At 44.1% G+C, this 144,179-nt stretch overlaps 2 protein-coding genes and 1 long non-coding RNA gene across 19 annotated transcripts; 1 reads left to right on the top strand and 2 right to left on the bottom strand.

The window, feature by feature from the left end:
* The first annotated feature begins 31,255 nt into the window (after positions 1-31,255).
* On the top strand, positions 31,256-37,480 carry LOC146400443 (uncharacterized). The gene is made up of 3 exons (XM_084973882.1): positions 31,256-33,991; positions 34,790-36,076; positions 37,341-37,480. Exon 2 carries the CDS (start codon positions 35,225-35,227, stop codon positions 35,525-35,527), a length of 303 nt encoding a protein of 100 aa, XP_084830008.1. The 5' UTR covers positions 31,256-33,991; positions 34,790-35,224; the 3' UTR covers positions 35,528-36,076; positions 37,341-37,480.
* Positions 37,481-43,339: 5,859 nt separating this feature from the next.
* KIT (KIT proto-oncogene, receptor tyrosine kinase) lies at positions 43,340-134,871 on the bottom strand. 17 transcript variants are annotated; one of them, XM_084970878.1, is made up of 21 exons: positions 134,747-134,871; positions 95,534-95,803; positions 91,421-91,702; positions 90,223-90,359; positions 85,616-85,787; positions 80,024-80,213; positions 77,792-77,907; positions 62,250-62,364; positions 59,016-59,209; positions 57,521-57,627; positions 57,299-57,425; positions 56,628-56,732; positions 56,433-56,543; positions 55,024-55,174; positions 52,895-52,986; positions 52,278-52,405; positions 51,062-51,184; positions 48,519-48,630; positions 48,308-48,407; positions 47,565-47,670; positions 43,340-45,672 (listed from the first exon to the last, which is right to left on the bottom strand). In XM_084970878.1, the coding sequence occupies exons 1-21, from the start codon at positions 134,811-134,813 to the stop codon at positions 45,544-45,546; spliced, it is 2,934 nt and encodes a 977-aa protein (XP_084827004.1). In that variant the 5' UTR covers positions 134,814-134,871; the 3' UTR covers positions 43,340-45,543.
* Positions 115,592-119,658, bottom strand: LOC146400442 (uncharacterized). Its single transcript, XR_014813754.1, has 2 exons — positions 119,559-119,658; positions 115,592-119,252 (listed from the first exon to the last, which is right to left on the bottom strand). It is a non-coding gene; the product is annotated as an uncharacterized LOC146400442 (long non-coding RNA).
* Positions 134,872-144,179: the final 9,308 nt, after the last annotated feature.

The raw sequence follows: 144,179 nt of genomic DNA, 5'->3' as shown, positions 1-144,179 counted from the left end.
GGGGTCTTTAGGTAGCCTGTTTACTAAGGGGCTGGCTGTGATCCTACCTGGATTGTTGTTTGCCCTGGGGCTTCTCAGCACTGACTGATGGGTGGGGCCAGATTTCCCCAAAATGGCCCCCTCCAGAGAAAGGCAGCTGCTGAACATTCCCGAGAGCTTTGCCTTCAATGTCCCTCCCTCACAACAAGCCACATTCACCCCTGTTTTCCCAGGATGTCCTCCAAGAACTGCAGTCAGGTTTGACCCAGATTCCTGTGACGACCTCGCTCTGCCCTGGGATCCAGTGCACGTGAAAGTCCGTGTGTGCCTTTTAAGAATGGGGGTCTCCATTTCCCCCAGTCCTGTGGAGCTCCTGAGCGCAAACCCCACTGGCCTTCAATACCAGATGCTCCAGGGGCTCTTTCTCCCAGTGCCAGATCCCAGCATGTGAGGGTTTGATGTGGGGCTCAGAACTCTCACTCCTGTAGGTGAGTCTCTGGAACCAATTAGTTTTCAGTCTGTGGAGCCTCCCAACCCGGAGGTATGGGGTTGTTTATATCACAAAATCACCCCTCCTACCTCTTGATGTGGCCTCCTCTTTTTCTTCTGGAGTAGTGTATCTTTTTTAAGGTTTCTGGTCCATTTGGGTGGAGATTGCTCAGCTTTTAGTTGTGAATTTTGTTGTTTTTAGGAGATAAATTGAGCTCCAGTCCTATTCAGCCATCTTAATCCTCTCTGCTCCTGATTTCTACTCTCCCCCCTTCTTGCCCCACCCCCTGGGACCCTCTACAATTTTCTTTTTTGATCGCACCTGCAGCATATGAAGTTCCAGGCTAGGGGTCTAATCAGACCTACACCTGCCAGCCTACACCACAGCTACAGCAACATGGGATCCAATCTGCGTCTGTCACCTACACTGCAGCTCACAGCAATGCCAGATCCTTTATCCACTGAGCAGGACCAGGGATTGAACCCGAGTCCTCATGGATACTAGTCAGGTTCATTACTGTTGAGCCAAACAGGAACTCCCCTACAACTTTCATCATCCTTTTCTTCCCATTTTCTTTCCCCCCTCCTTTTTCCCCTTCTCAGCACCTCCACTGATGGCAGGTACTCTTTTCCTTCTCTCTGAGCTTCCACCAGGATTGACTCAGCCAGCCTCACTCACGCTTCCCTCCCCCTCTTCCTTCCCTGTCCCATTCCAATTCCTCCTCAGGAAGGACAAGGGGATACACAGTGGGACTGAATGCAATCCCCAAGGAACCTAGCGGTCCCAAACTCCATGCCCACAGATCACTATATTCCCCTATAATATTCAGTAGGTCATTGGGCCAAATATCAAGCCCTTATGAGGATGGAACATTGTTGTTCTCTGTGGAGACTTAACCTCTGTCAATTAAATCCCTTGACATCTGTAATACAGAGCTAGATAATGGGCAAAGGAAAGAGAATATGCCAGGTTGGAGGTTATGGGAAAGAAGCAAAGAGAGAAACCGAGTTAGTTGAAATGCTGAGAGATGGAGCTCCCATTGTGACTCAAGGGTAACAAAACTGACTAGTATCCACGAGGATGGGGGTTTGATCCCTGGCCTCCTTCGGTGGGGTCTGGCGTTACCATGAGCTGTGGTGTAGGTCACAGACATGGCTCAAATCTAGCATTGCTGTGGCTGTGGTGTAGGCTGGCAGCAACAGCTCCGATTAGACCCCTAGCCTGGGAACCTCCATATGCCACAGGTGCAGCCCTAAAAATAAAAAAAAAAAAATTAAATACTGAGGGAGAGCATTTTGAGCTGTGTGCTAAATGAGATGGAGAAGCATTTTGAGAGGAGGAGACTGTGAGTAACTGGGAACTGCAGAGTAATATTGGGGTGCAAGAGACAAGGGGAGAAAAAAAGGGAGATGAGAAGTATTGCTCAGTTACAGGTGGGGTCCTCAGAACCTCTTCTGAAAGCGATGCAATTTAGAGGCTGGGTTCCTTCTTGATGCCTTTTGTCTGCTTGATCTATAAGTCTCTGAATAAAGGCTTTCTAGAAGCTAAGCCACGTGGGTCAAGGAGGCATGGAGTTCACGTGGTTAGAGGAATTTCCCAGTTGTCTTTGGATTAAAATTCAGACCATGGAGGTTTAGAGAGAATGATTACTTGCAGAAATTTCCCCTACAGTACTCTCTCATCAGACAGATTTTTCAAAGGCTAGTCATTTCAGCAGAATTAGAAAGAGATAAATGGCAGCCCCGTGCATTTGATATTTGATACATTCTTCCTCCACTGAGAAGTTAATGCTTTAGTTCCAGACCTACTTGAAACCACCAGGAGACTATCAAAGATGTAAAACCCCTGTGCCATGCTGAAAGTGAGTAGGTTTTAGAGTTAGAAGAATTGCCTCTCTCTGCTGTTCAAATGACATGCAGAAATCCAATTAATATTTGGTTTTAATTATTTATTTATTTATTTATTTATTTATTTATTGTCTTTTGTCTTTTTTTAGGGCTGCGCCTTCCCAGGCTAGGGGTATAATGGGAGCTACAGCTGCCAGCCTATGCCACAGCCATAGCAATGCAGGATCTGAGCTGCATCTTCAACCTACACCACAGCTCACAGCAATGCAGGATCCTTAACCCACTGAGCTAGGCCAGGGATCGAACCCTCAACCTCATGGTTCCTAGTCAGATTCGATGTCAGTGCGCCTCGACGGGAACTCCAATGTTTGGTTTTTAAAGTTTTATCTCTCCTTGTGTTCAATATTGCCAACTGTTCAGCTTGATAATAAAGCAGGCTACTCTAAAGATGGCTTATAGTCATTAGGGAAAGTCTTGCTCTGTAGGATAAATTTTCTCTTTGGAATAATAATGTTTTATGTTTTTATAATTTCTTTCATCGAAGAAATTTCAAAGCATTTTAAAATAGTTTGGGGTGATGGGAAATGTCATGCTTCATAAGTTAAGATACATATGTCAATCCTTTGCCTGGGGACAGAAATTAATTATTTCATGGAAGGGATGTTTTTACCTAATTTTATTCCATTTACGCTGTAGAAGTATCATTAGTAATAATTATGAAGACTATTATTTATTGAAAGCAGAATGCTTATTCTCTTAGGCATTGTGTTAAGTGTTTTACATGTATTATCTCATTTAATCTTCATAGAAATCTAATTGTAAATCTAATATTCTAGTATGATTCTTTGAGAAAAGTATTACTTTTATCCTTCTTTCACAGATAATGTTAATTGGATTCAGAGAGGTTGAGTAACTTGCTCACTAACATAAAGCTAATAGAAGTGAGAGTATGTCCTTTATTGGGTGAGGACCGGGGTTAGCAAAATTCTGGTGCTCAGTTTCCTTTCCAAATGTCATTTGCATGACATTTTATGCAGCCTCTTAGATCCTAAAAGATAATCTTTTTAATCCTAGAACTCTGGCTGCAGTCTTCTCCAATTCTTGAATGTGTCAAGGGTTCCGTTGTCCCTCGATGCCTAGTAAGCAGAGAAAACTCAAGGGTGATTTTAAAAATATAGCAAATGGCACCCCTTCCCAACTGTCAGCCAGTTCTCTAGAGTTACAACAATAGCACACACTGTAGCCAAAATTCCAGAATTTGAAGATACAGGGCCATCAACTTTCCCCTGGACTGTTGCAATCTCCTCCTCCTAATTGGCCTTCCTGCTTCAACTCTTGTCCCCTACAATCTAATACCATTTGAGCATTTAGAATGATCACCATAAATTCACAAAAGTAAGTCAACTTCTCTGCTTCAAATCCCCCCATAGTTTCTCATTATAATTAGAATAAAACCCATGGCTAACAGCTCTGCATGATCCAACCAAGCCTGCCAATAATCTGATGTAATTTTATGTCCCTTCTTCCTGATTCACCCCATTGCAAGCCAATTCACTCAGCCTTTTTTTCAGGTCTTCGAACACACCAAGTCTGTCCTGCCTCAGGGTCTTGACACATGCTGTCACCCCCTGCTGCATCCCCTTACCTCTTACCTTCTTCCAATCCCTTCCCCCTAGTTCTCAAGTCTCAACATCATAGTTGATCTTCAGTGATACACACAGATTATACCCCATCACCACACACACAGACACACACCACATCTAAATCACCTCCTTGCTACATTTTCTCCTCATACCCTGTGTTTTTCCTTCATCCCTCTTATTAATATTTTTTATTTCATTCTTTTCTTTTTTTGAGGACCTCTTTGTCTTATAAGCAGCTCCCAAACTGGACTCCAATCTCCATGAGAGAAAATTCCTTCTCTCATTGATCATCATTGTATTCCTAGTGCCTGAGACATTGTCTGAGCCTGTGAGGTACCAGTGAGATATTTGAATGCATCTAAGTTTGATTCCTTATCAACCACCTAGTTGCTAAGTGACCTATAGAAATGGATTCAACCCCTTCTCTAGGTCTCAGTCTTCATCTGGCTAAATGAACTTCATAATAACTATATCACAGGATCTATAGGGAGAAGATATATGATCCTGTATGCAAAATGCTCCATAGACCATTAAATCCTGTATTATAAAATTTCAAACTTTAGACCCAGCATCATTTCTGAACCAAAGGGCATTGCCTTCAGTCTACTAAGCTGAACTTGCAGAAGGAACAGTCTGTGGACCACACGTGGGCAATTTTCACAAGGCTTGTAACTGGGCTCCAGGGCACTCAGAGGCTCAATAAGGAGTGAAATTGAGCTGGCTCATCCCCAGAGGAATAAAACAATCCCTGGACTGGGCCTACATGCTCATGTTGCTGATTTAGGCTTCATAAGCTCAACCACCTCCTCTCTGGCCTTTTGTCCTCTTTCCTAACTTTTCTAACTGACTTCTCCTCCAAAGCACAAAGCCAAAGGGAAACCCACAGGGGCCTGGGTATCCACAGAACACATGCCCTTGGAGGATCAGAGGGGCTTGTGACTGTTTTAAGGAACAACAACAACACAATGGAAAAGATTTGCAAGCGAATAACACATGCAGCTCTCATCTGTACTCAAGACAAATGTCCCTCTTTTAAATGCTTAGAGATGTTCAGAAGGAAGGGCCATGTCCCATGCAGCTTAAAACTTTCCCCAGGGGTTTTGATGAAAGTCTTCTGCCTTCTTGTGGATCGGGATTTCAAAAAGCAATCGTATCGCTCACTATGTTATGGGAAATGTCAGAATAGCTAGAGGTCATCTTCTAGGGAAGTGTTGATGTGGATAAAGGTCACCTGTGGAGACCAAGGTATAGAGCATGGGTTTTCCTTGGACTTCCTTCTTCTTGGACAGATGGGTGACCTGGGTATCAGCATCCATGGAACCTTCTAGAAATTCTCTAATCCTTCCCAGTATTTTGAGACAAATGGAGTGGCTCAGAGCAGATGCGATCCAGAGCCTTGCATTTCCCAAGATTTGGCTTCTGAAACAGATGAGATAATAATCTACAAGTGGTATTCCGAAAACTATAGCTATTTGGGGCTCTTACCTGGTATTTGAAGGAGGAAACGGTGTTTTTTCAAGCTTGTAAAGAGCCCCAGGGTCTGCTGGACATTGGGAATCCACCCTTTCTTTTCCACCTCCCTGAAGCCCCATCTCAGGATGACTCCTGACCCAGACCCCCAGCATCTCTTGCCTGGGCCACTGCAACAGACCCCGAGGTGAACTCCCTGCCTCTAGACTGGTCCCTACTCCACACACCCCCTACGCATTCTCCACACTCTACCCAGAGTGACCCTTCGAAACAGATCCACTTATGTGGCTCTCCTGGGTAAAGCACTTCTGCTATTCCCCCATGCTCTTGAGGTCAAGTCCACACCATAATACAGCCTACAAGGCCTGGCTATCTGGTCAGCATCATCTCTTGTAATTCTTCCCTCCTATCACCTCCCACCTCTGCCCATGTCTATTCCCAGCCAGGCTTCCCTGCCAGCAGGTCCCAAACTGGCCAGGCTCCCTCCCATGACTCTAGGGCTTCATACAGGCTATTGTCCATGAGTTATAAAGCCCATCCTCTCACTGCTATGAATTCCAAATTTTTTCCCTAATCCCCTACACTCTGTCTAACACTGCACTTGGTAATCTTGGTGATGAATAAAGCAAAATTCCTGCCTCAAGGAGATCACAGTCTGGCAGAGCAGACAGGTGGGTAAACAAATAACAAATAATTCAGAGCTGACAGAAGAAAATAGGCGCAAAAACACCAGAAGCCCAAAGGAAGCGGTCACTGAGTTGGGCAGAGAAGAGTCCAGGAAAACTTCACAAGGAAATTATAAGAAGACAAACAATAATAGTATGCATTTATTGAGCATTTATTTCTTTTTTTTTTTTTTTTTTTTGTCTTTTTTAAAACTGCACCCATGACATATGGAAGTTTCCAGGCTATAGATTAATTCAGAGCTGCAGCTGCCAGCCACAGCCACGGCCACAGCAACACAGGATCTGAGCTACATCTAAATCTGCACCACAGCTCACAGAAACGCCAGATCCTTAACCCACTGAGAGGAGCCAGTGATCGAACCTATGTCCTCATGAATATTATTTGGGTTCGTTACCACCGAGCCACGATGGGAACTCCCAGTGAACACTTCTTTAGCTCTGTGCTAAGTGCTTTAGGAACATTAGCAAACTTGAAAAACAAGCCTATGAGAAGGATGCTATTAGGAGACAGGGGAGTGTAATGGTTTTAGCACATGAGTCAGACCTTGGTTCAAACTTTTTCACTTACAAGATTTGTGGCCTTGAGCAAGTTACTTAACACCCAAGGCATTTCCATCATCTTTAAAATGAGGTTGATAATTATAAAATAAATCAGTATTTCTTGTGCATATTAAGGGAGAAAAAAATATATGTAAATGGCATGGTGCCTAGCACTAAGCAAGAGTCCATTAAAAGCTGGCTACTGCTAATATTATTCTTCTTGCTCTGCAGAGAGTTTGAGTAACTTTCCCAAGGTCACACAGCTAGGAAATGCCAGAGCCAGGATGCAAACCTAGAACTGTCTGACTCCAGAGCCCAGGCTTTAGTCCAGGATGTTTCTCATGAGCCTGAACAATGAGTCGAACTTTGGGATGAGCATTTGAAAGTACTTCTCAAACTAGGAGTCATAAAGATAAAAGAAAAGGCAGAGTTCCCAGGCTAGGGGTTGAATCGGAGCTACAGCTGCCAGCCTATGCCACAACGAGGCGGGATCTAAGCCACATCTGCCACGTACCCCGCAACTAAGGCAGTGCCAGATCCTTAATGCACTGAGTGAGGCCAGGGATCGAACCCACATCTTCATGGATACTAGCCTTGTTCATTAACTGCTGAGCCACAATGGGAACTCCTGAAAGCCTTTCTTATTGGCAGGATAAAGGCTTCAGCCTTCTAGACCTTCCCTGAGTTCTAAAGAGCAGCGGCAAACAGTTACAATCAAGGAAATAAGGGAATGCAGAAACAAGGGAAGAGCGATCTGAGTACTCCTGTGGGGCAGCTGGTTAAGCATCTGCCTTTGTCACTGCAGGGGCTTGGGTCGAGCTGTGGCATGGGTTCAATCCTGGTCCAAGAACTTCCACAAGCCACTGGCATGGTCAAAAAAAAAAAAAAAAAAAAAAAAAAAAGTTGGTGTTGACACAGCACCAGCTCGGGAACAGATAGCTGGAACTGAAATCTGCAAGACCATGCATCCTGCCTAGAGACGAATGTCTGATCCAGCTCAGGTGGGCCATTCATACCTGCTGAGCTGAGCGAGCAGCAGCAGTTAGCCTGACGTCTAAGGCTGCCTGTGCAGAGCTGGGGCGGCCTCCAGGAAAGCAGGACCAACTCCCTTCCTCCCTCCTTTTACCCAGGCAAAAGTAGATGCTGCTAGGATCTACTTTAACGTGAAATCGCTCCCTCCTTAAATACCAAGCTGAGCCTCTCCCTGCTACTCTGACTGGCTCTAATAGGAGCTGGAGGCATGCATCAAAGAAGCAGCAGAGCCAGGCATACATTCTGCAAACTTTAATTGCTCCAAAGGAGCGGTTATGAGGTCTATGGAAAAGACCCTAATGATCTGTTAACCCAATAAAACCAGTTTCAAAGAGGCCACAAAGACCTATTAACCAAATGTGTAAAATCTGTAACTACACTTCATCTATCAGGCAATCAACAGACATGTTAAGCCATCATTTGATAGTTTATGCCCATCCACGGGAGATGGTTTTCCTGAGGCCCTTTATGTTTGTTTTTAAACTGAAATATACATAAAAAGTTGATCATGGGTATAAGCTACCCATTTTTTTTTTTTTTTTTTTTTTTTTTTGGAATTCAAACATCAAGATGGAATAGTTGAACTCTGATGAGTTACTGAAACAAGACGCTGATGTTGAGAACAGTCCCTGAATCATACTAAAGGCAACGGGGCCTTGAAACCTGAAATTGAGTCGATCCTAAAGACATGCTGGTCTTAATCCAAGAACTAGCAGCCTTCAGGGGGTATCAGTCATGAAACCAGAGCATGCAGTCTAGGCAAAAATGATCCTGGCTCTTAGGCTGAGTGAGACCCCTGTGAGGTGGTTTCATTCACGAATTCATTCACTGGCCAACAAATTGCTCCCACTGTATTGTGCACTGTGGTCCCACTCCATGCCAGACACCACGCTAGGTGAGGAGAATTAGATGGACAAGATCCTGCTCCCATGGAGCTTCTATTTGGAAGTCGGCAAGAAAAAAATAAATGGATAAGAGAGTGGTGGTTGCTATTAAGAAACAAAAAAGAGGAGCTCCCACTATGCTTCTCTGGGCTAAGAATCCGACAGCAGCAGCTCAGGACTCTGCGGAGGTGGGGGTTCCATCCCCGGCTTGGCACAGCAGGTTAAAGGATCTGGCACTGCTGCTGCGGTGTAGCCTAGATTCAACTCCTGGCCCAGGAACTTCCATATGCTATAGGTGTGGCTGTTAAAGAAAAAAAAAAAAAAAAGAAACAAACAAAAAAAGAGGTGATGGGATAGTGGCTGCCCTGTAGGAGGCTGGAGAGGGCCTGACGCAGACTGAATAGAAGACATCTCTGAGAATGTGACTTTTTTAGCTCGAGACTAAGTGCTGAGAAGGAGCCAGAAACACAAAGATCAGCTGCAAGCTTGCTACACATGAGAAATAAACAGAGGCCAGTGTGGCTGGAGCCTAGTGAGCAAAGTGGTATAGGATAGTATTAGAGAGAGGCATGACTCGTCTGGGGATTTTCATTGTAATTCTCCCTTTCTTTCTTTCTTTCTTTTTTTTTTTTTTTTTTTTTTTGTCTTTTCTAGGGCCGCACCATCGGCATATGGAGGTTTCCAGGCTAAGGGTCTAATTGGAGCTGTAGCTGCCGGCAATGTGGGATCCGAGCCGCATCTGCAACCTACACCGCAGCTCGTAGTGACACCAGATCCTTAACCCACTGAGCGAGGCCAGGGATCAAACCTGAATCCTCATGGTTCCTAGTGGGATTCATTAACCACTGAGTCATGACGGGAACTCCTTTCTTTCTTTCTTCCTTCCTTCCTTCCTTCCTTTCTTTCTCTTTCTTTCTTTCTTTCTTCCTTCCTTCCTTCCTTCCTTCCTTTCTTTCTCTTTCTTTCTTTCTTTCTTTCTTTCTTTCTTTCTTTCTTTCTCTCTTTCTTTCTCTCTCTCTTTCTCTCTTTCTCTCTCTCTTTCTCTCTTTCTTTCTTTTTTTCTCTCTTTCTCTCTTTCTTTCTTTCTTTTTTTGGCCATGCCCTCAACATGTGAAAGTTGCTGGACCAGCGACTGAACCCATGCCACAGCAGCGACCCCAGACACAGCAGTGACAATGCCGGTTCTTGAACCTGATGAGCCACTGGAGGAACTCTTGTTTTTTTATTTTATTTTATTTTATTTTATTTTTATTTATTTATTTTGTCTTTTTGCCTATTCTTGAGCCACTCCCACAGCATATGGAGGTTTCCAGGCTAGGGGTCGAATCGGAGCTGTAGCCACCCGCCTACACCACAGCCACAGCAATGCAGGATCTGAGCCGCATCTGCAACCTACACCACAGCTCATGGCAACACCAGATCCTTAACCCACTGAGCAAGGCCAGGGATTGAACCCGCAAGCTCATGGTTCCTAGTCGGATTCATTAACCACTGTTCCATGACGGGAATTCCCCTTGGTTTTTATTTTAAATGCAATGGGAAACTACAGGAGTATATAAGAAAAACATAAAAATATACTTTTAAAAAGAACGTTCTGGTGGCTGAGTGAATAATGGATGATGGGAGAGCAAGAGTGGACAGAGAGACAGCTAGGAAACTACTACAATCTTCCAGATAAGAAAAAAATGTAGGCTTAGATTACAGTGATAACAGGGGAGGTGGTGAGAAGTGGCTAGATTTGGAATCTATTTTGGCATCAGAGCCAACATACTTTATATGGAAAATGAAGGAAGGTGACAAATGGAAGCTAAGTCCTGCAATTTTGATCTGATCAAGTGGGTGGATGATGGAGGTTGCCACTGAAATAGGGGAAATTAGATGAGAAGGGAGTTGCAGGGAATGGAGCTGCAGGAATCAACAGTTCTGTTTGGGAAACGAGTCATTCTGCCTGCTGGACTTCTAAATGAATGTGTCAAATGGCATCGAATGACTTGGAGCCCCGAGAAGTCAAGCTTGGAAATTGAGCATGTTAAAAACTCCACTTTAAGAACACTGAGACTTAGGAAAGTTAAGGGATTTACCTAAGGTTCTAGAGCTCATGACTGTAACCTATAAAGGTCCCCAGGATGTGGGCTCCTTCTGCCTCATCAGCCACACCCATGATCCCTTGTCCGTGTCATCAGACCTCCAGCCACACAGACTTTCACTCCATTTCTCAAAAATCTGGAGATCTTACCAGCCTTGGTGCCTTATACACGATCCATCTTCTGTCTGGATATTTCTTCTAGTTTTCCACCTACTTAATATCCAACATGATGTCACGTCTCAGAAAAGCTTTCTGACCCCCTGAGATAAGATCATGTACCCCTAAAATATGCACTCAAGATTCTTTTTATGTGTTACATGTCAGCATCAGATCTGATTATGCATGGTTATTTGATTAATTTCTGCTCATGGGCTAGAATTCGAGCTTAATGAATGATCTCTTACTGCTGTCCATCCAGGACCTGGGTAATCAAGAAATATAAGTTGAAATTGGTCATCAGTAAATAGTGGTAATTAATAAATATATATTGAAAGAATGAATAATTTTTAAATTAATTGATAAGCAGATAAATGGATAGTTTTGTTACCTGGATAATGTTGGAGGGGTTAACTTATCTTTATCTTCTGCCAGATGTAAAAAAAATAAAAAGAAAAACAAAGGGAGTTCCCATTGTGGTTCAGTGGAACAAATCTGACTAGCATCCATGAGGACATAGGTTGGATCCCTGGCCTTGCTCAGTGGGTTAAGAATCCGGCGTTGCAGCGAGCTGTGGTGTAGGTTTCAGACCTGGCTTGGATCCTGCGTTGCTATGGCTGTGGTGTATGCCAGTGGCTACAGCTCCGATTCGACCCCTAGCCTGGGAACCTCCATATGCCACTGGTGCGGCCCTAAAAAAGACAGACAGACAGAAAGAAAGAAAGAACAAGGACTTACTGTATAACATAGGAAACTATACTCAATAACTTGTATTAGACTGTAATGAAAAAGAATCTGAAAAAGAATATATATATATGTGTGTGTATGTATGTATCACTGATAACAATCACTTTGATATATAACTGAAACTGACACAACATTGGATAAAAAATTAAGATGAAAAACATCTTTATCCTTTTGGAGATATTAAAAGGGTAAAGTGATTTGTTTGTTAAAAATAAATAAATAAAGACCTATATAAGCAGAGGGTATTTTTAAATCCAGAGGAAATACCAAAACATCATTTAGTTAATAGCTACTCTGTTTACCAAATTTTTCTTAGAATTGCAAACAAATCCATTTCAACAGATTCATATTTGTCCTCCCTCCTGGTCCTTTGTTCCCTCACACTTAGGAAGAAGAAATACTGTTTTGTTTTGTTTTTTTGTCTTTTGTCTTTTTAGGACCCCTCCTGCAGCATATGCAGGTTCCCAGGCTAGGGGTCTAATCGGAGCTGTAGCCACCGGCCTACGCCACAGCCACAGCATCACGGGATCTGAGCCGCATCTTCGATCTACACCACAGCTCACAGCAATGCCAGATCCTTAACCCACTGATCGAGGCCAGGGATTGAACCCGAAACCACATGGTTACTAGTCGGATTCGTTAAGCACTGACCCACGATGGGAACTCTCGAGAAATACTTTTAAAAAATGTCCCAACTAAGAGAGGCCAGGAATGTTCCAAGTAATCCTCTAATAACTGCAGAATGAATCCCCAAACAGAGGTTAGAAAAGCTGATGGCATTTTTTTATCTCTCCTATTACTTTTTTCACGGATGACTAAGAGACCTGGCATCCAATAAAGCCTTCATGGGGCATCTGTGGGCCATGAGAAATAAAGTGGCATTTGTGACTGAGCCAGTTGTAACACATCCAGCTACCCTGCTGAAAAGATCATGAGCAGAGGGAGAGGTCCTGAGTGTACAGGGAGGATGAGAGAATGGTCCAGCCATCCCAGCATCTCAGCAAAGCCCCATCTTTCCATCGACCCTACCAAGGTGCCGGAGATATGAGAGAGCAAAGTCTGGAGACCTCCCATGACTCTAGGCACAGCTGACACGATCAATATGTGAAGCAGAAAAACTGCCACGTCAGCCCCAGAATCAGGAGAAATAAAAAAATTGTTGTTGCTTTTACCCTCAAATTTGTGCAGTGATTTGTTAAACACCAATAGATAACAGAAATAGAAATTGCTCAGAAAATGAGGTGCTCCATCACAAAAGCCTAAAAGATGTGGCTATGAAACCAAGTGACAGGTAAATACTAGAAGGACTTTGAGAATACTTTTAGGAAGGGCTAGATGGACACTAGGAGCCTTTTTAACTTGGAGCCTAGAGAAAAGGTGACCTGTGTTATGTGGCTGCAGGAAGTTAGGCAAAACTGTCACCCACTGTCACCAGGAAGACAGAAAGGGTATGAAATTAATTAGTAGTTGGCCAAGGAAATTTCCAGGCAGACTGCTAAATGTGTCAACTTATTTCATCTAGCTGCCTATGATAACATAAGAGAGGGCTTAATTAAAGAAGGAACTATGCAATTTTCTTTTCTTTCTTTAATTCTTTTTTTTTTTTTTTTTTTTTTTTTTTTTTTGCCTTTTAGGGCTCAACCTGCAATATATGGAAATTCCCAGGCCAGGGGCTGAACTGGAGGTGCAGCTGCTGACCTACACCATAGCCACTGCAACATGGGATATGAGCCGCATCTGCAACCTATCCCACAACTTGCAACAACACTGGATCCTTAACCCACTGAGCAAAGCCAGGGATCGAACCTGCATCCTCATGGATCTTAGTCAGGTTCCTAACCTCTGAGCCAGCACAGGAACTCCGGAACTATGCAATTTTCAAGCAGAATTCAGGGCAAATATAGAGACCCCAAACAGTTTTTCCAGCCTGAAAAAAGGTTCTGAGAAATTAAGAAATGTTCTCAAGCAAAGATCAAATCCTAGCTGCTGCCATTTAAAAATGGCCCCAGGGTAAATTCAGATTAAACATAAGACTTTCTGGTAACATTCTGGGGAAGGAATAAAGGGGTCCTTCCTAGGCCCTCCCAGCTGGACAAAAAGGGGCTTCTCTTCTTCAAGCACTGAGAAACAAAGGCAGGTTTTTGAGTGTGTGAGGGATGGGAAGAAAGAGATGCTTTGTAGAAACTCATCAGGCAGGAGAATGTAAGATGGAAAATACTGAGAAATGAGGAGACCAAATAAGAAATATCCACCTGAGTGCTAGAGATTTCTTCCCAAAGACAGTTGCCTTCTAACTTTAGAAAAATACAGAAGATTTCAATGCCTACCATAGCGTAGACAGGCAAGAGATATTTGTTAAATGAATGAATGTATGAAGGATTCCAAAATACTTTACAATATTAACTGCAAAGGATAAATGGGACTAGCCTAACCCTCACAAAGACCCAGCTTCAAATCAGCTCATTGGATTAAGGTGATCCACCCCTAATCTCCCTGCCTGCAGAAGCAAAAGCAAACTGTCACAATTTATAAACCAAAATCTGACACAACTAAAACAGGAAACAGAAAGATTCGCAAAAACAGTGGGAGATTTTAACACATCTTCTTAGTTATTAATAAAATAAACAGGAGTTCCTGCTGTGGCACAGCAGGTTAAGGAGCTGGTGTTGCCAAGCTGCGGCTTGGATTCCATCCCTGGCCTAGGAACTTGATATGCTGCAGGTGCAGCTGAAAAAGAAAAAAATAAATAAATAAATGAAATAAAATAAGCAGACAAAAATACTAATACAGATATAATAGATTTAAACAACACTACTAATAATTGGCCTATTTTATAAATATAAATAGATATAAATATATAAATGGGTAATGGATATAAGTTGACCATTTATATATATACACACACACACTCATATATACATGTGTATATACATATGTACATATATGTACCACTACAGCCAACAACTATAGAATACACATCTTTTAAAATGTACATGGAATATTTAATGTGTCCCAATTCTGAGCTACAAAGCAAATTTCAAAAATTTCAAAGGAGTGAAATCACATAGAATACATGCTCTGACCCTTGAAGAATTAAGCTAGAGATCAGTAACAAAAGAATTTCCAATGTTTGGAAATTGGATAAGTGAGTCGATTAGAAAAAAAAAAAAAATAGCAAATTAAAATTTAAGAAAGCTGGAGTTCCCTGCATGGCACAGTGGTTAACGAATCTGACTAGGAACCATGAGCTTGCGGGTTTGATTCCCTGGCCTTGCTCAGTGGGTTAAGGATCTGGCGTTGCCGTGAGCTGTGGTGTAGGTTGCAGACGTGGCTTGGATCCCTTGTTGCTGTGGCTCTGGCGTAGGCCCGGCGGCTACAGCTCTGATTCGACCCCTAGCCTGGGAATCTCCATATGCCGAGGGAGTGGCCCTAGAAAAGGCAAAAAGACCAAAAAAAAAAAAAAAATTAAGAAAGTAGGGGAAAGATAATAATAAAGATAATGACAGAAATTAATGAAAAAAACAATAAAGAATAAAAGGGATTAGAAGCTGAATCTTTGAAAAGACTAAAAAAATTTATAAACTTCTTGACAACTGATTAACAAAACAAGAGGCAATGCTCAGTCAATATCAAGAATGAAAAAGTGAAAACAAACAAACAAACAAACAAAAAAACGGAGTTCCCGTCGTGGCGCAGTGGTTAACGAATCCGACTAGGAAACATGAGGTTGCGGGTTCGGTCCCTGCCCTTGCTCAGTGGGTTAAGGATCCGGCGTTGCCATGAGCTGTGGTGTAGGTTGCAGACATGGCTCGGATCCCGCGTTGCTGTGGCTCTGGCGTAGGCCAATGGCTACAGCTCCGATTAGACCCCTAGCCGGGGAAGCTCCATATGCCGCGAGAGCGGCCCAAAGAAATAGCAAAAAAAAAAAAAAAAACAAGAATGAAAAAGTGATTGTCATTTGTTTCAAACATTGAAAATATAATAAAAGGATATTATGATCAATTTTTTTGCCAGTAAGTTTAAAAATTTAGATAAACTAGACAAATAACTAGAAAAACAAAATCTACCAAAACTGATCCCGGAATAAATAGAAAATCTAAACAATCCTGTATCTGTTAAAGAAATTCCTTTTAGAGTTCCCTTCGTGGCCCAGCAGTTAACAAACCCGACTAGGAACCATGAGGTTGCAGGTTCAATCCCCAGCCTTGCTTAGTGGGTTAAGGATCCGGCGTTGCCGTGAGCTGTGGTGTAGGTCGCAGACACACCTTGGATCCTGAGTTGCTGTGGCTGTGGTGTAGGCCAGCAGCTGTAGCTCTAATTCAACCCCTAGCCTGGGAACCTCCATATGCCGTGGGTGCGGCCCTAAAAACCAAAAAAAAAAAAAAAATCCTCTTTAGTAAAAATATTCCAGATGGTTTCATCAGTGAATTCTTCCAAATATTTAAGGTATTTAAGGAAGAAACAACATCGATTTTCTACGAACTCTTCCTGAGACTAGAAAAAAAGGGAGAATTTCCCAACTTATTTTACTAAACCAACAAAACTTTGATAGTAAATCCTAACAAGCATATTACCAGGCAGGCCAGTGTGTTTTGTAAACATAGATATAAAATCCCAACAAGATTATTAGCAAATTGAATATAAGAAAGAAAATACATTAAGGACCAAGCTGGGTTCACTCCAGGAAAGCAAAGTTGATTTAATATTCAAAAATCAATCAATGCAATTTACTACATTAGTAGGACAAAGAAATAAATAATATAAATTATCTGAATAGAAGCAGATAAAGCATTTCACAAAAATTAACACCCATGCATAATAAAAAAAAGAAAAAAAAAACTCTTGCAAACTGCAAACAGAAGTCCACGTCCTTATGTGATAAATTCATTTGAGTAATAAAAAATAAAGAAAAAAAAGAAGCCCACGTCCTTAATTTGGTGAAGGTAAGCCATAAAAATCCTATAGAAACTGTACCCTGGGATAAAGAGAAAGATAAGGATACCCATTTTATTACTTTGATTCAACACTATATTAGAAGTCCTGGCCAATAAAATACAATAAATGCAATAATGTAATAAAAAGCAATAGAAAGTAAAAGGATTGGAAGTCCAGAAATAAAGCTGTCAGTATTTACAGATGATATAATTTGTCTCCATACCCAAGAAATCACCAAGTAAATAAGTTTGCTAAATATAAGATCAACATAAAACAATTATTTGTATTTTTATGTACAAGTCACAATTAGCAAATAAAATTTTTTCCAGTCTCATTTACAATAGCATCAAAACCATCAAAGACTCAGAACTAAATATAATAAAACTCGCTCAAGATCTACAGTCTGAAAATTATAGTGTTCCTGAGAAAAATTAAAGAAATTTGAAATAAACTGAGGCCTATGCCAATTTTCAGGATTCAATAGGTCAATATTACAAAGGTGTCAATCTCCTCAAGTTGATCTACAGATTTAGTGCTGATCAAAATTCCTGTAAATCATTTCATTAAACATTTGCAAGCCAACTCTGATTTTTTTTTTTTTTTTTTTTTTTTTTGCTTTTGCTTTTGCTTTTTAGGGTCACACTGATGGCATATGGAAATTCCCAGGCTAGGGGTCTAATTGGAGCTACAGCTGCCAGCCTACACCACAGCTCACAGCAATGCCCCGGATCCTTAACCCACTGAGTGAGACCAGGGGTCGAACCAGCAACCCCGTGGTTCCCAGTTGGATTCATTTCTGCTGCGCCACTCCCCAATTCTAAATTTTATGTGAAAAGACAAAGGGTCAAGAATATCACCTTGAAAAATTGTGAAGATAAAAATAAGAAAACTTAGATTATCAGACATCCAGACTTAAAATAAGCTCTGGTAATAAGGACTGATGTTTGCACAAGGATATACAAAGAAACCAAAGGAGTGTAATTGAGAGAACAGAAGTAGATCTATGCTTATGTGGATACTTTATTGACAATAAAACTGGCAAAGTAGAGCAGAAGGGTAGCATGAGCTTTTCAGTGAATGGAGCCACATCAATAGAATATCCATGTGGAAAAAATGCCGCTTGACTCTTACACCACAAACAAAAGTCAATTTCAAGTGGATTCTAGTTTTTTGGTTTTTTTTTTTTTTTTCAGAATCTCCTTCCTTTTTATTTTTTAATTTAAATTAATTAATTTATTAAATTTTGTTTTGGCTGCACCCACAGCACATGGAAGTTCCTGGGCTCTGGAGGATAGAATCTGAGCTGTAGCTGTGACCTGAGCCACTACAGAGACAATGCTGGATCATTAACCTGCTGCACCACAGTTGGAACTCTGCATCCTTTTTAAGGCTGTATAATATTCCAATGCATGGATGGACCCCACTGTGTTTATCTAGTTATCTGTTGATGGTGCTCCTTGAGTTTATTTGTTAATGATTTTTAGGTTTTCTTTTATAGCTGGTTTACAGTGTTTTGGGTTCTAGTTTCAACCTAAAGCACCAAAGCATCTAGAAGATAAAATATGAAAATATCATCATGGTCTTGAAAGAAGAAAACTTTTCTTAAGCAGAACACAAAGAGTAACAACCATATAGGAAACAATTAATATATTAGACTGTACCAAGTCTCCAATTCATCAAAAGATACCATTAAGAAAGCAAAAAGGCAAGCAACAGAATAGAAGTTATCTGCTCAACATTATATTTGTGAGAGTCATCCACATTATTTTTTTTTGTCTTTTTGCCATTTCTTGGGCCGCTCCCACAGCATATGAAGGTTCCCAGGTGCTAGGGGTCTAATCGGAGCTGTAGCTGCCGGCCTATGCCAGAGCCACAGTAACTCGGGATCTGAGCCGCATCTGCAACCTACACCACAGCTCATGGCAACGCAGGAGAGTTAACCCACTGAGCAAGGGCAGGGATAGAACCCGCCAACCTCATGGTTCCTAGTCGGATTCGTTAACCACTGCGCCACAACGGGAACTCTGATCTACATTACTGATGTAATTGTAGGTCATTCATTCTCACTGTATATAATATTCCATTTAAAAATACACGGCAATAGGCATTCCCTTCGTAGCTCAGCAGTTAACAAACCCGACTAGGATCCATGAGGATGCGGGTTCAATCCCTGGCCCCACTCAGTGGGTTAGGGATCTGGCATTGCCGTGAGCTGTGGTATAGATTGCAGACGCAGCTCAGATCCTGCCTTGCTGTGGCTATGGCATAGGCTGGCAGGCATAGTTCCAATTCCACTCCTAGCCTAGGAACTTCGACATACTTCAGTGCGGCCCCAAAAAGCACAAAAAAAAAAAAAAAATCACCACGGTAATGTATCCACCTCACTGTTGATTAACGTTTGCTGGGAGTTCCCATTGCAGTGCAGCAGAAACGAACCTGACTATTATCCACAAGAACGCGAATCTGATCCTTGGTCTCAGTGGGCTGGGGATCTGGTGTTGCTGTGAGCTGTGGTGAAGGTCACAGATGTGCCTTGGATCCCACATAGCTGCAGTGGTGGTGTAGGCTGGGAGCTGCAGCTCTGATTTCACCCCTAGCCTGGGAACTTCCATATACTGCAGGCATGGCTCTAAAAAGCAAAAAAAAAAAAAAAAAAAAAAAAAATACTCCTATGAACAGGTTTGAACATACGCTTTTTGGACATAAGTATGCACTTGGGTATATTCCCAGGAGTTCAGTTTCTGGGTCACGTCTGCATACATTCAGCCCAAACCATGGCAAGGCTGGGAGGCAGAAGTTGGCTGAATTAGTGTTAGTTTCACACAGAAGGGGGAACTTAAAACTTGCAGTTACTGGATCCCTTCTCCAAGGCAGGCCCTGCCAAAAAGACAGAGGAGCTGGCCCTGCTCTGTCCTTAGGTCCTGTGGCTAAGGGAGAGGGGACTGTTAAAATCCTTGCATCCCTTTTCATAATTTTTTTTTTCAGAGTTCCCATCGTGGCTCAGCGGAAACAAATCTGGTTAGTATCCATGATGACGAGGGTTGGATCCCTGGCCTAGCTCAGTGGGTTAAGGATCCAGCATTCCTATGAACTGTAGCGTTAGTCACAGATGTGGCTCGGATCTGGCGTTGCTATGGCTGTGGTGTAAGCTGATAGCTGTAGATCCAATTCAATCCCTAGCCTGGGAATTTCCATATGCTGTGAGTATGGCCCTAAAAAGAAAAAAAAAAAATTACTTTTTGTTTGGATGTTTTCATGGGTCTCACTTATACCAAAGGAAAATAATCTTCATTAAAGTCCATATTTCTTCTTTAAAAAAAAAAAAGCCATATAAAAAAAACAAAAACCAACCTAGTCCAGAATATACATGGACCTCCTACCCATCAATAAAAAATATCAGAAAAAAAACAGTAGAACGCTCACAAAAGACTTAAACAGAAACCTTACAAAAGTGTGTGACCAAATGGGCAATATGCTTAAGAAAAGCTCCTCTATAGAGAAAATGCACAATGATGAGACTATGTTATTAATGCACCAGATTGGCCAGATCTCAAAACGTCAGTAAATTACAAGTGTTAAGAGATGTGGAACCACAGGATCTCTCATACTCTGCTGCTATGAGTGAAAATTAATATAACTACTTTGCAAAAATATTTGGCAGTATCTACTAAAGCTGAATGTATGCAGACATGACCCAGAAACTGCTCCTGGGAATATACCCAACAGAAGTGCATCCATATGTCCAAAAAGAGTATGCTCCAACCTGCTCATGGAAGTACTATCCTTAATAGCACCAAACTACCAACTCAAATGTCAATCAACTGTAAGATGGATGCATTGCCATGTATTTTTAAATGGAATATTATATAGCAGTGAAAATGAATGAACTACAACTACATCAATAATGTGGATGAATCTTACAAACATACTGTTGAGCTAAACAAGGCAAATGCATCCAAACATATTGTATGAGGAGTTCCCATTGTGGCACCGGGGAAATGAATCCGACAAGCATCTGTGAGAATGTGGGTTCGATCCCTGGCCTTACTCAGTGGGTCAGGGTTCTGGTGTTGCCGAGCTCTGGTGTAAGTTGCAGATGTGGCTCGGATCCCAGGTTGCTGTGGCTGTGGTGTAGGCCAGCAGTTGTAGCTCCAATTTGACCCCTAGCCTGGGAACTTCCATATGCCGAGGGTGCGGCCCTAAAAAGCAAAACACAAACAAAAACATACTGTATAAGTCCCTTCAAAAGTAGGCAAAACTAAGCTAATCAGGTTAGTGATGCCCTTTGGGGAAGGGGGAGAGAGGAAGGAGTGAACAGGGACACGAGGGTGGGTTTAGTGGCGTTGCTATTGTTCTCCTATGATCTAGATGGTGATTATCACCTTGCTTTTGCCAACAGAGCTGTCCGCTGATTGTTTGTGCACTTTTCTAGATGTATGTTATACTTCAACAGAAATGTTGATTCAAAAGTCTAAGTCTAATCTTGGGGAAACATCACCCGAACCCCAAAGGAGGAAAATGTACTGAAAAGGGGGAGGAAGGATCATATTATTCAAAAATGTCAGCATCATGCAAGACAAAGAGGGGCCATGGAAATGTTCCAGATCAATGAGAGCAAGGAAATAAGAGCAAGGAGACACAGTGGCTGAATGTGATCTCTGGTCCTGCACAAAGGGAGTACAGTTATGAAAGGGGTGAGGTCGATTGAATTAACTGGACAACAGACAGTAATATTCTTATGCAAGCTACACCAAAATATTTAGGCATAAAGAGTCATGGTTCAGTAAACATTTTATATACACATATGTATAGTGTATTTATGAAGAGAGAGAGAGGAGCTAATAGAAAGTAAATGGGGCAAATACTAACAGGTGAATCCAGGTCAAGGCTATTAATTGTGTTTTATATATTATTCTTTTTCTTTTTTTTTTGCCTTTTTCAGGTCCTCTCCCGCAGCTTATGGAGATTCCCAGGCTAGAGGTCGAATCGGAGCTGTAGCCACCGGCCTACACCAGGGCCACAGCAACGTGGGATCCGAACCACATCTGCAACCTACACCACAGGTCACGGCAACGCCGGATCGTTAACCCACTGAGCGAGGCCAGGAATTAAACCCGCAACCTCATGGTTCCTAGTCGGATTCGTTAACCACTGCGCCACGACGGGAACTCCTACATATTATTCTTATTCTTGCATGTTTTCTCTGAATTTCAAGTTATTCCCAAATAGAAAGTTTTCAAGATACATTGGCTTGTTGGACAACTTCCCTGCACTGACACTAATGGACGTGGTTTCTGAGTGTACAAGTGTGATGACTAAGTCAATGATGGAATAGCCTGCACAGCCCGTTCTATTCCATTCTATGCCGCTGAGAAGTATGCCAGTCCCAGCCATACAGCTAGATTTAAAAATATATATATATATGTCCCCAGTTACCCTGTCATACTCCTGCCAGGAGAATTAGCAATGACTCCCAAGTCATTTTTAATATCCCTAAAGTCTGAGAAAACATAATGTCTGGGACACTTGAGTAGGTTTTCAATACCATTTATCAATTCAATCATTGAGCAACTGTGATGTGTGTGCCAAGCCCAGTCTTAGGCACCGGGGGTAGGGCTGAAAAGTAGACAACACATATGCTACTTGAATGCCACAAGGGAACGTAAGAAAGCAGCAATATAAGAAAAATGGAATTCAACCAATATTGAATTTACATATGTTTATTGACTGAATTTCAACACAATGCAAAAGGTTCCAAATGGTAATTAATTACAAAGACATAAGCAATGAGATCCTGCTGTATAGCACTTGGAAATATATCTAGTCAGTATGACGGAGCATGAAAATGTGAGAAAAAGAATGTATATATGTATGTGTGACTGGGTCACCTAGCTGTACAGTAGGAAAAAAAATTGACAGAACGCTGTAAACCAGCTATGATGGAAAAAAATAAAAATCATTAAAACAAACCAACAAACAAAAAACAAAGACAGTAATGCCCTGGGAGTTCTGTCTCCCTAACACTTAAGGGTCTGGATGACTGTGCCAAGGAAGCAGGTATTGTCATTGTTGACTTCCACCAAGATGCTCAGCTTCCCATCACCAATGCTCCCCATGGCATTCATGCCAAAGAGAACAGAAAGAATAAGAGCCATTATTTATTGAGCAACTATGATTTACCACGTAGTTTAACTTGTGCAGTATTCCTTGTTGTGTCCTCGATGAAAGATAAGTTGAATGATGAACCTCTGAACTGTGAATGTGACTTTATTTGGAAAATAAGATCTTCACAGATTTAATCAAGTTAAGATGACACCATCCTGGATTAGGATGGCCCCAACTCAGTAACCGATGTCTTTTTTTTTTTTTTTTTTTTTTTTTTTTTAGGGCCACCCCCGAGGCATATGGAAGTTCCCAGGCTAGGGATCGAATCAGAGCTACAGCTGCCAGCCTACACCGCAGCCACAGAAACGGCAGATCCAAGCCACATCTGTGACCTATACCACAGCTCACGGCAACACCAGATCTTTAACCCACTGAGTGAGGCCAGGGATCAAATCCGAATCCTCATGGATCCTCGTAGGGTTCGTTAACCGCTTGAGCCATGAAGGGAATTATTCCCAGTAACTGGTGTCTTTATAGGAGAAAGGAGAGGGAGACTGAACACAGAGACATGGAGTTGTTCAGAAAGGGGGCAGGGAACACCACTGGATATCAGAGGAAGAGATAAGAATAACGTAACTGCAGGCTGAAGAATGCCAAGACTTGCTGGCAAACCCCAGAGGCTAGGAAGAGGCAAGGGAGAATTCTTCCTTTGAGCCTTCAGAGGAAGCCTGGCCTTGCCTACCTTGATTTGTAAGGTCCATCCTCCAGAACTGTGAGAGAATAATTTCTGTTTGTTTGTTTTTAGGGCTGAACCCACAGCATATAGTGGTTCCCAGGCCAGGGGTCGAATCGCAGCTGTAGTCACCGGCCTAAGCCAGAGCCACCTCACCGTGGGATCCGAGCTGCGTCTGCAACCTACACCACAGCTCACGGCAATGCTGGATCCTTAACCCACTGAGCGAGGTCAGGGATCAAACCCGCAACCTCATGGTGCCTAGTCGGATTCGTTTTCCACTGCACCACGACAGGAACACCTAATTTCCGTTTGTTTGTTTTTTTTTTCTTAAGCCACCCAGTTGGTGGTACTTTGCTACTGCAGCCCCAGAAAACTAATATACCTCTGTTGTTTTCATCTTCTTAGCAAATTGTTCATTTTGTTAGCATGAAATATCCATCTTAACGCATTTTGTCCTGAATTCTGTTTTGTTTGACACCTCTATTGCCACACCAGCTTTCCTCTTTCTTTTGTTTTTGCCTGGGGAGGATATTTTTGTCCATCCTTCACATGTCAGTAATTCTATATTATAGTTGCATTTTAGGTGTGTCTCTTGTTCATAGAATGTGACTGGATTTTATCCAATTATAATTGATGACACTGGATCTCAAAGGCTTTAGGCAATTTGCTCGGGTTCCTACGATTCGCAATTAGCAGAATCAAAAGTCCAAGCTAAGCTGTCCATCTCAGAGTTCCTGTCGTGGCACAGCGGAAACGAGGAAACGAATCCGACTAGGAGCTGTGAGGTTGTGGGTTCGATCCGTTGTCTAGCTCAGTGGGTTAAGGTTCCGGCACTGCTGTGAGCTGTTGTGTAGGTCACAGATGTGGTTCAGATCCCGCGTTGTTGTGGCTGTGACATAGGCCGGCAGCTACAGCTCTGATTAGACCCCTAGCTTGAGAAGCTCCATATACCACATGTGCGGCCCTAGAAGAAGCCAAAAAAAAAAAAAAAAAAAAAAAATTGTCCACTTCTAAAACCCATCCTGCCAATTTCTATCTCCAATTTTTTTCTTTCTTTTTCTTCTTAGGGCCACACCTATGGCATATGGAAGTTCGCGGGCTAGGGGTCTAATTGGAACTGCAGCTGCTAGCCTAAGCCACAGCCACAGCAACACCAAATCTAAGCTGCATCTGCGAACTATGCCACAGTTTGTGGCAAGCTGGATCCTTAACTCATTGAGTGAATCCAGGGATTGAACCCACATCCTCATGGACACTACATTAGGTTCTTAACCTGCAGAGCCAAAAATGAGAATTCTTCTCCCATTTTTGTTTGTTTGTTTTTGGCTGTGCATGCAGCATGGGGATGTTCCTGGGCCAGGAATCAAAACTACACCACAGCAGTGACCTGAGCTGCTGCAGTGACAATGCTGGATCCTTAACCCATTGCGCCACAAGGGAACTCCTCTATCCCCAGTCTTAAACTCTCTCCTGAATTACACCCAGCTATCCAAAGACCTACTTTATATTGTCACTTGGATGATTGTCAAAATTAACATATCCAAACTGAATTCTTGATTTTCCCCCACGGATTCCCCATCCCCAGTAACTTGTGTCACCATCCACCAAATTTTCTCATTGAAAAACTGGAGGGAGTTTCCGTAATGGCTCAGGGGAAACAAATCTGACTAGCATTCACTCGGACACAGGTTCGATCCCTGGCCTCACTCAGCGGGTTAAGGATCCAGCCATTGCCGTGACTTTGGTGTAGGTCACAGACGCAGCTCAGATCCTGTGCTGTGACTGTGGTATAGACCAGGAGCTACAGCTCCAATTCAACCCCTAGCCTGGGAACCTCCATATGCTGTGGGTTTGGCCCTGAAAAGATTTTAAATAAGAAAGAAAAACTGGACTCACCATCAATTACCCCCATTCCCTAATCCCTTACAGCTAATCCATCAGCAAGTCCTGTTCACTTGACTCCAGACTAGATCCTGAATCTATCCATCACACTGCCTTCACTGCAACCACACAGCTCAAGTCAACATTGTTCCTGCAGTAGCCTTCTGCTTTCCTCTTGCCCTAACCATTCATCTCTACCTCGCAGCCAGGTTGACTTTTTTTTTTTTTTTTTTTTTTTAAGGCTGCACATGTGGCATTTGGAAGTTCCCAGGCTAAGGGTTGAATTGGAGCTGTAGCTGAGAGCCTACACCACAGTCTCAGCAATGCCAGATCTGAGCCACGTCTGTGGCCTACACAACAGCTCATGGCTACACCAGATCCTTCACCCACTGAGCGAGGCCAGGGATTGAACGCACATCATCATGGGTACCAGCTGGGTTTGTTACCACTGAGCCACAGCGGGAACTCCAACAGTCATTTCTAAGTGCAACAAACTCACAGATTTTGTCTTTCTGAGGATCCAGACTTTGTCCCCCTCAGGGAGTCAGCAGGGTGGTTCTGTCCATGTTGATTGCTGCCATTTAAACCTTGGAAAATTGCTAGAGTGTTTGACAGTGAAAAGTTAGCAGACCAAAGCCATGATCACCCCAAGCTACAACTGTCATCTAGAGAGCCCCGGCTGTGTTGGCAAGAAAGGGCACCCAGGAATACTTTCACTGAGAAGCAACAATAACAACAGCAAAGGAAGATTTCTTTCTTTGCGCTGATCTGCCTTCATCCTGTTCCTGCGCTGCTTGCTCAAGGAAGGGGGACGCAGAGCAGAGGAGGGTCTGGTGTTCCAGGCTTTGGAGAAATGTCTATAGGGCCAGCTTGGTTGGGATGGACAGGAGGAGGCAGACCAGGGATGCAGGGAGAGGAGGAGGGGGGGGGGAAGGGAGGATGAAAAGAACAGATCCAGGAGTTCCCGTCGTGGTGCAACAAAAGTGAATCCTACTAGGAACCACGAGGTTGCGGGTTCAATCCCTGGCCTTGCTCAGTGGGTCAAGGATCTGGCATTGCCATGAGCTATGGTATAGGTTGCAGATGCAGCTCAGATCCTGCATTTGGCTGTGGTGTAGGCTGGCAGCTGTAGCTCCGATTGGACCCCTAGCCTGGGAACCTCCATATGCCGTGGATGTGTTCCTAGAAATCAAAAAAAAAAAAAAAAAAAAGAGCCATTCCAAGGACTGAAGGGAGTTGGAAGAGAGGAGAGGAGGGAACAGAGAGGATGATGAGACAGAGGGAAAGAAAAGAGGAAGGAAGGAGGAAAAGGAGAAGGAAGGAAGCAGAAGGAGGAAAGGAAAAGAAAGGAAGCAGGGGAAGTTCTCATGGGGAAGAGCATGAGGCTGGAGAAAGGGAAGGCAAATTCAGGGAACTGTGGATCCTAGGCCAGGTTTTTTTGGTTTGGTTTGGTTTTGTAAATTTTTATGGTCGCAATGGAGACATATGGATGTTCCCAGACTAGGGGTCGAATCGGAGCCGCAGCTGCCCAGCCTACACCACAGCCACAGCAATGTGGGATTCGAGTTGTGTCTGCAACGTATACCACAGCTCACGGCAATGCCAGATCCTTCATACACTGAGCAAGGCCAGGGATCAAACCTGCAATCTCATGGCTACTAGTTGGATTCATTAGGACTGCGCCATAACGGGAACTCCTGTTTTGTTTTTGTTTTGTTTTGTTTTGTTTTGCTTTGTTTTGTTTTGTTTTGTTGCTTTTTAGGGCCACACTGGGGGCATATGGAGGTTCCCAGCCTAGGGGTCCAATCAGAGCTATAGCTACCAGCCTACACCACAGGCACAGCAACGCCAGATCGAGCTGCATCTTCCACCTACACCACAGCTCATGGCAACGCCAGATCCTTCACCCACTGAGTGAGGCCAGGGATCAAAGCTGCAACCTCATGGTTCCTAGTCAGATTCGTTATTGCTGAGCCACAACGGGAACTCCTGTTTTGTTTTTCAAATGCTGATAAGACCAAGTTCCCTCTGGGAGGTCCTAAAAGGAACTCCTGTGTTTTTAATCTGGATCCCATACACTCTCTTCCCCTCCTTGCTCCACCCTGCCTACATCAGCAGGTGCACACAGAGCAACGACCCACTGACCTCGTGCCCAACACTGTTTTAAGGACCTCACCTGTGTTGATTCTTAGTCCTCATGACAACCCTATGAATGAAGTCAGTACTATTAGTCCCATTTTTTCAGATGGGAAAACTGAGACGCAGAGGGGTTGCATAACTTGCCAAAAGTCACACCTCTGTAACGGGAAGGAGCTGGGACTCAGTTCTCAGGAGTCTAGCTCTGGGGTCCACCTTCTCAAACATCCCCTCATTCAGTAAATACTTACTGAGGAGCTACTATGTTCTGGGCACCATAACGTCTCTTCCACTTCCCCAGGCAAAGCTCACTGTTCCCTTCTCTGGGCTCCAAGGCAGTGTGTTGCCCTGAGCCCATGCCAATGAGGTGCACATGTGTGATCTGCCTCCCCCAGGAGCCCATGCGTTTCCTGAGGGCACACGCATGCCTCGTTTATCGCCCTATGCCTGACACCCAGTCCTGCACCTCCTACAGAGCAGGTACTTGGAAAATGTTTATTGGATGATTGCGATTAAATAATTAATTAATCAACATTATCTGCTAAGGGATTTCCCACTGTGGCTCAGCAGGTTAAGATCTCAACTAGTATCCATGAGGATGTGGCTTTGATCCCTGACCTCATTCAGTGGGTTAAGGATCTGGCATTGCTGTGGCTGCAGCATAGGTTGCATAGGTGGTTCAGATCCGGCGTTGATGTGGCTGTGGTGTAGGCCGGCAGCTGCAGCTCCGACTGGACCCCTAGCCTGGGAACTTCCATAGGCTGCAGGTGCTGCCCTAAAAAGAAAAAGCAAATGAACGAAAAATCCAAACCAAAACCATTATCTGCAGAGATTTTGGAGGCAGTGCCTCAGCTTCCAGAATTGCAGGCTTCTCACTGGGCTAGTAGGGAAAATGCCAAAGCAGCAGTGAAGGCAGCCCAAAAGGCAAGTGTGCAATTGCCGGGATCCTTATTCATCCACCTCAAATTTGTGCTGCCCAAGGCAAGATTAACAGGGAAAAAAAGCAAGGGAGAGCGATCACCAAAGTCAGGGTAGGAGGCATTGTGCCCCAACTTGTATTTCTCAAGGAGCTGTGCACATCCCAGAAAGGTTTAGTCCCAACCTTGTGCCTCTGGATTCTGAGCCGTGGCTTAGACTTCTTTGTTCATATCTTAAGAGAGGGCTTGGGTGGGGCCACATGCAAACCGTGGAGATCAACCCATCCAGTGGTTTTTTACAAACTTTTTTTTCTTTGCTTCGGGTAGCAGACCTCTATCTTTTAACCAGATATATAGACCAGATAAGAGTTGGGTAGCTCTGGTTAGACCAAGGGTGTCCCACCCCCTCCCATGCTTGCATTTACTGTTTTGAAAACCACTGATCTATCATGACCATCTCATTTCAAAGAGGCTGAGTCCCACCCCACAAAGCTTAAACGACCCATTCAAAGTCACCTTGGCAATGGACAGCATGGGGAGGGGGCGGGGGGGGGGGGATTCGACAGATCTGAAGAAGCTTCCTCCCTTATATTCCCCTGCTTCTTTTATAACAAATACAAGTCCACTAAAACCAATAATGAAGATGATGTTCCATATTGTCTAGCATGTGGTTTTCAGGGTGCTCTCTGGAGCCCACAGCTGAAATGTTGTGGCTCAATGGGACCAGCCAACAGCCACGTTAGACAAATGGTGAAGCCCTGAGTTAGAGTCCATGCACTTGCAAAATGCTTGACAGGTTAGAAACCTCTTTTTCAGATGTGGCAGAATAATTCGTTGGAAGATTGATTTGAGTGACAGGCAGAAGTTGCTGGAAGACAACATCCCCTCCCTTTTGCAGCCTTTGGGTTTTTTTGTTTTGTTTTGGTTTGGTTTGGTTTTTGTTTTGTTTTAGTTTTGGTTTGGTTTTGCTGCTCCCATGGTATGTGGAAATTCCTGGGCCTGGGATCAAACCCAAGCCACGGCAGTCACCTGAATTACAGGGAAGACGATGTTGAATCCCCACCTGCTAGACCACCAGGGAACTCCTTAGCTTTCACTTTTTAAAGCCTAGGTTCACAGACAGCACTAGGTTTTCCCAGAACAGGTGAGGGGACAAGAAGGGACCTGCCAGGGAGGTTAGGGACATACCTGGGAAGAGACTCTGAGACTCACAGGGCAGAGGAAATGGAAATTCAGGTTCCCCAGATGTCTAGCCCCTCGGCCAAGGCTGCCCCAGGAAGACCATGAATTAAGTACTGCCCTGCCAACCCTTAACCTGGATTATCTCATTTAATTCTATGAACAGCTTCTGAGCTAGGAGCTGTTCTTATTTCTACTTAATAAATGAGGCAGCTGAGACTCAGAGAAATTGCATGCGTCATCTCAAGTCTTAAAGCTAACAAATGGCAGAGCCGGGATTAAAATGCAGGTCTCAACTCCAAACACCAAACATTCATCACGACAATGCTCTTTTTACAACCTCCTTAATCTAAGGTGGAAGCTGATGGAATACCCCAAAGCGTAATTCAGCAAAAAAGCATTTCTGGGGTTCTGGTACAATATAGCCTCGTTCATGCATACAGCTTTCTGATGTTCCCAGATAGAACTTGAATTTCAGAGGAGAGGTGAGATGAACTGATTATTCTTTAGACAATTGTGCATAAGCACTGTTTCTATCAACTAGGCTTCTGATGGATTCTGAATGTCAGGGAGTTGAATGTTATACGACCTGACAAGTACCTGGAACACGGCTATTTTCATTGTCTGTAAGGAGCAGGCTAATGCTTTACTAATCAGCCCAAACAGGGGTAAGGATTGACATTCTTGGGGGTAGGGGAGTTGCAATCATTGGAGAACAGTTCAAAGAGATATTGATAACCCATGTTATCTAACCAGTCACCCTGGTGTGGTTTGGCTTTATTTTAATCATAGGCAACAGAACAGTAGATGTATGCGTGTGATTGGAAAATAACTCCTTTTCTTCCAATTTCCTTGAGACATCTAAGAAAAGCTAATAACCTTCCTTTTTAAATTCAGTGAATAAAAATCAATCCACGCCCACAAATATACCTTCTACTTTCTCAGACCAGATCGGGTGCGTTCAGGATGGTATGGCCGTAGACACCCCCTACTTTCCCAGCCTTTTTTTATTTACTAAAGGATATTATGCTTTCATATTTAATTAACCTTTAATGAGCACATGTACCTCACCTGGTGATGCTCTAGGCCTTCTTATATGGATCATCTTTATCTAGTAAACTTACTAAAATCTACTATCACATACTTCCCCCTAATTCTGCTTCTAACCTAAATAAGCAAGTGAATGCCAATCTCTACCCTTGTTAGAAGTGGACCAAAAAAATAGAAGGTCTTAAGCTTCTGGTACCTAATGTGATATTTCTCATCTGAAAACATCAGGCTTTTGGTATATCCATGCAATGCGAAATTGTACATTTAATTTACAGGTGGTGATCTGGAGTGAGAAGCATAATACAGTAAAAGTTTAAAATGTAAGTTGCATAACATATAATAATCCCATTTCATTAAAGAACAAGAAATAGATAGACTTGTATAAAATAGAAAGTTATAGAAGGAATCATATCAAAATTAACCTGAGATGGAATAACAGTTCAATAAATCTTTTCAAAACAATAGTATATGAAACACAAATTAAAAAGAAATTTGAGGTGTTCCTTTCGTGGCTCAGCGGTTAACGAACTCAACCAGGATCCATGAGGATGCAGGTTCAATCATGGGCCTCGTTCAGTAGGTTAAGGACCCGGTGTTGCAATGAGCTGTGGTGTAGGTTGCAGATGCAGATCGGATCTGGCTTTGCTGTGGCTGTGGTGTAGTCGGGCAGCTGTAGCGCAGATTCAACCCCTAGCCTGGAAACTTCCATATGCTGCAGGTGCAGCCCTAGGAAGAAAAAAGAACAAGAAAAAGAAATTTTTTTTTTTTTGTCTTTTTGCCGTTTCTTGGCCTGCTCCCGTGGAATATGGAGGTTCTCAGGCTAGGGGTTGATTCGGAGCTGGAGCTGCCGGCCTACGCCAGAGCCACAGCAACACAGGATCCGAGCCGCGTCTGCGACCTACACCACAGCTCACGGCAATGCCGATCCTTAACCCACTGAGCAAGGGCAGGGATCAAACCCGCAACCTCATGGTTCCTAGTCAGATTCATTAACCACTGCGCCATGATGGGAACTCCAAGAAAAAGAAAATTTTGAGAAGCACAGCCTTGGTGCTGGAGAAGACTGGAAAACTTTTAGACAAGGAAAGTGTACTTCCTCCGGTATTTTCCTGTTGAGTCAAAAGAGGAGTCTCTGTTTAATGGCTGGGAAATGTTCTCCAAGTGTCCTGGGACAGGAAAATCTCCCAGCAAGAGGAGACACCAGCCACAGTTCACCACTCCGAGGTGGGATGGGATTTTAAGCTGCTAAGCTGGAGGGGACTTTCAGTGGTTTCCCAAATGTGGACTGTGATGGATTAGAGAGTCTGGGGGTAGCTGTGGGAACGGTTGGGGGGTAAGAGACTGCCAGGCAGACCTCAGGGACCCCCATTGCTACAGAATGTTTTGCTTACTGGGATTTCATTTTACTTGGGATTCAGCAGCAACTCCAGCAAAAGAAGTTGAAAATTTCTGACTTCATTTAGCCAGACTTTTGCAGTCAAAAAAAAATGTGCATCATCTCCCTGAGTCTTAGTTTCCTCAATTGTGTGATGCAGATAAAGTACTACCTCCAGGGCTGTTGTGAGAATAAGATGAAATAATGCAAGGTAAGTGCTTAGTGCTTAATAGATGATTGTGCAAAAGAAAAAGGCTCACCTGAGTGGTAAATAGAGGCAAGGACTTGGAACACCTTCCACGGTGATGGGATACCTTCCATGGTACCATTATCTTTGACCTTCCCTATCACTGTAGACATTTCAGAACCCCAGGTTGACCTGGACCTGTGGTTGTCACCCACATGTGCTCTGAGCTTCTGGGGACCTCCTCCTTCTTACCCTGGGGACTTCTGCTCTCCCTGTCTGTTTAAAAACCATCTCATTTTTCAAGGTCAGGAATCTAAGTCCCTGTTAGCCAGGGAGGGACGAAGGGCAACAGAAAGCCACAAAGCTCGCATCCAGTAAGCATCATGGTGGCCAAAACCCCTTCATTTATCCAAGGTCAGGAAAAAATGTGAGGCCTTCACTGAACAAGGCTGACCTAAGTAGTCTGTCTTGATGATAACAGGACAATGGAGGCAGTTGGACACAGTGGTTCAGAACCCAAACTCTGAAGCTAGACTCCCTGGATTCAAATTCTGCCTTGATAACTTACTAGCTATGTGACCTTGGTCAAGGTACTTGACCTCTCCATGCCTTCCTTTCCTCATCCTCAACATATTATTATTGAAAAAAATCAGATTAGTTGATATATGTAAAGCACTTACAACATGACAAGAACTCTATAAGGATGCTATATGGTTTAGCATATATACCGTACTCCCCATACCCATGTCCAGGCAGACATCACTAATCAACAACAGCATTCTTTTTCAATAAACCTATTCGAGGTCCCTGTGTGCTCCACAACAAAGCCATCCAAGTAGTCATTGATTGATTTGCTCACCTAACGAAAACTGGTTTCACAGCAGAGTATAATGTCAGCTGGAATATTTGGATGTGAGCAGTGGAGAAAGTCAGTTGACCCACACCAGTTTTCTATACCACACACTCCCCAAGAGTACAACTTACCCCGATTAGAGGAAAACAATGCCACGTAAGGGAAGTTTGACACTCAGTCCCCGTGGGCTGTTGTGTGGACACAGATGCTCTCAGCTGCCCTAGAAGTTCTATCCCCATCTGAGAAGCCATGACAAGAGTGCTGGCCTGTCCTCATTCTTCCTGAGCTATAGAACAAGTGCAGCTGCTAAACCACAGACCACAAAGAAAAAGGTCAGTCTGATAAAATCCACCAGGGTCCTGTTGATGAGCTTGAAAAAGCACGCACACCTCCATGCCCAGCATGAACAGAGACACCCAGGCGAGCCACTTGAGAACATTTAATTCAATTAGAAATCTTTACCCTGAGGACCCAGCCCTTGTGAGGTTAAAGCCCTCATAGAAACCACATCATAAAAGCTGCACTTAACCAACCAAAGTGGAATCAACAGTGAAGGAGACATATGGGTGACAGCCTGTTAATTTAGAAGCAACAACAACAACTGTTGAAGCAAAGGAAAGGTGGTATTTCCACCCACACTCTCACTGATCTGCAATTCCTGATTTGCTCTCTCTCTCTCTAATGCTCCTCTCGGCACTTCAGACCCCAGCCCCCTTCTACAGACACAACATTTTGCTTTTCTCACAAAGCTCGCGTGAACCAGACTGTTCTTAGAAATATAAAGGGGAAAATGTCCTTGAAGGATAGGAGGAAGTTCATGTGGCACATAAGGGAGGCAGCAGATCAGGAGCCTGGGCAATTGACAGCTAATTCTGGGGCCTCACCTTGACTTTCACTTCACCAACATTTAGAGAAGGTGAGTGTAGGTAGTAAAATGGTTGACCTGCTTTCTTCGCCTCTTCTTGTCTTTTTGAAGGTGAAATGAAAGGACTAAAACATCATCCAAAGCCCACAGAATGAGGAGCTTGCTCATATTCCAACTAGTACACAGTGATGTTTAAAATTCAGAGGTCAGGAGTTCCCGTCGTGGCGCAGCGGAAATGAATCCGACTAGGAATCACGAGGTTACTGGTTCGATCCCTGGCCTCACTCAGTGGGTTGAGGATCCGGCATTGCCGTGAGCTTGTGGTATAGGTCACAGATGCAGCTCAGATCTGGTGTTGCTGTGGCTGTGGTGTAGGCCGGCAGCAACAGCTCCAATTAGACCCCTAGCCTGGGAACCTCCATATGCCTCTGGTGAGGCCCTAAAAGGACAAAAGACCAAAAAAAAAAAAAAATTCAGAGGTCAAAAAACTAACTCCACTGCTCATAGCTGTGAGGTTTAGGACAAGACAGGGAGCCTCTCAGAAGCAATATTCTCCCCTTTAAAGGGAGATAAATTGTACCTACCTCCCAGAGTTATTTTGAGATTTAATTCATGTGTTAAAACATCCACTGGAGGATGGGGAGAACAAAAATGCCCACTGAACTGGGCGTATATCTTTTTTTTTTTTTTTTTTTTTTTTTGCATTTGTAGGGCCACACCTACGGCTTATGGAGGTTCCCAAGCTAGGGGTCCAATCAGAGTTATAGCCACTGGCCACAGCCACAGCCACAGCAACATGGGACCTGAGCTGCATCTGAGGCCTACACCACAGCTCAGGGCAACACCGGATCCTTAACCCACTGAGTGAGGCCAGGGATGGAACCTGCATCCTTCATGGATGCTAGTCAGACTGGTTTCCGCTGAGCCACAATGGGAACACCCTATGTATCTTGAGACTGAAAAATGAGGCTGGCAGTTCCATTGATTAAATGGGTCAGTTTTCTATGGAGTAACTTATGGGGTAGACTCAGCACACAATGATTTGAAAGTATTAGCAGCTGTACTGTTGGGGTTGGGAGGCAATGGGACAATTTTATAGATAACCTAGGGTATGGGTTACGTGCTTGGAAACAGTGCATTCCTAAGACAAGATTTATGAATGGGCAGCTAGCCTCGTGGGTATTGGGAATATGCCAACAAAAGTCTTTGTCACTCTCTGGAAACTACTAGAGCCTAGAAGCCACCTGGTCATAATGATTGTTAAACAGTATCTACTAACTACAAAGCCCTTAATGATAGAGAAGTGATTTACTACATAGTACAATCCTGGGTGGGGTCAGTGGAAGAACAGGAGGAACTGTGCTAGCCCAAGATGGTATCAGTTATGCTAACAGCCATACAACATCCAATATAGATAGATCCATGTACATGTAGGCGTTCACCAAATGGTAGCTCTCATCATCACCACCATCATCAGATTTACCATCATCATCACTACCATCACCATCATTATCATCAGCATCATCACCATCATCATCACCATCATCATCATCACTACCATCACCATCATCATCACTACCAGCACCATCAGCAGCAGCAGCATCATCACTATCATCATCACCACCATCATCAAATTTACCATCATCATCACTATCATCACTATCATCACCATCATCACCATCATCATCATCATCTCCATTGCCATCAACACCACTGACAATTATCCAAACAAGGTGACCTATCAATGATCACTAAACACCTAGAAGGATCCCAGAGACATAAATGAATGAATGAGTGAGTCTATGTTACAAGAGAGAGGCAAGCGTAAAATTTGGTATCATTTTACAAGGCAAGAATAATGGAAAATTACTTCATTAAAATTATTTGAGTACTCATTAACTGCAAATAAGCAGGAGAGACATTTTGGGGATAATGTTCTCAAACTGTATCGTGAGGATGGTTGCACAACTCTATAAATTTAATAAAATCACTGAGTTATACTCTCAGAATGGGTGGATTTTATGGTATGTTAATTATAACTCAATAAAAGTGCTAAAAAATTCTCTGTGGGCAGGAGCTGAAGAGGCATTCGGATAACAGGAAGAACTGAAATTACTTTGCATTTAGCATAAAAAAGCAAACAAAAAAAAGAAAATAGAAAAGATAGATTAACGAGACAAGGAAGACAGAATGATGGGCTCTAAGATGCAGTGACTTGGAATCCAAGATGGAAAAAAGAAACAGGATGGGCAGAGGCAATTTTACTTTTTTTAGGGCTGCATTCATGGCATATGGAAGTTCCCAGGCTAGGGGTCAAATCAGAGCTACAGCTGCCAGCCTATGCCAGAGCAACAGCAATGCCAGATCCTAGCCATGTCTGTGACCTACACCACAACTCATGGCAACCCTGATCCTTAACCCACCGAGCGAGGCCAGGGATCGTACCCGCAAACTCATGGTTCCTAGTCACATTCATTTCCACTGCGCCACAACGGGAACTCCAACATGTGGATGTATTTTTGATGTATCTGTGGGAGGAGGTGAGCTCCACATCCTTCTCTTCTACCATTTTAATTTCCTCCCCCTAAATTTGAATTTCAGAGGAATAGTAAACACATCTTTAGTCTCCAATATTGTAAAAACTGATGTATACATACATCTTTAGTCCCCAGTATTTCATGGAACATTTAAATGGGTGTCTCCTCTTTTATTTGGCACCCGTAGTCTACGCAAGGGGAGAAAAGTCAGAGACAGAGTTGAAAATCATCCATTTGTAGGTGACAGCCACATCCTGGAAATGAGATGAGATAGACAGGAGTTTAGTGGGAGCAGGTCAGATGCAAGACCAGATTCTGAGAGACTCTGACCTTTTTGAAGGGGAGATGGAGGAAGACAGAGGAGGAAGACCAGGGAGGGCAGACCGGGGGCAGGTGCCAAGGACCAGCAAAAAACTTCATTCAGTCGACAAGTATTGAGTGTCTGCTACAGACCAGGTACTGTTTTAAATGCTATTCTCAGTAATAAAATAATTGAAGAGTGCTCTGAAATGGGCACTTTGGAGATGGTTTTCTTAGTTTTTAGAGGGCCAATTCCAGTACCCTAGTGAGGATCAGGTCACGTGCTATAGTCCAGAGGCACTTCTGTAATGCTTTTGTTTTTTTTGTTTGTTTTTTGGGGTTTTTTTTTTTTTTTTTTTGGTCTTTTTGTCTTTTTTGGGCCACACCCTCAGCATATGGAGGTTCCCAGGCTAGGGGTCCAATTGGAGCTACAGCTGCCTGCCTATGCCACAGCCACAGCAACGCCAGATCCAAGCCGCATCTGCAACCTACACCACAGCTCACGGCAATGCCGGATCCTTAACCCACTGAGCAAGGCCAGGGATCAAACCTGCAACCTCATGGTTCCTAGTCAGATTTGTTAACCACTGAGCCATGATAGGAACTCTGAGGCTCTTCTGTTATGGATTGAACTGTGTCCCACCAAACTCATAGTGAAGTCATAACGGTAACCTCTAGTCCCTCCGAATTGACTTTGCTTGGAAATAAGACCATTGTGGAGAAGTTCCCTTGTGGCGCAGTGGGCTTAAGATTCAGCATTGCTGCAGCTGTGGTGCTGCACCTGTGGCATGGGTTCAATCCCTAGCCCAGGAACTTCCACATGTTGCAGGCACAGCTGGGAAAAAAAAAAAAAAAAAACAAAAACCCTTGCATAGTTAGGATGAGATCACATGTGTAGTGTGGACCCTTAATCCAACATGACTACTATCCTTAAAAAAAGGGAATTTTGGAGTTCCCGTCGTGGCGCAGTGGTTAACGAATCCGACTAGGAACCATGAGGTTGCGGGTTCGGTCCCTGCCCTTGCTCAGTGGGTTAACGATCCGGCGTTGCCGTGAGCTGTGGTGTAGGTTGCAGACGCGGCTCGGATCCTGCGTTGCTGTGGCTCTGGTGTAGGCCGGTGGCCACGGCTCCGATTCGACCCCTAGCCTGGGAACCTCCATATGCCGCAGGAGCGGCCCAAGAAATAGCAAAAAGACAAAAAAAAAAAAAAAAAAAGGGAATTTGGGGGGAGTTCTCATCATGGCTCAGTGGTTAACGAATCTGACTAGGAACCATGAGGTTGCGGGTTCCATTCCTGCCCTTGCTCAGTGGGTTAACGATCCGGCGTTGCGGTAAGCTATGGTGTAAGTCGCAGACTCGGCTCGGATCCTGTGTTGCTGTAGCTGTGGTGTAGGCCAGTGGCCACAGCTCCGATTGGACTCCTAGCCTGGGAACCTCCATATGCCGCGGGAGCAGCCCTAGAAAACGCAAAAAGACAAGGGAAAAACAGGAATTTGGATAGACATGACAGAGGGAGAACACCACATGAAGAAGGCAGAGATCTTCAAGCGCAGGAACGCCTAAGATCGCCTGCAACCCCTAGACGCCAGTAGAGAGGCAAGAACAGATTCTCCATCACATTCTCCATGGCAGGAACCAACCGTGCCAACATGTTGATCTTGGATTTCTGGCCTCCAGAACCGTGAAGGTACAAATGTCTGTTGTTTCAGCCTCCTAGTTTGTGGCACTCCATCACGGCAGCTCTAGCAAACTAACACACTTTGCTCTACAAATACTCGGAGGCTGCCCAGCAGGTACTAACCAGACTAGTCCCAAGACCCCTGGTGTGTGTGTGTGTGTGTGTGTGTGTGTGTGTGTGTGTGTGTGTGTGTGTGTGTGTGTGTGTGTGTGGTGTGTGTGTGTGTGTGTGTGTGTTGGGGGTGGGTGTTTCTCCTTGGAGATACTGGGCCGCTGGGGCCCCCGAAGGTTGAGCCTAGGGTGGAAGCCTCCTGTCTTTCTTCTGTACCTCCAGCCCAGAGGGCATCTCGGGAGCCTCTACGACTCTCTCCTCACTCTGCATGAGGAAGAGAACTGCCAGTTTCCCTTCCTCCCCAGCCTTTCCCAGCCCCTCAAGCCCTCCTCTTCTTTAACTTCTCTCTCCCCTTGTTCCCATGAAGCAGCTATGCAGGAACTTTCCCAGTTCTTCTGTCTTCTCCCCCCCAACCTCACCCCGAGTGTGAAACGAAGCTGCCGCTCAAGGTCCCATTCTGAGTAAAGGCTGTACGTTTCCTGTCTTTCCTGGACCCATTTCCTCCCAGATGGCTCTCCCTTACGCCACACTGATGGAATGTTTAATTATTCATTCAAAAAGTATTAATTAATCCCTCATGAAACACTGCACTAGAAGCCTCAGGAGCATCCGAGAGAAAACACCTGTGCCTCCAGGAAGCTGAAACGTGATCATTTAAGACGGATGGGTAAGTCTCTCCCTCGACTAACTTCAATTGATGCGCATGGGCTTTTTGAAAGGCTTGAGACTTTTTTTTTTTTTTTTTTTTTTCTCTTTTTGTCATTTCTTGGGCCGCTCCCTCGGCATATGGAAGTTCCCAGGCTAGGGGTCTAATCGGAGCTGAAGCCACTGGCCTACACCAGGGCCACAGCAACGCTGGATCCGAGCCGAATCTGCAACCTACACCACAGCTCACGGCAACGCCGGATCATTAACCCACTGAGCAAGGCCAGGGATGGAACCCGCAACCTCATGGTTCCTAGTCGGATTCGTTAACCACTGCGCCACGACGGGAACTCCAGCTTGAGACTTCTACAGTGTCTTAGCTTCGTGGGAAAAGATTGCTGTGCTGTATGAGTGACGGCTGCCTGGACACTGGATGGGGAAGACGCCAGCATGAGAATTCCAGGTACTGGCTGCCAAGGAGGTGCAGAGACTTAGGCCCGATTTGAGTGAATTTGGGTGAGTCCTTGCCTCTTGCAACCTCTTGAGCAATTTAACCTCTGAGTGGCTGGATAATTGACTATTTAACAAGTAAATGAAAACCAGTGACCCTAGCACATATATGTATTTTATGTTAATTGAATTCAAAATGGAATGTGGGGGTGGGGAGATTTTTTTTTTTTTTTTGGTCTTTTTGTCTTTTCTAGGGCCGCACCGCAACATATGGAGGTTCCCAGGCTAGAGGTCCAATTGGAGCTGTAGCCCCGGCCTACACCACAGGCACAGCAATGCGGGATCCGAGCTGCGTCTACAACTTACACCACAGCTCATGGCAACACCAGATCCTTGACCCACTGAGCAAGGCCAGGGATCGAACCTGCAACCTCATGGTTCCTAGTTGGATTCGTTAACCATTGAGTCATGACAGGAACTCTAAGACTCCAAGTATTTATAATACAAGGCAGCATAGATGGTAGGGGAGCTCCCATTTGGGCTCAGAGGGTTAAGAACCCGACTAGCACCCATGAGGATGAGGATTCGATCCCTGGCCTCATTCAGTGGGTTAAGGATCCAGCATCACCACACTCTGAGGCGTAGGTCACAGATGTGACTTGACCTGGCGTTGCTGTGGCTATGAAATTTCCACAGGCCACAGGTGTGGCCCTAAAAAGATTAAAAAAAAAAAAAAAAAAAAGAGTTCCCATCGTGGCGCAGTGGTTAACGAATCCGACTAGGGACCAGAAGGTTGGGGGTTCGATCCCTGCCCTTGCTCAGTGGATTGATGATCCGGCGTTGCCGTGAGCTGTGGCATAGGTCGCAGACTCAGCTCGGATCCAGCGTTGCTGTTGCTCTGGCGTAGGCCGGTGGCTACAGCTCCGATTGGACCCCTAGCCTGGGAACCTCCATATGCCGCGAGAGCGGCCCAAGAAATGGTATAAAGACAAAAAAAAAAAAAAAAAAAAAAAAAGGACTAGGAAGTAAGAACAATAAAAAGAGTGGGCACCAAATGTCCCAGGAACTTGGAGGCAACTTCCAATTGAGATTATTTCCCTGTCTTGAAAGATGGGGACTTTTGGGGAGATAAGAGACACTATGAGGTCAGAATGGATGGAAGTGGAGAGTGAGGTGTATTTATGAGTCTGCGGGTAATATGAGAAGCACAGAAGGAAGGCTGGGACATGAATTTCTGGAGAAAAAGTTGTGATTTTAACAAACCAGACAAATCTCTATAGCAAAGTCAAGTTTTACAGCAAACTAGTACAACACTATTTTCATGTAAGAAAAAGACAGCTAGAAACACACCTTTTACTATAGTTTTATGCCAGTAGCCACTCGGTTGTTAGTACAGGAGCATCTTCCTTCGTAATGACCCTAAGTAGCCTTGACAAAGTTGCCTTTTTTGAGCAGTATTTATGTAATAGTCATATAAACAAGGTGTGTTTTATTTTTAAATTTTTTATTTATATTTATTATAAATATTTAAATACATTTTATGTATATTTAATATATTCATAATAAATTTTATTTAAAAATTTTTTATTTTGTCCTTTTTTTTTTTTTTTTTTTTTTTGCCTTTTTCTAGGGCCACACCTGTGGCACATGGAGGTTCCCAGGCTGGGGGTACAATCAGAGCTATAGCCACTGGCCTACGCCAGAGACACAGCAACACGGGATCCGAGCCGCGTCTGTGACCTACACCACAGCTCACAGCAAGGTCGGATCCCTAACCCACTGATCGAGGCCAGGGATTGAACCCGCACCCTCATGGTTCCTTGTTGGATTTGTTAACCACTGAGCCACAACGGGTTCATTTTAGTACACTGAGGCAGTTTCTACCATTATGGAAAATGAGATTTCAAGAGCTCATCTGCCCAATGTCACAGAGCAGCAAGGGGTCAGTGGAGTCAAGTTTGGTACCTTAGAACCTGGTTGGAGCCTGGACTCCGAGCCCCTCTTTTGTGATTAAAAACTGAGCCAGTGACGGAAATAGCTAGACTAATAATGCGGGGGCCACAGACTGCTTCTAACTTAAGATTTTGCACCCATGAAAAAGTCTAAATGACACTGAAAACATACATAAAGAGAGGATGCCTTTGTCTTGTGGCCAATTAGCATTCATTCCCATTTGTAATAAAATAATGGAAAACACTTGACTGGAGTGTGGATCTGTTTTTCATTGATTATTGATGTGTTTCTGGCCACACCATTCCTTCCTGATTGTAAAAGGATTCCTCCTCATTACAAGTTACTTTTTACCCCTCTTCCCTCCCTTTTTTGGGGTTAATTCTGCAGGCATCAATGCCATGTCAATAAAGAAAATAAAAACTGGTGTCTTGTGTGCTGAACTCATGTTTAATAGGATTTTGTAGTTCGGGGTGTGATTCTTTGTTTTAAGCTGGGATAACTCTCAGGCTCTATGCAGGTCCCACTGGTCTGAAAAGTTCCTCCTATCACAAAGGATGCTCCAGCCACCAGACAGTACCAAATTAAAAGGTAAAAGAGTTCCCACTGTGGCACAGTGGATTAAGAACCCAAATGCAGCGGCTCAGGTCACTGAAAGGTGCAGGTTCTATCCCCAGCCCAGCACGGAGGGTTAGATATGGCATAGGTCATAGCTGCAGCTCAGATTTGACGCCTAGGGACTGCCACATACTGCAGGTGTGGCCATTTAAAAAAAGCCACCAGTCACCTCCCTCCAAGCAAGTAATAGAACTTCATTTTCTCCAGAAGCAAGTGAGAATAAAGATTGAAGGGTGGGAGTTCCTATTGTGGCTCAGTGGAAATGACACCGACTAGCATCCATGAGGACACAGGTTTGATCCCTGACCTCACTCAGTGGGTTAAGGATCCGGGGTTGCTGTGAGCTGTGGTGTAGGTCACAGATGTGTCTCGGATCTGGTGTTGCTGTGGCTCTGCTGCAGGCTGGCAGCTACAGCTCCAATTCGACCCCTAGCCTGGGAACCTCCATATGCCACAGGTGCAGTCCTGAAAAGACAAAAGCCAAAAAAAAAAAAAAAAAAGATTGAAAGGTGGAGCAGGAACATCTCAGAAGAGAATAACTGATCTTCAGAACCTAAGCCAACAAGAACACAAACGACTTCGTTGGGATTCCTCATGTCAACCTTATGAATTACTTTTCCTATTCATGTTAATTTTTAAATAGTCTCTTTTAGGAGGATACATGCCAGTTATATGATTGAACCACATGAGACCGCTGCTGTTTGACCATCATTTTGCCCACCAGAATGGTCAATGCGTGAAACAACCTAATAAGCATCATAGCAATGTGCGATATTCTCAAAATGTTTTCTGTATTTATTCTTCAATTTCAATGGAGACCTTGGGTTGTAAAAATAAAATGAGAAAATACGGCACATACAAATTCTTAATAAATGTCTGCTGGAGCCTCAAGTATATAAATCCTAGAGATCTGATAGCCTTGCATGTTATCTTATGCATACTGAGAACAAACCATTCTCACGCCAGAATGAATGTACTTTAACTATTTAAAATCTGGAGTTCCCATAGTGGCTTAGTGGTAATGAACCCGACTAGTATCCACAAGGACAAAGGTTTGATCCCTGGCCTCCCTCAGCGGGTTAAGGATCTGGTGGTGTTGCCATGAGCTGCAGTTTAGGTCGCTGTGGCTGTGGTGTAGGCTGACAGCTACAGCTCCAACTCGACCCCTAGCCTGGGAACTTCCATGTGCTGCAGCTGTGGCCTTAAAAAGACAAAAAAAGAAAAAAAAAATTTAATTTACTAAGCTTGAAATAATCCAAAAAAATCCCACTTGATTTATATATTTACACTTTTATTAGAATTCTTCAGAACTGTCAACAACTGGACAATATATCAGGGGAAAAAAAACACATGGAACATCAACATTCTTTAAACTGGCACCGCTTACATATTTACACATAAAGTTATTGTATATATAAAAAATATTTTCAAGGACTCATGGGCTTGGGAATATTCAAAAGACATTATTGCTACATTTCAATATTTACAAAAAAAAAAAAAGCCACAAAATAATTTCAAACATTAAGCCACTGCAAAGAAACCTCTGATGTAAAAAAAAAAAAAAAAAAATTATAAAAATATAAACTTTCAAGAATATCCAAGACAAAACTCTCAGTTGAAGTGCCCTTGAAGTACCTAGACATCTATAATTATCAACCACTTTTCTTACTATAACCGAAAGTCAAGAGAAACATAAAGGTCATTTTCAACGTATGGCAAACAGCGACAATCTCTTATGTGAAAACAAAACCCCGAACCGGTTACCTTTGGAAAGGTGTGAGAGCATAGAACTCCAGTGCAAATGGTTACTTCCAGATAAATGGCCACGGTTCTCAAAATGTAGGCTAAGGGGCCGAGGAGGGGGAAAACCGTGAGGACAGTACACCTGACTCTAGCTAGGGACAACACACAAACCTTGCCATGTACCCATGACCTCTTACAATTGGGCAGGGGGGAGGAAAAAAAAAAAAAAAAAGACAACTCTAAGAATCCAGGCGAAAGCCTTAAGAGTACAATTTAAATATGTTTCAGAGGGAGGGTAGCATTAAGCACATGTAAAGAACAGGTACAGTATGTTGAGTATAAATAACTGACTGCCTTCAGTGCAGGTGGATTGCAAATAAATACGAACTTAAGCACGCCACTTCCTATATGTCTCTATGCAAGCTTTTGGTGAGCTTCTCTAGACAGCTAGGTGAAGGGAAATAAGAGCTGTGCTGCTGCTGAAAGCCAGGCTGCTTCTTGAGTACTGAAGGACCCTCTTGGGCTCAAGGCAAGAATACTTCCCAAATATTTGCTACAAGCATACACAAGCGCGCACGCGTGCGCGCGCACACACAAACACACATATATAGATACTGGCCCAGCGTCCAGGGCATGCCTGCAAGGGAGGCTGACTCTAAGTGGTATTTCCTGCTACAGAAGAATCCAAACTAAAACAGCACTGCTTTGTCATTCCTGCCGGAGCCATGCAGTAATAAATCAGTCACGTTTTTCAAACGGCATCCAATCCATTGAACATAATGCCATTCTGAGGCTAGTCGGCTTGTTCTGGACAATCTAGAGCCAAGTTCATTGGCTACAAAAGGAGATTTTTTTTTTTTTTGTTAAGATTGTGCTTGGCAATTACGTTTTTTTCTTTTTCTTTCTTTTTTTTTTTTTTTTTTTAAAAAAAGCACTGTTTCCTTCAAACGTGTCTGGCTCTTCAGCTATTTCTACACGCAGCAGACTCGAGCCAGGATTGTATCCAGAAACTACACCTTGCGGGTTTTCCCCCCTCAAATATGTGAACATGAACAATTTATAGATGAGTATATACAAAATGCAGGCAGAAGCCTTCCCTCCGATCCAGCTCCCTAATAACAAACTACTTAGAAACCAGGTCAGGAGTAAAAAGGCTCATGGCCAGCAGCCTTATTCATGCCCGGAGAGCATTTTTCCATGGCTTACGTCTTACTCCCAGCATGAAATACTTGACTTCTCGAGCCCAGATAGTCACAGGCTTCTTTCTGCCCTTTGTTTGATTAACATCCTATTTTCCACATCAAGGGATTAGGTTCTGGCATCATCATCATCATCATATTGTTACAGATGATGACAAGGACCGGAGGTGACGACAGCCAGGTGCTCAAATAAACCATTACAACACTTATTGGACAGAAACTGGAGAAGACTTGTCAAGGACCTGGGGTGTCCAGCCCGTCCTACCCTCCTCTTCCCTAAGTCTGAATGCTCTCCGTTAATGGGGGCTAGCGTGCTATTGGGAACATATACAGCTCAATGGCAGCTGATGACAGAAATCATTGGCCACTAAAGTGTGCTCGTAAAGAGGATTACAGCGGAGCATCCACTACCCTGGAGTAGGATGCAAGTTGAAGGGAAACAAAATAACCATTATGAAAACCAAAAAGAATGGCAGTCGGTCGGTGCTGTGGGGGAGCCCCCCCACCCCCCACCCCGGACACCCATTCTGCTTCAGACGTCTTCGTGGACAAGCAGCGGCTGCGTGGAGGAGGCACTGCTGCCCACGGAGTTGATCCGCACAGAATGATCCACCGCGGGGTTCTCCCGGTGGGGGCTGCAGTTCGCTAAGTTGGAATAAATCTGAAGAGAACAAGTCCATAGTTAATACAGTTCCCACAACAAGTGCAGCAGCAGAAGGGGCACAGCTGCAGGTCCAGAATCGCAAGTAACTTACAAAGACACTAAGAGCCAGGAGGTTTACAAGCCCTTACCACCAAGAACCAAATCACACTGACCAAAGACAAAACAAGATGTGTTTTATCCCTCGTTTCCCTCAAGGTCTGATTACTTAAGAAGTGATGCTCTAGGAGTTCCCGCTGTGGCTCAGGAGGTTAAACACCCAACATAGTGTCCATAAGGATGTGGGTTCAATCCCTGACCTCACTCAGTGGGTTGAGGATCTGGTGTTGCCGCAAGCTGTGGCATAGGTCACAGATGCGACTGAGATCTCGCGTTGCTGTGGCTGTGGTGTAGGCTGGCAGCTGCAGCTCTGATTCGACTCCGAGGCCTGGGAACTTGCACGTGCTGGAGGAGCGGCCCCTTTAAGAAAAAAAAAAAAAAAGTGATGGTCCAAGATGGGCTTTTCTGCTGGGCCACATCTAGGAATGAGAACTTCCTAATGTTTCAATAAGGTGTATAAATCTCTACAGCCAACTCCAATCCCATGGCTGATGTCACCCACCAAGAAATCAATGGTCCTTCCAGGGGTCTTCCACTGAGAACCAGGCGCTTGGATGGGAAATGCTGCTTAATTTGAAACATGGTTTGATACCCAGAAGAGCAAGCTTCAACCCCAAAGCATCAGTGGTATGCTAATAGCTCCAAGCACACAATCCAGAAAATAAGGTAGCTTAAAAAAAGGAATCTGAGGCGTTCCCGTCGTGGCTCAGTGGTTAACAAATCCGACTACTAACCATGAGGTTGCGGGTTACTGGCCTTTCTCAGTGGGTTAAGGATCTGGTGTTGCCGTGAGCTGTGCTATAGGTTGCAGACGTGGCTTGGATCCCTTGTTGCTGTGGCTGTGGTATAGGCTGGCAGCTACAGCTCCGATTTGACCCCTGGCATGGGAATCTCCATATGCCGTGGGAGTGGCCCTAGAAAAGGCAAAAAGACCAAAAAAAAAAAAAAAAAAAAAAAAGGAATCTGAGTCAAAATCAGGATCACTCATTCTTCCTTAAAAGCAGGTGAAGAAATAATGGATTTTGGTCCTGAATTCCACCCTCCCCAAATCACTGGGAGTGATCCCCCAACTTCAGACAACTCTTCATCCTCTATGGCTGGTGGGCAAGACAGCTATTGGCTGTGTTCTGGTTATGCCTCTTTTTTTTTTTTTGCATTTAAGGGCTGCACCTGCGGCATGTGGAAGTTGCCAGGCTAGGAGTTGATCAGAGTGGTAGTTGCCAGCCTACACTGCAGCTCATGGCAACACTGAATCCCCACTCCTTAAGTGAGGCCAGGGATCGAATCCGCATCCTCATGGATACTAGTCAGGTTCCTTACGGCTGAGCCATGACAGCAACTCCCTGGTTACGCTTCTTTAACGGGAGGTTTACTTACTGCAGTAACAAGCTGTCTGTCTTCTCTCTGCTTTTACCCTAGTGCCCGTCACCCCAATCCCCCAAAGGCTGAATAGCCTGACACGGTAGAGAGAGATCCTGCTGGCCCATGACCAGCCCATGGGGTGGAGGAGGAAATTCGGCAAACCCTCGTGCAAACATCAACCTCCATGCTTCTGAGCATGAAGCCCTGGGCTTGTTCCCCTCATCTCGCATCTTCCAGCCCAGGATAGGGGAGGGAGAGGGTCGAAAAGAACTTGTTTCCATTGCTTTCCTTTCCCACCCAAAGCCCAATTTACAGTCTAAGCCAAGGAGAGAAGGAGTGGGTAGCTTAGCCCTCGTTTCCAGAACCCGACAAGGAGGACCCGCTTGGAACGCCTTGAACAGAGGTCCTGTGCCAGGCTAGCGTGTACTCACGTGATTGGTGCTCTCCGAAATCTGCTTCTCAATCAGCTGCACGATCTGCTTAAACGTTGGTCTTTTGAGGGGATCCGCATCCCAGCAAGTCTTCATGATGTCATACCTGCAAAACGAGGGCCATTTATCACTCTTCAATGCCTGTCACCTGTCTTTGGGTGTACACCACCCAAAACTTTCCACAATAATCCCAGGCCAGCCATGCAACCGGACCTACTGAAATGACATGGGCATACACTAACAACTCTTTATGAGAGGCTGTCAAAACTTTCTCTATCCTTGGAGCCAAGAATCATGAAAATCAGCTACAGAAAAGGACATCTGGGAGTTCCTGTTGTGGCGCAGTGGTTAACGAATCCGACTAGGAACCATGAGGTTGAGGGTTCGGTCCCTGCCCTTGCTCAGTGGGTTAACGAACCGGCGTTGCCGTGAGCTGTGGTGTAGGTTGCAGACGCGGCTCGGATCCTGCGTTGCTGTGGCTCTGGCGTGGGCCAGCGGCTACAGCTCCGATTCGACCCCTAGCCTGGGAACCTCCATATGCCGCGGGAGCGGCCCAAGAAATAGCAACAACAACAAAGAAAAAAAAAAAAAAAAAGAAAAGGACATCTGACCAGGATGTCCTAAGAAGGAACCAAGTGACATTTTCCAACTGTGCTAGTAAAAACCTTCAACATCTGGGTTCGTCTTTAAAACAGAACATAAAAGGGGAAACATCATGCGAAGGAAGAACATCTGGGCCTTACATTTCCACAGGTGCATGCTCAGGGCTGAGCATTCGGAAACCCTCCTTGATCATCTTGTAGAATTTAGAATCAACTGGCATTCCGGGGTAGGGGCTGCTCCCTGAGGCACAAAGGGTTTGCAAATCAGTGTCACAGGCAGCCAGCAGGACAATGGGAACATCTTAAAGAAGATGCCCAGAGTCTGAGGTGCCTTTGGCAAGGTGCATTTTACCTAAAGAGAAGAGCTCCCACAGAAAAATCCCATAGGACCAGACATCGCTTTCAAATGTGTAGACACAGTTGAAAATGCTCTCGGGTGCCATCCACTTCACGGGTAGCCGAGCCTGCAGTGGAAGCACAGGGGAGTCAGCAATGTTCATTATGAAGCTCCAAAATATTCCTGTAGATACTGCTCCTGCTGCGAGGTGGGGGTGAGAACTTGACGGGCATCTCACAAAGTCCTTTGAGCCATGACCTTGGATGACCCTGACTGCTTCTGAAATACGTGGGTCACAAGTATAGTTGACTCTTGAACAACCAGGGTTTAAGCTGCATGAGTCCACTTACATGTGAATATTTTTCAATGATAAATGCCACACTGTCTGTGGTTGGTTGGATCCAAGGATGTGGAGGAGCCTCACGTATGGAGGGCTGGCTCTAAGTTATATGGAGATTCACCCCTGTGTGGGTCAGTGGTCAATGGTGAACTGTCCCCATTTTCAAGATGGAGACATTGGAGTTCCTGTTGTGGCGCAGTGGTTAACGAATCCGACTAGGAACCATGAGGTTGTGGGTTCAATCCCTGGCCTTGCTCAGTGGCTTAAGGATCTGGCGTTGCCGTGAGCTGTGGTGTAGGTTGCAGACGCGGCTCAGATCCTGCATGGCTATGGCTGTGGCATAGGCCGGTGGCTACAGCTCCAATTAGACCCCTAGCCTGGGAATATCCATATGCCACAGGGGTGGCCCAAGAAATGGCAAAAAGCCAAAACAAACAAACAAACAAAAAAGATGGAGACATTGAGGCTCTACAGCGTAGTCGTTTGGAGCACAGATGTCAGAGACAGACATGGGGGTTCTGACCCAGACTCCACCACTGGCTGTGCCCGCAGCAAGCAGAAGTTCCAGCAGGGCCAAGGGATGAACCTGAGCCACAGCAGTGACAATGCACAAACCCTAACTGTTAGGCCACGAGGGAACTCTATTTTTATATTCATTACTTTGATAGCAGCTGTTAGACCCACCACTGGAACTTGTTATTCTTTGCAACAAAGAAGCACATGAAATGAGTATCACAGAGGTACTTTCTATATTTTAATAACTGCATTTCAATTTGACAGCTTTTCTTGGTACTTCTGTGTATTTTATTTGATGCATTTAAAACAGAGATCTCAGGAGTTTGCTTGTGGTGCAGAGGGTTAAGGATCCGACACTGTCACAGCAGCAGCTTGAGTCGCTACACTCCTGTGGCCCAGGTTCCATCCCTGGCCTGGGAAATTCCACCTGCCACAGGTGCAGCAAAAAAAGAATAGCTAGAGTAGTAAGTGCCACTGGAGTATTAGCCACAAGGTACCTGACGCTGCTCCCAGCATTTTATCTATATTGTGTTAATCATCACTACAACTTCAGGAGGCAGGTGACCGTATTATTACCAAATGGAGGAAAAAACTAAGGTTCAGAGGTATTGGGGAAATCCTTGCCAAACATCAGAGCACTGAATGACAGAACCAGATTTGATCTCAGCAAGACTGGGTCCAGAACCCATTACCCCTTTGTGGATGTTCAAAGGCCTGGACGGGGAAGTACCCATCATTCATCCATGCTTCCTTCCAATACTCATTCTTCCTCCCAAGAGTGCACCGGGAAGGAGAGGATTTGGCGTTATTAACACTCCCAGCCTCAGAGTTATTACACATGCATGCTGCCATCAGGAAGTAAACCCAGCCACATTTCTACAAAACCAAGTCTTGTACAGCTCAGCCACAGAGATGCCATAGTGATGGAGAAGGAAATGGGACATCATGGTAAGGCACGCAAATAGCCACCTCCAGGAAGACCTCTGGACTGGAGCTATGGGGCTGGGAAAACAGATGCAGAGGGTGTTCGGGCCCATCAGCTTCCCATACTCATGGGATATGGCTCTGAAAAGTCATAGGCTCTGGTTTCAGCCTCTACCGACCTATGTCATCTCAGACAGCCATCACTAAAAGACACTGGGCTTTTAGTTTCTCCAACTCTTAAACTGTGAAGACATTGCATTCCAATGCCAAGGGGTTATTCTGATGAGACAATGAAAAGTGGCAATGAAATAAAAGCACTTTGAAGTAAAATCGCTCTGCTCCATAAGCCAATTATTACTTACGAACATCTTTAATAAGCTCTCTTTGATTCTAAGCGCCAACATTCTAGACGCCTAATTCTGAGCATTATCTTCGATTTTAATCTTTCTCACCTAGCACGTCAATCTCAAAATAAAATTCCCCTGCTGTGACCTTCAGGTCCACATTTGTTTCACTTGAACGAAATTGAGTTCATTGCTGTTCTCAGGCTATAAAGAAAATGAAGGCTATTTCTGTTTCCTTTGCATGCCCTCTAATTACACAATTAGAACTAGGAATTCTATTATCGGAATTTTGCAAAAGTACACTTCATCTGACGGCTAAAATGCATGGTATGGCAAAGGTAGGGTGTGCATTATGAAACTCACAAAAAACAATACTTAAGAAAACCTGCAAGGAAAATCCTTCACGGGACTGTCAGGAGAGCGTGGGTACTCACGTTTCCTTTGACCACGTAATTAGAATCATTCTTGATGTCTCTGGCTAGACCAAAATCACAAATCTTTGTGATTCGACCATGAGTAAGGAGGATATTTCTGGCCGCCAAGTCTCTGTGAATACACTGTTAGGAGAGTCGGGGGGACAAAAGAAAACCACTGAAATTTATTTTAAACTTTTCAAGAGGGAAAGCTATGTTTAATGCTAGAATGCTGCCTATGTTATATGGTGCCAATATTTTTGCTTTACACTTAAACTATTCGGTGCACCAAAAATAAACATCCAAATTGCGCTGTGAATGATGTTCAAATGTGTATTTCACATCGTGAGGACTTTAATTGCTATAATCGCTTTCGAAACCAACTCAGATAAATGCTTTTTTCTTCTTAGGACTGCTTTCATTCATAGGAAAATACGTGATAAACAGTCGTATCATTTTTTTAAAATGGAAAACTCATTTTGCATGTTTCTCTTTGAAGGTCTTTTTCTAAAGAGTTTCTAAAATGTTTGCAACTTCAGTTTGACACCTCTCAAGGACATGGGGAAGAGGCTCTTGATTTCAGCTATCCTAAAACCTCGTTTAGTTTGGCAATTGTTTGGAAATGTCACCAAGGACACGAGAGGGTAAGATCTGTAACCACATTCTATTCTGTGAGCCCCATTTTCTAATGAATTCCTCTTACCCTTCTAAGAGCCCTGGCTCCTTGTTTTGGTTCCATCATTCTCTTCCATCCCCAATCTCCTTATCAACTGTTAATTACTTTCTCTTGATTCCCTGCCCCGATCACACTTCCTAAAGCATCTATGCAATATTTGAGGTCTAACTTCAAAAAGACCCAGGCACAGGCTTCACTGAGTATTGCAACTACACGAAGTTCCCCCTCCTTTTGCTGTTAAAATCATTCTCTCTCTATGGTCTAAGAGCAGCTCCTATATCCTAAAAGCCAAGTTTTAAATGAATTCATTGCATATAAAAAAATATATTCATAGAAAGCTCATTTAGACAGGCGTGCACTTTAAGGCTTATAAATGAGAACAAGAATTCCAAAGAGACAGCAGTTGGAACATGAAGAAACTCTATTTCCTCTGCTTTTGGTTACCACACTGCAAATGGCACTCTGCTTTCTAACTACGGCTCTAAAATGCTCCTTGGGGGCGGTGGGGGTGGGGAGAGGAATCTTCCGAAAATCACCTCCATGAGAATCACCTCCACTTACATTCTTCGAGGCGAGGAAGGCCATGCCCTTTGCCACTTGGTAAGAAAAGCTGAGCAAGTCCTCCAGGTCTAGGGCCAACTCATCATCTTCCATGATGGCAGGAGTCACATCTCGTTCTATGTATGAGCCTGTTAGGAGAAGGAGGATTTTCTTAGCAACTAAAACCTTAAAGACAAGGACAGAAAAGCCAACAACAACAAACACTACCACGGCAGCAGCAATGAACTGATAGGAACTGGCAGGGAAACCCTCCCCAAAGTTAAGGACACATAGGTGTTGAAGCATCAGGTGAATACTGGGCAGGGTTACAAAATCTTTAGGGAAGGGGAAGGTGGATGGATACAAAAGTCTCCTACTTTTTACCTGCAAAATATTATTTGATAGATTGTGATATGCAGATGTTATCATCCACATAGTAAGATGCTCAGACACAAGAGCACATGCTCGTACTCCAGAGAGCCACTTGCAACCCTTAACTGAACCACGGACCACTGGCAAGGCCCCTGGATCCTACTATAAAGGAGAACCAGTCACTACCAGGAATTGTGTTAGATTCCACAGTGGTAAAAGAGACCCTCCATCAATGAAGTTGTTCTGATTGCTTGATAGGTACCCACCTATTCTCGCAGATCTCCTTTTGTCTGCCTTGGTTGGTACCACATAAGACACTCCGGGTTTCATGTCCATGTACTCGTTAGTACTGTCACTGCTGGGAGAGGTGAAACAGCCATCAAACCATGATTAAATAAAATGGGAAACAAGGGAGCACACCCAGGCAGGCTCTAACTCCCACTCCCATTTTCACATAAGAGGCTGACTTTGTATGAAGAAAGCATTGCCAAGTATGGATAAAAGAAAATCTCGCTCAGTAAGATGGGCATTTTAATACGCAACATTGGGTCCAATCCTCAAGAATCAGCTGGCCCTTTGTGTGTGTGTGTGTATGCAAATCATAGAGGAGACTCAGGTTAGACATTTCCCATCTCTTGACACCAGGGATTTAACGGGCAACAGAGAACCAAAAGCATTATCACACGTAAATTTCAAACTCCCCAAATGAGCCTCAAGAGAGACAAAGAACCAGAGCTCCTGAGTTGTGTTCTTAGGGGAAGAAGACAGAGACAGTGAACATATAGCGACTGATGGAAGAAGGTTTTAAAAAACCAAGTTTGGTTCAGATAAACACCAATAATTTGGATGATTTTCTGAACCATCTGGACCTCTTGAATCTGCAACATTTGGCTGGAGAGTCTTCAAGATTTCTAGTACTTCCTGCTTCTGATTAGCATAGAAACACCATGACAACAATCTCCTTCGGAGTGTGCTGGTGGTTCCAATCCCATATGGGATCCCAAAGCACAAAGAACACTGCAGGACTGAACAATTCAGGCCATTATTTCCGAAAGGCTAAAAAAAATATACAGGGCCAAGGTTTCAGACATAAGGCAACGTGGCTCATTCATCCATATGAAGAGCATATACACCAGAGAAACGAACAAAAGGTGGTTTGTACCCGTATGGTACTGCCACTTGACACTACTCAACGTTTAGAGGATTAAAAAAAAAATTAAAAAGCTTTACCTGGGATTTAAAACTCCAGCCAGAGGTATAGAAAAGCACTTTAAGAGATAACCATCCATCACTAATATTTATTGCAGCCTCTCCAGGGCCTAGAGTTAAGCTCAGAAGACACAGTCTTGCCTTCACAAAATGTAGGGGATGTAGTGAACAAAAAGGAAGGGAGAAACCTATCCAATGTCAAAAATAGAAAATATACAGGAGCAGACATGCTGGGTATGGTTTCTATCGGGCTGGGTGAATCTAGGAAACCCCTTTTTAATTGTTTTTTTAAGGCCACATCTGCAACCTAGGCCACAGCTCAAGGCAACGCCAGATCCTTAATCCACTGAGCAGGGCCAGGCCCTGAACCTGTGTCCACATGGATACTAGTTGGGCTCATTACTTCTGAGCCACAACAGAACTTCCCAAATCTAGGAAATCCTCAGTGGTGGATTCTTAACAACACTTGGAAAGAAAAGACAAGACAAGAGCAGAGACTTCAATTCGGGTTGTAAACGACACCAATTCTCTGCAAGGAAACTTGAAGCCCTTGACACAGCCACATGCAGGACAGTATCAGGGATGAAAGAGACGAAAACAAGGTGCAGCATTTTCAAAAATGTGCTAGAGTGGTTGTGCCTTTTTATAGCATGAAGAGTTTAAGGGAGGGAAAAAAAGGCAAGGTATACAGAAATAATTCCGAGGTAGATGGCAAGAAACCTATGTGCAGAGAGCTGTCTGGAGCTCCTTGCCATTCTGTTAAAGGTTGTAAAGGAATTTACTGTGACAACTTGGCAGCCTTTCCCATTTTCCCTATAAACAGCAGTCTCACTGTAAAGATGCATATAGTACCCAGCTCAGCAGTATAAAGGGAATGACACGCAAGAACAGAACCTTGGTAAGCGAAGCAGGTAGAAAATCCATTCAACTGAACAGAACTTAAGCTTAGAAAAACACTAAAGATGCATTTTTAAGAATCCACAACAATTTACTTCCAACACGATCTGAATCTTTAAAAACACTATGTGAACTCTCTCAGCCGTTAATCACATTTAAATGATTTAATAATTCTGATTTTGTACCTCAAAGTACCTCAGTTCACTTTTTTAAAGAATCAGCCTTGATTGCAAACCCTTCTGACCCCATGAACTGCCTGTCAACAGCAATTTATGCAAATCAGTCTTACCAGGAAGACTCCTTTGAATGCAGAAGGTTCTTATAAAGCGCCGCTTCTGCGTGATCTTCCTGCTTTGAGCAAATAAACGAATCACGTTTCCGTCTCAAAAAATTCAGGAGATCACCATAGCAACAATATTCTGTAATGACCAGGGTGGGCCCTACACGCATTGAAGAAAAGGTTAGAAAGAGCTAAGATACACTGCCCAGCCAGCACCCCCATAAAAATACCCAAGGGTGATCACGGCCATTCACATGCAGGTTCAATGCTAAGCCCACTTAGTACCAGGACAATCCTATCTATTAACATTGCTTAGCAAAAAGCGTTCTGTGGAGTAAAAAGAAACAACCTTTCTACCTGAATTTCTCAGTGGTTAGGGGCCAGGCGTGACTCCTGATTTTAGACAGGAGCTGCAGCTTTCATGTTACACTGTTATCAAGCTTCCTACATGAATCCTTTGATTCACTTCTATTTACAGTGGGGGCCTCATGCCACTTGGTAATGTTATTATGGAAATGATGACAAGCACGGGCACAAACTGCAGCCTAATAGGAAAACCAGCCAGCGGAACCGCCAGCTGAGACAGGAGGTATGCGGAATCCTGAAATGCATCACCTGCTTTCGGAGGCCCTATCAGTCGAACTTTCTTTCTTCTTTTTTTTTTTTTTTTTTTTTTTTTTTGGCTTTGTGAATGCCTAAAAAACTGCAGCTCTGAAGTTAACAGGCAACTAATTAACTCAGGCAGAAATCTCTCATGAACAATTCATGATGTGGCAAAGCAACGTTTATGGGGGCTGTTCGAAGAAATTAGAGAAAGCTGTCAACTTGACCGTGGATCTCTCCAGATCTTGAGGAATGGCTCATTTTACACATTTTTGTTCCTTTAGACCCAAATGCTTTCTGGAAACATCAGAGGAAGCCTGGATGGGAGGACTAATGAATGCTTCAGAATTGGAAATTGAGTTTTTATAGAAGCGAAGTGTTTGCTCATTTGGTGTGTCTTTGAGAGCTGGTAGGCTTTAGAGGCTTATTTTTAATTGTGGTATGCAAATGAGTGTTAACCCTTTTGTGGCTAAATGTGATCCAGCAAAAAGTAAAAGCTTGCAAGACAAAAGACAAGACATCCTCAAGATATCCAAGAGGTCAATGTTGGTGGGACAAACACAACAGCAATGAAGCTATGTCCTGGTTATTTCTGCCGCATGATGATAAACCTAAAATATACACTCTTAAGAACAACAGTTTTGGGGGCGGGGAGGGGGTGTGGGGGTGTGGAGTGGAGAATGCCAGGAAGAAGTTCACCACCTGGGTACAATCTTGCAAGGTGCTTATCATCAAGGATGGTCAAAATCATGTCAGAATCTCCCCTCTTTTGATAAGTGGACCCAAAGCAAGACACACATTGGCCATGGCCTTACCTCCAATGGTGCAGGCGCCGAGAAGATTCACAATATTCATGTGATTACCGAGGTAACTTAAGACTTTGAGTTCAGACATTAGGGCTTCTCGTTCCGTTAAATGGGCACTTGCTAAAATCAGAAACATCTTAGTTTAGCAAAAAACAAATCTGGCCACACCGACGTCCAGCACGCACAGCAGCCTGCAGAACTTACGTTTGAGCATCTTCACGGCAACGGTCATGGCCGCATCTGACTTAATTAAGCCGTATGCAGTGGCCTCAACGACTTTCCCGAAGGCGCCAGCACCCAAGGTTTTGCCTTTAGCAGGGAACACAAGGAAATGAGTGTCAGAGGTGTGGCGGGACTGAAGGGCCATTTGTGTCATTTCAAAACCAATAAAGGAATCAGGGACGAATTTGTCTAAATACACTTCCCTCAAGAGTGCTTGGTACTGGGAGTTCCCTTCGTGGCTCAGCGGTTAACAAACCCGACTAGGATCCATGAGGATGTGGGTTCGATCTCTGGTCTTGCTCAATGGGTTAAGGATCTGGCGCTGCCATGAGCTGTGGTGTAGGTTACAAATGTGGCTCGGATCCTGCGTTGCTGTGGCTGCTGTGGTGTGGGCTGGCAGCTGTAGCTCCAATTTGACCCCTAGCCTGGGAACTTCCATATGCCGAGGGTGCAGCTCAAAAAGCCAAAAAAAAAAGTGCTTGATTCCAAATCTATCAAAGGTGATAAAATTTCACCAAAAAAAAAAAAAAAAACCACAAAAAAACCTTATGATTTTTAGGTGGACTAGAACAAAGGAAGCTACCGGGGTTTGCTAAAGTCACTGTTATGTGAACACAAAAAGGTTACGTGGACAGCCCCTGCTTCATACTGACCAAAACTCAGCCTGTTCCTGGGAAATTCCCATTTGTGATCATAAGGAAGTTGCGTTGGGTCTATGTAGACATAATTGTTTCCATTTATCTCCTCGACAACCTTCCACTGTACTTCATACATGGGCTTCTGGCGGAGGGAGAAAGGGAAAGAGGAGTTATCTTTAAATGGTTAATGATTGAGCCATGACAGCGTTCAGGGTGGAGAACAAATAAATGGGGTACCTGTAGATATTTATAGGTGAGAATCATCACGATGATACACATCATACCCGCTGCGATCACAAAACCAATCAGCAAAGGCGTGAAGAGGGTGTGGGCATGGATTTGTTCTAAAATGAAAGAGGCACGTGGGGTCACAAGCTATTAGCAGCGTCGACCTTCCCTGCAACCACCTACCCCTCAACTCACCCACCCCCTGCCCTACTGCCCATCATGGCAGGAGTCAAGCGAGGTGCACCTGAGCTCCTTGCCTGATTATCTTATTCTTGTTATGCAAAGGAATCTTTTAAAATAACAGCATTAAAGCAGATGATTGTGGAAAAGAAACTGAGATTTCCATGGCACAAGAATAACAATATGTTGGCAATGAGTGAACTTTGACTTCAAATTCCTGCCTTGAACTTTAAGATGTTTCCTTTAGGGATAGTTTATAGTTTCTCTTTTATGTTTTCCTGTTTTCCCCAAATTTTCTGCATTGAGACGAGTTTCTTTCACAACCGAGAAAAACATTTTTAAAGTGTTCTTTTCATTGCCCTGTCGGAAAAAAGCCTATGATGCAGAACAATGTAAGAGTCTTCCCCTCATTACTCAAAACCTGAACACAAACCACTTTTGGGCACGCGTTCTTTGCCAACTCAAAAAAAACAAAAACCAAGCCCTAAGCATATAGGTGCCCAGTTCTTCTGTCTTCTGACTTCATACCAATTCATCAATTTGTCCAAAAGGATCATTTAACTTATGTTAGGAGAGCTAGTCACTCATTGATCAAATGTCAAAGATGTTAAATAGCTCACTAACATGAGTTCATAAAAGGTAGTGCTAACTTTCTGATACGATGTCTGGCAGTGTATTATTAAAATGACTGGTTTTGGAGTTCCCGTAGTGGCTCAGAGGAAACAAATCTGACCAGCATCCATGAGGACACAGATTCAATCCCTGGCCTCACTCAGCGGGTTAAGGATCCAGCATAGGTCGCAGACACGGCTCGGGTCTGATGTGGCTGCAGCTCCAATTAGATCCCTGGCCTGGGAACTTCCATATGCCGAGGGTGCCGCCCTAAAAAGCCCCCCCCAAAATTTTTTAAAACCCTGATTTTAAGTAATAATTTAAATCATTTTAAATTGAATTTTAAAATTTAGATGGCCCTAATTCTGTTTCTGTTTGGGTGTAATGTAAGTCTATCACCCCTATTTTCTTTCTTTACCCCTTTCTAACAAAAAGAGTTGGGAACACATGATTAATTATATATATATACATATATACACATCCGGGCATACATACGTGCAGACACGCATAAAACACATACAGCACATGGTTAAAATTAGTGCACACGTGGTTTTAACAAACTAATACAGAATGAAACATTGATGACAATCAAATGTGAAATGTAGATATTACCAGAAATGACATGGCCAGTGATGGAATGAACTTAAAATCATGATTGACATGGCAGGCAGAGCCTAAACATCCCCTTAAATTGGATTAAAAAGAAATATACCTTTGCTGTTACCTTTAAATGCAAAGTTAAAAAAGGCAGAACTCTTGCCCACATCGTTGTAAGCCCTGCACTCCACTGTGCCGTTGTGTTTGAATGCACTGTAATCAATGGAGCTGTGAATCACTAGTTTTCCAAACGGTGATACAGATGAGTTTTGGATCTGCACGTCCACTGGCCCAACGGGAACGGAACATCTAGGGGGAAAACACAGCAGTTCAAGCTTACTAGAAGAAAAATTATTTGCCTTTTTTTTTTTTTTTTTTGCCTTCTTTTTTAGGGCCGCACCGGCAGCATATGCAAGTTCGCAGGCTTGGGGTCAAATTGGAGCCACTGCTGCTGGTCTACACCACAACTACAACGATGCAGGATCCCTGGTGCCTCTGCGACCTACGCCACAGCTCACAGCAATGCTGGATCCTCAACTAACTGAGTGAGGCCAGGGATCGAATCCGAGTCCTCATGGATACCAGTCAGATTTGTTTCCACTGCGCCACAATGGGAACTCCCTTGGCATATTTTTTTATTTATTATTTTTTGGGGGGCCATGTCTGCAGCATGCGGAAGTTCCCAGGCCAGGGATCGAACCCCCACCACAGCAGTGACCAGAGCTGCTGCAGTGACAGCCAGATCCTTAATCTGCTGAGCCACAAGGGAACTCCCAGTGTACTTACATTTATTTATTTATACTGTTTTTGGTTTTTTTGTTTGTTTTTTAGGGCCACACCCGAGGCATATGGAGATTCCCAGGCTAGGGGTCCATTCGGAGCTGTAGCCACTAGCTTACACCAGAGCCACAGCAACACGGGATCTGAGCTCTACATCACAGTTCATGGCAACACCAGATCCTTAACCCACTAAGCAAGGCCAGGGATCAAACCCACAAGCTCATGGACACTAATCGGGTTCATTAACTGCCGAGCCACAGCAGGAACTCCTCCCAGCATACTTTTAAAACTAAGTCAGAGGTTCATAATCAGACATTCGCTTTTACCGCTGAGAGTGTGATGACGAATGAGCTCCTCTGCAGCACCAGGAGCAAGAGAAGCATGTGGGGGAGGAGAAAGAGAGGAGGGCGAGGAGTGAGACGTGGGCTTGAAATCCTGGCTCAAACACCTACTCCGCTGACTTCCTGACTGGTACTTAAAACTCTCCAAGACTCAGTTCGTCCAGCTGTATAGCCGGGATGCTCATACTTATTTCGGAGGGTTATTGAAAGGATTAGAAATAAATTCAAGAAGAGGGCTGGGCTCACATCCTACACCCAGTAGACTTTACAGATGAAGTAATTGGGAGAGGATGTATGAAGGGTTGAAAAGGAAGAGTGTGGAGGAGGAAAGCAGTAAAGTCTATAAGGATGAAGCCAGGGCAACTCCCAAACCCCGGTAGTGAGCACCCTGCAGCTCCAGGTTCTATGAAGGGAGATGGATGGAGTGGTGCCCCAGGTGATGGAGACTGCATCAGGAGCTGGGCTCTGATGACCCTATTTCATTTTATTTTATTTTATTTTATTTTATTTTATTTTATTTTATTTTATTTTTCTTGTTATCAAGTCTTTAGAAATAAGTCTATCTCTGTTGACATTTTTCTTGGATTTGGGTGGTATTTCATGAGGTTAAGAGGTCTTGGGGAGGTTTCTCAGCATGTTAAAGTACATTAATATGTCAAACTGCATGATGATGGACAGTTTTGGGGAAGAAAGTCAAATGGGTGTGGGTACCATTGTGATCATTTGGGGGCTCCACTCAGTTTACTGGATAGGTTCCCAGCAGAAGGCTATGAGAACTTTGAGTCTCTCTTCTTCTTCTTCTTTTTTTTTTTTTCTTTTTGGAGCCACACCCTTGGCATATGGAAGTTCCCAGGCTAGGGGTTGAATCAGAGCTGCAGCTGCTGACCTATGCCATAGCCACAGCAATGCGGGAGCGGAGCTGAGTTTATGGCCTGCACCAGAGCTCATGGCAACGCTGGATCCTTAATCCACTGAGTGAGGCCAGGGATCGAACCCACATCCTCATGGATCCTAGTCGGGTTCATTAACCACTGAGCCACAAAGGGAACTCTGATGACCCTATTTTAAATTGCACTCCCCCCCATATGCCCAGCAATTTCCTATTCCCTTACTTTATTTTACTTTCTCCCTTAGTGTGTAACACTGGCACGTGGTAGTTATTTCGTCTGCCGCCCATCTCTGCCATTAGAATATAAACTCACAAATGGGACTCGAGTGTGCTTTGTTCACTAGACCTATGCCCGACTTATATATAGTTGGTGCTCCATAAATGTTAGTTTAACCTGTGTCCAAAACTACTGAGGTGGCTTCCCCTGAGGGCATATACGTTCCAAGGATCCTGACTCACCCCACCCCCCGCCCCGCTTTACTCCCCAAAGAAAACGCTCCTTAAAACTCAGCTGAAAACAATAATCCTAATAACCTCTTCCAACGTGGTGTTGATTAAAGAGGTCTATTCTCTGGAAAATGAAATTTCTGTTATTACCACCATAACTATTCAATTGTGATGTTACACTGGGCTTTAAAGCCCGAGTGTCAAATAGCATTCGATGGATTAAAAACAGCAATGCTGACTCCATTTTTCATCTTCAGGTAAGGTGAAAGGACAATTTGAAGGCTCACGTATGGACGGCAAAGGATAGGAAGCACAAGGCCAGACGTGCTTTGCTCAGGGGCCGGGCACCTAATCAAGGAGAAAACCTTTCTTTTTTTTTTTTAATTTAAAAAAATTTTTTTTATTATTATTTTTTTTTTAGAAAACCTTTCTAAAACACGTTGCTTCCCATTGCCATATGCACGTGGTTAATTGTGCGATCATTACTTTTTGGTAACTTGGCAATTAACTCCCGAGGTAATTTTTTTCATGACAACGACAGCCACATTTCCCCCACACACGTTACCTCCTGTGTATAGACTGGAAATCTAATTACTCTGTCCTGGAAAATTGCTTTATCTACCTGCAGGCTGGAAATTGCATGATAAATCCAAAAGATAACCACCAAAATAGAGAAGTCATTCAGTAATCATTTTCCAGCAAACAAAATTAATGTCTACCCAGAAAAATATAGCAATTATGCCCTCTAAAAAGCCACATGGAGAGAAAAAAAATTAATCAAAACCGAGTTGTGTTTTTTTTTTTTTTTAAATCTGAAAACATATTTGAAATTCAAGTGAATTGCGGTCCTCACCTCATGCATGTTAAGTGGTACCCAAAATAATCATCTCACCTCTGCTCGGTGCCTGGACAGAAATACCAATCGATGGTGGGCTCTGGGAAGCCTGCCGCCACACACTGGAGCATGCCGTTCATGAGCCTGTCATGAGTCAGGATTTCTGGTTTTGCTGCAGAAAGAGAGAAGTGACCATATGTCAGACTGCTGGGGAACCTCAGCAGAAGGGAACCGAGGCTCCCTTCATTCTCTGCCAATCCTTAAAAACTTTCTTGAGGCTGAAGATGACCCTGAGGAGGTAGTTCAAAGGGGAGGTTGACCAGTGCGTGGAAGGCACGGGGAGGTGGATGAGAGGTTCTGACCCAGAGAGGCTTTCCCTGCTAGAGCTGCCCAGCCCCCGGGGTGGACCATCCATCCTAGGGATGTGGAGGTTCCTGAGAACTCCCCATCCCGGGTGGACTGCCCATCCTTCGGGCATAGGGGGTCCCCAAGATCTCCCTGTCTCAGGTGAACTGCCCATCCTGCAGGTGTCGGGTGGGGGGGTCCCTGAGATCCCTCTGTCCCAGGTGGACTGTCCATCCTGCACATGTGGGGGTCCTAGAGATCTCCCTGTCCTGGGTAGACTATACATCCTAGGGATGCAGGGGTCCCCAAGATGTCCCTGTCCCAGGGATGGCAACGGTGGCAGGACTGCCTGGCAAGGTTTCTCTTTCTAGTGAGGGGGAATCTGAAAGACAGCTTCTAATCAGGACCCCAGGATTCTCAACTGTTGTATTTTTTTTCTTCCTCCCTTGTTTTTGTTGTTGTTGTTTTCTGGCCATGCCCATGGCAGGTAGAAATTCCCGTGCCAGGGACTGACCCCAAGCTCCACTAGGCCATCAGCGAACCCTGAAATCTAGTTTAAAGGATTCCTGCCATCAGGATTTCAAATTACTGAAACTGTCATAGGAATTTCAAGTTCCAGCAGGAACCGGAATAGGTGAAATTAAGAGGAGTTACAGGAAAAGATTAAGCTCCCTGCCTTTGGAAATTTCCCTGTTTGGAGGGTGAGGGTACGGGAGGGGTGGTGGTGCTGATAAAGAGCTGAATCACCCTTTTACAGAGAAGACAAAGCCTAAGAGTTAAACACAATATGGGCTTTTAACTCCAAACTTGTATTTCAAATGCAAAACAGGAACAGAAAATTCTAAGAGGAAACCAGCCTGAGAGTTTTAGTCACACATATCTCTAAGTACAATCACTGAAAAAGTAAACTGTATCAGCAGGAATGCTCTAATTTGACATTTCTATGTAACTACAATAATCAACTGATATTCAATCAAAGGTGCCCTAAAGCACTGCAAATTCCTGAAATTATTTCTAAAATGAATGGAAGACGAACTTAGTTCAGCTGTTCTACCGGCAATGTATCTGAAGGATTCTAACCCTTTGAAAAATGAATAAACTACACAGGAAGCATCTGATGGCAGGGATGGTGATGAGCTTGCCCTGTATCCTTGATACACACAGCATCACCTATGCCAACGCCAAGCCTGAGAACAGAGCTGTGAGCAGCCATGTGTGGTACACAGACCTGACATGGAGCGGTTCTCTGCCCTCCGCCAAGTCTCCTCATGTGAACAATAGAAAAATCTAATAAATTGGTAATTAATCTATTCTAATTGTTGTGACAATTAAATGACATGGAGCACACAAAGAACTGAGTCAGAAATGAAACAATAAATAAATTAGCAATTTATTTGTTACAAATTTATTAATATTCGCTTATTCTTTTCTATTCAGAGTACCTTCCCGCCCTGATTAATCTAGCACCAATTACGTTAACTGTAATTGCCATTCTATACTCTTCATTGATCTAAAAGTTGCTTCTTTAAGATGGCATAATGTGTATGCATCTTAACCTGATACAGTGGTAATGTGACATCGATTACAATGTAATTGCTGGGAAAATACATGCGGTCAGAAAGAAAGATTGAGAGATCAGAAGCTTATGGGCTCGAAGGAAGGTAACACTGATAAATGACATCTCTGTATAGAATGACCTCTCAGCACCTCACCTCCTTGCAGGCAAAATGACTTGGCAGGGATCAGAGTCCACATGCGTGGCACACCCACCTGTCATTCAACCTGGTCCTGCTGATGGGCAGGCCATTTGGCCAAAACACACAAAAGAACAACTCTCCCAAAGCAACCTCAAGGTAGGGACATCCTTGAGAGTTTGGATCCAATGCCAGCTTTCACAAATAGAGCAAGAAGACAAGCCATCGTCTTGCGAAAGCATCCATCTGGCAACTTTCATTTAATTATCATGGGCGACTGTGTGATCGGGCTAAAAAGTAGGACATAACACAAAAAACAGTGGAACTTTGGGAGAATGCTATTTGCTGAAGACTACAGGCGCCATACGGCAGGTCCCTCTGGACTCAATTCAAGTGTCATCTCCTTTTCCAAGCCACCCTCAACTCTCCAAAGCCAAGTTGGTTGGACTCGCCTCCCTATTCCCGGAGCACTTGAGAGCACCTGGTGTGCTTATACAATATCCCGGCCTGCCTCCTCCATCAGACTGTATGTTCTCAAGGTCAAGGACCACGTCTTACTGAAAGTCCGTTTGGCACCAAGTGCGTCTGACCATCTGACCGATGGCAGACACGCAGGAAGAGCTGTTGGATGATTAAGTCCCCCCAAAGGAAAAGTCCCTTAGACTCCAAAGGAACCGGATTAGAGTCCCAAGAAGGGATCTCAAAGAACAGCCTGATGGTGGCTTTCCTGTGTCAGGGGCATGATTTACACTAGTTTTGCAATGGTGGGTCATGACCTAAGGCATCCACGTGTGTACCTGGCCATGGGAGTTTTTCCCCCATACTGAGATTAATGATGAGGGGGAGGTCTACACATGAGCAGCAAAGATAAGTGGAAAAGACTCAAATGGGAATCGGGTTCCTAAGACATATTTCCTCGTACCCACCTTCCTGTTGTCACACATTCTTCCTAATGCTATGCGATGGACTTTTAGTGGAATTAAGTGTTAGAAGGAAAAAAAAGGCCTGAAAGGATGTCTTACGATGTTCGTGGTGGTTACCTCTGGGGAGTAGGGTTATGGATAGTTTCTATTTCATTCTTTGGATTTATTTTCTAATTGTTCTTTACAATGAATACAGAACGAATTAAAAAAACCGCAATTCCCATCGTGGCTCTGCAGAAATGAATGTGTCTAGTATGCATGAGGACACAGGTTTGATCCCTGGCCTCGCTTGGTGGGTTAAGGATCTGGCACTATGGTGAGCTGTGGTGTAGGGTCACAGATGTGGCTCAGATCTGACATTGCTGTGGCTGTGGTGTAGACCAGTGGCTACAGCTCTGATTCAACCCCTAGCCGGGGAACTTCCATATGCCCCGGGTGCAGCCCTATAAAGACAAAAAAAAAAAACAAAAAAACAAAAAAAACCTATAAGCCATTTTTAATTAAAAAAAAATTTGGAACAGCTGAAAATTACAAAATCCATTACATTCAGCCTTGGTTACCAGTGCTCCTAGATCCAAGCCTTCCAGCGTGACACCTGGTAGCAGTTACACTACAGCCAGGGCTGGCAAGGGTATGGTCCGGCTGGCCTACTTGTTCCCGAGTGCTGATTAATTAGGAAGATTTTTTTTTTTTTGATCTTTTGAGGGCTGCACCCTCGGCATATGGAGGTTCCCATGCTAGGGGTCTAATCAGAGCTGTAGCCACCGGTCTATGCCACAGCAACTTGGGATCTGCTCACGGTGTACGCCTGCGACCTACACCACAGTTCACAGCAACACTGGATCCTTAACCCACTGAGCGAGGCCAGGGATCCAACCTGCAACCTCATGGTTCCTAGTCCAATTTGCTTCTGCTGTGCCACAACGGGAACTCCAATTAGGCAGATTTTTAAGCTACTACCCCAACTGTAACCCGAGGAGAGCAGGGCGGCTTTTGTCCTGTTGGACCTGAGGCTGGCAAAGCAAGCTCAGAGGGCCCCCCAAATGTCAATGTGTATTTGAAGCACCAAGAGAAGAGGTTCAAATGGACATTCCTGGGCCCCAATCCCAGAGATTTAATAGGCTGAGGATCTGACCTAGCAACGGGCATGTTTAGAGCATCTCTAAACATCTGGGGCAAGGAATTGAACAAGGCACTCACCCTCGGGGTCTTGCAAATACAGGTTGGCAGCTCGAGGGAGCCCCTCCTTAAATTCTGTAACTGCTGCATCTCTCTTGCCTCAGCCCAATTCCAGCTCTGTCCCTAACACTGGTGACAAGAGACCTCATTCTGAAAAGGCTATTACACGAGTACGATTGGGGCTGTCCACAGCACGTTGTACTACAAAAATGTTTAATGCATAAAGAATGAGCTAGGTATAATTCTGCCTCTAAAAATGAAAATCTGGGCTCATCTGCATTTTCTAAGTGCCTCAATGCACTGTCTAAGGCATTAAATATACATTTTGCTTTTAAAGACACATAACTCCCTGCAATTCCCCAGGTTAAGTCTGAGCTGTGTTTTCTTACATTTCCCGCAATCAGCAGTATCCCAAATGACACATTCCCTAATTCCTCCCAAGTTGGAGGTTCAGATAAGCCTAAGAGGGGTAGAAGTTATGTATTTCCTGTGGAGATAAAGAAGAGCCTCATCTCCCTTCAAAGCATTGTGGACCTGAGTCATTCTGCTGTCTCCACCAACACTGATCGGCTCGTAGGCAGATTTCACAGTACTTAGAATTCTTCTGCAAATGTATTGCTCATGCAATTAAAAATCCCAACCATTTGCTGATCTATCCCACAGATATGTGATCTTAAAAAAAATATTCCTCTTCACCACTATCAAGTCCATACGGAAGGCGAGAACAAACTGAATTTTAAAGAACACAGCACAGATAGCAGGAGCTGGGGGTGGGGGCAGGAGGAGGTATACAAGTAACTGGTGGGGAGTACAGTACTTTGATGAGCACAGTACTTCGATGAGTATGGTACTGGAGTACTTTGCTCACCCTAACCACCACCACCAACTCCTACCACTGCACATGGGCTCACATGCTATATATAATCAGCAAAGAACACAGACTTAAGTCTCCACGTAACAAAAGACTAAATGAAAAGGAATCCTAAGAATGAATTTGTTTTTACAACTGTAGATCTAGTGACATTTAACAGCAATATAGCAATGCTTAGTAGCCAGTTGTCACTATCCTGATTTCAGTCTGGATCAAATCCACATTCCTGCTCTAATGTCATTATACTAAAGGAATTTAAATCAACTGAAATAAAAGTATTAAAGAAAACTCAGGTGAACTTTTACGTATAAAAAGAATGTCATACTTTATAAAAAAAAAATCTCCAGGAGTTCCCGTTGTGGCGCAGTGGTTAACGAATCCGACTAGGAACCATGAGGTTGCGGGTTCAATCCCTGCCCTTGCTCAGTGGGTTAAAGGATCCGGCGTTGCCCTGAGCTGTGGTGTAGGTTGCAGACGCAGCTCAGATCTCACGTTGCTGTGGCTCTGGTGAAGGCCGGTGGCTACAGCTCCGATTCGACCCCTAGCCTGGGAATCTCCATATGCAGCGGGAGCGGCTCAAGAAAAACACAAAAAGACCTCCCTCCCAAAAAAAAATCTCCAGAGTAGATATTTTGAAAATACATGTTGGTTTTTTGTTCATTTGATACATTCTTTTTTTAAATTCTTTTGGCCACGCCCATACATGCAGAAGTTCTGAGGCCAGGAATCAACCCAAGCCACAGCAGTGACTACACCAGGTTCTTAACCACGAGGCCACCAGGGAACTCCTATATATTCTTAAAGGGAGTCAGAAACTGGTACATGGGCCCTTCAATGGAAACCTGTTCAGCAAATGAAAACAAAACTTCAGCTGCAGTTTCCTGCATCTTAGCAATGGTTAGCAGTGTCTATGATTTCTATTAAATAAAAAAAAATCCGGAGGAGTTCCCGTAGTGGCGCAGTGGTTATCGAATCCGACTAGGAACCATGAGGTTTCGGGTTCGGTCCCTGCCCTTGCTCAGTGGGTTAATGATCCAGTGTTGCCGTGAGCTGTGGTGTAGGTTGCAGACGCGGCTCGGATCCCGCTTTGCTGTGGCTCTGGCGTAGGCCAGTGGCTACAGCTCCGATTAGACCCCTAACCTGGGAACCTCCATATGCCGCGGGAGCAGCCCAAGAAATAGCAAAAAGACAAAAAAAAAAAAAAAAATCCTAATGAACTGATGCTCTAAACGAGGGGTTAGCAAACTTTTAATGGAAAGGGTGAGACAGTAAATATTTTAGGTTCTGTGGGCCAGAGTCTCTCTTACGAAATACTTGATTCTGCCACCGTACCAGAAATGTAGTCACAGGCATGCAAGCAAATGTGCACAGCTGTATTCCAATAAAACTTTATGGATACTGAAATTTGACATTTATTTTCACATCTCACAAACCTGATTTTTTTTTTTTTTTTGTAAGAAGGGAGGGAGGGAGGAAGGAAAGAAAGGAAGAAAGAGAGAAAGAAAAGAGAGAAACGAAAAATTCTTAGCTTATAGGCCATTCAAAAACAAGACAGTTGTCAAATCCGGCCAGAGGGCTACAGTCAGTCTGCCAATCCCTACTCTCCCTCTCTCCTTTTATTTACTTATTTATTTTTTTGCTTTTTAGGGATGCACCCACGGCATATGGAGGTTCCCAGGGTAGGGGTCGAATTAGAGCTATAGCTGTTGGCCTACAGCACAGCCACAGCCACGCCAGATCCGAGCTGCATCTGCAACCTACACCACAGCTCACCACAGTGCTAGATCCTTAACCCACTGAGCGAGGCCAGGGATTGAATCCGCAACCTCATGGTTCCTAGTCGGATTTGTTGCCACAACACCACAACGGGAACTCCCAATCCCCATTCTCAATAGCCATCAATGAACAAGAGCTCCCCATCCTGAAAGGTAGTTTTAAAAAAATAACACAGGACTTGGAGAAAGGCTTCCTCAGCCAGAATCCCTGTGCTCAGTGTACAGGAGCCCCATCACCAGGGGACCCACACATGGGAGGGGGGATGCACACACATCACAACACAACCCCACCTGCTACCAAGGAGGGCAGGCATGTGATAAAATGCTGTTTTTCTACTCTCTCGAAGTAGTGACTTCATTTTGCTGCATAATCCAGAAGTGGAGGAGAAGGGTTACTGATACAAGGCCCATGGGAAAATTACGTACCTCTTCTTGGATGAATGTCAATTTCCACTGCATTATAAGTGACCCCGTATACATTTATAAATGAATTTGAAGTAAAAACACATGTGGCTTTCTATGGAAAGGAAATTTCCACAGAGCACAAGTTCCACTACTATGATAGGAACGCCTCATGCTATTTTTAGAAAAGTAGGTCCCAGGTCCAAGGTCAATTCTAGCTGAAGTTTCCAGGGTTCCATACGTACCCCGGTTTTCCTGCTTTTCCACCACAGACATGAAAGAACGGCCGGACCACACCAACAAAAGGCCTAACGATGTCATTGGGTCACCCTGTCCTCGAACTGGCTCCCTGTTTAAATGGATTCCCCAAGGTAGCAACACACCCTGCCAAGCCAACTTTCTTATGAGACATGAAGGGAAAATGATAGCAACACATTTCCTAAATTTTTCCAAAATAGAAGAGAATCAAATTCTACTTTAAAAGTAGGTGGCCACCTGGGAGTTCCTGTCGTGGCTCAGTGATTAATGAGCCTGACTAGTAATCATAAGGATGCGAGTTTGATCCCTGGCCTCGCTCAGTGGGTTAAGGACCCTGCATTGCTATGAGCTGTGGTGTAGGTCACAGACATGGCTTGGATCCCACGTTGCTGTGGCTGTGGCGTAGGCTGGAGCTGTAGCTCCCATTAGACCCCTAGCCTGGGAACCTTCATATGCTGTGGGTGCAGCCCTAAAAAGACCAAAAAAGAAAAAAGTTTAAAAAAGTAGGCTGCCATGCTATCCCTTTTTTTCTTCCAATTTAAATGTCTATAGCACTTCTTACATCCATAGAGATCCTCGTCATAAGAAGGAGATATTAAAGTGTCACATCAAAAACAAGTCTCATATCTCCCAAGCAATTTCAGAACAAAAACTCATTTCAACTTCAGGAAAGGAAAATAAAAACAGACTTCAGATACTGTCAAGGATTTCAAATTACCTATAAAAAAATTAATGGAGAAAGACAAGCAACTATTTTTACATAGATTAGCTATCCATACGAAGAAGATCTGAAAATTATGCCTCAATTTGGAACTGTCCTGTAAGCCAGCACAGTGTATCTCCCATGACAAGTGTTGAAGACACAGGAGCCTGAGAGATACTGCAAATGATAACTTTATCAATTGAGATTAAGCAAGATAATTAAAAACTTTAAATACTCATTTGATGGGTTTCTTAACAACTCAGTCATGTCATCTCAGCATCCCACTTCATATACCACAATGTCTCAGAATGGCATCAGATATGAATTAAAGAAATTATGAAATATCCATGGGATGAGATGTTAAAGTGATACCATGGGAGTTCCTTCGTGGCGCAGTGGGTTAAGTATCTAGCGCTGTCACCGCAGCGGCTCAGGTTGCCGCTGTGGCCTATGTAAATAAACATTAAAAGGTGCAATTCAAACCTGTTTGATTCTTATTTTTGCTTATTTCTATTTTCTAGTTATTCTACCCTTCACTTACCATTTTTATAAGAAAAAATTGTTTTAATCTAAAAACACGGGTATACAAATGTTTGCACAAACCAGCCTACATTCTGGCACTGTGGTGGCCTTACAGCAAACTCTTTCAGAGCAAGTAAACAAATCAGAAAGGAGCTCTATTTAGCACTAGCTTTATTTAATGTTTAGGAATTCCAATAATTTGGAGTTCCCATCGTGGCTCATTGGTGGTGACCCCGACTAGTATCCATGAGGATGTGGGTTCAATCCCTGGCCTTGCTCAGTGGGTTAAAGGATCTGGCATTGCTGTGAACTGTGGTGGGGTCACAGATGAGGCTCAGATTCCACAGGGTTGCTATGGCTGTGGTGTAGGTCGGCATTTGCTCCGGTTTGACCCCTAGCCTGGGAACTTCCATGTGCCATGGGTGTGGCCCTAAAAAGAAAAAACAAAGAAACAAAAAAACAAAAACAAACAAAAAAACACACCAATAATTTAATATAGAAGTAGGTCTAATAGAATCTATCTAACAGGAACAAAGAAAACTACTAAAGAGCAACGCCTCTCAAGCAAAACTTGATAACTGTGTCAGCAGTAAGTCTTAAAATGTACCCTCTAACACAAGTACATGGTTTGGGAGTTCCCTGGTGGCTCAGAGGGTTAAGGATGCAGCATTGTCACTGCTGTGGCTTGAGTTCAATCTCTAGCCCTGGAACTTCTACATCTACTGGTATAGCCAAAAACAAACAAACAAAGTACATGGTTTGGACACCCCAGTGTTTGGAAGGTACTATCATCTTTAAAAATGGAAATAGAAAAGCTAAAAGGATAAGAGGTGGGAAAACATTTCCACATTCCAAAGAGCCAAAGTCCCAGTGACTTTGCTTTCTCTACACATGACAATCTCGAAAGGCACCCCGAACCCCAAACTGAATAGTCCTTGAAGCTAAATCCACCGTGGGTATGGGTATATTATTTTCTCCTGGATAAAGTCCATGAGGCTTCCAGCCAGGTGGGGGGCCAGATGCATGGTTAGCAAGCCGTCCAAAGCCATCTCTCTCTCTCTGTGTCCTTGTCCAGATAAGTCCACTCTCACTTGCGGCAAATAGTGGGCAGCCCATGTGCTTTATTTGCCGAGTGCTACACTTAGCGTAGCTTCTTCGTGGAAGAAGGTTAGGTTAGCCATCCATAACTGGATTTAACTATGACCCAATATACATCAAAGGCAGCCCAGATTTTGCAAGCGTGGTCAAAGGGAAACATCCCCATCAAAAGGCCTCCGCTGATGGGTGATTTATTACTTTGATTTGAATAGACCGTAGGATCTATAAATAATCGCTTATACATGGACAGGATGTTAATTATATGATGCAGTGGTTTAGAAATAATACATTATTTAGCATTTCCTTAAATTGTTTCAACCCTCTGTTAACACTCTGCCATAAATGAGGGGAAATTGGTGATTCTGAGAGTTAATTTAGTGCAGAGTGCAGCGGTCACTTGGACATCAATCAAGATTTAACATTACCTATGTTCCACAGAAGCCCAAAGATGAAAGGTGAGCCCTTTTCTCTAGACCTTACTTTTCCTGCCTTCCTTCCTGTACCACCACCTAACTACCATCATACTCTCAACTCAACTAGGGGGTCTTATTAAAGGACAGACCTTGCAGATTGGAGGGGGATCTATTTACCCCAAGATATCATTGGCCACAAATTTTAAATTTGTAATACTGATCTGGAAATGCTACCAGATAACTTTTTTTTTTTTTTTTAATCTTTTTAGGGAAGTTCCCAGGCTAGGGGTCACATCAGAGATGCAGCTGCCGGCTGATGCCACAGCCACAGCAACTCAGAATCCAAGCCATGTCTGCAACCTATACCACAGCTCACAGCAACGCCAGATCCTTAACCCATTGAGCGAGGCCAGGGATCAAACCTGCGTCCTCATGGATACTAGTTGGGTTTGATACCACTGAGCCATGATGGGAACTCCCAGGTAACATTGTGAAATGTCATTTTAGGTTACTAGGAAATTAAAATCACAGTGAAGTATCACCTTGCACCAGTCAACATGGCTATTATCCAAAAGACAAGAGAAAACAAGGGTTGGTGAGGATGTATATGAAAAACGGAGAACTCTTCTTTTTTTTTTTTTCCTTTTTATGGATGCACCTGTGGCATATGGCAGTTCCTGGGGTGAGAGATTGAATCTGAGCCGCAGCTGTGACCTATGCTGCAGCCATGGCAACAATGGATCCTTAATTTAAGGCGCAGGGTGGGGGATGGAACCCATGCCTCCAGAGACCTGAGCTGCTGCCTTCAGGTTCTTAACTCACTGTGCCACAGCGGGAACTCCCAAAAAAAGGCGTTCTCGTACCTTGCACTCTTGCACTGTGTTGATGGGAATGTAAATTGGGATAAGTATTACAAAAACGGTAGAGAGGTTCCTTCGGAAATTAAAAATAGAACCACCACGTGCTCCAGCAATCCTACTTCTGGGTATAAATTCAAAGAAATCGAAACTGTTATCTCGAAGGGCTATCTGTACTCCCATGTTCACTGCAGTAATATTCACAACAGCCAAGGTATGGAAACGACCTAAATGTCCTTCAATAGATGAATAAATAAAGAATATGTGGTCTGTGTGTGTGTGTGATGGAGAGAGAGAGAGAGAAGAGCCAAGCGGATGATCAGGGTTAAAATACATGTTTTCCTTTTATTTCTCCTGGATCTGATTTAAAAAAAAAAAAATCCTTACTGTATGACATTTATTATAACCAAAGAGACCATGAGTTTCAAATCAAGAATCACAGGCTACCTACAGAATCTGAGTGATGTCACTTTTTCTAACATCTGCAGGAATTTTGGAAAGAGTAGTCCTTATTAAGAAAGCACTTGGAGTTCCTGTCATGGCTCAGTGGTTAACGAACCCAACTGGCATCCGTGAGGACACGGGTTCGATCCCTGGCCTCGCTCGGTGGGTTAAGGATCTGGCATTGCTGTGAGCTGTGGTGTAGGTGTCAGACACAGCTTGGATCCTGCGTTGCTATGGCTGTGGTGTAGGCTGGCAGACGTAGCTCTGATTCAACCCCTAGCCTGGGAACCTCCAATATGCTGTGGGTGTGGCCCTAAAAAGAAAAAAAAAAGAAAAAAGAAAAAAAGAAATAAAGCACTTTTGGGTAGTTACACACTTCTTAAAACTATATTTTCCTCCCAAGTTTGACCTGAAAGGGTAACAAATAGCCATTTTCATCAAAGATATCAAAATTCCTTTTAGAATGAAGAATCTGATTTCTGTATACATCTTCAAAAAGCAATTCAAGAGTAATTATAGTAATGTAAGTTCAATACAAAGAATCACTGATTTGAGGGTTTCATTTTTTAATAAAAACTTCTATCAGTTTCCACCAGAAGTTCTGCTCAAACATGGTACCATGTTACAGCTCTTGGCCATCATAAACTACTTTAAATGTCATTGAGTCAACCTACCAGACCCATTTAACTCCTGACTTGTTACATAAGTTAAAGTCAGTATTAAAACATTTTCAAACTTAACATGTACATATTTTTCTCTTAAAGCCTCCCACACAAGTGACTAAAACACAAACACACACAGATGCACAATATACTCAAAGCTACATGTGGGATTTTCCAAACAAATGGATTCTTCAACCACCAAACATCTAACTATTCAAAATCAAGGATTTTCCTGTGCATTTCTCACAGCCGAATCCATTAAGCAATTATGCATCCCTGTCACTGAGTAAAAGTGCCTGAATTTCTACATTAATAACCTGCATTTATTATTCTGATTTTTATTCAGTGGAGTTTTTGCAGAGCGCAATTCCTTTCATCCTTGGGGCTAAGCTTATTTACAGAAGAAGCCATGCAGCAGATCTACATATATATTTTGCTTAGCTAAAATAATGGTATGTCAAAATGGACACAATGGCTTCAAGTTAAAATTTTAAACTATTGTTAACTTTTGCTTTTAAAGTTTAACATAAAAAAGTCTCGCCCCCATGAAAGCACCAACTAGACTTTTTTTTTTTTTTTAATCCAAAGCAATAAAAATCAACAAAGAAATGAACTAACTCTATCTGTGAAGAGCAACTGGGACATACCTCATAAGCAGCAAATTTAAGTTTCACACAAAAACACTACCTCTGTCAAAGCATTTGGAGATCAAGAAATCCAATGTGCTAGGCAAGCATATCAAATGCCTTTAGTCAGCTTAGTGCTTTGCAATAAACTGACTTCACTGAAGAGACCCCCTGAAGAGCTTAAGCTAAGTGGGCAGATAACCACACACCCTCATCTGTGTGCCCACTGCCATGAAGCAGGAGCTCAGTCAATGCTAGGAGGTATTTGAGATCCAGGCCCCCAAATACAGAAAGAAAAGGCCTCCTATGAGAAAGAATCATTTGGAAAGATCATTTCCTATCCAGTTTCAAACAGGCATGAGTTCACCAGCAGAGGTGACTAATACTGATCCTGTAGATGGCAAATTAGGCTGGTAAGTAAAATGGTAGCGATTCTGTCACCCAGAGAAAAAAGTAAGGGTGACTTCAGAGCAGCCTTTCTAAGGTCAATGACTCATGACTGATGAGCAGCAGACCACACGCTGGCAATTGGAAGCAGGAAAAAAAGGGGGAAAGAGACAGATCTTAATGTGCTCTTGGCCTTGAAGCCAGAGAAAAAGAGATGCAAATGACATGATTTTATAAAATTCCCAACTACTAAGCTTCTCAAAGAGAGGCCTGTGCAGCAGGCCATGTCCATTACCAGTAGGTGCTGGTCCACAGGCTAAGTAAACCAAGATTTAGAAGAAATTTCATTTTTTTGGTTGAACCTGTGGCATGCAGAAGGTCCTAGGCCAGGAATAGAACCCTCACCACAACTGTGACCTGAGCCACAGCAGTGACAATGCTGGATCCATAATCTGCTGAGCCAACAGGGAACTCCCTTAACTTAATTTTTATATCTTTTGAATCTCATAATGGGGGGGGACACACACCCATGGCATATGGAAGTTCCCAGGCCAGAGAATGCATCTGAGCCACAGCTGCAGCAACACTGGATGCTTAACCCACTGCATCAGACCAAGGATCTGAGCCACTGCAGTCAGATTCTTAACCCACTGCACCACAGTGGGAACTCCCATAGTAATTTTTTACAAATCCATTCTTGGATTTTATATGTCTTTGTTCTTTTCCATGTCACTTTTCTAGAGATCCGTTCTTATAAAGTTCTGACTTTATAAGAAGTAGTGATCCAGAACAAATCGGAAATTACAGACACAGAAGGTCCTTTACCACAGACAGTTTGAGAAGCACTGCACTAGAACACCTCAAATAAAATTTTGTATGGACAGTACGCATATGATGCTGGTATAGACACTGATTTACCTGCAATCACCTCTTCAATTACTTGAACATTAAGATTTTTCAGCAGCAGGTAATTTTGCCCATGTGTAATACACTAAGCTCCTCTGATTAACATCCGAATCAATCTAGAGATATTTGCATTGCAGGCCGATGAGATAGCATATAATCAAAACTGATCTGAGGAGCTGAGATGTTAATTAGCAAGCTTCCCTTGGAAAAGGAGAGTCCTGTGGTCAGAGGAATTCCGGGTATATGCTCAATCCCATGCCTCCTCCCCGGCAGGCATAATACACATCAGCATAATAAGGACACTGAGAAGGCCCATAGTTACACCGATGTCCTTCTCTTTATCTAAATAAATGGTAAGACTTTGTTTAGGAAATAACGATTTGGAAAATGCTGAAATTGACAACTCCAGATTAGCAATCAGAAGGGCCCCCGCCCCGGGAGTGTCGCTTGCTTACTGATTCTCAACTTCCTTTGTAAAGGGATCACGCTCCACCTCCAGCCACCACCACCCCCTCCAGGTGAGCAGTAACATGGGTGAGGTCATGATGGAAAACCACTCCACGGAGGAAATCTTAAGCTCCTCGAGGACAGGGAAGTGGCTCCTATCCTGCAGCCCCACATACATGCAGGGCTCAGCCCTTACTAAAGTGTAAACTCTTCTCCAGGAACTATTCCCAGTTGTGTCTTCCCTCTGCCACCATGATGGCTCATTCCGATGGTCCTTTTGTGGGCCAGTCTCTTGGGAATCCATGTCTTTGGAGCCCTTCCGTCCCTGGTCCCTTGGCGGGTGGTGGGCTGTGGCAGGCACCTGCCGCCCTTCCTGGAAAAGGCAAGTGGGCCCTACACTGGGCAAAAGCCCCAGCTGGTGAGCGCACTCCTGGGCCTCAGCCTCCGTGCAGACACATTGCCCCAAGATGTTGTGGGGTGTGAGCCATGCAGGGCTCAGTATTCGGCTTCCCACATCCAGAGCCAGCCTCTCCCACCCTAAACTACCTGCTCCCTTTTCCCACAATCCCCACACGGTCCCCAGTGGCAGGGACCCACTGAGCTGATCGATGCTGCATTCATCCCAGCAGGAGAACAATCTAAACACAAATAATACCCCAATCCCAAAGAGAAAGCACTTAACAAAGAAACCATGTCAGGGCTTGATAGCATCTCTTTGCCACCCAACACCATAATCCAGCTCCTATTCAACCTCCAGCTCCCCATTTCAACAATCAATAATAATACGTTCTCCCTCAAACTACTATTTTTAACTTCTGTGCCTCCTCTGTTGACTTCAAAGGCAGCCCCCAGCATCTGAGCAGCAGCGGCTGCAAGGTCATGTGGTCGGTGAAATGTAGGGCAAGGAATTGGTTTTCATACACACGCTTCCAACCACCAAACCACAAGGTCTTTGCTAAGGTCAAAATTATCATGAAGCAGTATTGACCCAGTACACAATGAACTCCGTGTGGCAGCAGTTATAAACATGAGCCACAACTTAAAAGAATAAGAAATACAAAGATACAGAGCCCTCCGTTCTACTCACTGTTCACGTAAACATTAAATGTCACAGAAGAATTGACATCAGCATTGGACACGAGAAATGTGTAAGTGCCTCCTTCGGTCCCTTTTAATCTGGTCAAGTGAAGTTCACTTACATATCTGCAAAGAAAGGACAAGCCCATCAGTCACCTATGGGTGGCCTGCATTGGAGTGTGTGTCTGTTGCACAGCTTCTACCAGGAAATACACGCCTGCTTTGGACAAACAGACGCAGCTCATTAATTCAGGATGAAGATCCACATTAAGAAATGCAAATGCACACATACATAGTTCATTTAGGACAAATGCCTGGCGTGAGAATACAGGGTGGGGAAAGGCTTTCTCAGCATAGAGCAACCAACCTCAGGGACACGGCAGCCTCTCTCTCTTCCTGCACTGTCCCCAGGGCCGCATCCTTCTCCACCCTGGTCCTCTCACCAGAGTCCTGAACTCGCCTGCCCTGCTTTGCTGTAATGGCACTTGCCTGGCCAAGCCCCAGACTGGCAGGCATCTCCAAGCAGACACTTCAGGGCCAAGCGGCAAGGTCAATGCCATTGCCCTCACCTTCCTTCTCAGAACACCACCACCACCATCTCCTGGTTTTCCTCCTACCTTCCCTGCTTCTTGGGAGTGACCCCCGGAGCACTGGCTACCAAAGCTGCTGTTTCAGAACAGGGTCCCCATGGATGGCTTTGTAGACTGAGTGCACAGTACAACCAACCCTCGATCCCCACGAACCCCACAACCAACCGGACACATGCAGGAGCTGGTTCAGACTCTCCTCGCACTGCACGCACTGCCTGGGCAATCCAGGCTCCCCTGAAAACTACTTACTGCCTGCTCACAACTTTCAGATCCTGACCTCTCGTCCAGACTTCTCCATCTTGGGCTTGCTTCCTCTACAGACCTATTTTCGAGTCGTCCCCCCCGCCCCGAGTCCGAGTGGCCCCGGGACGGGATAACAGCTCACTCACATCCTTCCTTTCCTCCCTCCCACTCCCCACCCTGCTCCCCCGACTCCCTGCCAGCTCTGTCTCTCTGCATCCAGGGAACCTGACCTTCCATACATCCATCCCACAGTGGACCTCCAGTTCAGCAAACCCCAATCTGAGGTCACCTCCCTCTTGAAAGGCATTGGCTCTTACCATCCACCCTGACTGCTATAACCAGACTCCTGAGAGCACCATCAGCTCCTCTTCCCTCCCTCCCACCCCTTCCATCACTGGTTCCTTAAAAGAGGAAGGCTGGACACCTCCCAATCCATCCTCTTCCTCCCAACCTTAGACCTTCACCCCAGACAGCTTCCTTTCTTACTCACGCTCTTCCAATAGCTAAGAGCTCCGGCCTAGTAAAGTACCAACTCTACGTGGCACCTACCTCTTCCTAGCCATTGGCTTTGGTCAAATGACTCATCTGGGTCTCAGATCCCTCTTCTTAAAAATGAGGGATGTCAAGAATGCTTCCTCAAAGGGCTTGCGGGGGCTCAAATAACTTAACACACATAAGGGTCTTAGAACAGCATAGGGCAAGAAAAAGCACATGCACTATTCTACTACTTATAGTCATCATAAATGTTTTTTGAGGATCAAATGCTGTAAAAGAAACTTGGGTTCACCACCTGGCCCAAAGAGGCTTAATGATTCTTAGTTTCCTTATAGTTTTTTTAAAATGATTAAAGGCACTGACATTCCTCTTTCTCCGAAGAGAATTATTTACTGTGTCTTTAGTATATGCAAGTCGCCACTTTGAACTACCCCGAGAATTCCAGGAGAGAACTATCCTCCAATTTAAAAATGAGAAAACTGAGGACGTTTCTGTGTGCTCTAAATACAGGGCGAAATGAAATGATGAAGATTCAGGAAGCAACCTCAAACTTCTGCACTAGCTGTCCTCACATACGGTGACAGGTCCCAGAAACAGGACCCGGTAAGCCACGAGGAAGTGAGGGGGGTGGGTGTATCGTTCCCAGCACATGCCCCCCCCCTTTATTAGGGCCGCACTTGTGGCGTATGGACGTTCCCAGGCTAGGGGTCCAATTGGAGCTGTAGTTGCTGGCCTACACCACAGCCACAGCAATGCGGGATCCAAGCCACGTCTGTAACCTACACCCCAGCTCATGGCAACACTGGATCCTTAACCCACTGAGTGAGGCCAGGGATTGAACCTGCGTCCTCATGGATATTAGCTGGGTTGGTTTCCGCTGCGCCACAGCAGGAATTCCAAGGCCCTTTTCTTACCTGATGTTACTTTCATTCTCAGACTTGGGATAATCCTCCCACTTATCAGTGGCAGTGCGGTTCATATATATCCACTGTCGGTGTTCAGGTTTGGGGTACGCCTCGTATTCAACAATTAGATCCACATCCTCGCCATCATTTACAAACACAGTGGTATTCATCATAGGGAAGATATTAATGAATCCTTTATCTAATCAGAGCAGAATGAAACAGAAAGAAAGCGTTATCCATACAATCTTGACAAAAGCTTTTATCTTCACTTAAAAAAAAAAAAAAAAAAAAAAACAAGATGTATCACCATCTTATGTCTTCCAGAACTACCAGCCCTGGTGTTCGGTAGGCTAAAAAGTATTTGGACTCCCAGATCCAACATAATTGTATATATTATAAAAAGATATCGAAAATCAAGAAGGGGAAGACAGCACCAATGTTCTATGAAAATATTGAAAGACTGTCATTTAGTATTTGAAGAAAAATTGTCTTATTATATCATATATCACAGATAAACCAAGGACAGCATTTTAACAATGAAACCATATCGTTAACCAAACCACAGGGACTTCTACCAAACTTCTACAGGGCAAAGGAGAGGGGGGCAGTTTTTTAGGCTTTTTAGATGCAACAGAAGAAAAAAAAAATCATAAAAGACAAATCTGATCACAAATATTTTCAAATGTCAGTATGTAGGAAAATGAATGCAATTAGAAAAAAGACATGAAAATACAGAAGGAAAAAATAAACTAGTAATTTACATAAGGCACCCCTTTTCACATATTAAAAACAGTCAAACTTCCACAAAGCTGTTAAAAAATAATGTAGGAGTTCCTGTCATGGCGCAGCGTAAATGAATCCGACTAGAAACCATGAGGTTTCGGGTTGGATCTTGGCCTCACTCAGTGGGTTAAGGATCTGGTGTTGCCATGAGCATAGGTTGCAGACGTGGCTCAGATCTGGCATTGCTGTGGCTGTGGTGTAGGCCACCAGCTACAGCTCTGATTCAACCCCTAGCCTGGGAACCTCCATATGCCACAGATGTGGCCCTAAAAAGCAAAAAAAAAAAAGTATATCCATTCTATGGAAAAATAGCAAAACCAACTTGAAATAAATGCAGTAATTTTCCAAGTGTAGTAAAAGTAGCACATTGTAAATTAGCACAACTTTTTTTAGAAAACAGTTAACAATACAGACTTTTAAAAATTATCTATTTTTTCACTATTACCCCCAAGAACCTCTTCTTGGTGAGGTAGCTAGCTATATGTAAAAAGAAGTGCTATTTGCACTAGTCACAATTTTTAAAATGAGAAAACAGAGAACTAGTTAAGTAAATAAAGCAGTCTTTAGAAATGGTTCCATAATAATAACATAAGAGCTTGAAAAAGACCATTATAAAATCATTACCAATATTATTTTTATAGCCTTTATTTATGGAATGCTTACCATGTGCCAAGAACTGCCCTGAGGACTTTAGCATACATTTTACTTAATAATTATAACAAATATTTAATCTCATTTTTTTTTGGTCTTTTGTCTTTTTAGGGCCGCACCCGCGGCATATGGAGGTTCCCAGGCTAGGGGTCCAATTGGAGCTACAGCTGCCTGCCTATGCCACTGCCACAGCATCGAGGGATCCAAGCTGTGTCTGCGACCTACACCACAGCTCACAACAAGGCCGGATCCTTAACCCACTGAGCGAGGCCAGGGATCCAACCTGCAACCTCATGGTTCCTAGTCAGATTCTTTTCCGCTGCGCCGTGACGGGAACTCCGACAAATATTTAATCTTGTAACAACACTAAACGAGAACACTTGTAACCCCTAATTTATAGATGAAAAAAAAAAAAATCAAGTTCTGGAAAGCCATATAACTGGCTATCCAAAGGCAGAGCCTACATGTGAAGACAGGTCTGTGAGAAGCCAAGGCTGTCCTCTTCTTACTGTAACATACCCTAGAGTCTCCATACACTTGAAGTGAGAAAGAGAGAACATAAAGGAGTACATGTAATTAAAATTCTGTTGCAGAGTTCCCATCGTGGCTCAGCAGGTTAAGAAACTGACTAGCATCCCAAGGGTATGGGTTTCATCCCTGGTCTCGCTCAATGGGTTCAAGGATCCGGCGTTGCTGTGGCTGTGGTGTGGGCCAGCAGCTGTAACTCTGATTTGAGGAACTTCCATATGCTGCAGGTGTGGCCCTAAATAGAAAAAATAAAATTCTGTTGCATAGAAAAATACAAACTGTACACCAAATCCTAAAATGGTTATATCAAGTGAGTAGAATTATGGAAGAGTTTTAATCTTATTCTTCTACTTATTTTTCAAAACTTGAAAATTAATTATAACATTTTAAATGGCCATTCATTATCTTCAGCACTGTTTGGTTAAATAATATTGATATCCCATACGAAGGTGTCATTAGAATATTTACTATCCTTTCGTTTCCTACAGATTCAGAATAAAAAATGGAGTCAACTGTCCTTTGTACCAATGGAAAAACTATTTTTCAGGTGAAAATCAAAAATCATCCAAATGAAATCAGAGATGCAAACCACCACCTAGTTCTAAACCTGAATCATGAATGGTATCCCACCACCATTCCTTAAACTAATTAAAAAAAAATTTTTTTTGTTTTTTTTTTATGGCCATACCCACAGCATGTGGAAGTGCCCAGGCTAGGGGTCGAATCAGCGCTATAGCCAGATTCTTAACCCACTGAGCAAGGCCAGAGATAGAACCCACATCCTTGTGGATACTAGTTGGACTCATTTCTGCTGAGCCAGGACAGGAACTGCCTAAATTTTGAGGACATAAATGTTTTATGTGAATGCTACATGAAATATTTAGGTACTCCAAGCCATACATTCAAAGATACCACACAATGCAAAATATTCAAATACTACAGACAATAGTCTTTGTACTGATTTCTCTCGCAATCACCATCATAAAATACTAAAGTTCCTCCTGAGTTTTCTATAGTCTAGTTTACTCAACATAGCTTTATGTCCTATAGTAGGACAGAATTTCAGATTCATGAAATGTAAGAACGGCTAGAATCCAAGAACTCCACCCGGGTTGTTATAATATAAATGGTGATTTTTTTTCAAGTACATCTGCATGAAGAAATTAGTAATTCACTGGAGTTCCCGTCGTGGCTCAGCAGAACCAAATCCGACGAGGAACCATGAGGTTGCAGGTTTGATCCCTGGCCTTGCTCAGTGGGTTAAAAATACGGCGTTGCTGTGAGCTGTGGTGTAGGTCACAACACGACTCGGATCTAGCGTGGCTGTGGTGTAGGCCGGCAGCTGTAGCTCCAATTCGACCCCTAGCCTGGGAACTTCCATGTGCCATGGGTGTGGCTCTAAAAAGACAAAAGACAAAAAAAAAAAAAAAAAAAGAGAGAGAGAGAAAGAAAATTAGTGATACATTAACCTTGAATGAAGAGCAATCAGTATGCCAGGTACATGTATAAAATCTCTTGCCTTTCTTTCTTCCACAGCCTTGGGAGTTAGAGGCAGTGTTTCTCTGAAGAAAAAACACAGGCAGAGTCCACGTGGGGTGCCCTTGAAAGTTAAGGGGCAGAGTCCCAACTCAAAACCAGGTAGGCGCCACCCTGTGCCGTGACCAAGTCCTACTCTAAGCCCTCAAGACAGTACTTTCCTCCTCGTCTCTTCCTATTCTTGTCTCATCCCAATGAGCTGCCAAAAGAGTACAGAGCCAGATTCAGATTTCAGGGCCCCAAGTCTTTCCAGTTACACAGTTATATTCTTGGAAATTGATGAATGGATTTTCAAAATCAGATTACATACAACGATATGCTCAAAACATCCTTACTAATTGCTTTCTGGAGCTGAAGCTGATCTATCAACATGCTCCCTAATCAACTTAGCAAATTAGCACTTATGGAGTTTAATATTTTAAAAGCAAAGCCTTTTATTCCAATTAATAAATGGTTCACAACCATGTTTGGGGACAGAGTAGTATCATTTCTCTGGGCTGGCTCTGTAATGGTCAGGAAAGTGCCTTTTCCACACTCCATCTGGTGAGATACTGTTTCCGACAACATGAGCAGAACTGCCCAAACCATTGAGATTCTTGAGGGATAAATCACAGGCCTCTAATACTGCCCGATAAATTATTGAAGGAATATGAGGGAAAGGAGAGAAATGAAAACAAATATCACGTCATTTTATTAGTGTTCATGATGAAGAATTTCACCACCCTACAAGTACTTCATCAAAGTCAAGCACTGAGAAAACGGTTGCATTAAAAAAGGCAAGAAAAAAAGATTAGGGGTGGGCGAGGGAAGGCTTGGGAGTTTGGGATTAGCAGATGCAAACTAGTGTATGGGATGGATAAACAAGGTCCTACTGCAGAGAACAGGAACTATATTTAATATCCTGTAACAATAATGGAAAAGAATAGGAAAAAGAATATATACGTGGATAACCGAGTCACTCTGCTGTACAGCAGAAATCACATTATAAATCAACGATACTTGAATGAAACTTCCTTTTTTTTTCCTTTTTAGGGCCACATCTGTGGCATATGGAAGTTCCCGGGCTAGGGGTCGAATTGGAGCTGTGGCTGCCATCCTACACCACAGCCACAGCAATGCAAGATCTGAGCCGTTATCTGTGACCTACACCAGAGCTCACATCAACATCGGATCCTTAACTGAGCAAGGCCAGGGATCGAACCCATGTCCTCATGGATACAAGTCAGGTTCTTAACCTGCCGAGCCATGACGGGAACTCCTAAATTTAAAAAAAAAATAGATGAAATGCAAACAACATGCAAAAGACAAAAAAAAGTGTAAGTTAACTAATTTTAAAATCACTATTATTTTCAGTACATCAAAAACATCTTGGACGTCACACCACACTCCGCTCTCATTAAGTAGATGCTGGGGAAATACTGAGTGAGATTGTTAGGGCAACGAAGACTAAATCAGTTGTGCATAACAGGTGTGATGGGGTGAAGTGCACAGGTTACCAGGTCTCAGATTATGCTCTGTAGAACCACTCACCCATGCCTGGGGAGGCTGCCTTCCCAAAGGTTTATGCTACAGCCTATGTGGTTGGAGAATAGGGTGAGGTCAGGGGCGGACTGAGGAGGAGAAGCTCCATTCAGCCCTTTCTGCTACAAAGCGGCTGCAGTCCATGAACCATAAAATGAAAAACCGAAAGGGTGGGGAGCCTCACTGAAAAAGCATACAAGCTCCTCCATGGAGAAAGGCACCATCCATTGCTAAACTCAAGTCATTTAGCAAGGACTAGAAATTTTGGAAGAGCTCAACTTACATTTTATTTGTGGGGGGGGGGGGTGAACAGAGAAACAAAATGTTCCAGCAGCTTTCCCTCCACTCAATTGGTAGAATGTGTTTTTGTGCTCTAGTTGGAAAAGGTTACAACCTTCATTTTCTTTCATTTCCTTAGGTATTTCATTATCACTGAATGAATGAATGAAGCAATATATTCATTCAGCGATAATCAAATACCTAAGAATCTGTTCAACATTCTATTAACAGAAAAAGGAAACTATCTAGTAATTTTTTCATTGACTACTACCAGTAATTTTATACATTCCCAGAGATATTTACCTACTACTTCTAAGGTGGTTGTGACATTTGCAGATCCAAAAGTATTATTGGCGTAACACATGAACACGCCAGAATCATTAACTCTTGCTGAGCTGATTGTCAGCCTTTCCTGCCGCAGAAAATTGAAGTCACCCTGATGCCAGCTATTCCTCTTCACCTGTGCTTTAGTCTGCTGGTTTCAGGAGAGGAGGGGGGGGAAAAAATCAAAGATTACCATCAAATTTATATTCAGGATCTTTCCTACATAAATTAAAAATAGCAGCAATTAACTCCTCCATATTAGCATTCATTATACACTACTTAAGTAAGAATAATAAAACATCATGACAAGTATGTCATTGGAACATTTCATATTACAGGATTATATTGAAAGACGGTCATTATTAATGACTGGAAAAAATATGAAAATTCATTTCTTAATAACCATAGCATACATAATTCCCAAATCTCTGCAGTGCTAAATTTTTTTAACAGTGCCCAATTTTAACAGTTCCTATATAAGTATTACAAGTCAGCATACTTATACCAATAGTTCCTGATACACACACACATATTTTTTCTATTCTATATCCAAGTGATTGAAAGAAAACTAATAACAATTGTGTTCTGTTATTAACATTTCTATAATTTTTATGAATAAAAACAGACTTATAATGTCTAAGACTAACTTGACACTTCATCCTTTAGTTCTTAGCCAGCAGAATTTTGCCAACTTTTTTTTTTTTTTTTTTTGTCTTTTGACCTTTTTAGGGCCACACCTGCGGCATATGGAGGTTCCCAGGCTAGGGGTTGGAGCTGTAGCCACCAGCCACCAGCCATCAGCTACCAGCCAGAGCCACAGCCACGCCAGATCTGAGCTGCATCTGCAACCTACATCACAGCTCACAGCAACGCCGGATCCTTAACCCATGGAGTGAGGCCAGGGATTGAACCTACAACCTCATGGTTCCTAGTCGGATTGTTTCCTCTGTGCCACAATGGGAACTCCCTTTTTTTGGGGGGGGGGGTCTAGAAATATGCCAACTATTAAAGGGAGTTCCAAACTCTATAATATATATAAGACGAAACCCCAAATTATTTAAGCATGAGAGAAAAGGTTGTGCATTTACTCCTATGATATCACCACCCCACTGTTAATATGTGTCTGCAGATAAGACATGGAAAGATTTCTTATATGGAAAATGTCATTGGGAAAAAAACATAATATGAACCATAACCATTCTCTGAAATGATCAAAGGGAGCGGCATAGAGCTTTCTGCATTTTCCAAATTTTCTGTAACATGAACACATTCTTATTACAGTGGGGGGAAGGGGAGAAGCCCCTAGAAAAAGAAAGTCAACAGAAGCTGGTATTGACATGGAATAAGATCAAGGGCGATTCACTAGCCAGGCTGGGGTGAACCTGTTAGCATCAGACCATTCTGACAGTGCTGTAAGTCAGAACAATCCTTCTGGAAAGCAGCTGGGAAGCATGTTTGGACTCCTGATCAACACCAGCAAATCCATTTCAAGGAGACAACTTCGAAGAAAACAAAAGCTCCAAGGTATTCACTTCAGTGAAAACTTGGAGATCACCTGAATGCACACACCAGGTATCAAAATTATGAATACGTGAAAGAAAAATGCTTATTTCATGTCAAGAGTATAAAATGAGTGTCCCTTAACATGGTGACCATGTGATAATACATATGCATGGGGACAGAGAAAAACATGAAAAACAATACAGCATTTATAAGGACTAACCACATGAGACTGCTGAGCACTTAAATGGTGATAGGCCCCAATTGATCTGTATTGTAAATAAAATATGTCCCAGATTTTAAAGACTTAATATGAAAAAGTAGTGTAAAATATCCTATTAATAATATTTATGTTAATTACATGATCAACTATTTTGGATACATTGGGTTAAATAAAATACATTAAAGTCAATTTTTTTTTTTTTTTTTTTACTGTCAGGTGCCTACTAGAAACATTTTAAATTACCGAGGCGGCTCACATTCTATTTCTATTGCACAGCACTGCAATACAATGATGGAATTACATCTATTCCTCTTTTTTTCTCATGTTATTCTATTTGGGGGGGAAGTTTTCTGACACTAAACTAAGCACACATAAGAGCTGCCCACCAAAGTTGAATGCTTTGAAATAAAAAGAAGAGAAACCTGCTTTGTTAACTGTGAGACCTTGGCCAAGTCCAGAATGCCACTAGTCTCAGCTTTTGTTTCAAAAAAGGAATGAGAGAACGTAGGTCTTTAAAGGGCTTTCCAGTTTGGAGCATTGTGCGGATTTAAAGATACTTCCTTCTAAGAGAGTATTCTAATAAGTGGCAGGAATCTGACATGTCACTGCTTAAGAGCAATTGTTACCAAGAGGCAAAAGGGAGGTGGCATTTTTCTCTGGTCTCTTTCAGCCCTTCATGTCATAGACTTCTCCTCGGCAAAGGCAGAGTGACAATGGACAGATCACATACTTTATTCTAGACTGACGGTATCTTCCTTCTAGTTCCTGCAAGATCCCTGGAGTCTCTGTTTAGGGGGCTAAACAGGACAATGAACATATTGGTGCCAGAAAGAATAACTTGCTCATAATTGATGCAACATTGATACCCAAACCCAAAGGCCATAATTTAGGATCCTGTCAAAGATCATAATTAAAAGCGAGAAAAAACATGAGGGTTCAGAGGCCTTAGAAAAACTAACCGAGATTCATTACTGAAAATACTATTTATGTTTTAAGACAAACAAATGTAAAAACTCTACCATAGTCATGTTACTCTAAATTTCATTGTGAGTTAACTTTTTCTAAATGATCCAAATCTGATACTATGGATTTTTTAAATAATTTGATAGTGCTGTTAGCCGTGCTAAGTATTCCAAATTAAGCCAAAGGATCTCAATAAAAGATTCATGGATGAACTCTGGCACACAGCCACGAGCCCCATCTGCAAGTCACACGTTCCATATTGTTTGCACGTGATTTGGTTTGCCTTAACCCTTGGAGGTGCATACTGGGATTTCCCCAAAGGGCTCCCAACACTGAAGGCTTATCTCCCAATGCCAGTGGATTAATTGGGAATGGCATGCAGGGCTCCTGGGAAAATTAGTTCAGAACAAAACTGCCTGGGGCAATTTAATTTCTCGTCTCAAAAAGGCTAATTTTCAAGTTACGCAGAGGCTCAGATACACACACACAGCCTAAATTCTTCTCTCATCTGAAATGAAGGATCACAGAAAGGCAGTTAGTATGGGATTGTGTTCCGTAAGGTTAGTCAAAAATCCATACGCAAGCTATTGTTTTTATTAGGTTATATGATCTGAAAAGTAGAATGTGTTTCTCTGAGCCATCGGTTCCATCCTCCTGGTCAATGGTGGGCTCCACTTAGCAAGGTAGTATCATCACAGGTCGACACAAATACCATCAGAATGCTTTGCATTATGCTAATTACTATGGTTACTTGCTTAGCAAAGGATTCTCTCTCGGAATAGGAATGAAATTGCCAATGTTGCATATAGAGCAGGAACAGGAGGAAGAGGAAATATTTCTTTTTTCCAGTATAATACCCATGTGTGTACTAAAGAAAACTACCGTGATAGCAAATCCACTAGATGGCCAAGATCATTCCAACAAAAATTATGCAAAACTCAGTCAATGGGAACCTTAAAGCAAAGTATGAGAGAAAGTGGACATTTTAAAGACCTTGCTATTAAGGTGAGTATTTAGAGAAGGGGGGGAAACTTCAACTACGACAGGCTAAAATTTATTCAATTTTAAGATATGCCAAACGCAGTATCTGGCATAGAGTCATTCAATATGCATTTGTTCAATGAATGATAACCTAAACAAGACCAAATGTTTCAGATTAAAGATTATCATTTTATTAATAGCAGCTAAAACAAATAGAAAACCATTAGCAACCTGATCTCAGGTAACCAGCCTCAAAGGAGGAAATCAGATCCACACCAAAAGAAATCCATCTCTCAAATGGATAGACTGTTCTGCTGGGGAAGGAAGGGCTTCCTGGTTAGTATCTGAGGCCATTTTTTTTTTTTTTAATATGAAAGGAAAAAAAAAAATGGGCAACACTTCTCACTGAAATCTTCTAGCCTGGATAGTTTCCCTAAGAGTTGTAAAAATCCAGGGGGTTAGGTAGTTAACCGTTAATTTTTTAAAGGTTCCCCACAAAGTCATTCAAAGAAACAGCATGGAGGAATAACAAGTCTGAAGTTTTCTCTTGGGTTTTTGCAAAATAAATTTATAAACTGACGTTTCTTTGTTACTCATCGTGAATGTACACATCCACATACGGTGCCGTGAGCGAGGGAAATACACATTTCAGCACACTCCAGACAGTCCCGCCTCTGACTGACACACCAGCTGAGCTGTCCCCAAGACAATTAATAGACTCATTTAGAGTATGAAAAAGAATGTATATATGTGTGTGTGTGCAACAGAATCACTTTGCTGTGCTGCAGAAATTAACACAACACTGTATGAAAGCAACTATACCTCAATTTTAAAAAAAATAGATTATTTTAAAGGAAAAAACCTTCAAACGTCCCACACATTTTTACACCAATAAGAGCAATGCAAGCGATTCGCTCACCTGGCTGTTCTCCCTGATCCACATGGAGTCCACGGAACTAGACACGTCTTTGATCAAGCACATCACGGCAAATTCCTCCCCTTCCCTGAGAAGGTAGCTTGCTTTGGACACAGCCACAACAGGTACAGCTCTGATGGCTGGAAGAAAACAAAACACGCACCCTCAAATAACTGGCCATGTGACAGCCTGACATTTTCACTTAGCACTTTCTCCTCAGCAGTGCCCAGCTCACTGTATGGCCTTTCGAATAAAATACAAAGTAAGGTACAAACCCACTCGTATGACTCGCATATCTGAAGAAGGCAGCAATTAAACTGTGCAGCCCTCAAGTAAGTTCCTGAACACAGAGCGAAAAAGGAAGTCTATTCTGAGATTGTAATGCTTCTGAATAAGGCTGTCTCGAACCAGGCAGAAGCCCTGTGACAGTGAAGTGGCCTGCATCTCTGCGTCTCTTGATGGTTTCGTAAGGATGTGATTAATACCCAATGATATTCTGTGAACCAGACATCTTGCCCACGTGCCGTAAAAAATGCCATTTTGCCTGTTTTGTAAAATCACAGGTTTTCAATAATCGAGCTTTCTTTAATTCCAACGAGCATCCTTTCTCAAAAGCCTAAATCACGACTCAGTAGCTAAAGGCCAACTGGTGTTGAATCAGGTGACCTCTGAAGTAACCAAAATCTAGATCTCCTCCAGGAACCCAATATTCTACCCAATGCTGCGTGAATAACGAGGTTCACTGTCAGCTGGTGCCTCCCTCCTCCGATTGGGAGCAGTCCGAGAAGGCATTAAAATTAAAACCGCCGAGGGGGCAAGTCAATCCACAGATCAATAGGAAGTCAAGGAGTCAATCATCTAGATGGTAATCTTTTCAAACAGCAAAACTAAGGCTTTCCCAGGAGATTCTCTTGGAAGAAACACTCTGCAATTCTATGAAACCTTGGGATGTCCTGATGACAGCAGGTTTAATACTGTCCCCAGGATGTCCTTAAATGCCCATGCATAGTAGACCAGTCACATGGCACAGGGACTGTGAAATAAAGAACTCATGAGCAGCTGGCGTTATCTTGAAGCTGGGGGAAAAGACCAGAGCGGCTATCCAAGTGACATACAAACATGGACCAGTGAGAAGAGAGATGTCTACTTTTAGATCAGCGGATATGCCAGCTCCCAGAAGCAAGCCAGCAAGAGCTCGTACCTGCCCTCACTTTCAGGGTGAATTTCTTCGACAGCACGGACTTGCCCCCCTGGTTGGCGGAGCAGTGGAGACAGAGCCGATGATACTCGCGCTTCACGTTTCTGATGGTGATGCCGGCCTTGGGGTCCGCGACGAAGGTCAAATCCTTGGGAAGGGGTTTCCCCTCGCAGCCCGTGAGGGAGTAATTGGTCACCTCTGGGTCCGTCAGAGGACATCGGACCAGCGCGTCATTGTCCTCCTTCCCATACAAGGGAGGGTCGACGAGGAAAAGCTTCTCAGGATCTGCAGCATATCAACAATCAGGAGTTTGAATGGCCGGTCACAGACACTGAAAACATGTGATAAAAATCTAAAATGCTGGAGTTCCTGTCGTGGAGCAGTGGTTAACGAATCTGACTAGGAACCACGAGGTTGCGCGTTCGGTCCCTGGCCTTGCTTAGTTGGTTAAGGATCCAGCATTGCCGTGAGCTGTGGTGTAGGTCACAGACGAGGCTCAGATCCCGCATTGCTGTGGCTCTGGCATAGGCTGGTACTACAGCTCCGATTGGACCCCTAGCCTGGGAACCTCCATATGCCAAGGGATCAGCTCAAGAAAAGGCAGAGACAAAATAAATAAATAAATAGTAAAATAAAGTGCTGCCTTACAGAATAACAATTCCTAGTGGCTCAAATGACTGCTGGTTGAGTCTTTGCAAGCAAAGGTAGAATTCATCGGAATCATACCAACAAGAGGCAACATGTCATCGGAATCATACCAACAAGAGGCAACACGTAGTAAACACTTTCCACGTGTCAGGCCCTAAAGCTTGGACCCTTACACACTTTACCTGTCTCACTTAATCCTCAAAAGACCCCTATCGGGGAGTTCCCATCGTGGCTCAGTGGTTAACGAACCCGACTAGGATCCATGAGGATGCGGGTTCAATCCCTGGCCTCACTAAGTGGGTTAAGGATCCGGTGTTGCTGTGAACTGTGGTGTAGGTCCCAGTTGCGGCTTGGATCTGGCATTGCTATGGCTGTGGTGTAGGCCAGCAGCTGCAGCTTCGATTCAACCCCTAGCCTGGGAACCTCCATATGTGGCAGGTACAGCCCTAAAAAGCAAAAAAAAAAAAAAAAGACCAAAAAAAACCCATCCCAATCTGATGGGCCCTATCATTACCACCATTTTACAGATAAAAAACTATAAAGTCTCCAAAAACTCAACTCCCCTTAAGGGAGTTGGACAAAACTCAAACCCTGGTGTGACTGATAGCACAACCTGAGCTCTTAAAACTCTGCAAATAGTTCATGATAACAGTCTCTTTTTTTCCACAACAGGTTAATTCTCCAAAGGACATGGGTCTAAGAACAAGCCAGGCTGGGAGTTCCTGCTGTGACACAGTGGGTTAAGAATCCAGCTGCAGCGGCTGGGGTCGCTACAGAGGTGGGTTCAATCCCCAGCCCAGTGCAGTGAGTTAAAGGATCTGGTGTTGCTGCACCTGCTGTGGTGCAGCTGCAGCTTGGATGCAACCCCTGGCCTCGGAAACTTCCACATACCATGGATACAGCCATAAAATTTATTTGAAAAAAGAGAGAGTCAAGTCAAGGAAAGGCGCTCTTCTTCTAATCCCTCTGGGTGGGCCTCTTTTCAGAGTTCCCAGTCTCCTCGATCTTCTAGCTTCTGAATAGAATCAGAAAACTGTCAGGAGACCACACAGTACAAACAACACATGGGCCTCCATCTATTCATATTCCTTGAAAGATATGTATAAATATAACTCCTGGAAACCAAATAAATTCATATGCACAAGAGGAGCTTATGAGTTTCAGAAATGCTATGGCAAATCCTCGATGGTCTAAACTAAACCAGAGCATTTGTGAGTGCAGGGGGGGTACTATTAATAATTATGCCAGTTGCCGTGAGCTGTGTGTGGATCACAGATGTGGCTGTGGCGTAGGCGGGTGGCTGCAGCTCCACTTCGACCCCTTGCCTGGGAATGTCCCTATGCCGTGGGTGTGGCCCTAAAAAACCAAACAAACAAAATAATAATAACAACAACAATTATGCCGGGATACCAGCCGTGAGCTGGAGTTGTATTTGTATATAAGCAAATTTGCATATAAGCAAATACAAATCTCGGTCCGTATATACAATATGCTGCCACCTGTACCATGTAAAGACAGTACAGATACAGGGTTGGGCCAACAGAGTGCGCTTAAAATGTTTTTTAATTGTCCTTCTCATCTGGAAATCAGCTGGTACACAAAAATCAATGACACAACTGAAACACACTTAGCACACAATTCTGACCAATTTTGAGTTTTCCAAAAAAGTATGCACATCCCAGCCTTGCTAATTTATTCTGCAAATAAATGATCTCATAGTGGCTGAAATACGGTTCGAGGCTATAGTTGGTTATTTTTCCATCTATGCTTTCTCAGTCACTTGAGCCGAGTTCCTATAACAATGCCCTGATTTTCTTCTCCACTGCTGTAAGATAAATTACTGAAGCATCCAAATGTCTTAAATCTGTGATAATTAAGTATAGCTCTAAGTTATTGAGAATGACTTCTTCACGCAGGAAATCTGTGAGCTCTGTGAGACTGCTCTGGCTAATGCAGCTGTTTCCCTTTTTATTCTGAGGTCTACCCATCCTATTAATAAGCAGAATGATACTTCATTACCACCTGGAAATCAGAGAGTACCTTTTTGAAGGTCAAAGAACAGAACACGTGCTGGCTCAGCAATTATGGAACCATACCCAGAGGCTAGCTGTGGCTTATCAACCTGTCTATGTTTTTCAGCTTCCTGCCCAGGAAAGAGTAACAGGTCAATTTAGGAGAGGCAGAGTCCATTTCAAGGCAGCATTCTTTTTTTTTTTTTCTTTTTTGTCTTTTTAGGGCTACATCTGCGGCATATGGAGGTTCCCAGGCTAGAGGTCCAATCGGAGCTGTAGCTGCTGGCCTACACCACAGCCATAGCAACACAGGGTCAGAGCCTCGTCTGTGACCTACACCACAGCTCACAGCAATGCCGGATCCTTAACCCACTGAGCGAGGCCAGGGATCGAACCTACATCCTCATGGATGCTAGTCAGATTCATTTCTGCTGAGCCATAACCGGAAATCCCTTTTTTTTTTTTTTTTTTTTTTTTTGGGGAAGGCAACCTTCTTTGGAGCAAACTTGAGAGTCAAGTCTGCCAACCCTTGATAGAGCTAGAATTGGCACAGTTCTGTCTCCTTGATAACAATTACATAAGGAAGACAGAGCAGGTGATCTTATCCAAGAGTTGCAGTGAGGAACTATGACCCTAGAGGCTACTCAGAAGGACCATCTAGGATAACTGTATTCAGTCTTCTTCTGCCATGCCATGGATGAGATTGCAATGATAACCTCAAGCCAGGTCCCAACCCAGGACTGGAACTGAAACTAGTTCTCCTCCTAGAACCTGGGTATGTCTCTTAAGCGTGAAAGGCTTCAATTTTTACATCAACAAAAAGAGACTCCGCCCTCCCCTTCCCCTCCCCGCCACCTGACCCTCCAGGAAACCTCCTCCTGGCCAGGATATGAAAAACACAAATGCAGATGAATCACTGAATTCATTGCAGGAAATGAGGTCTAGAAACCCAAAGATCCCATTTTCCTTTTGTTTCTAGGAGGTCACGATTTTTTAAATGAATGAACTGCCTTCTATTAAGAATCTAGGAAAGACATGGGGAGCTTAGCTGACTGGAATTCACTCCCTCAAAGTGGGTCGATTCTTTTGAAGTGTGGGTCTGCTGAGGCCTTTAGTTCCCTGAAGTGTTTTTACTAAGTGGGAGTATCTGGAATCTGCAGGCATTAAAATGCCGCCTTCCCAAAGGGCCTAATTTATTCACAGGGTTTACTCACATCACCAGGACAAACGGGCCAACCACACCGCAATCTCATTAGAAGAGCATCACCACCTTACGGACCTTCGCCAGCATGTATCGAAAGATGAGGGGGGAATGAACAAAGCAAATTTTGTTTTAAGCTTTCTAGACCCCGCCGGTAATATTCTCTCTATGACTCAGCCATCTATATGTCATCCATAATTAAGGACAGGAGCTAAAGTTCCCCAAGCATAGCATCAAAGAAAGCCGAGCACTTACCTCTAACAAACACATAAATGGAACTGCTTAAACCGCCTTCATTGGTGCATGTATAATTGCCTGTATTCATGGCCTCTGCTTTCTCCACGATCCACTCTGCGTGTGTATTCTCACTCAGCTGACCCAGGGTCTCAAAAGTCCATTTGACAGATCCTGGATCGGTGCAGAACAGCCTAATCTCATCGCCAGCACTGACGATTAACTCTGATTTTGCTGGATGGATGGATGGTGGAGACAGTTCCTCTGGACTCACAGATGGCTGAGAAGAGCCTGCCAAGAAAGAGGAAAATCGTGTTGAACATGATCTTTTTCTCTGGCGAAATAAAGCATTTCTTCCAATATTGATTTCCATCTTCTGTGTACTCGACAATAAAAATAGGACAAAGCTGTCCAGCTATTTATGGTGCAAGGGTTCTGTGTAAAGTTTCCTAAGTTCATCTAGAAAATTAAGTTATTTTCCGCAACCCTCAATTCATCCTGAGGGTCACCCTTGGTATGCAAGCCGAGACTCGCTGGATGCCCCGGCCTTCTCTGGGTTAAACATACAGTGGGGTCAAGTTTCCCCTCTGATGATGGGCCACAGCAATGATACTGACATGCTGACATCCAGCTTAGAAACAACAAAAACAAAATCTCACACTATTAAAAAAAAAAAACAAAAACACTGTCAGCCTGTCTCTCTTGGCAAAAATGTACATGACCTTGAATAGACATAGCTTGGGTTTTTCATGAAGCTTTGTGAATTCAGTTATTTCTATGCAATTCTCCTTATGTGGTGGTGGTCATTAAAAGGAGTACTATACCTTTCAAACAGTAAGGCGGAAAATGAAAATCTTAATGATCAGACCATAAGATATTTCAGGGCATAGGTTGGGCTGAAGTCTGATCAACCTCATGCCGTAAGAGGTTTCCTGCACAGGAAACTAGTTTAAAGAAACAGACTGTAATGACACTGTAAACCAACTATACTTCAATGGAACTTTAAAAAATAATAGTAAATAAAAAGAAGAAAAAGAAGATACAAACTGTAGACTCTGAATATGAAACTTGAACCTTAGAAAATTCATAGTGGCCAACTCAGCCATTCATTTGTGCATGCATGCATCCGTTGCATGAAGGCAAGAATCTGTTCGTTACTTGTGATCTGCAAAAGCATCTCAGGAGGTGCTGGGGGAAAAAAAAAATCCACAGGTGGGACCCAGGGTCCTTACACACCAGAGCTTAAAGTACACAGTGTTCAAAGTCAGAATAACGAAACATAGATACAGCTTTGGGCTAAAGAAAAAGAAAGGGGCTGGACTTTCACACCATCAGAAGAGGCCAAAGAGAAGACAGCTCTGTACCATAGATTAGATGCCACAGAAACACTCACGCACAGTGAGATACTAGAGACCAACCGGATTCAACAAAGACCAGCGAAAAGCTCTGGTCCTCAGGTAGGCAAAAGCCATAGAACCCACAGTAAGGATTTGAGACCAAAGAGGCAAAGACTGTCGAGAAGAGCACGGTAATGGTTACAGTGCCACGAAAAACACAAAAGGTCGACTCGGACCCGGGCTAGGTGAGGTGGGTTGGAGCAGCAGGATAACTGAGCTCCCTAGGGAGCTTGCAAACACTGCTGCAGGATCATGGAGGGAACGGTTCATGTGCCTGGGATTTGTGCGCCATCTACAATACAAGGTCAGAGACAAGACTTAACATGGCTTCTGAAAGAGGAGGAAAAAGCCATCGAAGCCAGGTGGAGGAAGGAGCGGGGGTTGGGGGGAGGCAGAGGCAGCAAGAGTCAGCCACAGTGGAAGCCTCTCCCCAAGTTCAAGATGGCAGCAGAGATGGACACATGGTCAGAAAGGGACAGGGATGGGAGAGCAAGGGACCTGCTCCCTGGTGCTATCTGGGCAGTAAATGGACTTCTCACCTGACGACCCAAAATTCAGATGGTGGAGGAAGAGCCATACCTGTGAGGTTCAAAGACAGAATCAAATAATCCAAGGAAAGAGTTTGTGGAAAAAAGAGGGACACCGTGTGTACCATTCTTGGAGAGCTCTTCCCGCTAAGAGGGGGTAGGCAGAGTCAAGAGAGATTAAAAAAAAAAAAAAAAAATGAGACCACCACCAAGGAAGGGGAGAGGCTAGAGGGGCAAAGAAGGCCACACCTCAGAAGGTTTCAAAGAGAAGGTGGGTGGATTCTAGGGCAGATGCTGGGAAGATCAAAAGGAACGAACCCAGGTCCCCAGATGTGGTTAGAAAGACACCGCAGGAAATCCAGTGTCAGTGGAGTGGGCAGTTCTGTTGGCTTCAAAGTTAAAGGCTGCAAATGTAGCCCTCTCCTTGGAGAGCTGTGGCAAGAGAAAGCACAGAAATAAATCTGTAGTCAAATAAGGTTTAAAATTAAAAAAAAAAAAAAAAAAAAAAGGAAGCCTTTGACATGAGAAGATAGAGGAAACAGAATCCATGGAGAGGGACAGAGCAAGGGTTCTCTAAAGAAGTGATGAAGTTGCCCCTGAGGGTGTGTATCAGTCTCAATTCCAGTCTGTTATCCAGACAAATATTTGGGCATCTTCCAACCATGGTCAGGGACTCTGGTTCCATGATGTCACACAAAGTACAAAGTACATGATGTCCCAGGTCAGAAGACGCTCAGCAGCCTTGATTCACACAAGATACAAGAGGTCAACTATAATCATCAAATGTTACTAAGTACCAACAACAGAACTGCTACAGACTGTGTGTGCCCACGTGGCTCAGCGTCTAAAGAGAGGAGCCAGAATATTATTGCAAGGAAGTGGTAGCAAATATTTTTAAAGTCATACAGAGCATTAAATAATGAAAATGGGTACAGCAGTAAACAGAGACACTGTTCTTTCAATTATTTGTCCTCTTTTAAAAAGGAGTCCTTTCAAGTCAACGTGAGCGATGTCGACGGTAAATTCAATCTAAAAGTTCTTGAAGAATTTAGATTGCAATACATTTCAATTGATTCAATTTTCGCATGAGGGGTTATGTATGTATTACAATCTGGTGGAAAAATATGGCTGATTTCTGGAGATCTGTCACCTCAATGATGACAGAAATACCCTCATTTCACAATGTTCTTATGGGAACCACATGTGATAAATATATGCAAGGACTGGACAATTTGTAATAAATGTTTGTTATTATAGTGAAGCAATGCGGTAAGAGCTTGGCTCTTAAGACTGTCTAGCGGAGTTTCCGTCATGGAGCAGCAGAAACAATCCGTCTAGGAGCCATGAGGTTGCAGGTTCGATCCCTAGCTTCACTCAGTGGGTTAAGGATCCAGCGTTGCCCTGAGCTATGGTGTAGGTGGCAGACAGCAGCTCGAATCTGGTATGGCTGTGGTGTAGGCTGGCAGCTGTAGCTCCAATTCGACCCCTAGCCTGGGAACCTCCACATGCCACAGGTGTGTCCCTAAAAACAACAAAAGACAAAAAAAGAAAGAAGAAAAAAAGAAAAAAAAAAAAAAAAAAGAAAAAGACTGTTTAGCTCTGCACCCGGGCTCTGCCACTGAGTGCGTAATCCTTGGAAGTAACTAATCACCTCTGCCTCAGTTTCCTCCTCTGGAAAGTAGGCACCAACTTCATAAAGCTATTATGTAAAGCACTCGGAACAGGGTGCAGGCACATAGAAAACACATAGTAAACACCAGACACAATTATTCTAAAAACAGAATCTCTTATCTTCCCTCCAAGCAGTCCTGCTTACTCACTTCCTATGGATGTGAAGAGTTCCATCATTTCCCAAAGAGATTTCTGCCCAACTTCTCCCTCCTTGGCAGCAAATCATAGCAACCTTTCCCCAGAGCCTCTGCCACACATCCTTGTCCGCCTTCCCACTCCTGCTGCCCTACCCGCAGACTAGCCACTCGACGTCACAGACACAACATCCTTTCCTGAAAGATGTCTCCAGCTTCTGCTCACCCCACCCCCAAATCATCCTCCCTCATAACCCCAAGATCCACCAGCCTAAAACACCACCTTTTCAACAACCCTACTCCCAGCCTCAAAAACCCACACAGAGGCAGAGGCAGCTAACACCGATTATCATGTACTGCTTACAAAATACTTCCCTGGGATGAATTCCTAGCTGTTTCCTCTGGACTCAACTGGCATCTCCAATCAAACAGACTCTGAAGTTAAGGATCCTGCAAACACGCTTCATTGCTCGCCATGCCCATCTCTCTGCTTGCTGTTCCCTAAACACTCCAGATCATGATCACCTGTCCCCACTAAACCCTCCAACATGTCCAGCCCCTTCACCCACTACTGATGCACTGCAGTGGTTTCCATCCAGACCTTAGTTCCTCTACCTAATTCAAGGTCTTGGGGCCCTCATTCTAAGCATCCTAAATGGTACTTCTCCCCCTGGCATACTCATAAAAAGATTCCCTTCAACTCCTGAACATATAAAAGATTGGAGGAAGGACAGGTTCCAAAACACCCAGCCCCCATAACAGATGTCAAGAGTCTCCTGACCTATCCCTAAAAGAGAGTAAGTGTCTATTCTGCTGCTCCACTAGGAAAAGGGAGCAGCTGAATGCATCCATGAAAATGACTATGGAATACCACCCAAAACTGAGCCTCCAAATTTGAGCTCATTACTTTAGGCTTTACTTCTAGAGTCTTAAAAAATAAATGTTTAAAATAATCACTACCAGAAGCATTCAGGACTTTATTTTCAAAATAAATTATTTACAAGTTCAGCCCTCAAACTCACACTATAAAATGAACATAGAGCTTATATTAGAGTGGGACTGAGGATATTATTTATTCTCTTTTCTCCAAATACACACATACACACCTTTATTGTATTTAAAAATCAATATCAGTAAGTTATTCCAACTGAGCTTTGAAACTGCTCTGGAATTATACATTTTGAAATGTCTGGTATATTGCAAGTTCTCAACAAACGTTGGCTGAACTGGGTTTTATCTACACCAGAACTCTTTGCATTATAAATGACACTTCCCTAATTATGTCTGGCTCACAAAAATATTAAGAGTTGCTTTCAATTTTCTGAACACGTGGTAATTAATGAGCCCCCCAGGAGTTCCTGCTGTGGCAGTGGGTTAATCCAACTGCAACAGCTCAGGTCACTGTGGAGGTATGCATTCAATCCCTGACCCTGCACCGTGGGTTAAAGGATCTGGCATTGCAACTTATGCTGCAGTTGCAGCTCAGATTCAATCCCTGGCCCAGGAACCTCCATATGCAGCAGGTGCAGCCATTAAAAAAAAAGAGAAATCTTAACAATTCAGGGTAAATACCAACATGTCCTCTATAGACTTCTTTGATTAGTTCAAAATTCAACCAAACCCAAAAGAATTGAATGCAAGGATGCAGACAGATACATGTACACCAGTGTTCGTAGCTGCATTACTCACAACAGCCAAAAGGTAAAAAAAAATAAATAAATAAATAATTAAATAAAAAAAAAACAGCCAAAAGGTGGAAATAACTCAATCTGTCCATCAGCAGATCAATGGATAAACACAACGTGGTGTGTGTGTGTGTGTGTGTGTGTGTGTGTGTATATATATATATATATATATATATATATATATATATATATACAACAGAATATTATTCACCCATAAAAAGGAATGGAATTCTGATATGTGCCACAACATGGATGAACTTTGAAAACATCATGCTAAGTGAAATAAGATAGACACGAAAGGATAAATATTGCACGATTCCACTTATATGAGGTACCAAGAATAGGCAATTTCATAGAAAGTAGAACAGAGGTTACCAAGGGCTAGGGAGAGGGAGGAATGAAGAGTTATTGTTATTGTTTAAAGGGTACAGTTTCTGTTTAGAATGATTTTAAAAAAAGAAGAAAAAAAAAGGTCCATGGAGTTCCTGTTGTGTTGCAGCAGAAATGAATCTGACTAGTATCCATGAGGATGCGGATCTGAGCACTGGCCTCAGTCACTAGGTTAAGGATCCGGCATTGCCGTGAGCAGTGGTTTAGGTTGCAGACACGGCTCGGATCTGACGTTGCTGTGGCTGTGGTGTAGGCCGGCAGCTGTAGCTCCGATTCGACCCCTAGCCTGGGAACCTCCATATGCCACAAGTGTGGCCCTAAAAAGAAAAAAAAAATAAAGAAAGAAAGAAAGAAAAAGTCCTGGAAATGGACATGGGGACGGTTGCACAACATTGTGAATGTACTTCAATGACATTGAGTTAAATATTTCAGAATAGTACACCTTGTCTTATGTATAGTTTACCACAATTTTAATACATTTTTTAAAAAATCAGTAATTCTTCAAGGCCCAGGTGAAGCCTCAAACTTTCTCAGCTACCTTGACTCTTTCTTATCTGACCACTCTGACCTCTATGAGGCTCCCAAGTTTACCTTAAAATCACATCATTAAAAATCAATCAGTTATTGGAGTTTCCGTCGTGGTTTAGTAGGTAACAAATCAGACTAGGAACCATGAGGTTTCGGGTTCGATCCCTGGCCTCACTCCGTGGGTTAAGGATCCAGCATTGCCATGAGCTGTGGTTTAGGTCACACATGAGGCTCAGATCTGGCGTTGCTGTGGCTCTGGTGTAGGCTGGCAGCTACGGCTCCGATTAGATCCCTAGTCTGGGAACCTCCATATGCCACGGGTGCAGCCCTAAAAAGACCAAAAAAAAAAAAAAAAAAAAAATCAAGCAATTATTATCTTTATTTGTTCCATACAGCTATGCTTGGGGGCCCAAACAGGGTCTTTCTCCTCATCTCTCTCCTACCTTATACACAAAGCAGGCCTTCACAGCAGAAGCTCTTTGAACCCTCTAGGCTAAATCACCTACAAGTTTTAAACCGCACTGACCATTGCACAAGAGACATGACTACTCAAGGGTACAGTTCTTTCCCTGTACTTCTTTGCTTTTCTCCTCACGCCACCTGAGTCCTCTGGATTTATTCTCAAGCCTGTTTATGGAAGTTGGACCTGACACTGTTCTGCACATAAAAACGAAGTACTTGTTCTGAAAAATCGATGAAATCTGAGTATGCGTTGGGGGGAGCTGTTGATTCTCTGACAATTAGACAACACTCTTTAAGGGTGGCTCAACTGACAAAAAGATTATAGGTATTTCAAGGTAAGTGTGCGTGAGATATTCGAAGATTGGAGGAGGATTCTGCTTTCTGTCTCACTAGGCTGAGCACTACGTTGAAGGAAACCAAAATTAGAAATTGCAGACCTTGCACAGTGGGTGTGGTGTATCAGCAAGAGAGCTGCCAGAAGACTCCCATCAGTCAACCCAAACTCAAAGATAGGGCTCTGCTTCTCCACCAAAAAGGACAAAGCTATCCATTTTTCCTTCCATCAGCAAAAATGAAGCACTCAAGGTAGATCTGCATTTTCTGTGCTCTGTGGATGAAAAGACTACTTCTTCAGAGGCCAGACTGGGCTTCCATGGTAGAAGGTGCTTAATGACCTGTCTAAGGGGCGGGGGCGCTGCCTGCTTGAACAGGGGTGCCCCCCACTCACCTTGAGTGATGATCAGACGGTTGTCAACCATCACTGTTACTTCAACCTCAAGTCTCCACCATCCGCCTCAGGCTTTATACCCCTTCACAAATGTCTAAAGCTACAAATTTATCACTGGGGTTCAAAGTAAGGAAGTTATTTCAAAATCCTCTCCTCTGTGTACACAAATATAAGGAACCAGGCAAAATAATGGAGGGGAAGAAAACCCACGCAGGGAAACCTACTCTAGTTTTGGGGAAGTAGAGCTGTGACAAAGGCAAAACTCACAGCTCCATTGGTGTTCACTGACCCTTTGGCTCACATACTGTTCAACCACAATTCGTAATAAAAAAAAAAAGCTAATGATTTGTAGAGCCTACTGTTTCTGACATACTTTTATATCCCCACAGGGATACACTGGATAAAAACCAAGATGGAAGGATCCCAGTAATTGCCCACAACACCCCTGAGGCCTTAAAAACAAGTAGAATATCCTGGAAATAGAATCAAGTTGGGGGAGGGGGGTATGAGCTCAGTGAAAAACCACACGAGTCCTAAAAAATGCTACTGGCCAGCGGGAGGAGACTACGAACCGACTGTGGATCAGGACACAAACTGAAGGAAGCCACACCACGCAGGGTCCCGGCGAGGCCCCCATCCCACTGAAGTGAGATCACGCCACCAGAGCCATGAAGAAGTCTCTTGTGTCCACATGCATCTATTACATGGTTATTACCATGGCAGTGAACTGGATACTGATGGGGAAACTCAGCTTTGTGTAGGAGACAAATCCAATGCAAATAAAATTAACATTCTGAAAGGTGATAAACAAATTAAAAAAGGGGGGGGGGAGCTCCCATTGTGGCTCAGCAGGTTACAAACCTGACTAGTATCCCTAAGGTTCAATCCCTGGCCTTACTCAGTAGGTTAAGGATCCAGCAGCTAAGATCTGGTGTTGCTGTGGCTGTGGTGTAGGCCAGCTATAGCTCTGATTCAACCCCTAAGCCTGGGAACTTCCACATGCTGTGGGTGTGGCCCTAAAAAAAACAAAACAAAACAAAACAAAAAGCAGAATAGGAGTTCCCGTTGTGGTGCAGTGGTTAACGAATCCAGCTAGGAACCATGAGGTTGAGGGTTCGATCCCTGGCCTTGCTCAGTGGGTTAACGATCCGGTGTTGCCGTGAGCTGTGGTGTAGGTTGCAGACGCGGCTCAGATCCCGTGTTGCTGTGGCTCTGGCGTAGGCCAGTGGCTACAGCTCCGATTGGACCCCTAGCCTGGGAACCTCCATATGCCGCGGGAAGCAGCCAAAGAAATGGCAAAAAGACAAAAACAAACAAACAAAAAAACCAAAAAAACAAAAAGCAGACATGCAGGACAGGGGAAGATAATCTAGGACATCCTACAGGGCAGTTTTCCTGATTTAGAGTATGCTCACTACCAACCTTCTAAGAAGTTAATTTCACTCAATGATAGATAACTGTAAATATTGTTTTATATTGTATCACCTTGCATAAAATAGAAAAATCAAATACACTTTTCAGGAAGAGGGAAAAAAAGAGCTTTCAGAGAAACTGAACTACTTTGCAACTACAGATTCCCAAATGCACCACCCAAATCCCTACAACCTCCAACCTTTAAAAGCACCTCCAGGGACAAATTTGAGAACAGTCCTAAATGGATCACATCAATTCCAACTCACAAGCCTACTACTTCCAAAGGATTTTCTGGGTAAGAGAAAAAGTTCAGATGTATCTTTAATCTTGTAATATGGAGATTTAAAGTACTCAACTGAGTAGAACTCATTGTTAAAATCTACTCCAGGAGTTCCTGTCAAGGCTCAGCAACAGTGAACCCGACTGGTATCCATGAGGATGTGGGTTCAACACCTGGCCTCGCTCAGCGGGTTAAGGATCTGGTGTTGCCATGAGCTCTGGTGTAGTTCGCAGACCTGGCTCAGATCCCACATTGCTGTGGCTGTGGTGCAGGCCAGTAGCTGTAGCTCTGACTCAACCCCTAGCCTGGGAACTTCCATATGCCGAGGGTGTGGCCCTAAAAAAAACAAACAAAAAAAATAAACTACTATGGTTTGGACATGAGGTAAATAATAAGTAAGTCACACAATCTCCTTATTATCCTTTATGTCTTTCACTGTAAAACTCCTATGTTCGGGGGGGGGGGGGGGACAATTACTTGGTACAGTGTAAATTTGGATTTAAAATTTCTTTTAAATTTAAAAATACAAGAAACTGTAAGTTCCCGTCCGTCGTGGCTCAGTGGTTAATGAATCCGGATTAGGAACCATGAGGTTTCGGGTTCAATCCCTGGCCTTGCTCAGTGGGTTTGCCATGAGCTGTGGTGTAGGTTGCAGACGCAGCTCAGATCCCACGTTGCTGTGGCTCTGGCATAGGCCGGCAGCTGTAGCTCCGATTAGACCCCTAGCCTGGGAACCTCCATATGCTGTGGGTGCAGCCTTAGAAAAAGCAAAGAGACAAAAAAAATAAAAAAAGAAATTTTCTCTCTGCATGCCAAGTCTAGGTACTACATTAGGTCCAGGATATTTAGTTAGTGATGATACAAAATCTGTTTCAATATTCAAGATAGTTTACAGTTTCAAGAAATAACAATACGCCATTGTAAAATGATCTGCCATTTGAAAGCCGATTTAAAATCACAAAATAACAGACTTCCTGTTGCAAAGATGATTAAAAAAAAAAAAAAAAGGCAGCTCCTTAAGCATATTTTTCAGTGTTGGTCTAAAGATTATGAACTCATTGACAGAAGGGAGCCGAAGGACAGAGAAGAAAAGCTGGAGTGTTAGTCATTAGTGGCAAAGAGAGAAAGCTCGGGAACAAAGCCAGCACTTCTGAAACCTGTCTTCATGGATGAAATGGTAATTGAACTCCTACCCTTTGGCCTGGGTGGGGCTGGGGACCAAGAATACAGAGCCGGGGTCCGAAGCCCAGTGGGGAGGCTGGACTCAACACAGATAATGACCCTATACTGAAGCAAGCTCAGGTAAAAAGGGCAGGAGAGGTCAGAGAGGCTTCCTAGAGCTCAAATTAAAGGATGTGTGTGATCTGGCCAGGCTGTGGCCAAGGAGAAGGTCTATCAGCTGGGGGACCGCAAGAGCAAATGTTACAGAACTATTGAGGTGCGTGCTTAGAAGTCACAGTACCACTCAGCATTGCGGCAGCATTGGGGTGTGAGGTTAGAGACCCAGCAGGGTCTTTGTCATAAGGAGGTGAGCCTGTCCTGATGGAGAACAACTGGTGTGTGTTTGCAGGGGGACACCCCCTTGGGAGCAGTGAAGCAGAGTACTGAGAGTAGGGGACTAGAAACAAGAACGGTGGGGAGACAGGAGCTGAGGAAAGCATAAGCCAGAGGTGTGGGGGTGGAAGCAGAGATGGGGGAATACGCCTCGGGATGGGCTGGATCTGGGCAGCGAGGAAGCCAGAGGAAGGAGGGAAGACATGACTCCCCTGTTTTGGGCTTAAGTGATGGGAAGGTGGAGTGCCCACAGACTGGAGGAGGGGAAAACCAATTTAGGGGCATCTGAACCAGCAGGTGACTGCTAGAAGGTCCCACACACCGAGGAGGATGTGGGAGAGGTCAGGGCCACTGACATACTGGCCAGCACGCAGGGGTGGTTAAGGGGTGCTAGCCACGGGTGTCCATGAAATCATTCAAAGAGGCAGTGCAGAGTACAAATGATAGAGAGGCCGGGAAGGAAATGACAGGGCTCTAGGTGGCTGGAGTGATGACTCAATCGGTAAAGGAGAAGCAGGACATTCCAGGCTGGACTGGTACAGAGCGACTGCTGAATGGATGCTGGAATCTCAGAGGATTCTAGCAGGTGGAGGAGCAGACGTGGACAAAGAACCAGTCCCCGATGTCTTCAGCACGTGGGACTGGGCACGGATGGGAGGGGGCAGGGGTGGAGAGTCACAGAACTCAGCCTCACTCATTCACAACGCTGGCTGCACACGAGAACCCCCAACCCCCAGCCCTCACTTACACCCGTCCCACCACAGTCTGACAGTATTTGCAGTTGTGAGATGTGGGAGAAGAGGAGCCTTGAGTCAGGGAGAGGAGGGGGGTGGGAAGAGGGAGGCGCAGGGGAGGGAGGGCTCCTGGAATCAGCGAGCACCAGGGGTGGTGGCTAATGGCAGAATGGAAGACACACAAGCTCGCAGAGGGCTCATGTGAAAAGTCAGGGGGATGAGCATCCGCAGAGGCGGCGGCCGGGGAGAACAACAAGGAAGGACAGAATGGGAGGCAGGGATAGAGAGGAAGGGCTAGCAGAGAAGGCTGGACCTCAAGGACTGATGACTATGGCCATGCGATGCATGAGGCAGGGTGGAAACACTAATTTTAAGCCCCTCTTTCTTTGCATCTGCTCTTTTCAGAAAAATATCTGGGGCACAGAGGAGCCGTGACCCATGAGGGATCCCACATTCTCATGCACATCTGAGCAAGAGAGAGTCACCAGGCTCCCCAGTGCTAGAAAGGGATGTCCCAGCGCCAACAGGGGTGCCATTCCCTGGAGAGGCAGGGTCACGCCGCGCCACCCCCCCACCCCCTCACTGGTTCACCTTTCTGACGGCTTTCAGCCAGAGTGGATTCACCTGCGGTTTGGCCCCTTCCTGTCTCTGCTCTTGAGAATGGTTTCCTCCTGGGGGTCCTGGTCAGGCCCTCAACTTTCTGTCTTAACCACATGGACAAACCCAGTGCTAATAAATCACCTGTATGATCACACCTTTCCCGTCGCATTTGCATTTTCTGCTTTTCTGACTGTTATCGGGATCCCTGGACAAATCACCCGGGCTTCATTCTCTGCTGCAAAGCATTTCCCTACTCAGACCCCTCAACGTTGTCCATCTGGGAGCTTCCCTGTACTTGAACCCTCAGCCCCTTCCTTCCATCAGCTCTCCATTCACAAGTATGCCATCTGGTGGCAAGGGAAGACGCCCTCAGGCTGCTTTTGCTGGTTGAAAAGCACGGCCAAGATCGAAGTGATGTTAGATGTTCCGCATGCTTCTAAGGAAACTTACTGAGGGGACTCGGCAGCAAAGATTCAAGCTTCCAACAAATGCCTTTTAAAGATATGTCATCTGTAAAATCTTTTCTCAGGTTGGAGGCCATGAGCAAAATTATTAATTGTTCGGTGTCTGCTAAGATACTTAATATGTGTATATTGTAGATAAAATATGTAACTGCATAGTTCTGCTCTGAAGCAGTTAATGGAGGATGTGGAGGGAAAAAAATGTAATTAATGGTGGGGACACAAAGAAATTCTGGATTCTAGATCTTGGGCAATTCCTTTAGGTTCTAGGCCTCTGTTTCCTGTTCTAAAAAACTAAAAAGAGGCCATCAAAAGCCATTAAAAGAAAACCAAAAAAAAAAAAAAAAAAAAAAAAAAAGGCATTAAAAAAAAAAAAAGCCATCAAAAGCTCTAGGATTCTAGGATCTGTAATTAAATACTTAGGCCAACATAAAGAAACACCCTTGTAAAGATCCAGTGGCTGGATATAAAAGATATCGTACCTGTGGCAAAAGTGAATAGCAGGTGATATAAATAATATGACTAATCACCTCCTTTGTTCTTAAATGACTCTTTGAACACAGAATAAGAGCCTAAACATGGAATTGGATTCCTAGCTCTTACATCTTATAAAGTGAACAGTAAAACGTGGAGATGCATGTGTCATCCTCTCGACAATGAAAGAAGGATCCTTCACAGCTTACTATTTTGCAGAATTTCTTCTCGATACACAGTCACCCCCAGGAGCAAAGGCTTTCACAGGGTTACTTAATCTATTTCCTAAGAAAAATACAACCTGACGTTTGAGGAAGCAGGACTTCCCCTTCTGATCTCAGACAGAGATACACACAACAACCATGAAGTGTCTCTTTGGGGAGTCAGATAAGGACTAGATTTGACAAGCCCAAGGATTCATCCCTGTGGCAGAAAAAAGGAACGTCCTCATTTCCAGAGGGTTTTTCCCAATTGCCCAGTGCAGCTCCTGTTGTAAATACGCAGATTTCCGTGTTTTGAGTTCTGGCAAGCACTTACTGAAATAAGCAGCAGATACGAAGCAGAAGGACTGAAATCCAATAAACCAGAACAAGACCTCACCATCTGTGAAGTCTGGGGTACGGGTGGGGAGGGGTGGGAGCTCTTGACTTCTTTCAACATGAACTTCCTTGCCTTAAAGAACCACTGAAGAACAAAATGAGAAGAGGAGGGCCACAAGAGCATGGATGATCGGCCACACTAGCCAAAGGCCAGCTTCCCCGCAGACCTACCAAGCACCAAGAGAGAGAGACGTGTGGGCCTCACCTCCCAGCAGGGCCCCCTGGCTGCCCACTCCAGAGGGCGAGAGCCAGACCCTTGAAAGCTTTATCAGAAGGATCTGCTGAGTGTACACTGCCTTCTTGTCGGTGCTGTGGGTGGACACGTGTGATGGAGTGAGGGCTCCTAGAACACACCCATCTAACTGGTCATCCTGCCATGTATTTCCACCAACCCGGATACCGATCATTCCTCAAAATGCCAATTCCCAGGTTTGGGAGGGGGAAATGAGCTTGGGTTGGCAGCAAACAAAAACTTAAATAAAAATATGTGATGTCCCTAACCTCTAGTTCTAATTCTACAGCACCTCATTCTAATGACATCCAATCTAATTCCAATAAGCAAGAGGTTGTCCAGTCAACATTTTTACATTCATGAATGTAAGTATTTGCCCACCGGGGGTTTTTAAAAATTTTTTTGGTAGTAAAACAGACATAATATAAAATCTACCATTTTGGAGGTCCCGTCATGGCTCAGGGGAAACAAATCCAACTAGTATCCATGAGGATGCGGGTCCATCCTTGGCTTCACTCAGTAGGTCAGGGATCTGTTGCCGTGAGCTGTGGTGTAGGTTGCAGAGGTGGCTTGGATTCTGCATTGCTGTGGCTATGGCGCAGGCTGGCAGCTGCAGCTCTGATTCGACCCCTAGCCTGGGAACTTCCATATGCCATGGGTGCAGCCCTAAAAAGAAAAAAAAAAAAAAATCTACCATTTTAAACATTTTTATTATACAATTGAGTGGCAAGAAATACATTCTCAGTGTTGTGCAAAAACCACCCCACGAGCTATCTTCAGAGTTTTCTCATCATCCCAAGGTGAAAGTCTGTACCCCACTCAACTATAACTCATCATCTCTCCTCCCTCCAGCCCCTGGCAACCACCACTCTTACTTTCTGTCACAATAACGTGACTACTCTAGGGACCCTATATAAGCAGAATCATACAACATTTGTCCCTCTGTGTCTCACTTATTTAACTCAGGGCAACATCTCCTAGGTTAATCTCTGTTGTAGTAGCACATGTCAGAATTTCTAAGGCAGAATAATACTCTATCATGTGTCTATACCACATTTTGGGTTTTTTGTTTTGTTTTTTGTCTTTTTTTCCATTTCTTGGGCTGCACCTGAGGCATATGGAGGTTCCCAGGCTAGGGGTCGAATCGGAGCTGTAGCCACCGGCCTACGCCACAGCCACAGCAACGTGGGATCCAAGCCACGTCTGCGACCTACACCACAGCTCAAGGCAATGCTGGATCCTTAACCCACTGAGCAAGGCCAGGGATCAAACCTGAAACCTCATGGTTCCTAGTCAGATTCGTTAACCACTGCACCACGATGGGAACTCCTATACCACAGTTTGATTTATCCATTTATCCTGAAATTTTCCTGGGGCACCTTATGTCTTTTTTTTTTTTTTAGGGCCACAACCATGGCATATGGAGGTTCCCAGGCTAGGGGTCCAATCAGAGCTGTAGCCACTGGCCTACGCCACAGCCACAGCAACGCCAGATCCAAGCCACGTCTGTGACCTACACCACAGCTCAAGGCAATGCTGGATCCTTAACCCACTGAGCAAGGCCAGGGATCAAACCTGCAACCTCATGGTCCTTCATTGGATTCTTTAGCACTGCACCATGAAGGGAACCTCCTGAGCCACTATTTAAACTCTGTCTTCAAATGTGATCTACATTTTCAAAAGCCCTCTCTGATTTTCCTGAAAGATGCCTGGAACAATACTTGGCTTAAATAGATAGTTAAGCTAATTTTCACCATAATGGGTCAATCAATACATTTTACTAGTGATTATACTCTCAATTCTGCTTTTAACAGACTTGTCGGCTAAGGGAAATTGCACCTTCCCCTCCATCCCATACAGGAGAGGACAGAATGCTTTTTCCTTCTATTTCCACTTTCAAAATGTCACTTTATAGCCACAGGGCTGGCTTAAAGTAAAAACACAATTAAAAAAAAAAATCTATCTGAAGCAATTGCCAGAGAAAAGCTTACCAGCATTAGTAACTACCTTGAAAAATTAGCAGAGGCCAAAAGGTTTAGCTGCAGGCTTGCATTAGAAGCTGGGGAAAATTCCCCATTCTCCCCTTTTTTTCACAAACCAGGTAGAAGTATAACCAGGAGTCCCTTTTTAACCTGCCTGTCTCATCTGGCCATAGAAGAGGTTCTGTTTCTTTCTTCCTTGTTTTTTTTGTTTTTGTTTGTTTGTTTTTTGTTTTGGTTTTTTTTTTTTTTTTTTTTTTTTTTTTTTTTTTTTTTTTTGATTTTTAGGGCCAAACCAGCAGCATATGGAGGTTCCCAGGCTAGGGATCAAATTGGAGCTGTAGCCATTGCCCTGTGCCACAGCCATAGCAATGTGGGATCTGTGTCTGTGATCTACATACACCATGGCTCATGGCAACACTGGATCCTTAACCCATTGAGCAAAGCCAGGGATCAAACCTGTGTCCTCGTGGATGCTAACCACTGAGCCATGACTCAGAACTCCAAAGAGGTTCCGTTTCTTAGGTGCTAAGAGAGTCAATTTTTAGGAAGGCAGTGGATGCATTTTCTGTCTGAATTGAATTGAAAGGACTGGGATTAGGGCTGAGGACAAAAGGAGTGAGCCAGGCCCCACCCTAGAGTTGGGGGTTGTGGGGAGGGGGGGGAAGAAACGACAGGACCACACAGGTAGGGAGGTAAGACCTCAACCCCGGGTGGGGGTTGGGGGATCAATGTTCTCATCAAACCTAAGGCTGAGGCTTGGATGGGTTTTTTTGGTGGGGGAGGAAGCAAGTTTGCAACTTATTCTCAAATGGGTCATAAAAACTAACATGTATATACATGGACAGAGTAAATGTGGCAAATTGTTAACAAGTGGGGAGTCTAGGTGAAAGGTATCCTGAGGTTCTCTGTATTCATCTTGCAACTTTTGTAACTTTACTCAGCAATATGTTAAAGAAAGCTCAGAGACCTGAGATGAGGGTGCTTCTCTGAGCTTGGATGAGCAAGGAAAGCAACAGGAATATAATGCAAAAGTGTGGGTTTGGGAGGTTCCAAAGCGAGCCATGTTGAGACCTGGGGGAAGCAACCTGACCTCTTCAAGCCTTGGCTTGACGTCTATAAATTGGGCATGAGAGACAGCAGAATTCTTAACGTGATCCCTAAATCCTATACCCACCTTGCGTTCAATAAATGGTCGCAAATGAGAAATAGTGTTTATGATGTTTGTTCCCAAACTTACTGCGTTTATTACGTGCACTTAATCTAACAGGGCTTTACGCTAAGTGGACAAGAGCGTGCTGAGTCCCAAATGCAAAACAAACACAGTAATCGATTAACTGGCAAAAAGTCTGCAGATGATCAGTTCCTCTAATCAAAAGCAAGATTCCCACAAGCCACTCCAGATTTGAAAACCTCCATCTTTAAAAAGAATTTGAGCCCTCACTCTCAATATGTGTATTTTTATGAATTACACCGATGTAGGCTACTTGCCAGCCCTTCCACTGATTACCAGCAGGGTTTATTGAGTTTCTGATTGGAGGCAAATGCCCCCAGTTTGAAGCCACTTTTGCCTCTAAGAGGTAAATGCCATACTGCTACTTTCTAGAATAGGAACGAAAAACCCTAGCTTTAGCCAGGTCAAGACAAATTGACCAAAATGAGGCAAAGGTGTGCAGCTGTGTTCTTCTGGCAAATAGATCTGAAAGTGAGTGGGGGAAAGACTGGTGCCCCAATGTCAACTTCTGTGAGCAGAGCAGGCAGATCCTGCTAGAAGCCCTGAGAGAGAGAGAACAGGGGACAACCGTCATTTCCCTGGAAACTTCCCAGGTGCCACCTTTACCCCTCAGGCTGCTGGCTTCTGGCCTGGGTATTACGAACATCTCCAAGGTCAGAGGATTTCTCTCCTTTCCCATATCCCTGGAAGCATAAGACTCAGAAATTCTCTTGGATGTCCCACAGGCCGGATGCCAGATTAGACCCAAATCATGAGATTCTGCTGCCATTGTGCAAGGGATGCATCTTTCCAGCAGTAGGATGAGTTCATGGCAGCAACCGCCCCTGTAAATAAAACCCATCAGGTGATACCGCCATCAAAATTACATAAGTTAACCAGCCCACAAGCCCTAAGGATAAAGATGAGATGGCCTCCCCCCAATTCATTCATCTAAAGATTTTTCTTGAAGAGAAAGACAAATCCCATATGATTCACTTATATGTGGACTCTAACATACGGCACAAATGAACCTATCTGCAGAACAAATACAAACTCATTGACAGGAGTTCCCGCTGTGGCGCAGCAGAAACTAATTCGAATGTAACCATGAGGTTTCGGGTTCAATCCCTGGACTAGCTCAGTGGGTTAAGGACTGAGCATCGCCATGAGCTGTGGTATATAGGCTGCACATGAGGCTCGGATCCCACGTTGCTGTGGCTGTGGCTGTGGTGTAGGCCGGCAGCTATAGCTCCAATTTGACGCCTAGCCTGGGAACCTCCATATGCTGTGGGTGCAGCTGTAAAAATGCAAAAACAAACAAACAAACAAACAAAAAAAAAACCTTATGGACATAGAGAATAGTCTTGTGGTTGCCAAGGGGGAGGGAATGAGATGGACTGGAGTTTGGGTTAGTAGATGCAAACTATTATGTTTTGAGTGGATAAGCAATGAGGTCCTGCTGTATAGCACAGGGAACTATATCCAATCACTTGTTTTTCTGCCTTTTTGTCTTTTTTAGGGTTGCACTCGTGGCACATGGAGGTTCCCAGGCTAGGGGTCGAATCGGAGCTGCAGCCACCAGCCTACACCACAGCCACAGCAACTCAGGATCTGAGCCACGTCTGCAACCTACACCACAGCTCCCGGCAACGCTGGATCCTTAACCCATTGATTGAGGCCAGGGATTGAACATGCGTCCTCATGGATGCTAGTCAGATTCACTAACTGCTGAGCCACAAAGGGAACTCCTACATCCAATAACTTGTAATGGAACATAATAGAGGATAATATAAGAAAGAGTGTGTGTGTATATATATATATATATATGTATAATGAGTATATATATGAGTGTATATATATATATACAAGTATATATATGTATAATGAGTCATTTGCTGTACAGCAGAAATTGACAAAACACTGTAAATTAACTATAATAAAAATTTTTAAATATATATATACAAAATAAACACATAAAGACTTTTCTTGAATGCTTGCTATGTGCTGGGCCCCTGGGCAGCAGCAAACAAGGCAAAATCTCTCCCCCTCTTAGAATTTATATTTAGCTCCACTGGTAAGTATAAACCAATAATTATACAATTATATAATTACAATGTGAAGAGTCTGGAGCAGTACACTGTACAAGGAGTGCTGACCTGCCCTGCCCTGCCCTGTGGGGTTGAAAAAAAGATTGCAAAGGAAACCTACGAGCTGGAGTCTAAAGTGCACAAGGAGACCAGGAGGCGCTGCCCTTGGCAGTGGGGCAGGATGGCTCCTGCAGCCCCAAGGAGCAAGGACACCTTTAAGGACTAAAGAAAGCACTGAGAACAAAGGTACCTTGTGCAAAAAGGAAATCAAGAGGAGCCACTGGAGGCCTTGGACAGGATGTCCCTAGACAGACTTTATTCCAAGAACACTGGGAAGTCTCTGGAAGGTTTGCATCAGAGAGGGACACTACCACATTTACCCCTTTAAAATATCACCCAGATATTTTAGGCCTTCTCATCATCACCCTTCTTCCCCTCATGCATGTTTTCTGAAGGCCCCTTGCAGCCTCTACGGGGCCCTGTCCCTGGACCACCACTGTCTGCTTTCCTGTCTGGACCACCCGAAACTCCTATCTATCCTTTTAGTGCCACAGAAGAACTGAGAATTGCACCCTCGTCTGACATCCAAAAGGCCACACAAGCATTCATCATTTGAAATTTGTAAACTATCACAGCTCAAGGCCATGACAAAGCCCAGTCCTTTTTACACTGGAGATCAGTGGTTCTCAAACTTTAAACCTGTACTGGGATGGCCTGGAGGGCTTGGTCAAGGGGCCCCCTGAGCTCCCCCTGGGGGTGGGAAGGGAGCGTGTGCATTGCTGACAAGCCTCAGGTGATGCTGCTGCTGCAGGTCCAGGCCAGGCCCATCTGTGGAGGACCAGTTAGTCCCTCCCTGCCAAGGCAGGCAGCAACCAGGAGAAACCCATGGCATGAGTGCAGCATTTTTTTTTTTTTTAACCAAAAGCTATATCTTGGAATTCAAAGTAAACCTGCAAAAACAGATTTTCTTGAGTGAGCAAAATCTGCCTGGCTTTTACACCTAGAAATCGGCCTCGCACTGGGTCCCCCTGACAAGCTTTGGCAGCCACTCGGGCACAGATTTTTCGAATCCCCAAGCTTTAGAAGTGGGAAATGTTGCAGGATTCACCAGTCACAGCTACAGGACTCCGGAATAGTGACACTGGGTGGCAAACACAACTTCTGCAGTGCATCAGATCTCAATCTGGTGCATGATCCAAGGGCTCAGAGCCCATGTCCCCAGCCCATGCTGGCCCAGTGATGGCCTCTGGCTCCCATGTACAGTGGGTGAGGGACAGAGAAAACAGCACAGGCCTCTCCTTAGCTGGTATGTAGTCTCGCACACAGTCCTATCAAACGCCAGGCATCTCTTGGTGAGTAGTCAAGATACCATTCACCCATTTTCTAAATTGCTAATCAGATAATTGTTGTACTCGTTAATTCCACAGCCATTCTACATCTGAATAAACAAAATAAAAAATAATTGAGACCCAAAACAATCACACTGGTCTAAAAGCACACTAATGGAAAAAATCTGTTTATTCAAATTTGTTGTGACATCCATCAAAACACTTGGCTGGTCAATTTGCTTAATGAGTGTTGACTTTTCCCTTAATTTTTCTTGGGTGACATTCACTTAGAGCAATACATTAAGCCTGCTACCCGTTTGCAAAGAATTCTTAATGACCAGCCCAGTGTTTGAAATGATCTGACAATGATCTTGAGGAAATGTCTGAAAATGATCTTGCTCTAATCTCCAGAATTTAAAAAAAAAAAGTATCCAATACGCCCATTGAGAAAGTTTGACTTCTTCCTCAAATGGCTTTAGAATAATGGCCATCCCTAAATACAGGAGGAAAAAGGGGCCAATTCTAAAATTGTAACCTTTTAGTATATAATTTAAATCAATGGCCAACTGGAGAAAACTCAAGTTGGAAGAAGGAAATTTAGTACTTTTGGAAATCTAAATTAATATTATGTCAAGTCCTGGCAGCATTTTTTTTCAAATGACTATAATTAGAGATATGCAAATTCTTCACTGGGGGAAAAAAAGCTGAAAGAGAAAAATGTACCTAATTAAGTAATGACTTTATCTTTATTAGATGGTATTCAAAGTGTAAATGTGGTTTAATGCTTTTAAAACTATAAAACACCATTATGTCCTTCAGAACTTCAAGGACTATCAAAGCAAATAATGGCAAAAGTTTGTCACTTTTTATACCTTTTCCTCAGAAACAGCTCAGATGTGGGGTTCCTGGTACTCAGATGAGTTCAACCATTGCATTTTGTCATAAACAATAAGCTTAGAATATAGGTAGCCCACAAAGTGGCCAGTACAGACAATAAAACCACGCCAGAAAGACACAAATGAAAAGAGAGTTACACTAACTTTTCTCTCTAGAGCACATTTTCAAGAGCTTATTTTGGAAGAAAATTATTGTGAAAAGCAGCGACCAGTGATGTAATGTGTTAAGACTTTGCTTCTTGGCTCCTGATTTGGTAGGCCCGAAGGTTGCAAAAATCTTATAAAGTCCATACAGATTCTGGCAAGGTGGTGGCAGCAGCATAATTATTGACTCTGCCCAACGCTAAAAACAGACAACTAGAGCAGAACCAAAAACACGGACAGCATCTGAAACATGACCAGGTGCCGAGATGTCCAGCTCAAATAACTGCCTTTAGGGACTCAGCAGAAAGCTCAGAGGGCCTTTGGGAGACACCCACAGAAGTTGGCCGAGGGCTCTGCAGGTTCCAACGTCCCCAGAAATGCAGAGAGGATTGGAGCCATGTACCTCTAATGGGCTGGATGTTGCAGGTGGAGGAGGTCTGATCCCTTTGAACTAACAAAACTAGGTCAAAGCCCTATACCCAGGAGAAACTGCAGAAGGTGAACTGAAGGTGGGCAAAATGGGGCAGAGGAAAGGAAAGGTTCAGATGGGTAGGGGGTGGGAACAGGGAACCCAAAAAAGTAATCTTAGGATGTAGACAAGTGGAGTCCCTACATTTTTACCACTTGATGAAAAAATGTGAGTGGGTACTCCAGAATCGTGAAGCTAGAAAAGCTCTAATGACTCTGCTAAGAGTGTAGGAAAATTCATAGTCAACAACAGAAAAGAACTGCAGTTGAATTCCAAATATTTAAAGAAAAAAATAAAGAATAGAACGCCATCCCTAGTATAGACAATAAAACAATGCCAGAAAGACACAAATGAATACCATAACTTAATATTTCAAAAATGAGCTAAAAGAAATTAAAGAAGCTATAAAGAATGGCCTAAATCAGAAATTTTAAAGCTCAGAGATGAGCTAATTGGAGATATATCGTTATTGAACACTAGAAATTAACACAACATTGTAAATCAACAATGCTTCAGTAAAAATAAATAAAAGACAAACAAAGCTGGTTAGAGAAAGGGAAGATTTGAAAATGGAGCTAAAGAAGGAGTTCCCATCGTGGTGCAGCAGAAACGAATCCAACTAGGAACCATGAGCTTATGGGTTCCATCCCTGGCCTAGCCGGCTCAGTGGGTTAAGGATCCAACATTGCCATGAGCTGTGGTGTAGGTTGCAGATGCGGCTCAGATCCTGTGTTGCTGTGGCTGTAGTGTAGGCCGGTAGCTATAGCTCTGATTGGACTCCTAGCCTGGGAACCTCTAAGAACTTAAAAGTGAAAGGAGGAGTTCCCCTCATGTCTCAGTGGAAACGAATCTAACTAGCATCTGTGAGGATGCAGGCTCAACCCCTGGCCTCGCTCAGTGGATTAAGGATCTGGCATTGCCATGAGCTGTGGTATAGGTTGCAGGCAGAGCTCAGATCCTGCATCACTGTGGCTGTGGTGCGGGCTGGCATCTGTAGCTCTGAATCAACCCCTAGCCTTTGGTGTGGCCCTAAAAAGACAGAAACAAGACAAAACAAAGCAAAAAAGAGAAAGAAGAAGAATCATTTCAGAAATAAAAGGTAAATAAAAAGAACACAGCAGCAAATAAAATGAATAATGCTTTAAAAGTAGAAGATGGAAAGGAGAAAAAAACTTAAATTCAAGCAAATACGAAGACATTAAAAGGTTCTGAGAGAAAAGGATCTCTATAAAAGACAGGCAAAGAAGATCTAACACACACACAATGTTGTTCCAAAAGCCTAGAAGAATAGAACAAACAGCAAAAGCTACACTGCAAGAAAAACTGAAAATTACAGTTGGCCCTCTGTGTCTGCACATCCCACAGCTACAATACTAAGCCAGCTGTACTGTGCCATTTTATATAAGCAACTTGAGCACCCAGGATTCTCGTAGACATGGGGGTCCTGGAACCAATCCATTACAGATACCAGGGGATACTGCTCATCAGGTCCTTCAAACCATCAACCCAGAGCAGCCCACACCACACAACTACTGGACTTCAAAGAATAAAGGATAGGGGAGTTCCCGTCGTGGCGCAGTGGTTAACGAATCCGACTAGGAACCATGAGGTTGCAGGTTCGACCCTGCCCTTGCTCAGTGGGTTAAGGATCTGGCGTTGCCGTGAGCTGTGGTGTAGGTTGCAGACGTGGCTCGGATGCCGGGTTGCTGTGGCTCTGGCGTAGGCCGGCAGCTATAGCTCCGCTTAGACCCCTAGCCTGGGAACCTCCATATGCCATGGGAGCGGCCTAAGAAATGGCAATAAGACAAAATAAATAAATAAATAGGGAGGTCTCGTCATGGTGCAGTGGTTAACGAATCCGACCAGGAACCATGAGGTTACAGGTTCGAACCCTGCCCTTGTTCAGTGGGTTAACGATCCGGCGTTGCTGTGAGCTGTGGTGTAGGTCGCAGACGTGGCTTGGATCCTGCGTTGCTGTGGCTCTGGCGTAGGCTGGCTTGGATCCTGCGTTGCTGTGGCTCTGGCGTAGGCTGGCAGCTACAGTTCCGATTAGACCCCTAGCCTGGGAACCTCCATATGCAGCGGGAACGGCCCATGAAATGGCAAAAAGACAAAAATAAATAAATAATAAAAAATAAAGGTTTAAAAAAAAAAAAAAAAAGCCCTTTGGGCATCCAGGCAAACATACCAGGTTAAATATGAGGGGAAAAAAACCAGATGGCCAGCAGACTCTGACAACACTTTATGGAAGAAGACAACAACGGTAAAATCTTCGAGATTCTTGAGCAGAGAAAAGATGGGCCAAGAACTTCCATCAGAAATCTCAACTTTTAAGTAGAAAGGCCTATGTACCCTGCCTCTAAGGTGAAATGTAAAAACAGTAAATATAGTGAAATACAAAAAAAATAAAATAAAGTAGAAAAGCAAAGGCTACAGACAAGCTGTTATGAACATAATTCAGGAAAGATCCCCCATGAGTGCCTCCTGAGTTATCCATCAGAGGATGAGCGTCAGAAAACCAAAATATCAGGAAAGACAGGACACAAGAACTACTGGCAAGAAGCAAATATATAGTTACTTGTGGAATTAACATTAAATGGTGGTAACGAAGGAGAGAGCAGAATATGTGGTCATAGCTAGATATTCTGATAAAGTAATTTTGGTACAGCTATCTGCCAGGTAGAATATGTGTGCTGATAGCCTCACAGATAGTGGCAGTGACAAGGATATTGTTTCAAACCCCAAGCTAGGGGAGAAAAGCAAGAGGTAAAATGGGCTAGTAGCTAATTTAAGTGTCACTGGCAGCAGGAAACCAATAGAAAATAGCTCCCCAGAAAGAGCAAACCAAAGGTATTATACAAAGGTATCATGATAAAGGCAACCATTACAACAGAAACAAAAGCACAAGTCTTTGCAAGTATCCAGCGGTATTATCCAAAAAAGGTAAAGACTAATATATAAGACCATCCATTAAGTCTTCTCAAAAAAGAAATCAACCTTGAACATGATCACACCTCTAAATGACTAATTTTCAGGAAATTCAGAGGACAGAGAACATGCTAAATGGCACCACGGGAATGCAAGCAGCAGCATTTCAGACTGTGAAAAACTGCACAGGAAAAATCCTCAGTTTCTTCAATAAACATTGGGCCGGAGTTCCCGTCATGGCTCAGTGGTTAACAAATCCAACTAGGAACCATGAGGTTTCGGGTTCGATCCCTGACCTTGCTCAGTGGGTTAACGATCTGGCGTTCCCATGAGCTGTGGTGTAGGTCACAGATGCTGCTTGGTTACGGAGCTGCGATGGTTATATGGAGGCAGCTGTAGCTCCAATTCGACCCCTAGCCTGGGAACTTCCATATGCCACAGGTGCAGCCCTAAAAGAAAAAAACAAAAAGAATTCTCTGGTTTAGAAACACCGGTCTTTATCAAACCTAAAGTAAGAGCTTGAAAGCACTGACTCATCACTACTTAAAGAACACACACTTACGTATCTAAAGCCACTCGTTTCATCAAAATTGTTAAATGACATCCTACCAGGCATCTGAGCATCTGCCTGCATGCTTCAATCACAGCTGTGTTTGGTGGAGATGCTTTCTTGCCCCTAACTCAAGAGGGTAACTCTTTCTGTCCCTAGACTTTCTTTTCTTTATTGGATTCCTTCTTGAGGATCAATAGTAACAATACTGAAGGCAGCAGAGTCCTACTGCATGCCCAAGAACTGACAAAGAAGGATCTTTCCAGTGTCCAATCTCCTTTGGGGGAGTCCTTGATTTAAAGCTAAAGAGCTCATCACTTCAGGGACCTCTTGAAAGGTCATCTGAAGGTTAAAGTGCAAAAAAGCCAAATAAAGTTGAGCCGGGGTCACCTCACCTAGGTCCACTGCAGGAATGTTGAAATACTGTATAACTGACCTGTCTAAATGGCGCTTTGTCAGACTCCAAGTACCATCAGTGAGACATAGGTATTATTAAAAACCAAAGATGGTCAGATTTCGACAAGTAAAAAAAAAAAAAAAAGGTGGAAGAATTTTAAAAGGAGCTGCAGAACCCCCAGTTTTTAGAGAACATGCGGACTAGCATTCAGCCTGGACCCCTGAAGCATCTCTCTCAGCTGTGAAGAAGCATTCTGGTCCAGTCTGAAAAAAATGGTTCCAAACCCACAGACAGATGACGCATGTTGGTGCATTCAAGGCTCTGCGAAGTCCTGAAAGTGAAGACACCTGTTTACATGCCCCGATGTGGCAGACACTCAGTCCACCCCACTCCGTACATCCCCCATCCTCAAACCTGCTCTAGAAGCTGGAGCCTTGACAAGCCCTTTCCAAGGGCACCACCAGGGCAGAAAAGGACTCCAGTGACAAAAATCTCACAAAGCTCCTCCTGGTTTGGCCCCACCCCCATCTCTCACCACTTGGCCCCCATGAACCCAGCTCCCCACCCCCCACCCTGAGAAACCTCGCCTTTCTCTGCTTCCTTCCTTAATTGACCATAATGCGAAAGTGAAATCAATCTAAATGAAGCGGCTTTCTCTGAGAGACCCTAGATGTTTTTGGTTTGGTTTGTGTTTCTCCTTCTGGGCTCTTTGTGGACCTGGGTTTGTCAAAGAAAACGAATTCACTAGAACAGAAGACCCACGAGGACAAGAATGTGTGCCTGGTGTGTCCATGGCTATACCCCGTACCACATCAATAATTCTCTGTGAACACATCTCTAAATTCCTGGTCTGCAGAGGGTCCATTTAAAAGATACTGAAGGAAGAACAGGATGAAGCTGTACATTTTAAGCACTACAGTTTTAGGCCCAAAGCTGCTGGTCCAAGTTTCCCGGAGGGGAGAGAAGCCATCTGTCCCTGCCTTGGACTGTCCACCTGATGGCAGAGTGCTCCCTGCCTGAGTCCTTTCGACACACTGGCCCGCCTCTCCTTAGAAGGCAGTCATTCTGAAAGTCAAGTGATCATTTTAAATAATATCCCTGGAAAAAATGCTGGAATGGAAATTAGGCTACACATTCAGATCTCCTAAAAAATTCATAAACCCTTCTACATATGCTAGTTTATTTTAAAAGACAGGAAAGGGGGGGTGGTTCACTTTCTTTCATGAAAGTGATGCATTTTGGTTGTGCTAGAAATGTGTCTACCGTGTCCCTGTAGTAAATACACTGAAATAAGGACAAAACCCTTTCAACATCCCAATTAAATGTTTTCAAGTGGCGAGTCTAATGACATATGTTGGGAGTAAGAATCCCGATGTAATTTAACAATGACAAAGAGCCTAAAGACCAGTCCGTGTGGTTTAACCAGGCCATTTCTTGAAATGAAAAATCTTCCATCGGCCATTCAAAGACATCTAACGTTGTGAAAATTAGGATGAAAACTCATTTTTAATGTTTAACAAACTGAACTACTGTATCACTTTAAAAGGACCCATGGTCTTTCCAAGTAGAAGAATGCTCAATTTTTTAAACCATAGTCTTATTTTCTTTTCAACATGCACTAGGCCAAACGCCACATGGAATTGCTAATAAATGTTTTCCCCAGAAGCCAAATCTACATTAGCTCCCTTTCTACAAATACTTCCTTCCAATAAAAAGAGACACCAAATCATTTCCAAAGTTCTCTGTGAAAACACCTCCTTGGTTCTAACCCAGCAATGCAATTCTTCTGCTAAAGAGTCTGCATGGGCCATTATATTTAAATTACTGGCAGCCCAGGATTGCTTTGAAGAATTTTATTAACACCCTTTGAAATAACCTGAGTCACGTGGGGTGAACCCAAATGAAGCTGAAGGTTTGGCCCTACTCAGAAACTTACAGATACCAGGAAAAAAAGTAAGATTACTCCTCTTTTAATTTTCCCTGTGATTTCTATATCCACTACGTCAAGAACAAGGCATTCATTCCCTGGAAAGGACTATCACTCACACTTTTTCCTTCAGTGACAGGCTTCTGCCTCCCACAGCCACCTCCTCCCCTTGGGGCGAGCAGTAACCAGTGTCCCTCATTACCTCCTAATTACCTTCTAATGCAGGCCTAGGGAACTCAGGGCAGAATCACAAGGCATCTGAAGCCACCTGGGACTCTTACCGGGCTTGGGGGTTTCACTTATTGCTAGTTTTTTTTGGTTTTCTTAACACATGAACTTATGCAGACTGATACATACCTGGCTTAACATTTTATTAAATATTTAAAATTGGTTAATAAGCAAAGGCTCAGAGATGATCTCTTACTACTATCAGACATTGAGCCTCCAAAATCTGCAGTTTTGGATGGGGCGGGGTAAGCAAGTAGAAAGGTGGGGGGTGGTGATTAGCCCTGGACTTAAAAGCCAACTCCTAGTACATGCATAGCCCATCGGACCTCTAGATTTGCATTGGTCATACTATATAGGTAATACCATCCAATAATAGACGTTTCTGTTTTTCTCTGAATTCTTTCTCTGTAAGTACCTACTAGACCAGACCATACTTGCAAAAATCTCAACATAAGGCATCATAGGAAATACTGTGATTACTGGAGAATAAAAATCCAGGTGCCTTAAAAATTATCCTATCTCATTTTCTGCTAGTGTCCACAGAGATTTCTTTCTATGGGAATCTTTCAGCCAGCGGCAGCCCTCTGCTTCTGCTGTTGACACTTTGACAAAGCCCTGCCCAGCTCTTGATGAGTTAACTCAGGCCCCCCATCTTCCTTGCAATCAGTCTACTCAAGAAGGGATGCTTGGAGTTCCCATCGTGGCGCAGTGGTTAACGAATCCGACTAGGAACCATGAGGTTGCGGGTTCGGTCCCTGCCCTTGCTCAGTGGGTTAACGATCCGGCATTGCCGTGAGCTGTGGTGTAGGTCGCAGACGCGGCTCAGATCCCGAGTTGCTGTGACTCTGGCGTAGGCCGGTGGCTACAGCTCCAATTCGACCCCTAGCCTGGGAACTTCCATATGCCGCGGGAGTGGCCCAAGAAATGGCAAAAAGACAAAAAAAAAAAAAAAGAAGGGATGCTTTCTCCCCCAACCCAGTGGAAATGAATGTATCCTAGCTTCTGGACCAGGACTATCATTTAAATCTTATTGCTATCTTACTATGTTACCCCATCTATGGAGCACTTAGGTTTCCGTAGATCCCAGGTTTCTTAAAGGCAGGCAGCACATCTCTGAAATCATCATGCAGGTTGACATGACAGGTAAAATGATGTAATCAGTGAAAGACTGCTGAACTGCAATTTCATTTTTACCACCATCCCCAGCTGGACCTCTGGCTGGTCTAACGTGGGCCACTGAGCCATAACCATGAAATGACCAAAGGGAAGGGACAGGTGCGAAGGGAAGTGAGGGTGAGGGGTAACGCCAGAGTGAACAGTCCACCCCTGAGCAATCAAGGAGAAAGGGCTTCCTTCATCCTTACAGATCTGTCAGCTTAGGCTCAGCGTGGCTGGCTGTGTCTCGACATGACCAATCGGTCAGGCAAGCACAGAGGACAGTCTTTCTTAGGTTAGGGCTAATTATGGTGGATGATGGATTTCTCCAGGCCTCAAACTTCCCTGTTTGTCTTATTTTGGCACTCAGCTTAAACTATCATACTGCACCATTCATTCTGAGGTTGGATTCCCCTTCTACACACACACCTCCAATAGATCAATCAATAACCCATTCTTATTTACTTATTTTTAGGACTGAACCCGAGGCATATGGAGGTTCCCAGGCTAGGGGTCAAATCGGTGCTACAGCTGCCGGCCTACACCACAGCCATAGCAACTTGGGATCCAAACCGCATCTGGGACCTACACCACAGCTCATGGCAACAGTGGATCCTTAACCCACGGAACCAGGGATCGAACCTGCATTCTCATGGATACTAGTTGGGCTCATTAACCACTGAGCCATGATGGGAACTCCTAAATAACACATTTTTAGGTGTGGGTTCTTTATAGCGGCTATTTTTGATACAGCCAAAAATTGTAGGGAGGTGAATCCCGTTAGTCTCCCCAGAATTTATGAGAAACACTCTAACCCATCACAGATAATAAGGCAGTGAAGAGGGAAAAATAGCTGGCTATTTTATTCAGGAAAGATTTCAGCTAGGCCCTTACAGGGTCATCAAACCAATTGAAGTGGGCAGGACCTGACCATTTCCAAATGACAATTACTCGGCTTTTCTCATATCTGCACCCAAGATCCTGTAACTAGCTCTGGTAACACAATAAAGTCTTTTCCAACCCTTCCAATCCAATCAAAGAATTTTCTCCAAAAAAAAAAAAAAAGCCTAATTTCCTTCTGGGACAATTTAAACTATTCTCATTTTGTCCCATTCCTCACTCACATACTACAAATATTTAAAGACTGTCATTCGCTAAACCTTCCTGTGCTTATCTTCTCCAGGCTTAATAAATCCCATTTCTTGACGTTGCCTTCAAAGGGCCCGTTTCCCAAAGCTTTAATCAACTGTATGCCCTCCTCTATACCCAAAACATCCATTTTGTTTTCTGAGAAAACCAACACACCTTTAAAATGGTGTAAAAAGACAAAAGCCTAAATAAATAAATAAAATGGTCTAATGCAGAGAATAAATGCAGAATTACCTTCCTGCTAATGATTTCTTTTCATAAAAATTTACGTTTCATTAGACTGGTGCACAGCATATAATTCCTGATAATTTCCAAATCCTGCTGTGATATTACAGAGCCATGTTCTGTGACCTCCGGTGTTCAGTTTTGTTTCTTATGTGGACCTGACCCTAAGAATTTCATTGACATCCACTATCGTGTCTGTGAAACTGAGTTTCAAGTAAATGTAGCATGTAAATAAATAATCAATGAACAAAGAGCAGTGTCCACGACCATATGCCCTCTTTATCTTTCACTGTGGGTGAAAATTTTTTGTTTTTAAAAATTTTATTGAAATAAATTTGATTTACAATGCTGTGTATATGCCCTCTTTTAAACAGGCTTCTCCTCCTCCTGGCTTTATTACCATTAATTCCTAGGCATCCCCAGTTTTCCCAGTTACTGCACCACAAAAGCTCCTGCTCCCCTCCCCTCCCATCTCATCAATGCCTGACATATCCAAGATGCTTATAAATTTGCCAAGTGAATTAATAAGTCTGCCATCTTTATCTTCCTCCCCACCCCTGTCTTTCCAGAGCATGCACTCCAATATGCAGGGGCTCACCCCCTTCATCCAGAGACCATCTAAAGAGTGTGACTGATGGTCCGTCTGCCCAGCTCCCCACTAACACATAGCTCTCAGCCAAGGGATTAACCAGCCTAAAAGAAGCCCCTCAGAAACCCTCCCTTTGATGCTAGTACAGCTTTCATCGCAATTGCCAAAAGGGGAAAGCAATCCAAGTATCCATTGATGAGTAATTGATAAACAAAACACGGCATATACATACTCATACATATAGGTATATACATACAAAGGAAGAACATTCTGACCTGTGCTACAACACAGATGAACATTGAGGACAGGATGCTAAATGAATTAAGGCAGTCACAAAGACAAATACTGAATGATCCCACTTACATGCGGCCCCTAGAGTGGTCAAATTCATACAACAAGTGGAACGCTGGTGGCGGGAATGTTTGCTGGGAGCAGAGTTTTGGGTTTGCAAGATGAACGTGTTCTAGAGATGGGTTACACAGCGATGCGAATATAACCATCACCCCCAAACTACGCAGCAGAAAAATAGATATGTACAAGATTTTAGCACAAGATATGTGAATGGTACTAAAATTTAAACACAAACACACACACACACCGCTTCTTAGTTTCGGCTGCCCACAGGCAAGGGAGAGTTTTCAGAGCAGGTTGGGGAGTGTGCTTAACAGAATAAAATCTCCTTTGAAACGTGCCTGGGCATTTTGTACTTCTTATGCCACCAGATACTACTGTGAATTGCAGCTCTACTCTTCCCTCCGTTCCTCTTCCACCCCCAGTGCCCTCACCTAAAGTCCCTTGCAAGGACCAAGGCATAGGGACTGATCAACCTTTGTTAAACTGAATCTGAAATGTTGAATGAGCATTGATCATGTTCAAAGTTCTGTGCAAGTGCTGGAAAAGAGAAGTTAAACTAGTACTGACAGAGCACCACTGTGTGTCTAGCCCAGGGCAATGGACAAGGGCAGCTTGGTCCCTCAGCATTAGGGGAGGGTCCCTTACAGTCACAGAAAAGCTCCTCCCTCTCAAGGTGCTTCAATGCCACCTTACAAAGTAATAGAGTTCAGGGACCCTCTGTGAGCTGCATTACTTATTCACCTTGAGAAAACAGCTATTTACAGAACTTTCCCCTCCTAAACATTTCTCCAGAAATCTATATCCCCTTTGGTAGAAAGGAGGCTGTGAATTAGGTTAAACAAAGAACAAGGGAGAGGAGCTGCCTGGTGGCTCAGTGGGTTAAGCATCAGGCACTGTCACTGCTGTGGCTCGGATTCAATCCTTGGTCTGGGAATTTCCAGATGCCACAGAAGCGCCTCCCCCACCCCCCAAAAAGAAGCAGGGATAGAAATACGAACTAAGTGTGGACCTTGTCAAAAACTAGACATTGAGGTCCTGCTGTGGTGTAGTGGGTTAAGAACCTGACTTCTATGGCTCAGGTTGATGTGAATGCAAGGGTTCAATTCCCGGTGCCATTGGTTAAAGGATCTGGCATTGTTGCAGCTGCAGCTCAGATTCAATCTCTAGCCTGGGAACTTCCCTATGCTGCAGGTGCGACCATAAAAAAAATTATAATTGAAAAATAAAATTAAAAACTAGGCATTAAATGTATAAACATCATCTTAATACTAAAATAAAACAAACAAGAAAAAACTTGGTATCATCTGGCTTTAAATTATTTCCAAATTTCTTTCCTAAGACACAAAGCTGAAAAAGAAACAAAATCAGCCTGATGGAGTCCCCCATGCTTTCCCTGTCAGGGATTCAGAGCTAAGTGTGTTTCACGCATAATCTAATTTACTCCTTTCAGTAGCCCCATGCCAGCATCCCCATTTTACAGATGAAATGAAGCTTCAGTGCAGGTGAAGGGAATTATCCCAGGTTACAGAGCTGGCAAGAGGCCAAACTGGATAAAAATCCAGGTTGTCGATTTCAAAGCCCAAGCACTTAACTCTGATGCCACCTGGCTTGAATAACAATTTAGCTCAAATTTTAAAGTTTGCAAAAGCTTTTACTTAAATATCCAGCTGTCAAGAGAGGTATGCAGTGGATGTATCTAACAAAAGCGTGTCATAACCAAAATGTAAGCATGAAGGCCAAAGCATAAGATGAATGGAAAAATTAGTAGGTATGAATGTTTTCCTTTGAGAAATCTTCTGGGGTTCCCCCCCAACCGAGAAAAAAAAAAAAGTCCAAGATCTGTTCAATCTGAGACTAGTGATTCCCAACTGTTATGTCAAAAGCGATATAAAACAAAAATTAAAATTTAATTCATTTTGAAAGCTGTCAAGGGAGTTCCCATTGTGGTGAGGTGGAAACGAGTCCAACTGCAACCGTGAGGACAAGAGTTTGATCTCTGACCTAGCTCAGTGGGTTAAGGATCTGGCATTTCAGTGAGCTGTGGTGTATGTCACAGACACAGCCCAGATCCTGAGTTGCTGTGGCTGTGGTGTAGGCTGGCAGCTGTAGCTCCGATTCCACCCCTAGCCTGGGAACTGCCATATGCCATAGGTGCGGCCCTAAAAAACAAAACCATAAAAAACAAAATAAAACAAAACAAAAAAGCTGTCAAGGTAGTACCTATTAATATTTGCATGCCAGGATGATAAGGAGAAATTAGTCAAATTCTGGAGTTTCCTTATTTGTTAGGTGTTATCCCATCCCAAACCCTGTACTAAGTATCTTTACAAGAATCCCTAGTAGCTTGGGTTTGATCCCTGGCCCCAGAACTTCCATGTGCTTTGGGTGGGGCAAAAAAAAAATTTAAGAATCTCTTTCTAATCTTGAGGGCAATCACATTGGAGTAGTCATTATTTCCACGTGAAAAGTAACAATAATTCCTATTTCATACATAATATAACTATGGCTGTCACATATTGAGTTTCTACCATGAGCATGCTAGGCAGCATCATTTGAAAAACTCTATGTAGCCGCACATTTATTGGCCCAGAGAAGTTATGTAATTTTCCCGAAGTCACACAGCTAAAACTAGATTGAAAAAGTGAAGGTCGACAAGGGTAAGCAATTTGTTCCAAACCACAGAGAGCTGTCAGCCATGGAGCCACCAGACTAATACAAGGCCATCTTCATTCCTTAGGGCTGTGATCCTTCCACTAGGTACCTGTGTGGTCCCACATATACTCACAGGGCCCCAAGGCTAAATGCCTAAAAGCCTGACTTGGCAGAGGAAAGTAGAATTGTTGCCTAGAGCAACGGGAAGAGTAGAGGTCCCATCGAAAAAGACAGAGTACGGGAGTTCCCAGCGTGGCACAGTGGTTAACAAATCCGACTAGGAACCATGGGGTTGCAGGTTCCATCCCTGGCCTTGCTCAGTGGGTTCAGGATCCAGCATTGTCGTGAGCTGTGGTGTAAGTCACAGATGCGGATCGGATCCTGCGTTGCTGTGGCGTAGGCAGGTGGCTACAGCTCCAATTGGACCCCTAGCCTGGGAACCTCCATATGCCGTGGGAGTGGCCCTAGAAAAGGCAAAAAGACAAAAAATAAAATAAAAAGGCAGAGTTCTCAAATTCTTCAAGAGAATAAAGAAATCTAGATCTTGATATAAATTCTTCAGATTTTAAAGACTGCCCCAATGTTTTATTAAAAAAAAAAAAAAAAAGCATCACACAGGCGAAAGAAAACATGTCTAAGGGCTAATGGTTTGCAATTAAAGAGTCTGAAGTCAAAAGATGGGCTGCCTCATGTCCACAATGGCAGAAATCAGAGCTGCCAGGCCAGGCTTCCTCACAAGCCCCCTCTGCTTTCAACAAAGATACTGGATTCACCTTAGATTCAAACTTTTTTTTTTTTTTTTTTTTGTCTTTTTTGCTATTTCTGTGGGCTCCTGCGGCATATGGAGGTTCCCAGGCTAGGGGTCGAATCGGAGCTGTAGCCCACGGCCTACGCCAGAGCCATGGCAATGTGGGATCCGAGCCATGTCTGCAACCTACACCACAGCTCACGGCTCGTTAACCCACTGAGCAAGGGCAGGGACCGAACCCGCAACCTCATGGTTCCTAGTCGGATTCGTTAACCACTGCGCCTCGACGGGAACTCCAGATTCAAACTTTTTACCTCAGCTAACCCTTGCAAGCCCTTCCTTATTCTGGATTTGCAATCATCCTCCTTTTGCGTGGAGGATGAAAATATCGATTCAAGTTACAGAGACTGTCTGTGCAATGTTGCGTGCTTCAGATTTCCTCGAATGTCCTTCATCTCTTTTTTAAAAAGTTACCACACATGAATGCAGCAACATGAAGCCCTTCCCAAGCCTGTCGGCTGTATAAACTAAACTCTTCGGGGAGAAAATGCTGCTGCAACCTTGACCACTGTCTTTGAGGGAGTCCCCGCACTGCAGTCCAGCTTCAAGAATTCCGCTCAGGACATCGCGGCTCATTTCCTGGTGTCCTTTCTTTAATCAGCTGGGGGAGACTTGAGGAAATGAGTCAAAATCCGAAGGGCCACTCGGAGCAGCCGTCAACAACAGCAGCAAAATCCATCACCACAACAACATCTGTACATAAACGTGCTCCAAGGGAAGCCCACAAAATAACTTGGCACGTTTCTGATGAGCATTTGTTTGGGGAGAAGGCTTAACTGGCATTATATCTCATAGTGCTCATCCAGGGTAAAGGGCCAGGGGTGGTGCCACATACATTGCTGGGGTGTTTCTCCCTCCCAAGTATATCATAAAGTTATGAGGCTAAGATCACTTTTTATTTATTTATTATTTATTTATTTATTTTTGAGTGGAGGAGGGGAAAAAATTTCAACAGACTCACACCATCATTTTTGAGACACCCTGTCTTCATTTCAGATGGCCTCTAACTGGAACAGTAGAGCTAACACTAAAGCCCTCCTACTTGGGGTCAAATGCCTAAATGACACCCCCCCCACCCGCCACCTCAGGGAAGCTATAATTTAAAGGCTCCCCTCCTTCAATGAATATTTCCTGCAAATTGAGAACACGCAAAATCAGACACCCTCTGACAGGTGATTCTAGGTCTTTTTCCCCAACATTGGGAAGGCAACTTTGGCCATCCTGTATTCCCAGAACCTCCAGCAATGCCTGACATATATGATAGTTACAAACCAATCACTCTGTACCCCTGATTCTGGGCAATCATGTCAATGGATACACTGTTGGGCATAGGGGGCCAATCTCAGGCTTCATGGCTGATTATTTTCGGAACTGGCTTATCCTCAGCCAGTGCCTCCAGCTGTGAGGGGAGGGCTGGTAACAGGACCTACCTCCAGGGCTTGTTGAGAGGCTGGAAATGTCAGGTGACAGCCTGGCACAGGGGCTGGCAGTCATGTGAAATGTAAGGAACATCAGAAAACGTATTGCAATAGCACTGCAGGCATAATTTTTAAAGTCTTAAGAAAGAAATGTGGGGATGGGTGGGAAAGACCAGAATGGGGAAATAAATGAACTATCTGAGATCCCTCCCCTTTTTTTTGTCTTTTTGCCATTTTCCTAGGCCACTCCCATGGCATAGGGAGGTTCCCAGGCCAGGGGGTCAAATCAGAGCTGTAGCCGCCGTTCTATGCCAGAGCCACAGCAATGCTGGATCCGAGTTGCATCTGCAACCTACACCACAGCTCACAGCAACACCGGATCCTTAACCCACTAAGCAAGGCCAGGGCCAGGGATCGAACCCGCAACCTCATGGTTGCTAGTCGGATTCATTAACCACTGAGCCATGACGGGAACTCCTGGGATCCCTTTTTAAGACCATGTTATTTCCAGCAGGATAAGTCCAGCTGCTGGGGATGACTCGAGCCTCACACCTGCAGGAACCAGAAGAGGGGGTGATGATTCACTATTCCTTGCAGGTTCATCCTGCTGGGCACAGGAGTTGTAAACAGTGGGGGGGGGGGGGTGATGGAGGGTCCTGCGGAGTTGGCATCTCCTAGCGCTCAGAGGGAGCCGAAAGGAGAGCATGTGTGGACCGGGGAAGGCACACACCTCCCTGCTTTAAGCAGAGGCAGACGAGTAGGACACCACCATGCAGTTCCTGTGACCAGGAGAGGCAGGGGAATTTTGAGGAGGCAGGAAAGATTCAAGTAAAGGGTTTAGAAGAAGTGCAGGCTACGCTCATAATATTGGAAAAGGAGGATTTGGGACCCAACGCATCCTTCTTGATGCACATGCCTCGCTGTTCTGTTGAGGACCCTGGACGCTCCCAAATTTAAGGGGCTGCTGGCACAAGGGCACACAGCCAATAAAAGCTGAGAAACCAGAAAAGCAGCACAAGCCTTTGTCACTACACCACAGTGCCCTCCAGGAGCCATACCTTAAAATTCCCTCTGCCCCCCTCCCCCCAAAAAAAGGAAAAAAAAAAATCTCTTGGATGGAGCAGGCTAATTATGAGAAAGAAGCAACTGATCCATTTAATTTTAAAAAGGGAAAACGGTCTATGTAGTTTTTCTTGGGCCCCCATCGGGTCCCCTGCCCATACCTTAACTGAAATTAGAATGTCAAGGCACAAAGATGTAGGGACCAAACGTCTCATTTGAAGCTCAGGCGGTCAAATCCGCTCCCGGAATCCGGACACTCATTCATGATCCCTCCTTCCTCTCTTCCCCCCACAGGAAAGCCCTCACAATGCTTTACAAGACCGGGGAGGGGGAGCTGCATCTTCAGACTTTATGGGAAAACTGACCAGCAGAGTCCCACAATAGTTTTTAGCGATGCTTCCTTTGGAGCCCCTGAATTCCAGTCCAGACTCACTTTCTATCCTTACATCATCAAGGGAGTCTTAACGGTTAAAAAAAATAAATAAAAAATAAAAAAACACCTGAGAAAAACCAGAGCTTCGGCGGTTAGCCAGGCGACTTGCGCACCATCGACACCCAGAAAAAGAGAAGGGGCAGGAATCTGATTGAGGGCTTCCAGGAGTCTGCCGATCCACCTCCTCCACCTGAAGACCCAACTTCCCGCGCACATATAACCGATTTTCACAACAGTTTTAAGATCTAAGTAAGATTTGCAGAAAGTTCCACTCCATCTCCCATTCCCAACCTCAAGCAGCCCGTCTGTAGAGCTATCACCTGGGAGAGGGTGTTGAGAATCTCAAAATTCCCAAGGAAAATAGGGACTTGCGATTACAGGTAAAAGACACGGAGCCGAGGGTATTGCAGAGCCCCGCCAGCCTGGCCGGCACTGTGGCCCGGCATGGGCGGCGGCCGGGGTCGGGGACTGCAGTGTCCCGGCTCACCTTCGCTGCCTCGCCCGGGAGCAGGCAGCAAACGCACCCACCAGCCTCTCCGAGGCGCGTTGCAGGGAAAGAACGGCACCGCGGCAGAAAGGGGCGAGTCTCCAGCACTGGATTTACAAAAGCAAAAAGTCTGCAACCTAGCGGCTGCTTTCCACATGCCCTGCCCAAGTTGTCCCTGGAGCCGCACTTCCAGGTTCCCCGGTTCCAGAACCGCACGCCGCGCGCTCCCCGTGCAAAATGCATAACCAGGGTGCCTGGGACGCCGTAGCCTTCGACTCGGGTCCTGGGTGGCGCCACAAGCAAGAGGCGGCAGCGGGTCGTCTCTAGCGCCGGGGCACAAAGAGCGCCGCGGTTTGGAAAGCAGCTGTCTCAGACCAAAGAAAAGGCTCTCCTGCAACTTCGCTCTCGGTGCGGCTCAGAAGCTGCGAGCCCGTCCTCCCGTGCGCCGGTCACACACGCACAACTTTCAACAAAAGGAAGCAACGGCCGCGCCTCGGCGGGTGGAGATAACGCGCTGGGTGCGAACCCGCGAGCCGCCCGCCTCTGCCTCCGCGCATCGTCGGCACAAAAGCAGCCCTAAACTCGCAGGCACCCCGCCGCCCTCCGCGGGCACCCCGCTCAGCCTAAGCCCCCTCGCCGCCCAGGTTCCCAAAAGACCCGCAGCTCAGCGCCCCCACCCCCAGCGGCAGGGGGGGGCTCCTGGCACAGGTGAGCATGGCTGAGCGCAGGAGAGTTCCGGGGCCGCCCCGAATCTTCCCGGAGGCTAAAGCGCAGCAGCCCCCGGGGGGCGGCAGCCACCTCTTCTGACACACCCGACTGTGTTCGAGCCCTCGGGGGGCACAGGCTGTGCCGGGGGAAGCGGTTCCTGTGCCCGCGGCGCCCTCCCACCTGTCTGGACGCGAAGCAAGAGCTGCAGGACGAAGAGAAAATCCCAGGCGCGGCGAGCGCCTCTCATCGCGGTGGCTGCTCTGGGACCGGAGCTCCTTTCCACGTTCCTGCTCTCGCCCAAGTGCACGGAGCGCGGCAAAGCCGAGCCCCCAGAGCCGCGAGCGCGGAGCAGCAGCCCCTCCTCCCAGTGCCCTCCTCCTGCGCGCCGGCCACGCCCCTTCTCCGCGCCCCTCCTCGCCTCCCCTCCCTCCCTCGCGCCCCGGTCTCGCTCCCTGGCGGCGGCGTCTGACCCCTGCACTTTCGACGTGCTAATCCCAGGGGTCTGAGCCCGCCGGGGAGGGTGAGGGCTAGCCGGCCCCATCCGCCAGCTCTCGAGCCCAGAGTCCCTTCATCTCTCCACCTCTTCTCCCCTGTGATGTGGTCAGGCCGCCAGAGGCGGTTCCCGGTCAAAAGGGTGCTGCCCGCGCGCTTTGTGAAGCTGGGCGCCACGCGCACCTCAGAGCAAGGGCCCGCCACCTGGTAGTGGTCCCCTGACAATAAAGGGCCGCCGCCGCCCCTCGATCACGCTCCCGCGGGAGGAGGCTGGACGCTGCGGGTGGTGGAGGTGGTGCGGGGATAGGAATCGGGGCTGGGGGGTGGCTGGGATTGGTCCCCAACATTCTTCTCCATTCCTGTTACTCGAGGGGGACCAAGCGCGGCGCGGAGCACCGCAGTAAAAGGCTGAGCGCCGGTGTAGGTAATTCTTAATGCTCAGTTTCTCCACCTGCTCCTTAACCTGTAAGAACACAATTGTTTTCTATTGGCATGGCCGACTGAGGCCTATGTGGAGACTGGGGCTTTGAGGTGGGGAGGGGCGCCTTGCGAAGTTTACTCTGGGAGTTTTTAAAACCCTTCTGCAGCAAAGTCGTTGTGCTAGAAGCCCTCTGGGCGCCTTCCCCCTACCCCCTTTTTTTGTTCCTGCTTTCTCTGCCTCTCTATCGGACGACAGTTACAGGGGTGGAGATTCTTGTGTTCCTCTTAGCTGTCCTAGCCTGTACCCAAAGCAAAACAATAGTAAAATGATCCTCTTAAGCCAAGTTCCACTGCCTAGGAAGTGCTTTCCCCAAGGAAACAACAGTATCTGTGGAGGTTTTACAGTTCCTTCTTATGTGGAATGTTTTTTCATGCTCACAATAACGGCTTTGTAGGTAGATATGTTTATTATTTCAATTCTAAAAGTAGCCCAAGATCTATTCAGTTTAAGACTGACTCTAGGTATGATGAGGTTTCCCCACACAGTGTCATAAATCAGTGAAACACCCCTCTAGAAAGCTTAAGGATGGAAAATATGAGTTCCCGTTGTGGTGCAGCAGAAACAAATCCGAATAGGAACCTTGAGGTTGCTGGTTCCATCCCTGGCCTTGCTCAGTGGGCAAAGGATTCCGAGTTGCTGTGGCTGTGGTGTAGGCCGGCAACAACAGCTCCAATTAGACCCCTAGTCTGGGAACCTCCATATGCTGCAGGTGTGGCCCTAAAAAGACAAAAAAAAAAAAAAAAAAAAAAAGAATGGAAAATAAATGGGAAGTGCCCCTCAGCAAAAGCAGTAGAATAATTTAGATACAGATAATAATCATTTAGATACAGACTAGACTCCTCTCTAAAGTAGCAGCCAAAATTTATAACTAACCAGCCCCCCCTTTATTTAATATTGAAAGCTCTCCTGTTTGGATGTTGATAGGACCTAAATTCCTTTAAGAAAAGTCAATTCTAAAACTAATCACAGAATACATTTAGAATGGATAAGCAATGAGATTGTACTGTACAGCACAGGGGAACTCTATCCCATCTCTTGGGATAGACTGTGATGGAAGATAATATAAGAAAAGGAATGTATGTATGTATGTGACTGGGTCACTTTGCTGTACAGCAGAAATTGGCACAATATTGTAAATCAACTATTTTTTTTAAACAAGAATCATCAAAATTATCACTACTTTATCAATACATATGACTACCTTTCTTTAAATGTATTTTATTTATTCAATAAGCATTTACGTATCTGCTGTGAACAAGGAGGAGCTGGGCACTGGGAGGCATTGTTCGTAGACAGGTGTGGGCCCTGCCACAATCCTTACGGTCAAGTGTGGGAACCCACACCCCGGAGACCTAGCAAGTAGTTCAAGCCATACAGCTGTGGGAGGAGTGAAATGCAAAGCGCTCTGTTTGCGCTCCGGAACATCAGATCACATCTTTTTCTTAGAATGACAGAGATAAAAGCTAGCACTCAAAGCAATCATAAGTTTCTGAGATCTTGATTTATTTCAAAAATCATTCTGTAGTGAGGCAGAAGATGTGTTAAAATATCAACATTATGCCTGAGAGAGAAATTTACAATTTTCTTCTTCAATCAACTGATACTGGAAAGGATAACAAGTCTTCAGAAGAGTGGGTGAAAAGAGACCATATTGCAATTGAGTTCTAGGCAGGAAACTTCTATCAAAAAAATGAAAAACCAGGAGTTCCCATTGTGGCGCAGTGGTTAACGAATCCGACTAGGAACCATGAGGTTGCGGGTTCGGTCCCTGCCCTTGCTCCGGTTAACGATCCGGCGTTGGGTTAACGATCCGGCGTTGCCGTGAGCTGTGACGTAGTTTGCAGACGCGGCTCGGATCCCGCGTTGCTGTGGCTCTGGCGTAGGCCGGTGGCTACAGCTCCAATTCCACCCCTAGCCTGGGAACCTCCATATGCCGCGGGAGCGGCCCAAGAAATAGCAACAAACAAAAGACAAAAGACAAAAAAAAAAAAAAAAAAATGAAAAACCAGAATAGAGAATTAGACAATGCTGGACTATCATTCATTTTTACCATTCAAAAATACCTATGGGAGTTCCCTAGTGGCCTAGCAGTTAGAGATTCAGTATTGTCACTGCTGTAGCTCATGTTTGATCCCTGGCCCAGGAATTTATGCATGCTGTGGACTTGGCCAAAAAAAAAGAAAAGAAAAATTTAATAATTAAAAAAAAACCACCTATGAGCCCCTAGGTAAGCATAAACTACAAAAATCAATAAGACAGAATCTCTGTCTAGAGGGATTCACAGTCCAGGAGGGAAAACTGATACCCAAATATGAAACTATAACATCTATTAACAGAGCTTTTGTTCAGCCAGTACACACCCAGTTGGCCATATTTGTCGGTAGAATATTGAAATTTTTCTGTACTGATTGAAAAGAAAAAAAAAAACTTAACTTCCCTCTACACCTAAGTACCCTCTCACTTCAATTCCTCCCTTGAGATACCCCAAATCTCCCCAAATCCAGCAATTAAAGTTTTAATGCCAGGCACAGCAGAAAGTCTCCTGTTCCTGTGCCTTTAGGATTATTAGCTATTTTTAATAATACCCCCTGCCAGCTATGTATTAAAAGGAGGCATATAGAAGGTGCGGTACATGAGCTGCTAAGGGAACAAACTGTTTTCGATCATATCCGATAGAAACATTTACAATAATAGGTTCTATCTCAGTGGAATGGATGGGACCAGTTCTGCACTGTTTTGTGATTGCCCTGGACCCTTTCATGAATTTTACTGTATATATTTTTATTGTTTTCCTAATTATATTAGTGAGAACTCCTGATTGCAACTTGTAGAAACCCAGCTCAAACTGACTGAAGCAAACAAAGAAACCTGAAATGTATTGGCTCTGATAGCTGGAAAGTCCAGGGAGGCTAATGTTCCAGACATTCCTTAAGAGCTCAAAGTCATGAGGACTTGAAGGTGGGTGGTGGATCCTTCAGCAATTTTTTCCTGTATTGCTTCCCTGACCTTGTGTATAGCTCTAGACTTATAGCTCATTAGGACTGATGCAAGCAGGGCTTTTTCTGCCCTCAGGAGCATCTCCTATAAAAATTCTGACTCGGCTCAAGTCACACGCCCATTCAGAACCAGGCAGGATTGGCTGGGCCTGGGTCACATGCCCAACTCTGGAGCCAGGGTTTGGGGGGTAGTGGCACTTCATCTGCATCTTGAGGCTTAGGAATGGGGAGGGCTGTGTCGACAAAGAAGAGTTGAGGCCCTCTTACTAGAAGGAGGAATGATGCTGCACAAAGAGAACCAAGAATGTTCACTAGAGTCTCATACAGCCCAAATGCAATTTGAAATTTTTTTTTATATTTCTGATTGTAAGAGTAAAGCTGCCTATTGTAGCAAGTTTAGAAAATACCAAAATCTGTAATGAACAAAACCAAACAAAAATCACCTCAGTTCTAATGACTGAAGAGTTCATTTTGGTATGTTTATTTCAAGTCTTTTTTCTCTGCTTATTTTTTTTTCCTATTATATGATTAAAGATTTTACCATATTTGCTAGTTTTCTATACAGCTTTTTCACTAATCATAATGTAAGCATTGTCCCAGATTGTTCAAAATTCTTTGGAAACTTAACATATAATGGTAATATAATGTTCAGTCAGCTATATTATATACCATAATTCTGGATGTTTAATCATTTCTCTAGTTTTTTTCTAGTTTTTTTTTTCTATCATAAATTTTTTGGTGAATAAAACTTCTCTGCCTCTGATTATTAGAATAGATTCCTCAAGGTGCAATTACTACATCAAAGGAAGAATCCTTTTCAGGTTTGCTAATAGTCCTTGTTTGTTTTTTGTTTGTTTGTTTTGGGTTTGTTTTTTGTTTTTTGTTTTTTGTTTTTTTTTTTTTTTGGTCTTTTTAGGCCTGCACTCGCAGTATATGGAAGTTCCCAGACTAGGTTTTGAATCAGAACTGTAACCCCTGGCCACAGCTACAGCCACACCAGATCCAAGCCATGTCTGCAACCTACACCACAGCTCACAGCAACGCCGGATCCTTAACCCACTAAGCAAGGCCAGGGATCCTACCTGCCTCCTCATGGATGCTAGTCATATCTGTTTCCACTGAGCCATAACGGAAACTCCTAATAGTCCTTGTTTTTGCAGTAACCTTTGGAAAGTCTTTTGTGCATTAAGTGGGAACAATGAATAGATGATCCTTATTGGTAGACTCTATGCTAAGAATTACCCTCACAGTTTGTGAAAGTGGAAGAAGATAATGCATGTTCAAGCTTTTATTTAGTATTAATTGAACACCTTCTATGTGCTAGATGTGCTCTGTTGGGTGAGAGGAATGCAGAGTAGGACAAGACACAGATGCGGTCCTCAGTGAGATTTGTTGAGAAAGAAGAGACACTTAAGGGAAGTCAGAGATTAAATCGTTATATGTGGTTTTTTTTTTTTTTTGTCTTTTTTGCTATTTCTTGGGCCGCTCCCGCAGCATATGGAGGTTGCCAGGCTAGGGGTCAAATCGGAGCTGTAGCCTCTGGCCTACGCCAGAGCCACAGCAACTCGGGATCCGAGCCGTGTCTGCAACCTACACCACAGCTCAGCTCACGGCAACGCTGGATCGTCAACCCACTGAGCAAGGGCAGGGACCAAACCCACAACCTCATGGTTCCTAGTCGGATTCATTAACCTCTGCCCCACGACGGGAACTCCCGTTATATGTGTTCTCAGAGCCATGCACAGGGTGATTTTTGGACACAGAGGGGCACCTTGATCGTGGCCTCCTGAGGCTCCCCCAAAGAGGTGGCAGTTAGATTCTGAGGGACCCAGAGGAGATGAAGGCAGAGCTCCAGACCCACATGTCTAGCTTGCAAGACAGGCATGAGCCTGCTGTATGAGAAAAGGGCAAAAGATAGCATGGTCAAATCTCTTGCTGCTATTCTGGGGCTAGATGTGAGAAGATCTGCATTTTGGAGAGAGAGTGGGGAAGCTCAGTGAAGGATGAATGGAAAGGGGCCAAAACTTGAGGCTGGAAGCAAATACGAAGGAGCCTGATACAGTGATTCACGGGAGGAATGTGAACTGGGGGTGAACCCCAGCTCATGGAGGTGAGAATGGTGAGAGGAGGTGAGAAAGGGAGATGCTGAGCAGACCAGTATGCCTTGATCACTAGTGGTACTGCAGAAGGTGAGTGGAAAAAGGGACCGATTTCAACGTGCTTCCCTCAGCCAGACACCAGAAGCAGGTTTGTAAGGGAAAGTAAAGGATGTGCAGTTGAGCCTGGTGAGTTTGAGGTGTGCGTGGATGTCTTGCAACGTAGACATGCGGGCCTGGAGCTCAGCCTGGGGCCAGGCCATAGAGAGGTTGCTGCAGCCGAGGGTTTGGTTGAGGGCACCCCAAATGGAGCATCCCCCATGAGGAAAACAGGAGGCTGATGTCAGCATCTAGGGCAACACTCGCATTTAAGGAACAAGCAGCAAAAGAGAATCCAAGAAAGGATCCTGATAAGCAAGGGTCAGAAAGGCAAACACAGGTGTTCCTATTGTGGCTCAGAGGTAACGAATAGCACTGTTACCCATGAGGATGCGTGTTCGATCCCTGGCCCCGGGAAGTGGGTTAAGGATCTGGCATTGCCATGAGCTGTGATGTAGGTCTCAGAGGCTGCTCAGATCCCACATTGCTGTGGCTGTGGCATAGGCCAGTGGCTACAGCTCTGGTTGATTCCTAACCTGGGAACCTCCATATGCCTTGGGTGTGGCCCTAAAAAAAGACCAAAAATTAAAAAAAAAAAAAATAGAAGAAGAAAAGAAAGGCAAACAGAGAGAGCTGAGGCAGATTTCGGGAAAGTGGGTGTGTTCAGAGGTTGCCTATCTCTTAAGGAGGTCAAAGAAGATAAGGGCAGAAAAGCATCAGTTGCTTTGTAATCATAATAAGAACTGGCAATTCCTGGCTAGATCCAAATTCTTTATATAAACTCATTGGTTTCATCTTCACAGTAACTCTATCATGTAGGTACTCTTGGTTTCTGAAGTTCAGGGAAGTTAAGAAACTAGCACTAAACTTACACCAAGATTCAAATTCTTGGGAGGCTGACTCCATAGCCCTTGTGCTTAATTCCTGTGATAACTCACTTCTGTAGTTAACCTAACCTAAAGTCATTGGTGACTAAATACACATTCTCTCACACACCCACACCCACACACATCCACACCCCCCCCAACACACACAGAATTTGTGAAGCCAGAGTGCCAGATGCAGTTGGCTGAATGATATGTTAGAAATAAAGAAATGGATCCAAGGATTTATTGCTTGATTAAGTTTTCAAGAAATTCAATGGACTAAAAAATATATATAATTTACATATTTCAGTACTTAAATATTTTAGTACTTATATTTAGTACTTAAATATGTGTGTGTATATATACCCATATTTTAGTACTTAAAATATGACACTAAAAGTTTATTTATCATACTTATCAACAACCATTGCTCCTCCTGGGACACTATACAAATAAAAAATAACTGGATAGGGCTTCTTATCTCAATCCATGCTCCTTCCCAGAATTAGGAGTATTTCTAAACGTCAGAGTCACATTTGTGTTCCATAAATCACCACAGCACATGGTTCAGGCATCTTGAGTCATAGAAAAAAATCTGTTTCACAGCCTCTCCACTAAATAAGTGTTCTTGGAGTTCCCGCCATGTGCAGAGGGTTAAGAGCTCTACTGCAGTGGCTCTGGTCACTAGGAGGCATGGGTTTGATCCCAGCTGGATGAAGTGGGTTAAAGGATCCAACTTTGCCACAGCTGCTTCTGGGGTTCAATCCCTGGCCCAAAAACTTGCATGTGCCCTTGGTACGGCCATAAAATAGTCATAATAACGATAATAATAATACATTCTTTGGGGAAACTGCGCTGCAAATCAACTTTGATTATCACTGAAAGCCTTGTCCAAAACAAAGCCATGAGGCACAGAGTAGGCACCGCATGCCTACAAAATGGAATTACTGATAAATGATGCTTCTGAGTGCTTTTTTCCTGTAATTTTTATTTTACCAGGGAGTATTTGGGCTCCTAAAAATACAACTTCTTTTGCTGAAATTAGTATTGTGTCATAAATTTGTATAATCCAAGTCTGTCTTAATCTCATACCAAACACCCTGACCTTTTTACCTTTTGACATTTTCTGTAGGATCTGATAAAGAAGTCACATTACAGGAATAAGGAAGGAAGAAGAACTTGCTTTAAGATTAAAAGTATTAAATGGTCAAGTAAATACCAGGGAAAATCTTTAACACACACAAAAAAAGATTGGTGAGGCAGGGAGTGGAATTGTTTAATATACTTGTAACTTTTAAAATTTGCAACTAAATGAGTTGAGATTAGGGACCGGCCCCTCATTCTTTATTTTTTTTTTTTATTGAGGTATAGTTAATTTACAAAGTATTAGTTGCAATTGTACAGCAAAATGATTCATTTATATATATATATATATATATATATATATTCTTTGTCAGGTTCTTTCCCATTATAGGCTATTACAAGATGTGGAGTATAGTTCCCTGGGCTATATAGTAGGTCTTTATTATTTACCTATTTTATTTTATTTTTATTTTTTGCTTTTTTTAGGGCCACACCTGTGGCAAATGGAGGTTCCCACGCTAAGTAGGGGTCCAATCAGAGCTACAACTGCCGGCGGCCTACACCACAGCCACAGCAACTCAGGATCCGAGCCTCGTCTGCGACTTACACCACAGCTCATGGCAATGCTGGATCCTTAACCCACTGAGCGAGGCCAGGGATTGAAACCTCAACCTCATGGTTCCTAGTTGGATTCATTTCCCCTGCACCACGACAGGAACTCCCATTTACCTATTTTATATATAGTAGTATGTATCTGTTAATACCAAACTCCCCTCATTCTTGCTTGCTACAAACTATTTCCACAGTTAGAGGGATAGCAGTATGAGCATAGCCCTTGTTACACCAGTGCTGTAGCAGAAACCAGCCCCAGTGACAGAAGTAGCTCTGGTTATGGCGTGTCCACAGGCCTCCAGTGGTTAAAGTGAATGTGGAGATGGTCAGGGCAGGCAGGGGTAACGGCGGGCATGAGGAAGGGGCCTGAGACACTTTAGGGAGTAAAAGGGACAACAAACATAAACCAAACAACCGAGGATGAATGGTTATCCCGAGCATAAAGAATCTAGCAACCTCTCCGTGGCCACCTTATTTCGATTAAGAATCAGATCTCGGGAGTTCCTGTCGTGGCGCAGTGGTTAATGAATCCGACTAGGAACCATGAGGTTGCGGGTTTGGTCCCTGGCCTTGCTCAGTGGTTAACGATCACGGCGTTGCCGTGAGCTGTGGTGTAGGTTGCAGACGTGGCTCAGATCCCGAGTTGCTGTGGCTCTGGCGTAGGCTGGTAGCTACAGCTCCGATTCGACCCCTAGCCTGGGAATCTCCATATGCCGCGGCAGTGGCCCAAGAAATAGCAAAAAAGACAAAAAAAAAAAAAAAAAAAAGAATCAGATCTCTTCAATTCCTTAGGCCCTTTAAGACAGAAATGCCTTGGAGATGAGTCTGCAGGGATTGAGTCTATCTTTTTTTTTTTTTTTTTTTTTGCCTTTTTTAGGGCCATACCTG

The sequence above is a fragment of the Sus scrofa genome, chromosome 8, assembly GCF_054392235.1.
Source record: "Sus scrofa isolate SSC_HxYL_T2T_F1_AM1 chromosome 8, Sscrofa_HxYL_maternal_Yorkshire_Landrace_v2.0, whole genome shotgun sequence".
NCBI classification, from domain to species: domain Eukaryota; kingdom Metazoa; phylum Chordata; class Mammalia; order Artiodactyla; family Suidae; genus Sus; species Sus scrofa.
Note: the sequence above shows the minus strand (reverse complement) of the source record. Positions and strands in the feature narration are given on the sequence as shown.

Bases quoted from the DNA above. Each gene is read 5' to 3' on its own strand.
- LOC146400443 (XM_084973882.1), top strand. From the start codon at position 35,225: ATGGTAGCTCTCATCATCACCACCATCATCAGATTTACCATCATCATC.
- KIT (XM_084970877.1), bottom strand. From the start codon at position 95,885: ATGGAAATCAATATTGGAAGAAATGCTTTATTTCGCCAGAGAAAAAGA. The intron at 52,987-55,023 runs GTAAGACTGATT...CACCTCTCCCAG, and splicing joins CATTCAAAGGAGTCTTCCTG to CAGTGACAGTACTAACGAGT. The intron at 45,673-47,564 runs GTGAGTACACGC...TGTTCTCTTCAG, and splicing joins TTTCGGAGAGCACCAATCAC to ATTTATTCCAACTTAGCGAA.